The 144,179-nt window shown below is 47.8% G+C and overlaps 1 protein-coding gene across 1 annotated transcript; it reads right to left on the bottom strand.

Moving 5' to 3' along the window:
- Positions 1–24,915: 24,915 nt before the first annotated feature.
- On the bottom strand, positions 24,916–114,818 carry LOC147087699 (putative G protein-coupled receptor 139). The gene is made up of 5 exons (XM_085977770.1): positions 114,758–114,818; positions 107,838–107,903; positions 37,340–37,426; positions 33,045–33,182; positions 24,916–26,820 (listed from the first exon to the last, which is right to left on the bottom strand). The coding sequence occupies exons 1-5, from the start codon at positions 114,816–114,818 to the stop codon at positions 25,916–25,918; spliced, it is 1,257 nt and encodes a 418-aa protein (XP_085833896.1). The 3' UTR covers positions 24,916–25,915.
- Between the last annotated feature and the right edge of the window lie 29,361 nt (positions 114,819–144,179).

The raw sequence follows: 144,179 nt of genomic DNA, 5'->3' as shown, positions 1-144,179 counted from the left end.
AATGTCTTGCTGGAGTAACCTTCGTGAATTATTTGAAGAAGTACCAGAAAGAGTAGTTTAGGGAAATGTAGTAGAAGTAATATACTTTGATTTTTTTAAAGCCATTCGATAAGCTCTCTGATATTTACATATATCAGAAATGCTGTCTACAGAGGTCACGGTCCATCATCAAAGACCCTACCCACCCCAGCCACAGTCTGTTCACCCTCCTGCCATCTGGGAGACGCTATAGATGCATTCGCACCCGTACGACCAGATTTAGGAACAGCTTCTTTCCCAGGGCTGTCATCCTACTGAACTCCACAAATAAACTCTAAAGCCTGCACATCTGCCAATGCAGTTTATTATGGTTATGGTTATGTTTATTTTAATATACTACAAGCCAAATGTATGTTGAATGTTTAAATGTCTTAATCTAAATGTACACTCTCGGGAGCCGCAAGCCTACATTTCGTTGTACTGCACTTGTGCACTTACAATGACAATAAAAGTTGATTTGATTTGATTTGATTTGATTTCTGGTACCACATACTGGACTGAATAACGGAGCAAGTGGAGTTAGGAGACAAGCACAGAATGGATTGCAAGATGGCTGCAAGAACAAAAAATAGGGAGTAGAGGAAACAGCTATTTACTCAGATAGGTGGATGTTGAGTAGTGATGTTCCACAAGGATCGGCGTTGCGACCACTGTTGTTCAACATTTACATAAACGCTATTGATTCGGGAAGCAGAAGCACCAATTCAAAATTTGCAGATTAATCCAAATTGGGAATAGTTAATACACAGGAAGAATGCAACACAATACCTAAAGACATTAATAAAGTTGCAGAAAGGGCGTTCAAATGGAAAATTAATCTCAATATAGCTAAGTGAGAGTTACTGCATTTTGGTCGGAAAAATAAGGTTCCCAAATACTCCTTGGAAACTCAGAGTGGGAATGGGGTAGAGGGGTACCGATTTGCAAATCATTTAAAGTAGCAATGCATGTTAACAAGGCCATAAACATGCAAACAAAGCACGAGGGCTCATTTCTAGAGGAATACAATCGTAAAGAAAAGAGGTTAGTTTAAACTTATATAGAATCCTTGGTTATACCACACTTAGCGTACTGTGTGCAATTCTGATCTCCATTTACATAAAGGATATTAAGACACAGGAGAAAGTGCAATTTTTTGACATGGATGACACCAGAACGGGGACATTATAACCATCAGGAAAGGTTGATCAGGCTGGGGCTCTTTCTTTACAAAAGATAAGGATGTAGGGTGGCCTAATAGAGGCCATTAAATTTGGAAACGTTAGCATAGGGTAGATGTTTATGCTTGTGACGTGAGTGCAAAATTGGAAATTATCGATTAAAGATAGTCACTAATAATTCCAATACGGAATTGAGCAGAAATTGCATTACTCAGAGATTGGTTAGAATGTGGAACTCGGTACAACTTGGAGTACTTGAGGCGAATAGCAGAGATGCATTTAAGGGGAAACGAGAGAAGTACACGAGATAGAAAGCAATAGAAGGTTATACTGATAGGGTGAGATGAAGAGGTGTGGGAGCAGGCTCCTGTGGAGCATAAACAGTGGCATAACCTTGTAGGGCCGAATGGCCTGTTGTGTGCTGTAAATTCTAAGGCATTCTCCGTAACTTGAGTACAAATAATCACATTCATCAGTTCATTTAATCATTGTGGATATTGACATGTTTTATTTATTGAAGCATTGCCCTATATATTACATTATTATCAATGTATTAATGCTATTATTTGCTGCCCCCGGGACTGATCTCTGTATTATGAAAACCTGATATCCATGTTAATCAGTTATATGTGTCCCTCCTCGCAGGGACTCACCTCACTGAGCGAAGGCCAGCGATCGGTGCAGTTTACCTGTGTAGAGACACTGAATCAGAGATAAGAACTGGTTCGTTAAACTTTAATCAGTTACAGAAGTGGAACAATCAATAACCACAGCCCAATATTAATCCCGTCTAACGATAACATAATGAAATTCAGCGCTGATGACCCACAGATTCTCAGGGCCGTGTTGGGTGAAGGGGATTAATCAGCACCAAAACAGTTAAAGTGTTTACAGTAACTATACATAGAGTAAGAATAAGTCATTATAAAAAGGATTTCAATATTATAACACTGCTGTCCTGCTGTTTACCTTTCATTGATTAGTAAACATCTGTTTCTGTTGGTGCAGTTCAATAGGAAACAAAGCATTATCAATACATTTCACCTTATATATGAAAATAAGCACATAAGAAATAGGAGCAGGAGTAGGACATACGGCCCCTCGAGCCAGCTCCACCATTCAATAACATCATGGCTGATCATCGACCTCAATAGCACTATCCCGCCTGATCTCCATATGCATTGATTCCCCTGGAGTCTAAAAGTCCATCTACCTCAGTCTTGATTATTTTCAAAGACTCAGCATTGGCAGGCCTCTGGGGCAGAGAATGCCAAAGATTCACAACCCTCTGAGTGAAGAATATCCTTCTAATCTCAGACTTAATTTGCCTACCCCTGATCCTGAGACGATGCCCCCTAGTTCAAGAGACTCCAACCAGAGGAAACAACCTCTCAGCATCTAACCCTGGCAATCCCCTTCAGAATCCTGAACGTTTCAATGAGATCAACTCTCAATCTTCTAAACTGCAGTGAGTATAGGCCCATTCTACACAATCTCTCATCATAGGACAGCCCTCTCATCCCAGGAATCAATCTCGTGACCCTTCGCTGTAGCACCTCATATGCTTATAACCAAACATGTTCAACAAACAGCAAAAACCTACCCCTTCGCCATTCATTGCATTCGGAAAACACGAATGCAGCTCCATGGAGGGGAGAGATCAGTTGTCTAAAACAATAATTTCAAATTGGAACCGAATTGTTCCACTCTGGTTTGAGAAATTCGGTATAGCCCCGTTTGGGGCGCTAGTCCTGGCGATGCGCAGTTTAGCGCCAGGTGCAATTTAGCGCCACCTAGCGTGATATTGGGCCGTAGCGCCCCTGAAGGTGATTACGGCGCTAAATCAGGCGCTGCACGATATTCTTAGTGCAATAAAGTCAGTATAGCCGCGTTTGGGACGCTAGTCTTGGCGATGTGCAACTTCTAGCGCCAGGTGAAACTTAGCACCACCTAGCGAGATATTGGGTCGTTGCAACCCTGAAGGTGATTGCGGTGTTAAATCAGGCGCTGCACGAGGCTCCTAAGGCGCTAACCCGGTGGAACAAGCCCAATTTTGCGGCGGCGGGGCGCAGTGCAGGTGCTGTCAATAATCACTTTCCCCGAGACACACTGGCGCTGGACAGCTCTTAAAGGGGCGGCTCAATTAGCCACTGGCACAGAGGTTAGCTCTTGTCCCCGAGAAGCCAGCCTCCTGGGTGAGTCAGGGCCTCGAATTGGTCTGGCACAGGATGAAGGCATCGTGGTTACTGCCTGGGAACTGCACATTCACTGCGAGGATCAGCTGTCAGTGGTCACATTCCAGCTGCACAGTCAAGGAATGGAACCGCTTGCGGCTGCAGAACTCCTCCGAGTTGAATGCAGGTGCCCGCAAAGCCACGCGTGTGCAGTCAATGGCACCCTGCACCATGGGGAAGACCGCCATTGCTGCGAAGCCCTCTGCACCCTCCCACTGCTTGTCTGGGGTCATTGGGAAGGTGATGTTCTGCCGCCTCCTTTTACACAGGGCATCAGTCACTTGACGGATGCAGCAATGCACTGCAAACTGCGAGATGCTGGATATGTCCCCAGATGCAGCCTGAAAAGAGCCGCTCGTGTAGAAGTTCAGGGCAACAGTCATCTTCACAGCCACCGCAGAGATGTCCTGCACCTTATCTGAGGCTGCAGATCAGTCTGAAGCAGGTGGCACAGCTCAGTCACCACTTCCTTTCTAAAGCGTTGCCTTCTGATACACGGCTCCTCCAACATGTTCATGCAGGAAAACTGCTGTCGGAAAAACCTGCCAGCGTAAGGTCTGGTGTGGCGTCGTCTGTTGGCCCTCCTCCGTCTGGCCATGCCTGCCCCTCTCTCCCTGCATCTCTTTGCCCTTTCCAGATGATTCAGCAGCAGGAAGTTCACCTCCAATGCAGCCCCCATAATAAGTGCGCACAGGATGTTTTCCCATTGTAAATGCTCACCAACAGCAAGGCGATGGTCAGAAGGCTGAAGTTCCTCTGCTTGCGCGGGCTCAATGGTCAAAAGGCTCTCTGTGTGCAGCTCAGCAACTCTTTGTAACTCTCGAAGAAGTTGTGCTCCAAAAATGGCTGCCGCTTTCAAACCACACCAGTCCCCTTTAAATAACGCCCCTCCAGACTGTGAGCGACTGGGGAAGACTCCAGGTAAGCTGTCCTTATTAGCACCAGGTGGTACGGAGGGGGGCGCCACTGAATTCCGGTCCGGGGCACCCAAAAGGCATTGCACACTCAAATGACGTCATGATCTGCCTGCGCCCGTGAGCGGACGATGATTTACCGCCGGCGCTAAATGTATGCCCAATATGGGGCGAGGTGCTAGGTTCGCTGCGCCCGGCCGGAAATTGTCTAGCGCCCCACTTCTCGGCCTCTTTAGGCGCTAATTGGTGGCGTTAACAACCGAATTCCTCCCAACTAACAGGAAACAAAAGAGTCGGGGTCAATGGGTCATTTTCCGGTTTAAAACTGTAACTAGTGGGGAGCCACAGGGATCAGTACTGGGGCCTAAAATGTTCACATTAAAGAAATTCGATTGCAAGCGCCACCGATTAACGCCTAAATAGACCAAAAAATGGGGTGTTAGCCAATTTCCGGGCGGGTGCAGGGAGCCTGGCGCCTCGCCCCATATTAAGCATGGTTTTAGCACGTGCGCTAACTCTTAGCACCCGCTCATGGGCGCAGGCTGATTATGACGTCATTTGAGTGTGCAACACCTTTTGGGCGCACCAGACTGGAATTTCAGTGCCCCCCCTCCCACCGTTGCGCCTGGTGCTATTAGTGACAGCTTACCTGGAACCTTACCAAGACGCTCTCGGGCTGGAGGGGCTTTATTTAAAGGGGACTGGTGCGGTTTAAACGCGGCAGCCATTTTTGGAGCACAACTTCTTCAAGAGTTACAATGAGTTGCTGAGCTGCACACAGAGAGCATTTTGACCACTGAGTCCGTGCAGGCAGAGGAACTTCAGCCATCTGAACATCGCCTTGCTGTTGGTGAGCATTTACAAAGGAAAACTTCCTGTGCACACCTATTATGGGGGCTGCATTGGAGGGGAACTTCCTGCTGCTGAATCATCTGGAAAGGGCAAAGATATGCAGGGAGAGAGGGGCAGGCATGGCCAGACGGAGGAGGGCCAGCAGACGTCGCTACACCAGATCTTACACTGGCACGGTTTTCCGACAGCAGTTTTCCTACATAAACATTTCGGAGGAGCAATGTATCAGAAGCCTATGATTTAGAAAGGCGATGGTGACTGAGCTGTGCCACCTGCTTCGGACAGATCTGCAGCCTCAGATAAGGTGCAGGACATCTCTGTCGGTGGCTGTGAAGATGACTGTTGCCCTGAACTTCTACACGAGCGGCTCTCTTCAGGCTGCATCTGGGGACATAGCCAGCATCTCGCAGTTTGCGCTGCGTTGCTGCATCCGTCAAGTGACTGAAGCCCTGTTGAAAAGGAAGCGGCAGTACCTCTCCTTCCCAGTGACCCCGGACAAGCAGCGGGAGTGCACAGAGGGCATAGCAGCAATAGCGGACTTCCCATGGTGCAGGGAGTCATAGAGTCATAGGATCATAGAGTTACACAGCACAGAAAGAGGCCCTTCGGCCCATCGTGTCTGCACCATCCATCAATCCCTGTCCAGTCTAATCACATTTTCCAGCATTTGGTCCATAGCCTTGTATGCAATGGCATTTCAAGTGCTCATCCAAATGCTTCTTGAATGTTCTGAGGGTTCCTGCCTCTGCCACCCTTTCAGGCAGAAGTTCCAGATTCCAACCACCCTCTGGGTGAAAAAGTTCCTCCTCAAATACCCTCTAAACCTCCTGCCCCTTACCTTGAATCTATGCCCCCTTGTTATTGACCCCCCTACTAAGGGGAAAAGTTCCTCTTTATCTACCCTATCTATGCCCCTCATCATTTTGTACACCTTAATCAGGTCCCCCCTCAGCCTTCTTTGCTCCAAGGAATACATCCCAACCTGTTTAGTCTTTCTTCATAGCTGAGGCGCTCCATCCCAGGTAACATCCTGGTGAATCTTCTCTGCACCCTCTCCAAAGCATTCACATCCTTCCTATAGTGAGGCGACCAGAACTGCACACAGTACTCCAGCTGTGGCCTCAACAGCGTTTTATATAGCTCCATCATAACCTCCCTGCTCTTATATGCTATGCCGCGGCTAATGAAGGCAAGCATCCCATATGCCTTTTTAACCATCTTATCTACCTGTTCCGCTGCCTTCAGGGATCTATGTACATGTACACCAAGGTCCCTCTGACCCTCTGTACTTCCAAGGGTCCTACCACTCATTGTGTATTCCCTTGCCTTATTTGTCCATCCAAAATGCATCACCTCGCACTTTTCAGGGTTAAATTCCATTTGTCACATTTCCGCCCATCTGACCAACCCGTTTATATCGTCCTGTAGCCTGAGGCTTTCCTCCTCGCAATTTACCACCCCACCAATTTTCGTGTCATCTGCGAACTGACTGATCATACCTTTTACATTCTCATCCAATTCATTTATGTAGATCACAAATAGCAACTGACCCAGCACCGATCCCTGAAGTAGCCCACTGGACACAGGCTTCCAGTCACAAAAGCAAACTTCGACCATCACCCTCTGCCTCCTTCCACTCAGCCAGTTTATGATCCAATGCGCCAATGCACCCTGGATCCCATGGGCTCTTACCTTCTTGACCAGTCTCCTATGCGGGACTTTGTCAAAAGCTTTACTGAAGTCCATGTAAACCACATCCACAGGATTTCCCTCATCCACACACCTAGTCACCCCCTCGAAAAATTCAATCCGATTGGTCAGACATGATTTACCCTTGACAAAGCCATGCTGACTATCCCGATTAATCCTTGCCTCTCCAAGTGGAGACTAATTTTGTCCCTCAGAATTTTTTCCAATAATTTCCCTACCACAGATGCTAGGCTCACTGGCCTGTAATTCCCTGGTTTATCCCTGCTACACTTCTTGAATAATGGTACTACGTTAGCTGTTCTCCAGTCCTCTGGCACATCCCCTGTGGCCAGAGAGGTTCTGAAAATTTGTGTCAGAGCCCCTGCAATCTCCTCCTTTGCCTCACACAACAGCCTGGGATACATCTCGTCCGGGCCTGGGGATTTATCCACTTTTTGGCCTGCTAAGACCGCTAGTACCTCCTCCCTCTCGATGCTAATATGTTCAAGTATGTCACACTCCCCTTGCCCGATTTCTATGTCTACATCGTCTTTTTCCATAGTGAACACAGATGCAAAAAATTCATTTAAAACCCCGCCTACATCAGATTGCCACTTTGGTCCCTAATGGGCCCTACCCTTTCCCTGGTTATCCTGTTGCCCTTAATATACTTATGAAACAGCTTAGGATTTTCCTTTATTTTGCTCGCCAGTGTTATTTCATGGCTCATCCTCGCTCTCCTTATTTCTTTTTTAAATATGCCCCTGCACTTTTTATACTTCTCTAGGGCTTCCTCCATCTTTAGTCTTTTGTAACTGCCAAAAGCCCCCCTTTTTTTCCTAATGCATTTTTGTATATCCCTTGTCATCCAAGGTTCCCTTTGCTTGTTGGTCCCACCCTTGACCTTTACGGGAACATGTTGGTGTTGTACTCTCTCTATTTCCCTTCTGAAAGTCTCCCACTGCTTTGATGTGGATTTTCCTATAAGTAGCTGCTCCCAGTCCACTTTGGCCAGATCCTGCCTTATCATATTAAAATCGACCTTCCCCCAATTTAGAACCCTTATTTCCGGGCCGCCTTTGTCTTTTTCCATGACCACCTTAAATCTCACCGAATTATGGTCACTGTCGCCAAAATGCTCTCCTACTGATGCTTCCACCACTTGCCCGGCTACATTCCCTAGAATTAGGTCCAGTACCGCCCCTTCTCTTGTTGGACTTTCGACATGTTGGCTCAAAAAGCCCTCCTGGATGCACTTTAAGAATTCTGCGCCCTCTAAGCCTTTCACACTCTGACTATCCCAATTAATATTGGGGAAGTTGAAATCCCCCACTATTATTACCCTATTATTTTCGCACTTCTCTGAGATTTGCCTACATATCTGTTCCTCTATCTCCCCCTGACTGTTTGGGGGCCTATAGTACGCTCCCAGCAAAGTGCTTGCACCCTTTTTGTTTTTAAGTTCTACCCATATGGCCTCATTAGAGGAACCCGCTAATATATCATCCCTCCTTACAGCAATAATTGACTCCTTAATTAATATTGCAACACCCCCTCCCCTTTTACACCCCCCTCTGTCTCGCCTGAAGATTCTATACCCCGGAATATTGAGCTGCCAGTCCTGACCCTCCCTCAACCATGCCTCCGTGATAGCAACAATATCGTACTCCCATGTGTTCAACAACAACTTCAGTTCATCCACCTTATTTGCAAGACTCCTTGCATTAAAGTAAATGCCTTCCAGCCTTGCCATATTCCCTTTTGCCTTCACATATTTGCCCTGCCTTCCCAGCTGACTTGTTTTTTCTTCCGTATTTGGCTGTAAATCACCCCCTACTATAGCTCCACTCTGTATCCCATCCCCCTGTCAAGTTAGTTTAAACCCCCCCCAGCAGTGCTAGCAAACCTCCCCGCAAGGATATTGGTCCCCCTCTGGTTCAGGTGTAAACCGTCCGACTTGTACAAGTCCCACCTTTCCCAGAAGCAGACCCAGTGATCCAGGAAACTAAAGCCCTCCCTCCTGCACCATCCCTTTAGCCACGCATTCATCTGTTCTATCTTCCTATTCCTATACTCTCTAGCACGTGGCACCGGTAGTAATCCAGAGATTACACCCTTTGAGGTCCTGCTCTTTAATCTTCTACCTAGCTCCCTAAATTCTTGCTGCAGGACCTCATCCCTCTTTTTACCTATGTCGTTGGTACCAATGTGGACCATGACCTCTGGCTGTTCACCCCCCCTCCAGAATGCCCTGCAGCCGCTGAGTGACATCCTTGACCCTGGCACCAGGGAGGCAACAAATCAACCTGGATTCAAGTCTACGGCCACAGAAACGCCTATCTGTTCCCCTTAGTATACAATCCCCTACCACTATTGCTCTCCCACTCTTTTTCCTCCCTTCCTGGGCAGCAGGAGCACCCCCAGTGCCAGGAAGTTGGCTGCTGCTGCCTTCCTCTAGTGAGTCATCCCCCTCAACAGTATCCAAATCGGTATACCTGTATGAGAGGGGAATGGCCACAGGGGTCTCCTGCACTACCTGCCTGCTTCTATTGCTCCACCTGGTGGTCACCCATTTCCTTTCTTCCTGTGCAGCCCTTTCCTGCGGTGTGACCAACTCACTAAACGTGTTATCCACGACCCTCTCAGCATCGTGAATGCTCCACAACCCATCTACCCGCAGCTCCAGCGCCGCAATGCAGTCTGCTAGTAGCCACAGCTGGATGCATATCCGGCACACGTGGTCATCAGGGACACCAGCAGTGTCCCTGAATTCCCACATAGAGCAAGAGGAGCATAACACGGGGCTGGGCTCTCCTGGCATGACTTACCCTTTAATTAATTTAAATTAATTCGCTATCACCAATTAAAGATAGCTCTAAGGCACTTGTACGGTCTAGCAACAGTCCCTGCTACACCAGAAAAGACCTTAGTAACTATAAACTACAGAGTTAAAGTTTAAAAAAGAGAAATACTCACCAACCAATCATTTCCCTGCTCCCTGGTGACGTCACACTCGGATTTATTTGAATTCTTTGATTTCTGGAGTCTTTGACTGCACGCACGTGCCTTTGCGGGCACCTGCCTTCAATCCAGAGGAGTTCCGTAACCGCAAGTGGTTACATTCCTTGAATGTGCAGCTGGTCTGTGACCACCGACAGCTGATCCTCACAGTGAATGTGCAGTTCCCAGGCAGTAGGCACGACGCCTTCCTCCTGCGCCAGAATTCTGGCTTATCGGGCACAAGGGCTATCCTCTGTGTCCGTGGCTAACTGAGCCAACCCTTTAAGAGCTGTGCGGTGCCAGTGTGTCTCAGGGAACGTGATTATTGCCAGAACCTGCACTGCACCCCGCCGCCATGAAATTGGGTTGCGCCACCGCGTTAGCACCTTAGGAGCCTTGTGCAGCACCTGCTTTAGCGCCGCAATCAACTTCTGGGTTGCATCGCTCCTAAAGGGGATTGAGGCGCTAATTCAGGCATTACACGTGACTCCTAAGGTGCAAATCTTCCGGCGCAACCCAATATCGGAGCGGACAGGCGCAGCACAGGTGCTCTCTATTATTGATGACCACGAGACTTCCAGGCGCCGGCCAGCTCTTAAAGGGGTTGGTCAGTCAGCTTCAGCATTCACACACTTCGCCTTGCAGGCCTCAGAATCAGCGCAGGCCCTTCTCTGGCGCTAAAAACTTGGACCAGATGGAGAAGGTGAGACAGAGAGCAGAGCACTTCACCAATGAGGCTCTGGAGCAATTGGTGGCTGCAGTGGAGCGCCGGCGAGATGTTCCCTACCCAGACAATGGCACGAGGCCGAATCATAAGGACTAACGACGAGCTTGGAGGGATGTATGCCAGAGGGTCAACTCCAGCAGCATGGTGACCAGGAGCCCTGTCCAATGCAGAAATAAATTCAACGACATCACTCGGGTCATGGGGTGAGTGTTGTTTCTGCAAACTTCTGCATCCCTTTATTTGCACCTGACTTTATGGCTACAGTGTGGGCTGTGCCAAATTGGCCATCTGCCAGCAAGCACCCATGGCCCTTTCTGGGCACACACATGCGCATTTGACTCAAGGCGTCATGTAAGGGCTCTTGCACCATGGAAGGCATGAGATAATCACTCAGGGCATCATGTAACATAACTTCCCCTCCTTTCCTCTGCAGTCCAAGCTGGCGAGGATTGGCGAAGACCAGCTTCGCACTGGAGGAGGACCTCCACAAGTGGTCACTCTCACGGATCTCGAGGAGAGAATCCACCCGATTCTTGGAGGGCGTCTGAGTGGTCCTGTTACCACTGCAGCTGCCAACCCCATTGTCGACAGCGATGGTAAGGTTCTCACCTATTACAACTGTCTCCTTCCACTTGTTCCCCCCACCAGCATGCTTTCTCACTGTGGACCCATGTCATAGCCTTGCCGCAATCTGGCATCCCTTGCTGCCAAGCTGTCCTTTTGCTAAAGCCACTCTTCCACCTCGCTGCTTTCAGATGCTGCATCACCAGCTCGGGAGCTGGGCCCTCAAGCTGCCAGTGCCAGTGCCTCCGAAGGCTCAATGAGAAAATTACTGCCCAACAGAAGGTCAGCAACTCTCTCCAGCCACGATCAGAATGGCCAGGCCAAATGGCTGCAGCTTTTATACTAGTGCTGTCCCTTTAAATAGCACCCCCCGAGTCCGAGAATGGCCTGGGAACGCTCCATCCAACTGTCACTAATACCGCCAGGTGAAAAGGTTGCGGGTGCCACCGAATATCCGGTCTGGGGCACCAAAAAGGTGTTGCACACTGAAATGACGTCATGATCTGCCTGCGCCCGCGGGCGACCGAAAAGAGTTAGCGCCGGTGCTAAAAGGATACTCAATATGGGAGGTGGCACTATATTGACTGCGCCCGCCTGAAAGTTGGGTAACGCCCCAATTCTCGGGCTCTTTAGGCGCTAATTGCTGGTGCTACCAACCGAATTTTTAGGTTAAGTGTGCAAACATTTGGCAGATGGAGTATCATGTGGGAAAATGCGAGGTTATCAACATTGGTAGGAAACATAAAACTACAAATTATTATTTAAATGGAGAGAGACTTCATAATGCTGTAGTATAGAGGGATCTGATCGGCCTCGTAGATGTAATACAAAAAGCTAGCCTGCAGGTGCAGCAAGTAGTTAGGAAGTCTAATGAAACGTTGGCCTTTATTGCAAGGCGATGGAGTATAACATTAGGAAAGACTTGCTTCTACTCTACAGGGCGCTGGTGGGACCACACCTGGAGTACTGCGTTCTGTTTTGGTCTCCTTATTTAGGGAGTGATATATTTGCATTGGAGGCAGTTCAGAGAATGTTCACCAGGTTAATTCCGGAGATGAAGGTGTTGTCTTATGAAGAAAGGTTAAACAGGTTGGGCCCATACACATTGCAGTTTAGAATAATGAGAGGTGATCTTACTAAAATATATAGGCCTAGAAATTCGGTATAGCCCCGTTTGGGGTGTTAGATCTGGTGAAGCGCTAAGAGTACCACCAACTGCGACTTAGCGCCACCTGGCGCGATATTGTGTCGTTGCGCCGCTGATGGTGTTTGCGGCGGTAAATCAGGCGCTGCACGCGACTCTGAAGGCACAAACGTGGAGGCGCTACCCAATATCGCTGCGGCGGGGCGCAGCGCATGGGCTTTCAATAATCACTTTCCCTGAGACACACTGGCGCCGGCCAGCTCTTAAAGAGGCAGGTCAATTGGCATCACCAGACACACTCACTGCCTTGTAGGCCTTCAAAGCGGTGGGAGCCTACCTGTGGCGCACCAGCCTAGCAAGAAATGGAAAGGGTGAGGCAGAGGGCGGAAAGCCTCACTGATGGGGCATTGGATGCTTTGGTTGGTGAAGTGGAATCAAGGCCAAGGAAGATGGTCAGAATGTGATTTATGTTTTGGACAGTCTCCCGGGTGTGAGAGCCATTTATGTGCTAAAGTATTAGTTTTGCTTTCTGTTGCCATAGCTTTCTCATGTTTGAAGGAACCACATTTTGTGTAATGAAACACTTTCTTCATTTACAATGGCCATGCCTGCTATTTACATGCATCCTGCCCTTCACAGGCATGGGGGTATCAGACCGGCTGCAGATCTGGCTGAAGCAGCTGGTACAGCTCAGTCTCCACCTCCTTTCTAAATCGCAGCCTTCTGACACACTGCTCCTCCAGCATTTTCATGTAGGAAAACTGCTGTCGGAAAACCCTGCCAGCATAATGTCTGCTGTGGCAACGTCTGTTGGCCCTCCTCCGTCTAGCCATGCCCGCCCCCCTCTCCCAGCATCTCAGTGCCCTTTCCAGATGATTCAGCAGCAGGACGTTCCCCTCCAATGCAGGACCCATAATAAGTGCCCACAGGAAGGTTCCCCGTTGTCAAAGCTCACCAACAGCAAGGCGATGGTCAGAAGGCTGCTGTTCCTCTGCCAGCGTCGGCCCAGTGGTCAAATGGCTCTGTGTGCAGGTCAGCAACTCTTTGTAGCTCTCGAGGAAGTTGTGCACCAGAAATGTGTGCCGTTTTTAAACCACACCAGTCCCCTTTAAATAACGCTCCTCCAGCCCGAAAGCGACTTGGTAAGGCCCAGGAAAACTGTCACTAATAGCGCCAGGCGCTACGGAGGGGGGCGCCACTGAATTTCCCGTCTGGAGCGCCGAAAAGGCGTTGCACACTCAGGTGACATCATAATTAGCCTGCGCCCATGAGCGGGCGCTAAGCGTTAGCGCCGGCGCTAAATGCGTACTCAATATGGGGCGAGGCGCTAAACGCCTTGTGCCCCACCGGAATAAGAACATAAGAACATAAGAAATAGGAGCAGGAGTAGGCCAATCGGCCCCTTGAGCCTGCTCCACCATTCAATAAGATCATGGCTGATCTGATCCGAACCTCAGATCTTCTATCACTCTGCATCCACCCGAACCCATGTGATCTCCCGGGAGAGGCAGAAAACCAGATAAAGACCCAATGGCCAATTTGGGAGAAAAAAATCTGGGAAATTCCTCTCCGACCCATCTAGGCGATCGAAATTCTTCCAGGAGATCACTCTGTCCCTATATTTTCTACAGTACTTACCTTCTGTAAAGGCGATCTCCACCCCAGCCAGGAACAGGAATAAAACCATCTCCTGAAATCTAACACAGAATTAGAACACAGTAGGAGCAGAAGCAGGCTACACGGCCCTTGGGCCCACTCCACTACCCACAGGGCCATGACCGTTCCTAACCTAGACTCATGTCCAATTTCCTGCCCGCTCCCCGTAACCCTTAATTCCCTTTACTTCTAGGAAACTATCTATTTCTGTTTTAAATGTATTTAATGATGTAGCTTCCACAGCTTTCTGGGGCAGCAAATTCCACAAACCCACCACCCTCTGAGTGAAGATGTTTCTCCTCACCTCAGTTTTGAAAGAGCAGCCCCTTATTTTAAGATTATGTCCCCTAGTTCTAGTTTCACCCATCATTGGGAACATCCTCACCGCATCCACCCGATCAAGCCCCTTCACAATCTTATATGTTTCAATAAGATGGCCTCTCATTCGACTGAACTCCAATGAGTAGAGTCCCAATCTACTCAACCTCTCCTCATATGACCACCCCCTCATCCCCGGGATTAACCGAGTGAATCTTCTTTGTACTAACTCGAGAGCAAGTATGTGTAAGGACCGGAACTCGGTGGACCCAACTGCAGTAAGGCAAACTGAGACGAAGGTTAGGTTGTAAAACAAAGGTAGACTTTACTTGACATAAACAAAATAACAACAGCACAGAATACAAGCCAGCAGGCCAGCAAGAGGTATCACCAGGCAGTGCAACTCAAGACTGAGCAATGAACATAAAGTGAACACCACTTAAATAGTAGGCATCTAACAATGCACAGGTGAATACAATAATGAATAAAGAAGGACACAATTAAGAGAGTTCATGGAGCCCCCTGGTGGCGAGCCGAGGCAGAATCTGGGTCATTCCTTACAGGACCCCCCCCTAGGAACGGCCCCTGACGTTCCCCCAGAATGTCCATGGTGACGACGAAAAAAATTCCGTACTAAATCGCAATCCAGGATATCCCGGTCCGGGACCCAAGAGCATTCCTCCGGACCATATCCCTCCCAGTCCACCAGGAACTGGAGGACCCCGCGAATCCGGCGAGAATCCATCAGGCGATGGACCGTGTAAGCAGGCTGGCCGTCGATGATGCGGGGAGCAGGAGGAGGCCTCGTGGCGGGTGCCAGGGCACTGCTGGCCACTGGCCGAAGCCGGGAGGCATGGAAGGTAGGATGAATCCGAATGGAGCGGGGCAGCTGGAGACGGTAGGACTCCGGGTTGACGTTCCTCAACACCATGGAGGGACCGATGAAACAGGGCGCCAGCTTGCGGGACTCCACTCGCAGCGGGAGATCCTGTGTAGAAAGCCAGACCCTCTGACCAGGACGGAATGAAGGAGCCGGTCTGCGCCACTTGTTGGCCTGGATCTGCCATTGTCGAGAAGCTCGTTGTAAGGCCAGCCGCGCTCTCCTCCAGGTCCGCCGACAACGCTGGACAAACTTCTCCACGGACTGAACCCCCACCTCGAGCTCCTGCTCTTGGAGCAGTGGAGGCTGAAGACCGAACTGGCACTCGAACGGCAATAGTCCTGTGGGGGAGCAGCGCAACGTATTGTGCGCGTACTCAGCCCAGACGATGTGACGACTCCAGGTCGCAGGGTTAGCGGACACGAGACACCTCAGGGTCGTCTCCAGGTCTTGGTTGATCCGTTCTGTTTGACCGTTCGACTCAGGGTGGAAACCCGAGGAAAGACTGACAGTAGCTCCAATGAGCTTGTAGAAGGCACTCCAAAACCGGGAGGCGAATTGTGGACCACGGTCAGAAACGATGTCAAGGGGTAAACCGAACAACCTGAAAAAATGCTGGACCATGAGCTCGGCTGTCTCTTGGGCTGAGGGAAGCTTGGGCAAGGGCACAAAACGACAGGCTTTGGAGAAACGATCTACGATGACCAGAATGACAGTGTTGCCTTGAGATGGTGGAAGGCCTGTGATGAAATCCACCTAGAGGTGTGACCAGGGGCGAGTGGGAATGGGGAGAGCATGCAGCAAACCCTGGGGGCGAGATCGAGGGTTCTTGTTTCGTGCACAAATGGCACAAGCTGCCACGAACGCCTTTACGTCCTTCTCCATGGTGGGCCACCAGAACCTTCTGCGAAGAAACTCCAGCATCCTGGATGCGCCTGGATGACCGGTGAGTCGTGACAAATGCCCCCCTGCAGGACTTGTGAGCGAGTCGTGTTGGGGACAAAAAGGCGACCGGGTGGGCCGTTGCCAGGGTCTGCCTCCCTCTGTTGCGCCTTTCTGACCAGCGTCTCGATCCCCCAGCAAACCAGTGCTACAATTCGAGAAGTAGAAATAATAGGTTCTGGTTGTCTCTCCCGCTCGGGTGGATCAAATTGCCTGGAGAGAGCATCAGGCTTGAGATTCTTGGAACCTGGACGATATGACAGGACGAAGTCAAAACGATTTAAAAACAGTGCCCAGCGAGCTTGACGAGAGTTAAGTCATTTGGCCTCCTGGATATAGGCCAGATTCTTATGGTCAGTCCAGACAATGAACGGGTGTTTAGACCCCTCCAACCAATGTCTCCACTCCTCCAGTGCCAACTTAACTGCAAGTAATTCCCTGTTCCCAATATCGTAGTATCGTTCAGCGGAAGTGAGTCGGCGAGAGAAAAAGGCGCAAGGGTGCAATTTGTTGTCGTTAGACCGTTGGGATAAAACGGCGCCCACTCCTATATCCGAGGCATCCACCTCGACAATGAAGGGGAGTGAGGGATCCGGAATCACGAGGACAGGAGCAGATGTGAAGCACCGCTTGAGATCCTCGAAAGCCTGCGCAGCCTCAGCGGACCAACTGAACCGGGTAGAGGCAGTCTTGGTGAGGGTGTTAAGAGGGGCAGCAATGGTGCCGAAGTTTCTGATGAATCTCCGATAGAAGTTAGCAAACCGCAAGAAACGTTGCACCTGTTTGAGAGAGGTGGGTGGTGGCCAATCTGGGACAGCTTGGGTCTTGCCAGGGTCCATTTGGATGTTGCCGCTGGAGATGAACAAGCCCAGAAATGAAACCGTGGAAACGTGAAATTCACACTTCTCCACCTTGACAAACAAGAGGTTGTTAAACAAAAGTTGCAGGACTTGTCTTACATGCTGGACATGATCGTGAAGAGTTTTGGAGAAAATGAGAATGTCATCCAGGTAGACAAAAACAAAGCGATTCAGCATGTCTCGGAGAACGTCGTTGATGAGCGCCTGGAACACAGCAGGAGCGTTCGTCAATCCAAAAGGCATAACCAGGTACTCGTAGTGCCCAGTAGGTGTGTTGAACGCCGTCTTCCACTCGTCCCCTTCGCGGACGCGGATGAGGTTGTAGGCGTTGCGGAGGCCCAATTTTGTGAAGACCGTGGCTCCCTGAAGTAGCTCGAAGGCCGTCGACATGAGTGGAAGAGGATAACGGTTCTTTATAGTAATCCGGTTAAGGCCACGGTAGTCGATGCAGGGACGGAGACCTCCATCTTTCTTACTCACGAAGAAAAAACCGGCACCAGCAGGAGAGGTGGACGGACGGATGAAGCCAGCGGCGAAGGCGTCACGGATGTACTCCTCCATCGCGGTGGTCTCAGGAGCAGATAGGGAAAAGATCCTACCCCTAGGTGGGCATGTCCCAGGCAGGAGGTCAACGGCACAGTCATATGGCCTATGAGGGGGAAGTGATGTGGCTCGAGCCTTACAGAAAACCTCCTTTAGATTCTCATACTCAGGTGGCACTCGGGACAATTCAGAGCGTGATGGGGACTCCTGGGGCTGGGAAGGAGACTTGGCACGAAGACAGGTAGTATGGCAGGCGGAGCCCCATTCCGTAAGCCGGACGGTGGCCCAATCCAAGCGAGGATTATGGCAGGCCAACCAAGGATAACCCAGAATTAATGGAAACTGGGAAGAGTGGATAAGGGAGAATTGGATGGTCTCGAAATGTTGTCCTTCCACGCCCAAACACAGGGGGGCAGTATGATGGTGAATGGTTCCAGAACCCAGGGGTCTTCCATCCAGGGCAACAACAGTGAGGGGGTGATCAGGATGGGTCAGGGGAATCTTGAGCTGTTTAGCTAACCCCAGATCTATAAAGTTACCATCAGACCCCGAATCCACCAGGGCCTTAAGATCATGTTGTTGATTGCCCCAGAAAAGGGAGGATGCCAGCAAAACCCTAGGAACAGTGGTGTCGGAAGGGATGGTTACGCTCGTCTCAGGTCCCTCCGTCCTGGACGAGCCCTGGCTGTTCCCACCAACTCTGGACAGGAAGAGCGAAAGTGGCCAGTTTCCCCACAATAGAGGCAAGATCCCTCTCTCATTCGGCAATCACGTTCGGGCTGCGAGAGGCGGGTTACTCCCACCCGCATGGGCTCCTCTGGATTGGTCAAAGATGGACTCGGGATGGCTCGAAGGTTCTCAGATGGCTTCGAAGCAGGAAAGGCTCTGGTCTCTGGAAGCGGGGTGCAAAAGGAGTGGCGTTCTCTTCGCCTCTCACGGAGATGATTATCCACACGAATGGAGATATCAAAGAGAGACTGCAAATCACTCACCGGATCTCTGGATGCCAGTTTGTCCTTGATCTCATCCGTGAGACCGTGGCAAAAAGTAGCGATGAGCGCCTCCGAATCCCATTGGCTCTCTGCAGCGAGAGTGCGAAACTCAATTGCGTAGTCCGCAACGCTACGAACCCCCTGGCGAAGCCGAAGCAGTTTGTTAGATGCCTCTCTCCCACTGACAGGGTGATCAAAAACCCTTCTCATTTCTTCCGAGAAAAGTTGGTAGTTTGAACATGCCAGAGTTTGCTGTTCCCAGACGGCCGTAGCCCAGGTAAGTTCCTTGACGGTGAGTAGCGAAATGATGTAGGCCACTCGGGAACAGTCACTGGGAAATAATGAACCCTGCAGTTGGAAAGCCAGGGAACACTGGGTTAGGAAACCTCGACATCCTCCTGGACTACCATCGTAGCGCTCGGGTGCAGGTAATCGGGGTTCTTTCAGAGGGAAAGGCGCAACCGTAGGAGCGGGTAACGGTGCTGGAGCAGCTTGGATCACCTGATTCTGGTTCTGGCTCCGATGGAAAGCAATGACGAGGGCCTCCAGCTGATTCTGGCTTCGGGAGAATGCCGTGGCGAGGCACCGCAGTTCGCTCAAGATCAGTTGTAGCTGTTCAGAAATTTGTCTTAGCCATTGGTCCTTCTCTGCTGGGTCCATGTTTTGGCTCAGTCTTGCTGTAAGGACCAGAACTCGGTGGACCCAACTGCAGTAAGGCAAACTGAGACGAAGGTTAGGTTGTAAAACAAAGGTAGACTTTACTTGCCATAAACAAAATAACAACAGCACAGAATACAAGCCAGCAGGCCAGCAAGAGGTATCACCAGGCAGTGCAACTCAAGACTGAGCAATGAACATAAAGTGAACACCACTTAAATAGAAGGCATCTAACAATGCACAGGTGAATACAATAATGAATAAAGAAGGACACAATTATGAGAGTTCATGGAGCCCCCTGGTGGCGAGGCGAAGCAGAATCTGGGTCATTCCTTACAGTATGTCTTTTCTTAAGTATGGACACCAAAACTGTATGCAGTATTCCAGTTGTGGTCTCATCAATATCTTGTACAACTGCAGCAATACCTCCCTGTTTTTATATTCCATCCCCCTTGCAATAAAAGCCAACATTCCATTGGCCTTCTTGATCACTTGCTGCACCTGCATACTAACTTTTTGAGTTTCGTGCACCAGGACCCCCAGATCCCTTTGTACTACAGTACTTTCCAGTTTCTTGCCATTAAGATAATAACTTGCTCTATGATTTTTCCTGCCAAAGTGCATAACCTCACACTTTCCAGAATTTGGCTATCGCCCCAGTTATTGCCCTCTTTAGGCGCTAATTCCTGGTGCATCCAACCCAACTTCTAGTCGCTAGTCCTGGCGATGTGGAAAGTTTGGCGCCAGGCGCAATTTAGCGTCACCTGGTGCGATATTGGGTCATTGCGCCCCTGAAGTTGATTGATGCGCTAAATCAAGCGCTGCACGAGGCTCCTAAGGTGCTAACCCGGCGGCGCAACCCAAATTTGCGGCGATGTTGCGCAGTGCAGGTGCTGTCAATAATCACTTCCCCCAGACACAGTGGCGCCGGACAGCTATTAAGGGGGCGGCTCAATTTGCCACTGGCACAGAGGATAGCCCTTGTTCCCAAGAAGCCAGCCTCCTGTGTGAGTCAGGGCCTCAAAAAGGTCTGCTGCCGAAGTCTGGCGCAGGATGAAGGCGTCATGGCTGCTGCCTGGGAACTGCGCATTCACTGCGAGGATCAGCTGCCAGTGGTCACAGACCAGCTGCATATTCAAGGAATGGAACCCCTTGCGGCTGTGGAACTCCTCCGAATTGAATGCAGGTGCCCGCAAAGCCACGTGCGTGCAGTCAATGGCACCCTGCACCATGGAGAAGTCTGCTATTGCAGCGAAGCCCTCTGCGCGCTCCCACTGCTTGTCCGGTGTCATTTTGAAGGAGATGTAATGCCGCCTCCTTTTAAACAGGGCATCAGTCACTTGACGGATGTAGCAATGCACCACAAACTGCGAGATGCTGGCTATGTCCCCAGATGCAGCCTGAAAAGCGCCGCTCGCGTAGAAGGTCAAGGCAACAGTCATCTTCACAGCCACCGACAGAGATGTCCTGCACCTTATCTGAGGCTGCAGTTCTGCCTGAAGCAGGTCGCACAGCACATTCACAACCTCCTTTCTAAATTGCAACCTTCTGAAACACTGCTCTTCCAACATGTTCATGTAGGAAAACTGCTGTCGGAAAACACTGCCAGCGTAAAATCTGGTGTGGCGACGTCTGTTGGCCCTCCTCCGTCTGGCCATGCCTGCCCCTCTCTCCCTGCGTCTCTGTGCCCTTTCCAGATGATTCAGCAGCAGGACGCTCCCCTCCAATGCAGCCCCCATAATAAGTGCGCACAGGAAGTTTTCCCGTTGTAAATGCACACCAACAGCAAGGTGATGGTCAGAAGGCTGAAGTTCCTCTGCCTGCACGGACTCAGTGGTGAAAAGGCTCTCTGTGTGCAGCTCAGCAACTCTCTGTTGCTCTCGAAGAAGTTGTGCTCCAAAAATGGCTGCCGCTTTTAAACCACACCAGTCCACTTTAAATAACGCACCCCCAGGCTGAGAGCGACTGGGTAAGGCTCCAGGTAAGCTGTCACTGTAAGCGCCAGGCCCTATGGAGTGGAGCGCCACTGAATTTCTGGTCTGGGGTGCCCAAAAGCGTTGCACACTCAAATGACGCTATAATCTGCCTGTGCCCGTGAGCGGGCGCTAAGATTTAGCACCGGCGCTAAATGGATACTCAATATGGGGCGAGGCACTAAGCTCCTTGCGCCCAGCCGGAACTTGGCTAGCGCCCCATTTTTGGCCTCTTTAGGCGTTAATCCTCGTGTGGGAATCTCGAACTTGGGTGCATCTCTTCAGGATAAGGGGGTCACCCATTTAAATTTCATTTGACAAATGTCTGCCTATTTCTCTAGTCTGCCTAGTCCTTCCAATGCGCACTACCCTCCAGTGTGAAGAATAACCATTCACCACTACTCTTTGCTTTCTGTTCCTTAATCAATTTTGTATCCATGCAGCCTGTTCCCAAGTTTATCCTCAATTTTTCTAAACAGTCTATTATGTGGTATTTTATCCATTGCTTCATGGAAGTCCATATACACAACATCAACCGCACTACCCTCATCAACCTTTACCGTGTCTTCATCAAATACCTCAATGAACTTCGTGAAACACGGCTTGGCTTTAAAAAATCCCTGCTATCTTTCATTTATTGACGCATATTTTCCCAAATGCCAATGCGTTTTGTCACTGATTAATGTCTCTAAATCTTACCCACCACTAACGTTAGGCTACACGGACTGCAATTACTATGTTTATCAGTCTCCCCTTTTTGAAACATGTGTGTAACAATTGCAGTCCTCCAATGCTCTAGCACCACTCCCATATCCAAGGAAGATTGGAAGCTTGTGGCCAAAGTCTGCACAAGTTTCACCTTTACTTCCCTCAGAAACATAGGATGCATCCTATCTAGACCGGGTGACTTTGCTACTTTGAGCACTGCCAACCTTGTAATTGTCTTCTCTTAATATATTTTATCGGATCCCATTTCTCTACTACCTCCTCCAGCACTGTGACATTGTCAGCATCCTCTTCTGTAGTGAAAACAAAAGCATGCCCTCTTTTTTAACCCTAACCGGCCAACCCTGCTTTTCACTACCCTTTTACTATCTATATGTTTATAAAATATTTTTGGGTCTGCTTTTATGTTAGCCGCTAATTTATTTTCAGAAACTCTCTTTTACCCCCCGTTCTCCTGTCTACTTTTAGTATACTGCTTGGTTCTAGATTGAATTATGAAGCTGTCGTTTAGCATAAACTTCGTTCTTTCTGTTTCATTTTAATGTTTATATCTCTAGTCATCCAGATGAGCTCGAGCTTTGGATGCTATTTTTTTCTATTTTTGTGAATGGGATCATTGACTGAAATAATCTGTTACACACTCTACTGATGTTTCTCCCTGGGGTTGTAATTTTTACATATGTCAATACACACATACACACAAATATAGTTATGGATTAATCTATCAATCTGTGTCTCCTTGTTTCAATTAGGAAGACGATTGTCCAAACCCGAAATAATTACCCTTATTCTTTCTGACCTGTTGTGTATTTCCAGCAGTTTTGGGGTTTTATTTCACGTTGACTTTCTTTTTTGTTGTTATAGTCCAGTTTATTAAAACACCGGAAAGGTAAGAGTACATTCCGATTTATTACAGAATACAGCAGGTCACTGGGAATGTTACACTTTGTACAGATCAGCTGGTAAACCTACTGCAGTAAGTGATGGACAGGGTCAGCTTAGCAGACTGGGTGCTTTCATTATGCAGCTTCCAGGCATCACCTTTAGAACTGTCAAAATTAAACCCAACAGTGTATTATCCCAGAACATACATTAACTGGCCCGCCTGCTTCACCTGCTGCTGTTCTGCTTGTCTGCACTCCCACACCCCAGGCTGATTATAATGAGAGTTTGAAAAGTATTATCTAGTGTTTTATGTGTTTTAATCTCACTCCTGTCTCTACCGACCTGTTTGTATTTGTGTCTGTCTGTCTTTCATCGTCTCTGTCTCTCTGTTGTATAACTGTTAATCTCAGTCTGCTTCTCTCTCATTTTTCAATGTTCTTTTAATTTCTGTCTATCGCTTTCTCATTTCTCTTTTTATGGCAGCCTTTGCTTTCTCTTTCCCTCTCTCTATCTCACTCTGTATATCTATGCTGCTGCATGTCTTCATAGAATCTTATTGCATAGAAGTCGGCCGTTCGGCCCATACTGCCTCTGCCGGCCCTGTGAAGAACTCTCCAATTGTCCCACTCCTCGATAGCAAAATACTGCAGATGCTGGAAATCCGAAATAACAACAGAAAATGCTGGAACAATTCACCAGGTCAGGCAACATCCGTGGAGAGAAATTTGAGTTGATGTTTCGAGTCGAAACCCTTCTTCAAAACTGAAAGAAAATAAAATAGACCGAAGGCAGGGCTGCGATCAGGCAATAGAAGTAAAAGTGACAATAAAAGGTATTTGAAACCAGATGAGATGGTAATAGGCTGAGATTAGGTGTGAAGTGTACTTGCAGGATAAGAGATAGCTGCCAGGTGGTTGAGGGAAACAAAGGAAAGGGGGGGGAGGAAAGGATGACCCAAAACAAAGGGGTGGAAAAAAATGTAAGTAAAAAAGTAATAGGGGCCGAGGTAATGACCTGAAATTGTTGAACTCGATATTGAGCCCGGAAGGCTGCCAAGTGCCTAATCGGAAGATGAGGAGCTCTTCCTCGAGTTTACATTGAGCTTCCGTGGAACAATACAAGAGGCCAAGGACGGTGAGGTCCGAGTGGGAATGGAGCGGTGAATTAAAATGACAGGCGACCGGAAGCTCGGGGTCACCCTTACAGACTGAACGGAGGTGTTCCGCAAAGCAGTCACCCAATATGGGTTTGGTCTCCCCAATGTAGAGGAGACCACATCGTGAGCAGCGAATACAGTATACTAGACTGCAAGAAGTACAAGTAAATCGCTGTTTCACCTGAAAGGGGTGTTTGGGGCCCTGGACAGTGGGAAGGGGGGAGGTATAGGGGCCGGTGTTACATCTCCTGTGCTTGCACGGGAAGGTGCCAGGCGAAGGGGAAGGGCTGTTTGTGGTGATAGTGGAGTGGACCAGGGTGTCTCGGAGGGAGCGTTCCCTATGGAATGCTTAAGGGGGAGGGGAGGGGAAGATGCGTTTGGAGGTGGGATCATTTTGGAGGCAGCGGAAATCACTACAAGCCCACTGACTCCCAAAGCTACTTGGACTACACTTCCTCCCACCCCGCCTCCTGTAAGGACTCTATTCCATTCTTCCAGTTTCTCTGAATTTCTAGCCCTGATAGTTTTGTCAAACGAGATTTCCCTTTCATAAAACCGTGTGGAAGCTGCCTTATCACATATTAATTTTCCAAGTGCCCTGTTACAACGTCCTTAATACCAGATTCTAGCAATTTCCCTATTATTGATGTCAGGCTAACTGGCCTTAAGATCCTTGTTTTCCGTCTCTCCTTTTGTTACAGTTTGGTTACATTTGCTACCTTCCAAACCTCGAGCATCTTTCTAGAACCTAGGGATTTCTGGAACATCAAAACCAATGCATCAACTAACTCTGCAGCCTCCCATTTTTAAACCCAAGGATATAAGCCTCCAGGTCCAGAAGATTTGTCATCTTTTAGTCCCATTAATTTCTCTATTACCTTTCATATATTAATTACTTTAAATACCTCACCCTCGTTAGACCCTTTGTTCCCCACAATTTCCTTTGTGTTTTTGTGTCTTCTACTGTGAAGTCAGAAACAACATATTTGTTTAAAATATCTCTCTTTGTAATTTCCCCTGCGTGTCTATTTGATTCCTGTATAACTTTCCCTCTGCCTCTCAGTTTATTTCTCCATGTGTCTAAAAATTTAACTCAACTTTCTCTTTCTCACAAATTCCCTCTTTCTCTTAATCTGTGTTATACGTTTTTTGTTCTTTAATATACACATGTGCCTTTCCTGTTGATGGTGTTCCCACTTGTATTTTTTTCTAATTCTATTTTTCTCTTTCTATTTTTCTCCAGCTCATCTTTTACCGGTTTCTCTCTCTGCCTTCTCAGTCTTTCTACCCATTAATTTCTCACTCTCTCCCTCCTTTGGTATATTTCGTTTTCTCTCTTTTCTCTCTCTATCCATTTCACCATCAGCAGCTCATACTCTTTTCTTCTTTACATAGTTCGATTGGTCTCTTTCTTTAACTTGTTTTCTCTGCCACTCTACGCTCTGTAATCACTTTCACTTTCTGTTTCTCTAAATTTCCTTTCTGCCTCTCTCTTCGCTTCATAGTCCTGATCTCTGTTTCTCTCTCTGCTTGCGAATCTCACTATCTCTCATTTCCAGTTGCTTCCTGCCTCTATCTGTATGTTCATCTCTCTAAGTAACTCTCTCTCTCTCACTGTCTTTGCCGTCCTCTATCTATCGCTCTATCTATCTATGTCTTTCTGTCTCTCCGTTTATGTGGAGTGCTCCCAATCTGAGCAGGCCCACAGCAGCGACTGTGATTGGTGGGTTTGCCCATTGTGCTGCCGGTGCAGGGCGGGCCATTTACCAGAAGTCCCGCTGAGCTCTTTAGTGCCGCCTTTTAGAGCAACAATTCAGGTGACGTCTGCAGGTCACCTGACCTATTGTCGCCTCAATATGTCAGATCATCAATACAATGTAATATCACATTTAAAATAATGTCTGGGCTCTCTGCTGCTAATGTAAAATTATATTTCTGCCCAGTGTGAAATGGGGTAAATGGGGGATGAAATGGGATTATGTTCTAGTGCTTGAAAGCCTTCAGCTATGACTTAACTAATTTAATAATTAGATTGAGTGGGTATTTCACTGCATTCCTCAGCTCCTCTCTGAATTTAGTCTGGGTCACAGCGTAAATACACGTGTTGGTGCAGGAACTCAGAAGCTGCAGCATTGTTGCTGTGTGTTCTGTGATATAATGAGGGTCAGTGGTGGAGTAATAAAGCCGAATATCTGCAATTCGCGCATAAAGTTTATAGAAAACCAGGACCACCCATAACAATATAAAACTGCCAGATAAACTGAAGAGTAAAACGATGGATTTCCTTCGATTCTCCATCTCTGGGTCCTTGTGATTCTCTCCATCGCTGCGGCCCCGCAGTCGCCTGCGGACTCTACTGGCCGCTAAAATACGTCTGACCGTCAGAGCATTGAGCAGCAAAATCAGAAAGAACGGGACACAAGGTGTTAAAATCAGGTGAAACAACTCATAGACTCCCCATAATGGGGAAGTAAAGAAGCTCAGTTTAGGGTTACAACCCCAGGGAACATCATCAATTATATGCTTAGGTTCATATGCAAAGTACCAGGGGACAGACTCTAAACAGCCCAGCACACTCACTGTTCCGATAACCACAGCCGCCGTTTTCTCGGTGCAATATTTTGTTTTCAGCTGCTCACAACAAATGGCCACAAATCGATCAAAGGTGAAAGCGACTGTGAGCCACACAGAAACCACCGTGGACGCAGAAATCAGGAGGTAAATGAGACTGCACACGGAAGTAATGTGCAGGAATATATCTGGGAAATAGATCTGACCAACCCAACTCAATATGGGATCAGAGATGACGACCAGGAGATCGGCCGCGGCCATTCCCACCAGGTAGCGAGTGATGCATTTGGTGAGACCGCACTTTCCTCGGGACAGGATCACAATCGCCACCAGGTTAACTGTAAGAGAGAGAAAAGGGAAGCAGATAAATTGCTGATCAGACCTGGAGCCAAAGCAGCAGTTTGACGGGCTCTGGGTGAACATTCCAGCTTTGTTGCTGCATCGAGCGGTGGATAGCGGTTCATTGACCTGGGCAGCGCTTTCGGGCAGAGAAATGTTTTTAAACATGATTATCGATAATACATTGGGAAATCGATGCAGAAAGTGAATAAAGTGAGCGCCGGATCCACTGGAAGGGTCGAGTCAAGGGTACAGTGCTGGTGGGGAAGGGAGAAGGGATTTTACAGATTCGGAATCCAAAGTGTTAAATCCGGTTTTTGGGCTCCTGACTGAAAGCCTGGAAGGTGCGGGGACAGAGGGAGGTGCTGCTGATCTGTTGCTCTTGATTAACAGAGCCGACAGGGGCTGTCACATTACGGTAACGGCCGAGAGCCGCTGAGTTTGAGGCTTCGGATCGGATTGAAAGAGGCAGCTGGAGGGCGAGCCAGTGAGTGAGAGTGGGAGGGAGACAAGGAGAAGGACATGTGGGAGTTGGAGGGGAGTCAGGGGCTGAAGGTTTAGGAAAGCGGATAATCTGAAACAATGGAAGAGGAGACAGAAGATTCACTGCCAGGGAAGGAGAGAATGTGATTCGCAGGGAGAGTGCAGCAGAGTGTTAGAGGAAATCTAATACATAGATCGAAGTAACACAACTCAATTCATACATTCTCCCATTAATATATGTGATTAATGATGTCACATACTAACTCGTTGGAGACATAATGTGTTCTATAAATTTACTTAGCATATTCAATTAAAATGACACTAAAAATGTAATAATTTAACCAGCCTCGCTTTTAGTTAATTATGATCAAGCCGAGTTTTTAAAATGGAGTATCCTCATGACGATCAACAAATGCCTGATTCTATTTTTCAATACCATTCAATTATATTTTCATTTATACAGTTAATAAGCTTGAGCACAATAGCAAAATAGTACGAATGCGGGAAATCTGAAACAGCAACAGAAATGCTGGAAACACTCAGTTCTGATGACCTGTTATCGACCTGAAATGTTAACTCTGCATCTCTCTCTACGATGCTGCCTGAACTGCTGTGTGTTTCCAAAATAAGTTTCAGCTGTTCATTCCGATTAATTATTCACACTGCTGTCGCTGTCTCTCTCCCTTCATTCTACCCGGCGTTTTCCTTCTAAGTCTGTTTGTTGATTGCTCCACTCTATCTCCCTGAAATATCTCTGCTGTCTCTCTCAATGCCCCTTTTCAAATCCGAATTAATCCTACATCTTGCGCCTGAATTCTGTTCAACATTCCCATGTTCAATGTTCTTATTCTCTGAGTCAGTTTGTTCAATGTTGTAGACTCCGTGAATAGTTTAATATTTCTGCAGATCACCAAAGTCTCCACTTGTTCGCCTTCACCTCATCTGTAATGCCTGCAATAAACAGAACATAATGTCTCTTCCAGATAGACCCGGCAATAATTGATGCCCCTTCTCCTGTAGTTATAAAGTACAACGTTAGATGGCGCGATTGTTGAATTAACAAAACGCCAACACCACCACTGCTCCTTATAATCTCCATGATCAATAGAAGTGCTCCTGCTTCCAACAGATACATTGCAAACTGACACAGCATAAACCTAAAACATTAAATTTTACAATGAAGTCCAACGACAGTCAGTGAATCCATTCGCATTGAAGCAGCGAAGGAGATGTTAAAGAGTGAGGAGCAAACTCAGTTCAGTCGCCAGACCTCTGAAACGGCGTCAGATACAGACACTGCAAAATAATATTACACAACAGTGAAAGACATTACATACATTGAAATCCCAGTTAAACAGAACCATGTTATTGTGGGGAGGACATTACACCGCCTCCTTGGAACACTGAGACCGTGAGCTGCCTCATTATCAATCACTGGAAACACATTCATGAAAAAAATATTTCAGGACAGATTACTTCCACATCGTGAAACTGTGAACTACTTCTGATGGTCTGATTCCTGCTTTTAGCTCTGTCTCCAATACAGGCAGTGCAGAAAATAAACCTGGAACACTACCAGGGCTGGGTAAACAAATATCATTATGGATATAACGCAGCTATTACAAGACTTCAGAAAAATTGTACAATCCCTCATTCAACTGATGGAGCAGAACAGGTGATCGTGTAACACATGCTTCTAGAAATCAATGGCCAAGTCCAGCAGCACAGTTGCCACAGATTTAACCATAACGAGCTAGGATAACGGCTCACCAGAAACTCCAACGGCTGCAATAACAGGATAGTAAATGTCTTCTATCTGATAGACTACTGGATATCCCATTTCTGTGAGAAGGGGTGACTTTTGTGGGAGTGGAACCCACAGTTCCGGCAGGCACTCTGAGCTGATACTATGCAATGGGCCCTGATTTATACAGGAGATAAGTCTCCACTGACACTTTTATACCCCTGATCATTGCTATTAGTTACAGACACATGAACAAATACATTACATCAAGACCTATGAGTCTGAAGTAAATAATGTGGTGGATGAATCACAAACAACTCAAAGTCAAGGGCATTATCCTCATCAGACCTCGCTGGGGAATGAGGCTGAAAGCTGTGCTCATTCAGGACTGACCCAACAAAAGGGGCGGCTCCATTTACAGTTATCATGTAATTGTATTAACCATGTTCACTCCTACTGATTCATTTATAAATGTTATTTATTTCTCCGCAGTGTATAAAGAATCCAGATACACAAGCAGACCCCTTTCAAGCTGTCCCTGTAGATTCACAATTAAAAGTTTGATGTATCAGTCCCTAGCACAAGGACAGTTAAAGATGATGTTCACTATTGAAGCCTAGAAATTACTGTGCGTGATATTAGGGGACGGAAAGTGAACGTGCCTCATTGACATTCCTATCTCTGCTATTTTACTGCAGATGTTTACCATTTATTCTACATGGGTTAACAGATCCCATAAAGTTAGAACAGTGCCACCTCCTGACTGCATTCCTCCAATTCTCTCCTGGCCAGCCATCCAACCTGTACCTTTTATCAATACCAACCAGTCCTAAATTCTGCTGTCAGTGTCCAGCACTGCCCAAGTCCCACTCGCCCTTTGCTCTCGGTCTCACTGAGCTCCAGTGTCTCCCAGAAACCCCACCTCGAAGGTTTACATTTAAAATTCTGATCTTGGAGTTTAAATCCTCCATGGCCTCACCCCTCGCCAATTCCACCCTCTCATCCTACCCTGCAGTTAACCAAACCCGTGGTCTTGGATACCTCTGCCTCTGGCTTCTTTTGGTGGGACTGCCTCTCTCGGTTCCAGTCTTACCAAACTTACCATAGCCAGAGCATCTCCAGCAACGTCTTAACTTTCCATACCAGCAGCGTTAACTCTCGAGTCTCTGAACTTTCCATTCTTGCCCCGCCTCTTCCTCATCTACATGCTGCCTTTTGTGACATAAGCTACAGACATGGGGTCAGCGTCCACATGTCTGCTGACAAGACCCAGCTCCAGCTCTCCACCATCTCTGTCTACACTCCACTACCTCTGTGTTATCAGACTGCAACAGTCTGTTTTGCATGAGCTGCGATTTGCTCCTACACGGTGAAGACCGACCCTCCACTATTGGCCCCACCACAATCTGCTAACCCTTTTCAACGATTCCATTCCCCCTCCTGGCTGTTGTCTCAGGCTGAATATGTAACCTCTGACCCCTATTTGTCCTGTGCTATGCTACCGAGCTCGTATCCTCTCAATCACAAGAGACACCTAATTCCGCCTCCATAATAACGCTGGCCTCTGCCCCTGCCTCAGCCCATCGGCATTAAAACCATCAATCAGGAGTTTATCAGCTCCAGACTCTCCGTCCTCTCCTCCAATCTGTCTCCTTTTCATTCCTCGGACACTGGCCTCTCTTTGGTAGGGCTTGACTTGCTGGTTTCCATGATTATCTATCTGATCGGAAACAGGGAATAGAGAGATGTAACGACACAGAAGGGGGTCCTTTGGACCATCGACCCCTACCTGCCCTCTGCACAGCAATCGAGTCAACCCCATTCCCCCGCTCTATCCCCGTAGCCCTGGTACTTTATTTCTCTCAAATGCCGATGCAGTCTCCCCTTGAAAATATTGACTATCTCCGCTTCCATCACGTCTGTCGGCAGCGAGTTCCAGGACCTCAACACTTGCTGCGAAAAAAGGTTTTTCCTCACATCCCCGCTGTAACTCTTGCCCAAAACCTTAAGTCTGTGTCCCCTAGTCCCTGTACCATTAACTACTGGGAACAGCCTATGCCCGACTAGCCTATCCAAACCCGTCACATTATTGTACACTTCTATCAAATCACCCCTCCACCTCCTTTGCACAAATGAAAACAAATCCAACTGCTACAACCTGTCCTTGTAGCTAAGATGCCCCATCGCCGGAACCATTTTGGTATATCTCCTCAGCGCCCGCTCAAGTCCCTTCACATCCTTCCTAAGTGTGGTGACCAGGACTGGATGCAATACTCAAGTTGTGGCCTAACTATCAATTTATAAAGTTTCAGCATAACATCTCTACTATTGTACTCAATGCCCCTATTTATGAAGCCCAACATCCCATATAAGATACCATGGGCTAGATTTTCAGTTGCTTGCGCCAGCAGTTAGCGCCTTAAGAGAAGTGATTTTCGGGCGCTATGCGTGTAGCGCCCGGGCGCAGCGCAGTTTGCGCCCCGCCCCAAATTAAGTTGCCCGTTAGCGCCGGCGCAAAGTTTAGCGGCCGCCCGGATGCGCACGCAGAAAATGACGTCACATCCTCGTGCAACGCCCTTTGGCCGCCCCGAATCCAAACTTCAGTCGGACCGCCCCATTGTGCGGCTGGCGTCCAGAGCGTTTGTAAAATGGAACGCAACACACCCTGGGGAGCGCAAATTAAAGGGCACTCCTCCTGCACTATAAACGGCAGTCTGCATGTGTTGTGTGGAAGGATGCAGTGTGTTGTTCTGAATGGCGTATTTATGTTTCCGGACACCACCACCACCACCACCTCCTCCTCCTCCTCCTCCTCCTCCTCCTCCTCCTCCTCCTCCTCCTCCTCCTCCTCCTCCTCCTCCTCCTCCTCCTCCTCCTCTTCTTTTCCCCCCAGACTCTGCCTTTGAAAACAACACATGCACCCTTCCCCTTTAAGAGCTCACTGGCACCAGAGTGTCGGCTGTGCGCTGCGCCCGAACCGCCGGCTTAGCGCCTAAAGATAGTAGTGGAACGCCTCTTTTAGCGCTCCACCAACCTCTTAGGGCGAAGCCACTGAATTTCCGGCAACGGGGCGCTACTCTGGGGCGGGCGCTAACTTCGGGCGGGCGCTGAGGTTAGCGCCCCAAAACTGTCTATACTGAAAATCTAGCCCCAGATCTCCAGCAATGGTTTCTCTCACAATCATCTCCGGCCCACAGCACCGTTCCCTATGATGCCACCCAGGTACCTATCGTCCCCGTCTCTTGTTCCCCCTCTACATGCTTCTTCCATATATATGGGATCTGCTTTTATATGTAAGTTGTCAGTACAAGTTTTAACACTCCATTCACTCTCTAGAGCCCGCTACCTGTGTTGTCAGACTACTTGTCCCACATTCTATTTGGATGAGCCACAATTTTCTCCAATCAAACATTGGCAAGACTAAAGGCCTCATCTTAGCCCCAGCCACATTCCACTTTTGATCAATAGTCCAAATCAACTTATCGATGTTCCTTGTAATTCAAGTTACTTGTGCAGCTGTGTCTATTAAAGACTCTGAACCATATCAATATCTGCTTCTTTCCTGATTAGAACTCGGCCCTTATTGTCAATATCCCGACTGGTATGATTTTATATTCTCTAATACGAAACCACAGACTGTCAATATTGTTGGCTTGAGTGAAGTGACTTCTTCTGTGCAGTGTCTTGTCTCCATTTCCTATTTATTCGAGGTTTTGTGTTTAATTCTCCACATTGCCCATTCATTGCCCTAAAATTGTTTTCCTCCATTACAATCAGACCCACTATGTTGCAGGACAAGTTTGTGAGGTTCTAAGAAATTTAAGGTATTTGTTATGGCCGAGCTATTTCGTGATGCCCTGCTCTCATATTGCAGTGAAGTGCTTGCCAGGGACATCACATGAATGCAGCCGTTTGGCAAGTGTCTCGGAACAGAAACCAAATTGGAACAATTGGAATGGTGCAAAAATCGAACTTTTTCAGACCAGACAAACTCACCTGTAGTCGGCGGGTTTCGAAACTCCATCAGCGATTTCTGATTCATCGCCTTACTGCTCACCTTAGATGGCTGCTGCTTTTGGCTGCAATTTCGGTGCCTGCGATCCAAATGCTTTGGTGCACCAGCCAGTTGGGGATCTGTGGAGAATTCAACTTTCATTGCTCAGCTTATCTGGGCAGCGATTCCAAGTTCAGCGACATTATTTATTCGTTGATGGGCTGTGGGCTTCGCTGGAAAGGCCAGCATTTGTTGCCCATCCTTAATTAACCTTGAGAAGTTGGTGGTGAGCTGCAGTCGGTGTGGTGAATTTACTCCCACTGTGCTGTTATGGAGGGAGTTCCAAGATTTTACCCAGCAATGATGAAGGAATGGTGATATACTTCCCTGTCAGGGTGGTGCGTAACTTGGATGGGAACTTGTGGGTGATGATGTTCCCATGCACCTGCTGCACTTCTCCTTCCTGGTGGTAGAGGTCCCGGGTATGGGCAGTGCTGTCGAAGAAGCCTTGGCGATTTGCTGCGGTTCATGTTGTAGATGGTGCACACTGCAGCCACTGTACGCCGGTGGTGGAGGGAGGGAATATTTAATGTGGTGGATGGGTGCTGGTCAAGCGAGCTGCTTTGTCCTGGATGGTGACAAATTTCTTGAGTTTTGTTTTAGTTGCAGTCATCCAGGCAAGTGAAAACTATTTCATCACACTCCTTACTTGTGCCTTGTAGATCATGGAAAGGCATTGGTGATTCAGGAGGTGAGACGCTCGCCACAGAATACCCAGCATCTGAAATACTCTTGTGGCTTCAAACTTATGAGGCTGCTCCAATAATGCTTCAAGACAATGGTAACCTGCAGGATGAAAACGCTAGGGCTTAGGCGATGGTAATACCATTGAAAATAAAGGGCGTTGTTTATAATCACTTCTTGGAGATAGTCATTGCCTGGCACTTATGTGCTGTGAATGTTACTTGCCACTTATGAAGCCAAGCTACGAAGTTTTGATGCATGCGGACATGGACTGCTTCATTATCTGAGGAGTTGCGAATGGCACTGAGCACTTTCCAAAAACCAGTGTGTATCCCCAATTCTGAAATTCTGACGGAAGGAAGCACACTGATGAAGCAGCTGGAGATGGTTGGACCTAAAACCCTGCCGTGTGGAGCTCCTGCAGCACTGTCCAACGACTGAGATGATTGGCTTCCAACGACCACAAACATCTTCCTTTATGCTAGGCATGACTCCAGCCAGTGGAAAGTTTCCCACCTGATTCGCATTGACTTCAATTTTAATGGGTTCCTTGATGGCACCTCACCACTGTATTTCAACTCTTTTGTGCATGTTCGGAACAAGGCTCTACTGAGGCCTGGAGCCGGGTGGTCCTGGCAGAACCCAAAACTGAGCATGTCAGTTTGCTGATGATTCAGGGTAAATTGATGATGCGGTAATTGGCTGGATGGGATTTGTTCTGCTTTTAGTGTAAGGGACATACCTGGGCAGTTTTCCAATTGTCGGGTAGATGCCATTGTTGTAGCTGTACTGGAACAGCTTGGCTAGAGGTGCAGCTAGTAAAGGAGCACAAGTATTCTGCACGACAGGCGCGATGTTGTCAGGGCCGAGAGCCTTTGGTGTGTCAAGTGCGCTCAGTGGTCCCTGTTAGGGTGCAGCATTATATGCCCAGTGCTGTCTAAGTTCCACCGTTCTTTATGAGATGCCATGGGTATTCTTCATATTGTTTATGTATCGTCCTATGCCAGAGCCTTCAATCACTCCGGAAGACTCTAGCTGGTACACTTTCAAAGGTTACCTCTAATTCTTTGCTAACAATGGTAGTACTAGTACCACTGCTGTGATATCCTCGTCCCGGACTTTATTTCGAGCGACTAATAAAGCTATTCCCAGCTGAACCATCATATTATTTGCTATATCCGCGATTTCTTTGAAGCATTTTACTCAGTTGGTGTTCATGAATACACAAAATGATTCGACTGGACTCTCTTTCGTCCACTCCCTTCTGTAAAACATTTGTCACAAATGTCACATGCAGGCTGCACATGCCACTTCTAGAAAGGTCCTGATATTAGTTAGACTCATTAGTTGCTCGTATTACCCTTGAATTCCCAAGCTCTCGCATCAATTCTTCCGTAGACAACAATGTCTTCTAATGCTTCATTACATCATCACCTTCCCAGAAACTATCTATGTCTCTCTGTTTAGTCCTGCTAACCCTGTCGTGGCTTCTATTACTAGTCATTCTGTCAACCCTCGCTTTCTTAGAGATTGTAACTGATTCTCCTTATCTTCCCTATCTTCCACAGCACATGGTTCCTGTTTTCTATTTAAACTCACAATTCCTTCACTAATTCTACCACCATTTTTTATTTAATTGTGAACAACTCCATTCACAAATCTTCACAAAGCTTCTATTTATCACAATAGGTATGATTTCATGCGGAGCATCGTAAAATAATGCTGTTCCTGATTCCATTACATCTAGACTATTAACATATGTTTATTATTGCTGGACTGGACAGTTCATTCCTTTAGGTGGTGTGTCGTTTTTGGGTACATGGTTAGTTTGTCAGTGCCAGAATGATGACTCCATTCGTCCCACCCCCATCATCACAGTGCATGACTTCCCTTCCCAATTCTATATGATGCCTCAACATCCGTAACCAATTTACTGTTTGGGTCAGGGTATTTCCCATCCACCCGGATTTAAGGGAATCTTCCTGGTCTCTGTGGGACTCCCAATCTTCCTAGAGAGTCCGGCTTATGACTCTTTCTGCAATAACATTGAAAATATGTTTTTGAGAGGCTATTCCTCGGTTTGTTACTGAATCGGGATTACAAGATAGAGCTTGATGTCCAAACCCAACCTATTTTGTGTCCTATTCTTCCTCATTTAAGTCACATCTTACTTATATCCATATTTTGGAGGCTATAAGATATGGCCTCCTTGTCTCCAATTTTCAGCTTGTAGCTGCTTTCAATACAACCAAGGCCCCTTGTCCAGATAGAGACAAGGGTTAGGCCTCCCTTATCTTTGTTTTCAGCCTCCCTACACGGTTTCTTTGTTCAAAAGTTAATGGGTGCCTTGAAACTAACTGTAAGGATATCCTAACTTTAACATCATTCTGCTTAATTTTAATTTTAGCCCCTCTTACAGGTACCAACGTGTTTTAATCGTTCTGTATTGCTTCGACGTCGGCGTATATGACTGTGCCTTGAAGATTTTCATTAAATCTGAATATGCTGAGCTACATTAACCATTTCATATCCATAACTGAGCATGTCTGATATCAGTTCTGCAGTGCAAATTCACCGTGTTTCCGCATTGTAGTTGATTTCCACAGAAGAAATCACATTTGCAATATCAAGCGATATGTAAAATCTGATTAAAACCGTTCCTGGGCTTTCAGGTGAATTTATCAAAAGATCGGAGGTGTCTGGAGATCTTTGCTCATCTACACCTTGTAAGCTGCAATACACGTAACAAAGCCGCTGCTACGGAGTGGAGATCGAAATTGTGAGCGGATTTTGAGATGATAACTGATGGATTAAAAATGGCAGATGTCAGCATGGGATCCTTTGTCTGTACGGATTCAAAATGCAGGTGGTCAGCATAATGTCCTCTGTTTGGAAGAACACATGGACAGGAAAGAGAAACACCAGATGAAGAGGAAGTCACGTCCACACACACATCACATGAATATGAACATGTCATGCAGAAAGAACTCCAATCAGGGATGGTTGGGATTGAAACTGGCCTATCAGAGGCAGGCAGATGGAGAAATACCAGGGAGCCTATGCCGGAGGGCTCGATACAGGAAAAAAACAGGAGCGAAAACATTAGACGGGCAAAGGGGGCTGTTGAAATGGCAAGTTGATGAGAACCATTTCTAGACTGATCACACGTGGAGGAGTGTATGTATTTATTTATGAAAGTCAGATATGCAGTGGATATATTGCTGGGGATATATTGTTGGGGGTAATTTTATATATGGTTACTGTGGGCATATAAATTGCAGGGATACTTTTATGAACGTTCGAATAAAGTGTGCACATATATATAGCCAGGGTGATATATTGCTGGGGGTACATCTAAGTATGGATTTATTAAAGTGTGGGCATATATGCACATATTATGGATGTACATTTATGTACTCAACTGTGGCCACATACACTGCCAGAATGAATTAATATACTGCGGGCATAGGCATCGCCGATGGTGCTTCTATGTAAGCTTTTATTTTTAAATTGTAAAGTGAATAAAAACCACTTTTAGTGATCACAAACTTACCTGTCATTGTTGTTTTAATTCTCAAATACCGAACAGTAGTAGGAGAAAGTCGTAGACATGTATGGTCCAGATGTCTCTTGTAGTGGCCTGGTTATCAAATGCAGTTTGCTTATTTTTCAGAAGCAACGAGTCAACTATCTCCAAGAGAAAGCTGTCAGTTTAGTATTCCTGACTATACATTACAAACGTTCCCTGAATTTCGCAGTAATATCTGTTGGATATCTGTGGTGAATTGCATTCAGGTGACTTATTCCAATTCACCTCAGAAATTCATTTTCCTTTTTTTTACCATATAGCCTCAACCAATTCCTCTCATTCAATTTTACACAGTGATTAACATTTCATCTGATTCATGAGCCTGCCAGGAAATGTACCGTCCAATACATTATGATCATAAGATCATTGAGATATTGGTCAAACCTTGTCCAAAGTTTTACTGTTTCGTTTGGTTACATTTTACTTAACCAAACATATTGTTGGACCCTCTATTTTCCAAATTACCTGATATGTTATGCCTCATTCCATTTTATCTTTTGAAAATGATTCCAATTTCAAAGAGCAGTTTTGTTTGACTGACAGATCTTTGCAATATTCAATTTTATTAGCTCAAAAAAAATCTTCCTTGTTATAGAGGAATCAACTGGGCTGCACTCCACTCTTTCCATTCAATATAAATGTGAATGTCCCGTTAAACTTCAGGTAAACACATATCAATTTTTCTTATTAATTCCAAATCCAGAAACACGTGATGCCCAGGATGAATGGTTTTACATTAGAGACAGAATTGTTTGCAATTACTTTGAAGGTAACTTCCATAAAAGCCCCCTCCAGAGCACTCTGACGCAGAAGATAATAAATGGTTTGACTGGTAAAGGCCGAGTCTTTGAAAGGCAAGATCGATATTCGAGATCATGACCATTCTGTGCCGTTTAATGCAGATAAGGTCTCAAATTGTTAAATCAGGTGGATCTTTTGCGATGTCATCAACCTCCATCTGGTCCAGGAAACGGCATTCTCCTGTTTATAAGAAAAGAGAAGCAGAGAATCCATTGTGGTTCGGCTTACAAGCCCAAGGGTTTAGTTTATCAGTTTATAATTTACTTCTGTCAAGGTTGGGAAATAACCATTTAAATAATGAATTTAATATTTATTAATGCCCAATATATAAATGTACATTCAGCAATGAAATATGAGATGCCCGGTGTATTAAAACGACAACTGTCAGTGGAAAGGGTTAACTCCGTTGGAGGTTTATAAGAAGGTGGAGAGAAACATTGTCAGAGACCGTTGCATAACTTCATCTAAATTTAAATAAAACTTTCCGAATCCAAAAAGAACCAAACATAATGTTATTGTTTTCAGTCATTGAACTTTTTCAAACTTGCTCAAAATGTCCTGATAAAATCAAACTGCAGAATCGAATTTCAGATTTTCCTTTATTTCGAATTTTCACAACGTGAACCAGGAAGGCATAAATATGTTAGAATTGCTTTATCGATCCCTATCAAATAAAAATCAGTTAAAACAGCAAAAATCGTTAAAACACCACAATAAAAATTAAAGATATTGTGAAACATTTCTGCAGTTCAATCCTACTGTGGGGGGTCTCCCGACCATCACCATACTGCTCGGTAGCAGCAGCATTCCGCTTTGTTCACCCACCCCATGAAAATGATTAAAAAGTCAGAATCATCACTACTCTTTGTTTCCTTGGCGCTGGTCAAAAATTCAAAATTTCCAGTTATTTTTAATAGACTTATGTCTGGAACTAGAGACTTTCACACAACTTACAACAACCAGAATGTCTCTGTGGTCACAGCAAGACACTGGTTTTCACAGTGTAATAGGTGAGTTAATCTCAATAATTCCAATTTAATTCAGGTCAATATATTATTAAATAAACACAATAGAAAATATAATAATTGAAACAGCATAAAACCTGTTGATATAAACAAGTAAATTAAGTCATCATTCCTCAGCTGCCTTCAGCTATTTTAACAAATAACAGGTAAAATGTTGAATCTAACTGCAGAAAAACGTTTTTTCAATAAAAGACATATTTAACGCTCTTAGCAAAAAGTGAAATGAGAACAGCGCTTCCCACAGCTTGTGGGCTCCTAACCATTCCAACAGGCTTTTATAAAGAGACATTGGTTGAAAACAAAATATTTCCGACACGCTGTGACAGTAGAAAAGGAATAGATTCGTTCCCTATTCTCCTTCTTTATTCCAGCATAAATTACAGTAGATGTTTTCTCTCAACACAAATTAAAATTTATGATTACTTCTGACTTGGAAAAAACTTAGTGGTTGGGAAAAGATATAATTCCAATTGTAGTTCCAGAAATTGCAGTAATTGAGACCGAAATTTTAATTTCGAGGCGGGTAGGGAACGTTAGGTGTGCTTTTCAAACGTTCACATTAATTTAATTTGTAACTTCGAATTTTAAAAAAATGTCTAAGGCAGTAAGAGATTTTTTTTAACAGTAACCCAATTTTGATAAAGCAGTTCGGGAGCATTTAAACTAGTATGGCAGGGGGCTAGAAACCTATGTAGTGAAATAGAGGAAAGTGAAAGGCAGACAGAAATAAATGGTAAAAGGGTGAGGAATAAAAAACGAAGGGCCAAACTAATTCATAAAAATTGTGAGCATAAAAAAAGCCTGAGGGTTTTATACCTTAATGCGAGAAGCATCAGGAACAAGGTAGATGAATTAGCTGTGGAAATAGAGGTTAATAATTATGATCTAATTGGGATTACGGAAACATGGTTGCAGGGTGAGCAGGGCTGGGAGCTTAACATACAGGGGTATTCAGTATTTAGGAAGGATCGACAAAAAAGAAAGGGAGGAGGGGTAGCATTGCTAGTAAAAGAGGGGATAAATGCAATTGAAAGGAAGGATATTAACTCAGTTAATACAGAATCTATATGGGTGGAGCTAAGAAATAGCGAGGGGCGAAAAACATTAATAGGAGTGGTATATAGGCCTCCAAATAGTAAAATAGAGGTTAGGGAGGGCATCACGAGGGAAATTAGAGAAGCGTGCAATAAGAGCACAGCTGTCATCATAGGTGACTTTAACTTACATATAGATTGGACTAGCCTAATCAGTAAAAATAATGAGGAGGAGGAATTCCTTGAGTGTTTGAGGGATGGTTATCTGGATCAATATGTCGAGGAACCAACTCGGGAACAGGCTATATTGGACTGGGTACTGTGCAATGAGAAGGGACTAATCAGTAATCTTGTTGTACGGGGACCCTTGGGTCAGAGCGATCATAACATGATCGATTTCTCACTCGAAATGGAGAGCGAAGAAATTGACTCAGAGACTAAGGTCCTGAATTTAAACAAGGGGAATTATGATGCCATGAGACGGGAACTGAGTAGGTCTGATTGGACAACGTTCCTGGGAGGACTGGAGGTAGATAAACAATGGCAAACATTTAAAGATAGAATGACAAAATTGCAAAAATTGTTTATACCAATCTGGCATAAAAGGAAATCTAAAAAGGTGACTCAACCGTGGATAACAGGGGAAATTAGAGACAGCATAAAATCCAAAGATAGGGCGTATAAAATAGCCAAAAAAAGCGCCAGAGCGGAAGATTGGGAACAGTTTAAGATAGAGCAAAGGAGGGCAAAGGGCATAATCAAGAGGGGCAAAATAGCTTACGAAAACAAGCTGGCGGAAAATATAAAAACTAACTCCAAAAGCTTTTATAAGTATATCAAAAGGAAAAGACTGGTGAAAACCAAAGTTGGTCCATTGCAGTCAGATACGGGGGAATATATAATGGGAAATAAGGAAATGGCAGATCAACTAAATGCATACTTTGGGTCAGTCTTTACGAAGGAAGACACAAAAAACCTCCCTGGGATATCGGGAAAAATAGGGACATTGGCAAAGGAGGAACTGACGCAAATCAATATCTCTAAGGATATGGTGTTAAGGAAGCTAAAGGGATTGAAGGTGGACAAATCCCCAGGGCCTGATAACATGCATCCTAGGGTACTGAAGGAGGTGGCCCTAGAGATAGCGGATGCACTAAGGATGATTTTTCAGAATTCATTAGACTCGGGAACAGTGCCGATGGATTGGAGGGTAGCTAACGTTACCCCACTATTCAAAAAGGGGGGTAGGGAAAAAGCAGGTAATTACAGACCTGTAAGCCTTACATCAGTTGTGGGCAAAATGCTGGAGTCCATCATTAAGGATGAAATAGCGGAGCACTTAGCAAATGGGGACAGGATAGGACAGAGTCAACATGGATTTACAAAGGGTAAATCGTGCTTGACTAATCTATTGGAATTTTTTGAGGGAGTAACTGGTAGAATAGATGGGGGAGAGCCAGTAGATGTGGTGTACCTGGACTTCCAAAAGGCCTTCGATAAGGTCCCACATAAAAGATTAGCATGGAAAATTGAGGCTCATGGGATAAAGGGGAAAGTTTTGGCGTGGATAGGGAACTGGCTGTCAGATAGAAAACAGAGAGTTGGAATAAACGGCTCATTTTCTGAATGGCAGGCAGTAACAAGTGGGGTACCACAGGGATCTGTCCTGGGCCCCCAGCTGTTCACAATTTACATTAATGACCTGGATCAGGGAGTCGGATGCAGCATTTCCAAATTTGCAGACGACACTAAACTAGGAGGGGGGGTGGGCTCAGAGGAAGAGACCAGGAAGCTCCAGAGCGATTTGGACAGACTGGGCGATTGGGCGGATAAATGGCAGATGCACTATAATGTGGACAAGTGCGAAGTTATCCACCTTGGGTGCAGGAACGGGAGGGCAAATTATTATTTAAATGGCAATAGATTGGGAGAGGGGGAAGTACAGAGAGACCTGGGTGTTCTTGTACACCAGTCACTGAAGGCGAGCATGCAGGTGCAACAGGCGGTCAAGAAGGCAAACGGTATGCTGGCCTTCATAGCAAAAGGGTTAGAATACAGGAACAGGGATACCTTGCTGCAGCTGTACAGGGCACTGGTGAGACCACACCTCGAGTACTGTGTACAGTTTTGGTCGCCTCATCTGAGGAAGGATGTTCTTGCCATGGAGGGGGTGCAGCGGCGATTCACCAGGCTGATACCAGGAATGGCGGGAATGACCTATGAGGAGAGACTATGTAGTTTAGGGATGTACACACTGGAGTTTAGAAGATTGAGAGGGGACCTCATAGAAGTGTATAAAATTCTGACAGGTCTAGACAGACTGGATGCAGAAGGAATGTTTCCCTTGGCGGGTGAGAACAGAACTAGAGGACATAATTTAAGGATAAGGGCTAAACCATTTAGGACAGAGATGAGGGGGAATTTCTTCACTCAGAGAGTGGTGAACCTGTGGAACTCATTGCCACAGAGGGCAGTGTATGCCAGCTCATTAAATATATTTAAGAGGGAATTAGATATATTTCTACGGGCAAAAGGGGTTAAGGGTTACGGAGAGAAGGCGGGGACGGGATACTGAATTAAAGGATCAGCCATGATCTCATTAAATGGCGGAGCAGGCACGAAGGGCCGAATGGCCTACTCCTGCTCCTATCTTCTATGTATTCTATGTATTCTATGTATAAAACAAGTGCTTTGAAGAGTTCGAATTGATTTCCTATCAGACATCATAGCAAACATAACCTTAAAGCTGAATCTTAACTTTGCAAAACAAACTCATTGGAGCATTTCATCGTTGCACAAATACATTTTAGTCAATATTCTGCCCTTGCAGCGCGTTCCTATGCAGAGCTAGACAGGTATCTAACAACTTGATATCTTCCCAAAAAAATCACAAGGCTTGACTTTTCTTGTAAACTTTACTGGAAGATTCCTCCTGTGAAACAGAAATACAATACAGAAGTGGAAGCATACATTAGTACACAAACACATAACTGATATGCATACACAAACATGGGTAAGCATGAGCAACACAGTACGTTTGGCATGTAACTTACCAAAACACGTGAAAACACAGCTTACTGTGAATATACATTTTGCAAACTGAAAGGCATTCTCTTACATTCACTTTAAATTAGCCCTGTAAATATTGCATCAAAATACAGCTACAAGTTAATCGGCTAGACACAGAGAGCGAGCAATTCACGGCTAGCTGTGCAGGTTTGCTTACAGAGAAAGGTTGCAAAACTAAACATTTTCTGCAAAATATAGTGTACACTAATCATCTATAACATTCTCAAGTCGTTACAGACATATAGGCCTAGAAATTCAGTTGGTTGCACCAGCCGTTAGCGCCTTAGGAGGAGTAGATGTCGAGCGCTAGGCGCTTAGTGCCCAGACGCAGCATGATCTGTGCCTCGCCCCAACTTCAGTAGGCATTTAGCGCCGGCGCAAAGTCTTTGCGCGCGCTCAGCTGCACGCGCAGATCATGACGTAATTTCCTCGTGCAACGTCGTGCAACGCCCTTTGTGCGCCCCCAACCAGATCTTCAGTCGCGCCAGCCCATTGTGTGCCAGGCGGCCCTAGCGACTGTTGAGTCGAATGGTGCTCAGCCGATGCGGGCCGCGGGGAGTGCAAATTAAAGGGCACTCCTACTCCTTCTTTGTGAGCGACAAAGGTAGATTCGTGTTGGTGGTGGTGTTGGTGGTGGTGGTGGTGGTGGTGGTCATCGTCCGGTACCACATAACAGACTGATGGAGAGAAGCCCGCCTCAAAAACACAAATACAGCGGCCGTTCAAAAAACCAAAGCCTCACCGGAGCCAGAGTGTCTGCCGTCAATCAGCAGCTCACCACACCTGCCCTGCGCCCAACTTCCGGTGTTAGCGCCCCGGGTCACCGGCTTTGCGCCTAATGATAGTCGTGCATCGCCTGGTTTAGCGCAGCAGCAACCTCTTAGGGTGATGCGACTGAATATCGGCGAAGGGGACTCAACTTTGCGCCGGGTGCAAACTTTAGCGGCCGCCCGACTTTACCACCCCAAAAGTGGTTATACTGAATTTCTAGGCCATAGTGTCCAAGACCGAAACGTAACAGGAAAATAACTTCCAACACCATGTGCTGAGCTGCAGGTCTTGTGATATACAGCAATTTACTTTACAGCACTTACTTTACTGCACTTTACTGCGCTTTACTGCACTTGCTATGTACCAAATATCCACTAGTTAGCGGCACACAATGGGAATCGACCTAAATTAATTAAACCCCTGAATTAAATTGAAAACTAACATAAATTCCGCTTGAAGGCAGGACACTCCCCGCTTGGTACAATTCCATTGTACCACTACAGATACAAAATAAAACCTAAAGAAAACGTCCTTTGGCTGCAAACATACTCAGAATCCTTTCTCTAGGTTTCTTCAGAAAGGAGGACTACGATCTCGGAGACTGGCTTCAGAAACACTTTGACGGTCCCGCCCTTGACAATCTTCACCTCCACCTTGCGGACCCTCTTGTCCCTGCTCGGCAGAGTTTTGACAGCCAGTCACACTGGCCATTCATTTCTGTGCGCTTAGCTGTCTTTCAGCAAGACAACATCTCCCACTTTGACATTTGGCTTGTCTTCTGTCCATTTCCTACGGCTCTGTAGCGTGGCAAATCCTCTCCTCTCCGTCTCTTCAAGACACTGGACTTGCTTCCACTGCTTCCCGTGCAGCTCAGCCATGTCGACGTTTCCAGAGGGGACTGAAATAGCACTCATCTTTTGAGTCAGGAGCATCACTGGGTTGAGGACTGCAGGCATGCCTAAGTTGGTGGACACCGGCACCAGGGGTCTTGCATTCATGATCGCCATGACTTCAGCCATGAGAGTGCTCAAGACGTCGTGTGTGAGACGAGTGGGTCCCGTCCGAAACAGCATAGCGTCCCGAATACGCCTGGCAACACCGATGAGCCTCTCCCATGACCCACCCATGTGGGATGAATGCAGGGGGTTAAACAACCACGTGCATCCTTTCTTTTGCAGGTCTTCGAGAGCCTTCAAGGACTCCTTCCATAGGTTCAATTTTGCTTCTTTTTCTGGGAGGAGTGGAGCATCCCACTCACTCTGATCAGATGAGAGTTACTGTATTAATGCTTTTCCTTGCATTGTTATGGGAGCTACGAACCCCAGAGGGCACTACAAACTGTTGACTGTGGACAGGACACCTCTCCGTGTGAATAGCCTTTCTTCACGGGACACCAGGAATGGGAAGATATCTGTTTCCAGTTTCCAGGAGAGGCCCAGGCTCCGTTGCAGGTGGAGAGGATCCACTCCATGGTCCAAATCCTTTGAGGGGCTGTATTAGTTTGGGGGTTTATTGGTTTGCGGGTCTGTATTAGTTTGTGGAGCTGTATTAGTTCGAGGGGCGGTATTATATTGACTGTCTGTATTAGTTTGAGGAACTGTATGAGCTTGATGGACTGTATTATTTGGAGGTACTGTATTAATTTGTGGGGCAGTATTGTTTGAGGGACTGAATTAGTTTGAGAGTCTGAATAAGTTTGAGGGGCTGTATTAGTTTGACGGGCAGTATTATTTTGAGGGTCTGTATTAGTTTGAGGGACTGTTTTAGTTTGAGGTGCTTTATAAGTTTGAGGTACTGTATTAGTCTGAGGGGCTGAATTATTTTGAGGGACTGTATTAGTTTGAGGAGTTTTATTAGTTTTTGGGTCTGTGTTAGATTGAGGCTCTGTATTAGTTAGAGTGGCCGTATTATTTTGAGGGCCTGTATTATTTTGAGGGACTGTATTAGTTTGAGGAGTTTTATTAGTTTTGGCGTCTGTATTAGTTTGTGAAGCTGTATTAGGTTGAGGGACTGTATTAGTTTGATGTGCTGTATTAAGTTGATTGGATTTATTAATTTGAGGGTCTTTACTATTTTGAGGGACTGTATTAGTTTGAGGGACTGTATTAGATTGAGGGGCTGTATTAGTTTGAGGGACTGTATTAGTTTGAGGGTCTGTATTAGTTTGTGGGACTGTAAAAGACTCAGGGTCTGTATTCGTTTGATGCAATGTATTGGTTTGAGGAGTTTTATTAGATTCTGGGTCCGTATTAATTTGAGGGGCTCTATTAGGCTGAGGGACTGTATTAGTTTGAGGGGCTGTATTACTTTAAGGGACTGTATTAGTTTGAGGGCCTGTATTCGTTTTAGTGTCTGTATTTGTTACAGGGACTATGTTAGTTTGATGGGCTGTATTATTTTGAGGTACTGTATGTAATACCGACTGGAAATGTTATGTATGCTAAGTATGGTTATCAATCTTTAACTTAGACACTATATTATCATTGTTATAAATCCCTGGGTTAAAGTTGCCCATGTGAAGGTTCGGCAAGAACATTTAAGGACACAATGTGACAAAGATCAGACTTTCCATAATTCTGCACCAATATCAACTGTTGCAGACAGTGAGGCTGTGCAGTCTCCAGGCAGAAACCCCAGGAGGAAAGGGTGGGGTCGGGTTTTTCGAGCGGGAAACGCGAGCGACTGGAAGAAAAGAGGGCAGGAGCTCTGAAAAGAGGGCAGGAGCTCTGAAAAGAGGGCTCAGGAGGCAAATGGCTGCCGCATCCCGTCCCGGGCTTCCAAACTCGGCCGCCGCCCTTCGTATTAGTAGCTCTGCATCCAGAACTCAAAGTGGGATTCAGTGATCGTGAAGAGAATTCAACGAAGGTGTTCGGAGTCGTAAGTCTTGCAGACATTATACATACCATGAGCTCCAAATTAAGCGCGCCAACAAAAGAGTGCACTCGAATTTGGACACAGGGACCGATTCTCCTTTGAATCCATGTAAATGGAGAATGTATGTTTATTATGTCCAGATTCATTCTAATGTATGCAAATGTCTAATTTAGTTCATTGACCTGTAATCTTCTTATACTGTCTGACGTTAAAACTATAAAGTAAGATAATTAGAACTAAGCCATTGTAGTAGTGATCTCCTTACTGGACTATAGAATACTGTCTACAACAGAGACCACATCTCACATATATCTAGAGAACCTTGAAGGGGTTACATTTTGGGGGCTCGTCCGGGATTGTGGTCTATTTATGTTAGTAAACTAACAGTATTGAATGCTCATTGCTAAGAGAGTGGCTTGTGGTTTCTACTGGGCTGTTTGAGCATAAAAGATGGATGTTATTGAGGGTGAAGCTTGGTGCAAACGGAAGCAGATAGCTACTACCCATGCCATTGTGCTGAATGGTGTTGCTAACGATGACCCTGATGATTTCTTGCTAAGGGCTCTGAATTGTGTCAAAGCCTTTGGAAAGGTTAGGATAGTTGAGCGCTGCTTGGATACAGCTACCAAGAAGCAGTTTGTGTTGATCCAGACATCAGAGAACCTGAGAGGTCATGGTTTACCTGGGGCAGTTGGGCTTTCTGAAGAGGCTGGTCCCTGGCCAGTTCAGTTTGTCCCTATCACTGCTAAGGAAGAAGAAGGGTTTCAGACCAAGTTGTTGTCATTATTGAGACAAGAAGGAAAGACTGTTGCTGATGTCAAAAGTCTGATAGGTCCTTCGACCCAGGATATGAACACTCAGTTGGCCAGTGCCATTAGTTCTCTGGTGGATAAATGCTCCAATCTGCCCCTCGAGGCTCAGGGATACCGTAAGGTCCGTATCTTCTCAGGAGTGAGACCAGCTCCCAGTGGGGAAGAGGAGTACGACCCCTGGGCTGAGCAGACCCTGCCTCTGCTAGAGGAATGGCAGTGCAGTGACCATGTGAAGAGGCAGAGAATAGTAGAAAGCCTTAGTGGTCCTGCTGCTGATATTGTAAGATTCTTAAGGCGCAGAACAGCTCTGCTATTTCCTTTGACTACATGCAGGCTCTAGAAACTGCCTTTGGAACTATTGAAACCATTTCAGATTTGATGGTCAGATTCAGAAGCACATTCCAGTGTGAGGGAGAGAAGCTGTCCAGTTATCTGCTGAGAATAGACAAACTGCTGCATTGTATGTTACGGAAAAGAGGGATTGAGTTGCCTGAAATGAATCGATTCCGCATTGAACAGGTTGTGTGAAGTGCATTGCTCGAAGACGTGACTGCTCTTCACATACGCATGACCCATAAGTTGCGAGATCCACCTACCTTCACTGAGCTGCTAAGGGAAGTCGGAGAGGAGGAGGATATGCTTCAGGCCCGGAATGTAGCAAAGAGTGCTGTGATGTCCAAGCTTGTGACTCCTGTTACAGTTCCTACTCCTAAGGGTGATGTCAACCCTGAGATGGAACAGCTGAAGAAGGAAATAAATGTCATGAGAGCCGAGATGGCATATTTTCGGTCTAAGCCCAACACAGAAAGGGATGACGCACGGGTGCAAAAGGTTGAACACCCTGCGAAGTCTAGCAGCAAAATGAATGATTCCTCTAAAGGATATCCCCATGAAGGAGATAGACCTTGAGTCTTTTGTTATAACTGTGGAAAGGATGGACATTTCAAGCGAGAATGTAGAGCTAAGGAAAATCTAAAAAAATGTAAGTGACCGTCTCATAAAACTTACCAAGAAGTCGGGAAACTACAAAGGGGCACAGTAACGGAACGGCCTGCTGTCCCTGTAGTTAAGACACGTTCCGCTAAGTGCAAAGATAGACGAGGGGATATGAAAGACATCAGCCCTGAAGGTTTAGTAGGGCTGAGTTCTGCTGTATCAATACAGATTGAAGGAATTTATACTAAAGCTATCCTCGACACGGGTTCTCAGGTTACCATACTGTACAGATCCTTCCATGACCGATACCTGACGCATTTGCCATTAACCCCAATCAGTCTTCTGCAGATCTGGAGCCTTAGTCCTGCTGATTACCCATATGATGGCTATTTGTCGCTGAGGTTGGAGTTCTTGGAAGCTGATGTAGGGACCACTGAGACCATTGATGCACTTGTGTTGGTTTGCCCTGACCCCATGGTAAAAGGTGAGGTTTCCATACTGGTTGGCAGTAATACACGCATAGTGAGACGACTCCTGACAAGCTGCAAAGAGCAGGGAGGTGAAAACTTCTTGAGCACCAGACACATTCACCCTGTTTTCAAAAAGGCTTTTGAGAAACTGCCTGAACTTTCTTCTGACGCAGATGATAGCAAAAGAGGAACTGTGTGGTACGTTCGAGCCAAACCTATCACCCTGCATCCTGGAGGAGTGGCTAGAATCCCTGGGATACCAAAATTCCCTGGAACGCCAGGTACTGAAGCCATTCTGATAGAGCCACCTGATAATCCTGCAGAAGTGTCACGGTTTCCAAATGAGATTCTGGTGAGACCAGAGTTGCAGACCCCGACAGCTCTGATGTCAAGGAGAGTTACAGTGACCGTGAGGAATATGTCAGGCAAAGGAATCACATTGAGGAAAGGAATGCCGATTGCGCATCTGTTTCCTGTAAATGTAATGTCGTCACATGTGAAGGAAGAGTCCAAAGTTAACTCAACCGGAGATCTGACACCCTCCTCCTTCAACTTTGGAGATTCATTCGTTCCTAAAGAATGGAAGGACCGATTAGTCAGGAAGATGGTGGAGCGGAGAGGAGTTTTCTCTACTCATGAGTTTGATGTTGGTTGTAGTAAGAGTACTCGCCATTCTATCAGAATTACCGAGGATAAACCCTTTCGGGAGAGGTCTCGACGGCTGGCACCAGCTGACATCGAAGCAGTGAGATAGCACCTCTCGCAGTTAAAAGAAGCTGAGATCATTACCGAGTCCAGGAGTCCTTATGCATCTCCTATAGTGGTGGTGAGGAAAAAGAACGGAAAGATTCGGATGTGTGTGGACTTTAGGACGCTTAACAGACGTACTGTTCCCGACCAATACACCGTTCCAAGAATTGAGGATGCACTGGCTTGTCTTAATGGAAGCAAGTGGTCCAGTGTGTTGGATCTCAGAAGTGGACACTACCAAATACCGATGAGTGAATCGGACAAAGAAAAGACAGCCTTTTTATGTCCAGTTGGGTTCTACAAATTTGAAAGGATGCCACGGGGAGTTTCAGGTGCTCCAGCAACTTTTCAAAGAATAATGGAACAAACAGTTGGGGACATGAAAATGCTCGAAGTATTGGTGTACTTGGATGATATCATTGTGTTTGGGGCAACCCTTGAAGAACACGAATCTCGGTTGCTGAATGTGCTTGGTCGCCTGGAGGATGAAGGTCTCAAGCTATCATTGGACAAGTGTCAGTTTTGCCAAACATCCGTGTCCTATGTGGGGCATATTGTATCACAGGATGGAGTTGCCACAGATCCATCCAAGATCGAAGCTGTTACCACATGGCCCAAACCGAACACAGTTACTGCCTTGCGGTCATTTCTTGGGTTCTGCGGATATTACAGGCGCTTTGTGCAGCATTACTCCAAAGTGGCCCATCCTCTGAATCAGCTGCTGGCTGGTTACCTCCCACCAGCCGAGAGGAAGAAAAAGGCTAAAGGTAAAGAGAACAAGGACTACTTCAAACCCTCTCAGCCTTTTGGTGTTAGATGGGATGAGAAATGCGAAGAGGCCTTCAACACCTTAAAGCAAATTCTTACTCAAGCCCCCGTGTTGGCTTTTGCAAACCCACAGCTGCCATATGTGCTACACGTGGATGCCAGTCAAGAAGGGTTGGGTGGTGTGTTGTATCAGGACCAAGGAGCAGGGCTGAGACCTGCAGCGTTCATCAGTCGCAGTCTTACGCCATCAGAGCATAACTACCCAACTCATAAGCTAGAATTCTTGGTGCTGAAGTGGGGGGTGGTGGATAAGCTGCAGGATTATCTGTATGGAGCGAAGTTTGAAGTGAGGACAGACAATAATCCATTAACCTATGCGTTGACTTCGGCAATACTTGATGCCACCGGCCACCGCTGGCTTGCTGCACTATCTGCTTACGACTTTAGTCTCAGGTACAGACCTGGGAACCAGAACATTGACGCAGATGCTCTGTCTCGTCGCCCACACTACCAGAAACCAGAGTGGAAAGATGTTGCTTCAGCAAATGTGAAAGTAATGTGTCAGATGTCCGTGGTATCTGGACCAAAGAATTCATTTCATGCCCGAGAGATTGACCACTTGGGAGTGTCAATGCATGCTGTTCCCCAGGCATTTTGCAACCTTTCCAGTTTGGATGTATAAAACTTACCCATGTTGTGTTCATCTGAAATAGCCAAAGAACAGGAGGATCCCTGTATTGATGAGGTGTTTTCAGCTCTCCGTCTGGGTGATATTACACAGATCGACAAATCAAAACATCCTGACTGTCGTCTGCTCCTAAGAGAATGGGACCACTTGGAAATTAGAGAGGGAGTGTTGTGTAGAATCACTCACCCACCCACTAAACCATGCCATTCACAGTTGGTCCTGCCTGAAAAGTACAGGGAAATAGTGATGAAGTCGTTGCATGATGACGCAGGTCATCTGGGAGTAGATAAGGCCTATGGGTTGGTCAAGGACAGATTCTACTGGCCGCGTATGAAGTCTGCGGTTGAGGAGTTCTGCAAGTCCTGTGCACGTTGTGTCCAGAGAAAGACTTTACCTAAAAGAGTTGCTCCTCTGTTTCACATGCAAAGTGATGGACCTCTAGACCTTGTCTGAATGGATTTTCTGTCCATCGAACCCGATTCCAGCAATACCGCAAATGTCTTGGTCATTACAGATCATTATACTCGCGATGCCCAAGCTTTTCCCACAAAGGATCAGAAAGCATCCACCGTTGCCAAAGTGTTGTGGGAGAAATACTTCATCCACTATGGACTGCCAAAGCGAATACACAGTGATCAAGGTAGAGACTTTGAAAGTTGACTTATACATGAGTTGTTGTCCATGCTCAGGACTGAGAAGTCAAGAACAAATCCATACCATCCTCAGGGAGATCCTGAACCTGAGCGGTTTAACCGTAATTTGTTAGACATGCTTGGAACGCTGGATTCAAAGCGAAAGAACAAGTAGAGTAGGCACATTGGACATCTTGTTCATTCTTATAATTGTACCCGAAATGATGCTACTGGTTTTTCACCGCACTACCTCATGTTTGGACATGAAGTGAGGATGCCGGTGGATTTGTGCTTCGGAGTATCCAGTGATGGCACATCACAGAGAACTTACCTCAAGTATGTATCTGACATGAGAAAGGAATTGCAAGCTGCTTATGAACTTGCTGAGTCTGTTTCTGCCAAACAGAATAAAGGAAATAAGCAGAGGTATGACCAGAAGATCCGTTTTTCCCAACTCATGCCTGGTGACCGTGTTCTCATACGGAACCTAGGACTTCAAGGGAAACATAAATTAGCAGACCACTGGGCTTCTACACCTTACATTGTTGAAAGTCAAATGTCACAACTACCTGTGTTTCGGCTAAAACCTGCAGGTGGGAATGGATCCATAGAAATACTGCACCGGAATCATATCCTGCCATTGGGAAAGCAAGTGCATCTGGATCTGCCAGCGGATAATGAGCCGACACCTAGTAGGAGAACCCTGCAGAGAAGAAGAAGGAAAAAACGAGAAACCGGGAAAACTTTGTTCCAGAAGACAGAAAACCCATTTTGGACACAGGGACAGATTATCCTTTGAATCCATGTAAATGGAGAATGTATGTTTACTATGTCTAGGTTCATTCTAATATATGCAAATGTCTAATTTAGTTCATTGACCTGTAATCTTCTTATACTATCTGACGTTAAAACTATAAAGTAAGATAATTAGAACTAAGCCATTGTAATAGTGATCTCCTTACTGGACTATAGAAAACTGTCTACAACAGAGACCACATCTCACATATATCTGGAGAGCCGTGAAGGAGTTACATGTATTAGTTTGAGGGGCTGTCTTAGTTTGAGGGACTGTATTAATTTGAGGTTCTGAATTAGTTTGAGGTGCTGTTTTAGTTTGAGGGGCTGTATTAGTTTGAGGGGCTGCATTAGTTTGAGGGTCTGTATTACTTTGTGGGACAGTAAGAGTGCAGGGTCAGTGTTAGTTTGAAGGACTGTATTAGTTTGAGGGACTGTATTAGGTTGAGGGGCTGCATTAGTTCTAGGGGCTGTATTAGTTTCAGGGGTTTTGTTAGTTTTAGGAGCTGTTTTAGTATCAGGGGCTGTATTAGTTTGAGGGGCTGTATAAGTTTTAGAGGATGTATCAGCGTGTGTTGCTGTATTAGTTTGAGGGGCTGTACTAGATTGAGCTGAGGTATTAGTTTGAGGGGCTGTACTAATTTAAAGTCTGTATTAGTTTGAGGGGCGGTTTTTGTTTGAGGGGCTGTATTAATTTGAGGGACTGTATCAGTTTTATTGACTGTAATATTTGAGGGGCTGCATTAGTTTGAGAGGCTGTATCACTTTTAGGGGCTGTATTGTCGTGAGGTACTGTATTAGTTTGAGGGACTCTATTAGTTTGAGGGGCTGTGTTAGTTTGATGGGCTGTATTAGTTTGAATGGCTGTATTACTTTTAGTGGCTGTGTTAGTGTGAGTTGCTCTATTTGATTGAGGGGCTGTATTAGTTTGAGGGGCTGTATTAGTTTGGGGGTTTATTGGTTTGCGGGTCTGTATTAGTTTGTGGGGCTGTATTCGTTCGAGGGACTGTATTATTTTATCTCTGTATTAGTTTGAGGAACTGTATCAGTTGATGGGCTGCATTATTTTGAGGTACTGTATTAGTTTGTGGGGCAGTATTGTTTGAGGGATTGTATTAGTTTGAGGGTCTGAATAAGTTTGAGGGGCTGTATTAGTTTGACGGGCAGTATTATTTTGAGGGTCTGTATTAGTGTGAGGGACTGTTTTAGTTTGAGGGGCTTTATACGTTTGAGGTACTGTATTAGTCTGAGGGGCTGAATTATTTTGAGGGACTGTATTAGTTTGAGGAATTTTATTAGTTTTTGGGTCTGTGTTAGATTGAGGCTCTCTATTAGTTAGAGCGGCCATATTATTTTGAGGGCCGGTATTATTTTGAGGGACTGTATTAGTTTGAGGAGTTTTATTAGTTATGGGGTCTGTATTAGTTTGTGAAGCTGTCTTAGTTTGAGGGACTGTATTGGTTTGAGGTGCTGTATTAAGTTGAGTGAATTTATTAATTTGAGGGTCTTTACTATTTGGAGGGACTGTATTAGTTTGAGGGACTGTATTAGATTGAATGGCTGTATTAGTTTCAGGAACAGTATTAGTTTGAGGGGCTGTATTTGTTAAGTCTGTGTGTTCTAGTTGTATTTAAGATTAAATACTGAGACAGACTACAAGAATAACGTTTCAACAGGCCTTTACTAGTTGGAGGTCAGGGCTATACTAACAGCAATATCACTACACAGTACTTATATAACGGTGGTCACCACCGGTATTACGTTAACAGCAGCCAGAGAAAGTAGTACATCTCTTAAGGTGGAACAGGCTTAAGTTCTCTTAAGGTGGAACAGGTTACATACACCATAATCCTCCCTTTTTAGCTTAACAGTCATATCCCCATTTAACATAACATAATAACATCTATACATATATAACTTCAGGTATAAACAGTTCAAAGATTCAGTCTCTCAGGAGGCCATCTTATTCGGGTTGGATAACGCCTTTCAGTGGTCTCTGGTTCTTGTTGCTGAGGTGACTCCTCTAGTTGGTTTCCTATGTATTGGACGTCATCATCAGGTACATTCCCTGCCGAGGTAGATGCTTCAGGTTCATTAACGTCTTCCACAGTTGTCTCTGTCGCAACCATGGGTTCGATCCTTGCTCTCGATTCTACCAGTTGATCCGCATGACGCCTTATCACATTGTTACCAATATCTATTGAGTACATCAGAGGCCCTTGTCTGGCCCGAATTGCTCCGGACTGCCATTTTTCGTTTCCGTAGTCCCTTGCCAACACTGGTTGTCCTACGTTAAAACTTCGAGTGGTCTTGTTATTAATATGCCAGAACTGTTTGTTTTCCACTTCCCTCCGCACATTTGGTTTTAACAAGTCCAACCTGGACCGCAACCTCCTGTTATAAAACATCATGGCAGGACTTTGGTTAGTCACTGCATGAGCGGCGTTTCGATATGCCATTAGGAAATTGTCCACCTTGTGTTGATCATTGTTCATGGCTTTTATTGCCTTTTTGAATGTTTGGACAAATCTCTCGGCCAACCCGTTTGTCGCCGGATGATATGGGGCAGATGTATAATGTTTCACCCCATTCTTCTTTAAGAATTTTTGGAATTCTTCCGACACGAACTGTGGTCTGTTGTCCGAACATATCTGTTCTGGCCATCCGTTCCTTGCGAATATTGTTCTTAACACCGCAATTGTCTTTTCTGAAGTAGTGGTATTCATCTTGATCACTTCTGGCCATTTGGAATGTGCGTCCACCGCAATTAGGAATATGGAGTCCATGAATGGACCAGCAAAGTCAATATGTACGCGTTGCCATGGGGCTGAAGGCCATTCCCATGGGTGTAGCGGTGCGATCGGAGGGGCATTTTGCACTTTTTGTCACCCAGCGCAGCTTTTCGTCAACTCCTCTACCTGTTGGTCAATACCCGGCCACCATACATAAGCCCTAGCAAGACTTTTCATCTTAACTCCCCCTAGATGACCTTCATGCAGTTCCTTTAGAACTCTTTCCCTTAACTTGGGAGGAATAATCACTCTTGTCCCGTACATCAAAGTACCATGGCAGACGGACAGCTGGTCTCGCCTTGCCAAGAATGCCGGTAACAGAGGATCACCATGTGTTGGCCATCCCTTCACTGTCACCTCGTAGACTCGGGATAGTGTCAGGTCGTTCCTGGTTTCTCTTTCAATACTTGCATTGGTGACTGGTAAACACTCGATGATGGTCGAATGAAATAACTCAACAGGGTCAACTTTCGTCGTCTCTTCTTCTTCAGGTAGTGGCAGGCGCGACAGCCCATCAGCATTGCCATGCTGCTTTGTACCTTTGAATTCTATTTGATATTGATGTGCCCCTAGGAAAAGGGACCATCTCTGGAGTCTCTGTGCTGTCATCACCGAAACACCCTTCTTAGGGTTAAAAATGGATACCAACGGCTGATGGTCTGTCAGAAGTGTGAATTTTTGGCCCTGCAGGTAATGATTAACTTCTTCACTCCCCATACAAGGCTGAGTGCCTCCCTATCGATCTGCGCATAGTTGCGCTCAGTGGAGGTCAATGATCTGGATGCAAACGCAACTGGCCTTTCTGTGCCATTTGGCAACTTCTGTGAGAGTACTGCCACAATACCATATGGAGAAGCATCACAAGCCAACCGAATAGGCAGTGTTGGGTTGAAGTGAGCCAACACATCCTCTGAGGCGATCAATTCTTTGCTTTTGCGAAATGCCTTCTTACACTTTTCGCTCCATTCCCATGGTACCCCCTTCTGTAAAAGAGCGTTCAGTGGGTGCAGTACCGTGGACAGATTCGGTAGAAACTTATCGTAATAGTTAATCAATCCTTGAAACGACCTCAACTGAGAGACATTATCCGGAGCGGGAGCCTTTACAACTGCCTTTATCTTGTCAGGAGACTTATGAAGCCCCTCCCGGTCAATGACATGACCACAGTACGAGATCCGCTTCTGAAAGAACTCGCATTTCCGCCGAATAACTCGAAGTCCATACTCTTACAGTCTGTTGAGCACCAGTTCCAAGTTTGCGAGGTCTTCTTCATCACCATCTCCTGTAATCAGAATATCGTCCAGGTAACACTGTGTGCCTGGAATTCCCTGTAATACCTGCTCCATGGCCCTCTGCCAAATTGCTCGAGCCGATGCCACTCCAAAAACCAGCCTATTATACTGGTACAAACCTCTATGCATGTTGATCGTGAGGTACTGGCGTGACTCTTCTTCAACCTCCATCTGCAAGTACGCCTGCGCCAGGTCTATCTTGGTGAAGTGTTTCCCGCCAGACAACGAAGCAAAAATATCCTCAATCCGCGGAAGCGGATACTGCACCGTGTGAAGCACTGGATTAATGGTTATCTTGAAGTCTCCACAGATGCGAACCTTCCCTGGTTCTCCTGGCTTGTTGCTCGAAGGACGTTTCATAACGGGAACAATGGGCGTAGCCCACTCACTCCAAACTACCTTAGACAGTACACCTGAACGTTCTAGCGCTTTCAATACCGCTTCTACAGCTGGTCGTATTGCATAGGGTACCGGTCTGGCTTTGAAAAATTTTAAGTGTGCAAGTTCATCAATCTTGATGTTTGCCGTAATTCCTCTCAGTGTTCCCAGTCCCTGCTGGAACACCTCTTTAGCATCATCCAATATTCTGGACAATCGTTTAGGTTTGACATCTGTTTCCCCGGAATCTACCGTTAGTGCCTTTAAGGAGTGCCAGTCCATATTCATTTTCCTAATCCACTCCCGTCCCAGTAGTGGTGGACCTCCTTCAGGTAGCACATATAAGTCCATTACTTGGCTTTCTTTGCCCTTGTGGACCACTTTTACCTCTATCTTTCCGATGGGGTACACTCTTTGCCCCGTGTATGTTTTCAATATAATCTCCGTATCCCGTAGGGGAATATGTTGGAATAACCTTTTGTAATCTTTCTTATTCATGACCGTCAATGCCGATCCAGTGTCCAATTCCATCTTTACTTGGACTCCTGCTATCTGAAGAGTGACCCAAATTGTCTGGAGATCTGCATCCGTACCAACGTTGTGTACTCTTAAGCTACCCAGTTCATTACTGCTGGCGTCTGAATCTGACTTCTGTTCGTTCGAACTGTTCTTTGTCACCTTGTGTACCTTTATGTATTTTCCTTGCGGTGACTTTTTGTTGCTGGTCTTCTTTCCTGACCTGCACACTTTAGCTATGTGGCCAAGCAGCCACACGTTCTGCATTCTTGGTTTTAAAACCAACACTGGTTCTGATCGTGCGTTGTCTTTCCACAACGATAACATTTTACAGTACTCAAAACCAATTGATTTGTACTGAGTTCCGGTGACTGTAGCTGCATTACTGCCGTGCCTCTCGCTGTGGCCTCGTGTGCTGCTGCCATAGTGACCGCTTTCTCAAGTGTCAGCTCATTCTCCTCGAGCAATCGCTTTTGTGTATCTTCTTTTAATAAACCACACAAAAATTTATCTCGTAGTGCCTCTGTCAGTCTCGTTCCAAATTGACAGTACTTTGCTAGCTTACGCAATTCCATTAAATATTCAGCATTGCTTTCCTCCTTCAGCTGCCTTCTGCTGTAAAATTTAAATCGTTCCGCTAGCATCAGCAGCGTGGGGTTTAGGTGATTTTTCAGGACAGTAACAATCTCCTCGAACGTCTTATCCGCCGGTTCATCTGGTGATAAAAGGTGTTTCAATTGCCCGTATGTCTTCGCACCCATTAAGTTTAATAATGTTTGTGCTTTCTCTTCATCTGGGATTTTATTTGCTTTACAATAATTTTGTATGCATGATACATACATAGCCTAATCTTCGATGTCGCTATCAAAGGTATTAATGTTCCCATGTTTAGGCATCGTTGCCATTTAATTTATTTTTACTTTTATCCAAGATGGCGGCTTCCGCGCTCTTGTCTTCATCCTCTGCCTACAAAATGGCGGTTTTCCCGCGCTTGGCGGTCTTCACCCGTCCCCCGACACTGTCTCAGCTTCACCGCGGCTCTCGCGCCTTCAGTTGCCCCCAGACGCTGCGCCTTTTTAGCCCGAATGCGGCCCGGCCCCTTTCACCAGCCGCGATCGCTGTCCCCGTGCTGCGCCTTTCGGCCCGAATGCGGCCCGGCTCTTATCTCCGGTCGTGATCGATCTCACCGCCCTTATTCCTCCGTCTTCCCTCCGCGTCTGTACAGGCAACGCGGCCGACTTTCTGGTCGCGTCGCTGCCCGGCTTACCCACTACCAAGGTAGAAAGAAGATAGCTGACTGCCGCTGATGAAGGCTTCGAGTTCAGGATGTCTTCTGCACTCTGGTTTCTCGATGTCTGCCGCGCGACTTGACTTCCAGCACGGTGATGAGGGTGGAAGCCTCTCTTCGATGTCCATTCTGTGGACAAAGCCGCCGTGGATATAACTGCCACAGGGTAAGAATCTGACTCATCGCCACTGTAAAGTCTGTGTGTTCTAGTTGTAATTAATAACATACAGACTACAAGATTAAAGTTCAACAGGTCTTTACTGGTTGGAGGTCAGGACTATACTAAATACAATCTTACTACACAGTGCTTATATACCGGTGGTCACCACCGGTATTACGTATACAGCAGCCAGAGAAAGTAGTACATCTCTTAAGGTGGAACAGGCTTAAGTTCTCTTAAGGTGGAACAGGTTACATACACCACAAGGTGTGTATGGGGTTTCACAGTGTATCAGGATCCTGCCAGGTGTGTATGCGGTGTCACAGAGTATCAGCTTCCTGGCAGGTGTGTATGCGGTGTCTGAGTGTATCAGGATCCTGCCAGGTGTGTATGGGGTTTCATAGTTTATCAGGATCCTGCCAGCTGTGTATGGGGCTTCACAGTGTATCAGGACCCTGCCAGGTGTGTATGGGGTTTCACAGTGTATCAGGACACTGCCAGGTGTGTATGGGGTTTCACAGTGTATCAGGACCCTGCCAGGTAGTTAAGGGGTTTGTCAATGTGTCAGGATCCTGCCAGGTGTGTATTTGGTTTCACAGTGTATCAGGGTTCTGCCAGGTTTGTATGGGGTTTCACAGTGTATCAGGATCATGCCAGGTGTGTATGGGGTTTCACAGTGTATCAGGGTCCTGCCAGGTGTGTACGGGGTTTCACAGTGTATCAGGATCCTGCCAGGTGTGTATGGGGTTTCACAGTTTATCAGGATCCTGCCAGGTGTGTATGGGGTTTCATAGTGTATCAGGATCCTGCCAGGTGTGTATGGGGTTTCACAGTGTATCAGGATCCTGCCAGGTGTGTATGGGGTTTCACAGCGTATCAGGATCCTGCAAGGTGTGTGTGGGGTTTCACAGGGTATCAGGATCCGGCCAGGTGTGTATGGGGTTTCAGAGTGTATCAGGATCCTGCCAGGTGGGTATGTGGTTTCACCGTGTATCAGGATACTTCCAGGTGTGTATGGGGTTCACAGTGTATCAGGAGCCTGCCAGGTGTGTATGGGGTTTCACAATGCATCAGGATCCTACCAGGTGTATACGGGGTTTAACAGTGTAACCGGATCCTGCCAGGTGTCTGTTGGGTTTCACAGTGTATCAGGATCTGGCCAGATGGTTATGGGGTTTCACAGTGAATCTAGATCCTGCCAGTTGTGTATGGGGATTCACAGTGTATCAGGATCCTGCCAGGTGTGTATGGGGTTTCACAATGTTTCAGGATCTTGCCAGGTGTGTATGGGGTTTCACAGTGTATCAGGATCCTGCCAGGTGTTTATGGGGTTTCACAGTGTATCAGGATCCTTACAGGTGTGAATGGGGTTTCACAGTGTTTCAGGATCTTGCCAGGTGGATATGTGGTTTCACAGTGTATCAGGAACCTGCCAGGTGTGTATGGGATTTCACAGAGTATCAGGATCCTGCTCGGTGTGTATGGGGCTTCACAGTGTAACAGGATCCTGCCAGGTGTGTATGGGGTTTCACAGTGATTCAGGATCCTGCCAGGTGTGTATGGGGTTTCACAGAATATCAGGATCCTGCTAGGTGTGTATGGGGTTTCACAGTGTAACAGGATCCTGCCAGGTGTGTATGGGGTTTCACAGTGTATCAGGATCTTGCCAGGTGTGTATGGGGTTGCACAGTGTATCAGGATCCTGCCAGGTGTGTATGGGGTTTCACAGGGCATCAGGATCCTGCCAGTTGTGTATGGCGTTTCACAGTGTATCAGGATCCTGCCAGTTGTGCATGTGGTTTCACAGTGTACCAGGATCCTTCCAGGTGTGTATGGGGTTTCACAGTGTATCAGGATCGTGCCAGGTGTGTATGGGGTTTCACAGTGTATCAGTATCCTGCCAGGTGTGTAGATGGCTTCCACAGTGTATCAGGATCCTGACAGATGTATATGGGGCTTCACGGTTTATCAGGATCCTGCCAGGTGTGTATGGGGTTCACAATATATCAGGATCCTGCCAGGTGTTTATGGGGTTTCACAGTGTATCAGGATTCTGCCAGGTATGTATGGGGTTTCACAGTGTATCAGGATCCTGCCAGTTGTTTATGGGGTTTCACAGTGTATCAGGATCATGCCAGGTGTGCATGGGGTTTCACAATGCATCAGGATCCTACCAGGTGTATATGGGGTTTCACAGTGCATCAGGAACTGCCAAGTGCGTATGGGGTTTCACAATGCATCAGGATCCTACCAGGTCTATATGGGGTTTAACAGTGTAACCGGATCCTGCGAGGTGTCTGTTGGGCTTCACAGTGTATCAGGAACTGGCCAGGTGTGTATGGGGTTTCTCAGTGTATCAGGATCCTGCCAGGTGTGTATGGGGTTTCACAGTGTATCAGGATCCTGCCAGGTATGTATGGGGTTTCACAGTGTATCAGGATCGTGCCAGGTGCGTATGGGGTTTCGCTGTGTATCAGGATCCTGCCAGGTGTGTATGGGGTTTCACAGTGTATCAGGATCCTGCCAGGTTTGTATGAGGTTTCACAGTGTATCAGGATTCTGCCAGGTGTGTATGGGGTTTCACAGTGTATCAGTATCCTGCCAGGTGTGTATGGGGTTTCACAGTGTATCAGGACCCTGCCAGTTGTGTGTGGGGTTTCACAGTGTATCAGGATCCTGCCAGGTATGTGTGGGGTTTCACAGTGTATCAGGGTCCTGCCAGGTGTGTGTGGGGTTTCACAATGTATCAGGATGCTGCCAGGTGTGTGCGGGGTTTCACAGTGTATAAGGATCCTGCCACGTGTTTATGGGGTTTCACAGTGTATCAGGATCCTGCCAGGTGTGTATGGGGTTTCACAGATTATCAGGATCCTGCCAGGTGTGTTTGGGGTTTCACAGTGTATCAGGATCCTGACAGGTGTGTATGGGGTTTCACAATGTATCAGGATCCAGCCTGGTGTGTATTGGGTTTCACAGTGTGTCAGAATCCAGCCAGATGTGTATGGGGTTTCACAATGTATCAGGACCCTGCCAGGTAGTTAAAGGGTTTCTCAGTGTATCAGGATCCTGCCAGGTGTGTATGGGGTTTCACAGTGTATCAGGATCCTGCCAGGTGTGTGTGGGGTTTCACAGTGTTTCAGGGTCCTTCCAGGTGTGTGTGGGGTTTCACAATGTATCAGGATGCTACCAGGTGTGATTGGGGTTTCACAGTGTATCAGGATCCTGCCTGGTGTGCATTGGGATTCACAGTGTATCAAGATCCTGCCAGGTGTTTATGGGGTTTCACAGTGTATCAGGATCCTGCCAGTTGTGTATGCGGTTTCGCAGTCTATCAGGATCCTGCCAGGTGTGCATGGGTGTCACAGTGTACCTGCTTCCTGCCAGGTGTGTACGGGGTTTCACAGTGTATCAGGATCCTGCCAGGTGTGTATGCGGTGTCACAGAGTATCAGCTTCCTGGCGGGTGTGTATGGGATGTCTGAGTGTATCAGGATCCTGCCAGGTGTGTATGGGGTTTCATAGTGTATCAGGATCCTGCCAGCTGTGTATGGGGCTTCACAGTGTATCAGGATCCTGCCAGGTGTGTATGGGGTTTCACAGTTTATCAGGATCCTGCCAGGTGTGTATGGGGATTCAGTGTATCAGGATCTTGCCAGGTGATTATGGGGTTTCACAGTGTATCAGGACCCTGCCAGGTAGTTAAGGGGTTTGTCAATGTGTCAGCATCCTGCCAGGTGTGTATGTGGTTTCATAGTGTATCAGGGTTCTGCCAGGTTTGTATGGGGTTTCACAGTGTATCAGGATCATGCCAGGTGTGTATGGGGTTTCACAGTGTATCAGGGTCCTGCCAGGTGTGTATGGGGTTTCACAGTGTATCAGGATCATTCCAGGTGTGTATGGGGTTTCACAGTTTATCAGGATCCTGCCAGGTGTGTATGGGGTTTCACAGTGTATCAGGATCCTGCCAGGAGTGTATGGGGTTTCACAGTGTATCAGGATCCTGCCAGGTGTGTATGGGGTTTCACAGTGTATCAGGATCCTGCCAGGTGTGTATCGGGTTTCACAGTGTATCAGGATCCTGCCAGGTGTGTATGGGGTTTCACAGTGTTTCAGCATCCTGCCAGGTGTGTATGAGATTTCGCAGTGTATAAGGATCCTGCCGTGTGTGTGGGGTTTCACAGTGTATCAGGATCCTTCCTGGTGTGTATGGGGTTTCACATTGTATCAGGATCCTGCCAGGTGTATATGGGGCTTCACAGTGTACCAGGATCCTGCCAGGTGTGTATAGGGTTTCACAGTGTCTCAGGATCCTGCCAGGTGTGTTTGGGGTTTTACATTGTATCAGGATCCTGCCAGGTGTGTATGGGGTTTCACAGTGTATCAGGATCCTGCCAGGTGTGTATGGGGTTTTACAGTGTATCAGGATCCTGCCAGGTGTGTATGGGGTTTCACAGTGTATCAGTATCCTGCCAGTGTGTATGGGGTTTCACAATGTATCAGGATCCTGCCAGGTGTGCATTGGATTTCACAGTGTATCAGGATCCTGCCAGGTGTGTATGGGTTTTCACAGTTTATCAGGATCCTGCCAGGTGTTAATGGGTTTTACAGTGTATCAGGATCCTGCGAGTTGTGTATGGGTTTCACTGTTTATCCGGATCCTGCCAGGTTTGTATGTGGTTTCACAGTGTATCAGGATCCTGCCAGATGTGTATGTGGTTTCACAGTGTATCGGGATCCTGCCAGGTGTGTATGGGTTTCAAAGTGTATCCGGATCCTGCCAGGTGTGTATGGGGTTTCACAGTGTATCAGGATCCTGCCAGGTGTGTATGGGTTTCACAGTGTATCCGGATCCTGCCAGGTGTGTATGGGGTTTCTCAGTGTATCAGGATCCTGCCAGGTGTCTATGGGGTTTCACAGTGTATCAGGATCCTGGAAATAATCAGAGGTATGACCAGAAGATCCGTTTTTCCCAACTCATGCCTGGTGACCGTGTTCTCATACGGAACCTAGGACTTCAAGGGAAACATAAATTAGCAGACCACTGGGCTTCTACACTTTACATTGTTGAAAGTCAAATGTCACAACTACCTGTGTTTTGGCTAAAACCTGCAGGTGGGAATGGATCCATAGAAATACTGCACCGGAATCATATCCTGCCATTGGGAAAGCAAGTGCATCTGGATCTGCCAGCGGATAATGAGCCGACACCTAGTAGGAGAACCCTGCAGAGAAGAAGAAGGAAAAAACGAGAAACCGGGAAAACTTTGTTCCAGAAGACAGAAAACCCATTTTGGACACAGGGACAGATTATCCTTTGAATCCATGTAAATGGAGAATGTATGTTTACTATGTCTAGATTCATTCTAATATATGCAAATGTCTAATTTAGTTCATTGACCTGTAATCTTCTTATACTATCTGACGTTAAAACTATAAAGTAAGATAATTAGAACTAAGCCATTGTAATAGTGATCTCCTTACTGGACTATAGAAAACTGTCTACAACAGAGACCACATCTCACATATATCTAGAGAGCCGTGAAGGAGTTACATGTATTAGTTTGAGGGGCTGTCTTAGTTTGAGGGACTGTATTAATTTGAGGTTCTGAATTAGTTTGAGGTGCTGTTTTAGTTTGAGGGGCTGTATTAGTTTGAGGGGCTGCATTAGTTTGAGGGTCTGTATTACTTTGTGGGACTGTAAGAGTGCAGGGTCAGTGTTAGTTTGAAGGACTGTATTAGTTTGAGGGACTGTATTAGGTTGAGGGGCTGCATTAGTTCTAGGGGCTGTATTAGTTTCAGGGGTTTTGTTAGTTTTAGGAGCTGTTTTAGTATCAGGGGCTGTATTAGTTTGAGGGGCTGTATAAGTTTTAGAGGATGTATCAGCGTGTGTTGCTGTATTAGTTTGAGGGGCTGTACTAGATTGAGCTGAGGTATTAGTTTGAGGGGCTGTACTAATTGAAGGTCTGTATTAGTTTGAGGGGCGGTTTTTGTTTGAGGGGCTGTATTAATTTGAGGGACTGTATCAGTTTTATTGACTGTAATATTTGAGGGGCTGCATTAGTTTGAGAGGCTGTATCACTTTTAGGGGCTGTATTGTCGTGAGGTACTGTATTAGTTTGAGGGACTCTATTAGTTTGAGGGGCTGTGTTAGTTTGATGGGCTGTATTAGTTTGAATGGCTGTATTACTTTTAGTGGCTGTGTTAGTGTGAGTTACTCTATTTGATTGAGGGGCTGTATTAGTTTGAGGGGCTGTATTAGTTTGGGGGTTTATTGGTTTGCGGGTCTGTATTAGTTTGTGGGGCTGTATTCGTTCGAGGGACTGTATTATTTTATCTCTCTGTATTAGTTTGAGGAACTGTATCAGTTGATGGGCTGCATTATTTTGAGGTACTGTATTAGTTTGTGGGGCAGTATTGTTTGAGGGATTGTATTAGTTTGAGGGTCTGAATAAGTTTGAGGGGCTGTATTAGTTTGACGGGCAGTATTATTTTGAGGGTCTGTATTAGTGTGAGGGACTGTTTCAGTTTGAGGGGCTTTATACGTTTGAGGTACTGTATTAGTCTGAGGGGCTGAATTATTTTGAGGGACTGTATTAGTTTGAGGAATTTTATTAGTTTTTGGGTCTGTGTTAGATTGAGGCTCTCTATTAGTTAGAGCGGCCATATTATTTTGAGGGCCGGTATTATTTTGAGGGACTGTATTAGTTTGAGGAGTTTTATTAGTTATGGGGCCTGTATTAGTTTGTGAAGCTGTCTTAGGTTGAGGGACTGTATTGGTTTGAGGTGCTGTATTAAGTTGAGTGAATTTATTAATTTGAGGGTCTTTACTATTTGGAGGGACTGTATTAGTTTGAGGGACTGTATTAGATTGAATGGCTGTATTAGTTTCAGGAACAGTATTAGTTTGAGGGGCTGTATTTGTTAAGTCTGTGTGTTCTAGTTGTATTTAAGATTAAATACTGAGACAGACTACAAGAATAACGTTTCAACAGGCCTTTACTAGTTGGAGGTCAGGGCTATACTAACAGCAATATCACTACACAGTACTTATATAACGGTGGTCACCACCGGTATTACATATACAGCAGCCAGAGAAAGTAGTACATCTCTTAAGGTGGAACCGGCTTAAGTTCTCTTAAGGTGGAACAGGTTACATACACCATAATCCTCCCTTTTTAGCTTAACAGTCATATCCCCATTTAACATAACATAATAACATCTATACATATATAACTTCAGGTATAAACAGTTCAAAGATTCAGTCTCTCAGGAGGCCATCTTATTCGGGTTGGATAACGCCTTTCAGTGGTCTCTGGTTCTTGTTGCTGAGGTGACTCCTCTAGTTGGTTTCCTATGTATTGGACGTCATCATCAGGTACATTCCCTGCCGAGGTAGATGCTTCAGGTTCATTAACGTCTTCCACAGTTGTCTCTGCCGCAACCATGGGTTCGATCCTTGCTCTCGATTCTACCAGTTGATCCACATGACGCCTTATCACATTGTTACCAATATCTATTGAGTACATCAGAGACCCTTGTCTGGCCCGAATTGCTCCGGACTGCCATTTTTCGTTTCCGTAGTCCCTTGCCAACACTGGTTGTCCTACGTTAAAACTTCGAGTGGTCTTGTTATTAATATGCCAGAACTGTTTGTTTTCCACTTCCCTCCGCACATTTGGTTTTAACAAGTCCAACCTGGACCGCAACCTTCTGTTATAAAACATCATGGCAGGACTTTGGTTAGTCACTGCATGAGCGGCGTTTCGATATGCCATTAGGAAATTGTCCACCTTGTGTTGATCATTGTTCATGGCTTTTATTGCCTTTTTGAATGTTTGGACAAATCTCTCGGCCAACCCGTTTGTCGCTGGATGATATGGGGCAGAGGTATAATGTTTCACCCCATTCTTCTTTAAGAATTTTTGGAATTCTTCCGACACGAACTGTGGTCTGTTGTCCGAACATATCTGTTCTGGCCATCCGTTCCTTGCGAATATTGTTCTTAACACCGCAATTGTCTTTTCTGAAGTAGTGGTATTCATCTTGATCACTTCTGGCCATTTGGAATGTGCGTCCACCGCAATTAGAAATATGGAGTCCATGAATGGACCAGCAAAGTCAATATGTACGCGTTGCCATGGGGCTGAAGGCCATTCCCATGGGTGTAGCGGTGCGATCGGAGGGGCATTTTGCACTTTTTGTCACCCAGCGCAGCTTTTCGTCAACTCCTCTACCTGTTGGTCAATACCCGGCCACCATACATAAGCCCTAGCAAGACTTTTCATCTTAACTCCCCCTAGATGACCTTCATGCAGTTCCTTTAGAACTCTTTCCCTTAACTTGGGAGGAATAATCACTCTTGTCCCGTACATCAAAGTACCATGGCAGACGGACAGCTGGTCTCGCCTTGCCAAGAATGCCGGTAACAGAGGATCACCATGTGTTGGCCATCCCTTCACTGTCACCTCGTAGACTCGGGACAGTGTCAGGTCGTTCCTGGTTTCTCTTTCAATACTTGCATTGGTGACTGGTAAACACTCGATGAAGGTCGAATGAAATAACTCAACAGGGTCAACCTTCGTCGTCTCTTCTTCTTCAGGTAGTGGCAGGCGCGACAGCCCATCAGCATTGCCATGCTGCTTTGTACCTTTGAATTCTATTTGATATTGATGTGCCCCTAGGAAAAGGGACCATCTCTGGAGTCTCTGTGCTGTCATCACCGAAACACCCTTCTTAGGGTTAAAAATGGATACCAACGGCTGATGGTCTGTCAGAAGTGTGAATTTTTGGCCCTGCAGGTAATGATTAACTTCTTCACTCCCCATACAAGGCTGAGAGCCTCCCTATCGATCTGCGCATAGTTGCGCTCAGCGGAGGTCAATGATCTGGATGCAAACGCAACTGGCCTTTCTGTGCCATTTGGCAACTTCTGTGAGAGTACTGCCCCAATACCATATGGAGAAGCATCACAAGCCAACCGAATAGGCAGTGTTGGGTTGAAGTGAGCCAACACATCCTCTGAGGCGATCAATTCTTTGCTTTTGCGAAATGCCTTCTTACACTTTTCGCTCCATTCCCATGGTACCCCCTTCTGTAAAAGAGCGTTCAGTGGGTGCCGTACCGTGGACAGATTCGGTAGAAACTTATCGTAATAGTTAATCAATCCTTGAAACGACCTCAACTGAGAGACATTATCCGGAGCGGGAGCCTTTACAACTGCCTTTATCTTGTCAGGAGACTTATGAAGCCCCTCCCGGTCAATGACATGATCACAGTACGAGATCCGCTTCTGAAAGAACTCACATTTCCGCCGATTAACTCGAAGTCCATACTCTTACAGTCTGTTGAGCACCAGTTCCAAGTTTGCGAGGTGTTCTTCATCACCATCTCCTGTAATCAGAATATCGTCCAGGTAACATTGTGTGCCTGGAATTCCCTGTAATACCTGCTCCATGGCCCTCTGCCAAATTGCTCGAGCCGATGCCACTCCAAAAACCAGCCTATTATACTGGTACAAACCTCTATGCATGTTGATCGTGAGGTACTGGCGTGACTCTTCTTCAACCTCCATCTGCAAGTACGCCTGCGCCAGGTCTATCTTGGTGAAGTGTTTCCCGTCAGACAACGAAGCAAAAATATCCTCAATCCGCGGAAGCGGATACTGCACCGTGTGAAGCACTGGATTAATGGTTATCTTGAAGTCTCCACAGATGCGAACCTTCCCTGGTTCTCCTAGCTTGTTGCTCGAAGGACGTTTCATAACGGGAACAATGGGCGTAGCCCACTCACTCCAATCTACCTTAGACAGTACACCTGAACGTTCTAGCGCTTTCAATACCGCTTCTACAGCTGGTCGTATTGCATAGGGTACCGGTCTGGCTTTGAAAAATTTTAAGTGTGCATGTTCATCAATCTTGATGTTTGCCGTAATTCCTCTCAGTGTTCCCAGTCCCTGCTGGAACACCTCTTTAGCATCATCCAATATTCTGGACAATCGTTTAGGTTTGACATCTGTTTCCCCGGAATCTACCGTTAGTGCCTTTAAGGAGTGCCAGTCCATATTCATTTTCCTAATCCACTCCCGTCCCAGTAGTGGTGGACCTCCTTCAGGTAGCACATATAAGTCCATTACTTGGCTTTCTTTGCCCTTGTGGACCACTTTTACCTCTATCTTTCCGATGGGGTACACTCTTTGCCCCGTGTATGTTTTCAATATAATCTCCGTATCCCGTAGGGGAATATGTTGGAATAACCTTTTGTAATCTTTCTTATTCATGACCGTCAATGCCGATCCAGTGTCCAATTCCATCTTTACTTGGACTCCTGCTATCTGAAGAGTGACCCAAATTGTCTGGAGATCTGCATCCGTACCAACGTTGTGTACTCTTAAGCTACCCAGTTCATTACTGCTGGCGTCTGAATCTGACTTCTGATCGTTCGAACTGTTCTTTGTCACCTTGTGTACCTTTATTTATTTTCCTTGCGGTGACATTTTGTTGCTGGTCTTCTTTCCTGACCTGCACACTTTAGCTATGTGGCCAAGCAGCCACACGTTCTGCATTCTTGGTTTTAAAACCAACACTGGTTCTGATCGTGCGTTGTCTTTCCACAACGATAACATTTTACAGTACTCAAAACCAATTGATTTGTACTGAGTTCCGGTGACCGTAGCTGCATTACTGCCGTGCCTCTCGCTGTGGCCTCGTGTGCTGCTGCCATAGTGACCGCTTTCTCAAGTGTCAGCTCATTCTCCTCGAGCAATCGCTTTTGTGTATCTTCTTTTAATAAACCACACAAAAATTTATCTCGTAGTGCCTCTGTCAGTCTCGTTCCAAATTGACAGTACTTTGCTAGCTTACGCAATTCCATTAAATATTCAGCATTGCTTTCCTCCTTCAGCTGCCTTCTGCTGTAAAATTAAATCGTTCCGCTAGCATCAGCAGCGTGGGGTTTAGGTGATTTTTCAGGACAGTAACAATCTCCTCGAACGTCTTATCCGCCGGTTCATCTGGTGATAAAAGGTGTTTCAATTGCCCGTATGTCTTCGCACCCATTAAGTTTAATAATGTTAGTGCTTTCTCTTCATCTGGGATTTTATTTGCTTTACAATAATTTTGTATGCATGATACATACATAGCCTAATCTTCGATGTCGCTATCAAAGGTACTAATGTTCCCATGTTTAGGCATCGGTGCAATTTAATTTATTTTTACTTTTATCCAAGATGGCGGCTTCCGCGCTCTTGTCTTCATTCTCTGCCTACAAAATGGCGGTTTTCCCGCGCTTGGCGGTCTTCACCCGTCCCCCGACACTGTCTCAGCTTCACCGCGGCTCTCGCGCCTTCAGTTGCCCCCAGACGCTGCGCCTTTTTAGCCCGAATGCGGCCCGGCCCCTTTCACCAGCCGCGATCGCTGTCCCCGTGCTGCGCCTTTCGGCCCGAATGCGGCCCGGCTCTTATCTCCGGTCGTGATCGATCTCACCGCCCTTATTCCTCCGTCTTCCCTCCGCGTCTGTACAGCCAACGCGGCCGACTTTCTGGTCGCGTCGCTGCCCGGCTTACCCACTACCAAGGTAGAAAGAAGATAGCTGACTGCCGCTGATGAAGGCTTCGAGTTCAGGATGTCTTCTGCACTCTGGTTTCTCGATGTCTGCCGCGCGACTTGTCTTCCAGCACGGTGATGAGGGTGGAAGCCTCTCTTCGATGTCCATTCTGTGGACAAAGCCGCCGTGGATATAACTGCCACAGGGTAAGAATCTGACTCATCGCCACTGTAAAGTCTGTGTGTTCGAGTTGTAATTAATAACATACAGACTACAAGATTAAAGTTCAACAGGTCTTTACTGGTTGGAGGTCAGGACTATACTAAATACAATCTTACTACACAGTGCTTATATACCGGTGGTCACCACCGGTATTACGTATACAGCAGCCAGAGAAAGTAGTACATCTCTTAAGGTGGAACAGGCTTAAGTTCTCTTAAGGTGGAACAGGTTACATACACCACAAGGTGTGTATGGGGTTTCACAGTGTATCAGGATCCTGCCAGGTGTGTATGGGGTTTCACAGTATATCAGGATCCTGCCAGGTGTGTATGGGGTTTCACAGTGTATCAGGATCCTGCCAGGTGTGTATGGGGTTTCAGAGTGTATCAGGATCCTGCCAGGTGTGTATGGGGTTTCAGAGTGTATCAGGATCCTGTCAGGTGTATATGGGGTTTCACTGTGTATCAGGATCCTGCCAGGTGTGTATGGGGTTTCACAGTGTATCAGGATCCTGCCAGGTGTGTATGGGGTTTCACAGTGTATCAGGATCCTGCAAGGTGTATATGGGGTTTCACTGTGTATCAGGATCCTGCCAGGTGTATATGGGGGTTCACAGTGTTTCAGGATCGTGCCAGGTATATAGGTGGTTTCCACAGTGTATCAGGATCCTGACAGTTATATATGGGGCTTCAAGGTTTATCAGGTTCCTGCCCGGTGTGTATGGGGTTTCACAATGCATCAGGATCCTGGCAGGTGTTTTGGGGTTTCACAATGTATCAGGATCCTGCAAGTGTGTATGGGTTTTCACAATGTATCAAGATCCTGCCAGGTGGGTATGGGGTTTCACAGTGTTTCAGGATCCTGCCAGGTGGGGATGTGGTTTCACTGTGTATCAGGATCATGGCAGGTGTTTATGGGACTTCACATTGTAACAGGATCCTGCCAGGTGTGTATGGGCTTTCACAGTGTATCAGGATCCTGCAAGTTGTGTGTGGGGTTTCAGAGTGTATCAGGAACCTGCCAGGTGTGTATGGGGTTTCACAGTGTATCAGGATCCTGCCAGGTGGGTATGTGGTTTCACCGTGTATCAGGATCCTGCCAGGTGTGTATGGGGTTTCACAGTGTATCAGGAACCTGCCAGGTGTGTATGGGTTTTCACAATGCATCAGCATCCTACCAGGTATATATGGGGTTTAACAGTGTAACCGGATCCTGCCAGGTGTCTGTTGGGTTTCACAGTGTATCAGGATCTGGCCAGGTGTGTATGGGGTTTCACAGTTTATCAGGAGCCTGCCAGGTGTGTATGGGGTTTCACAGTGTATCAGGATCCTGCCAGGTGTGTATGGGGTTTCACAGTGTATCAGGATCCTGCCAGGTGTGTCTGGGGTTTCACAGTGTATCAGGATCTGGCCAGGTGTGTTTGGGGTTTCACAGATTATCAGGATCCTGCCAGGTGTGTATGGGATTTCACAGTGTATCAGGATCCGGCCAGGTGTGTATGGGGTTTCACAGTTTATCAGGATTCTGCCAGGTGTGTATGGGGTTTCACAGTGTATCAGGATCCTGCCAGGTGTGTATGGGGTTTCACAGTGTATCAGGATCCTGCCAGGTGTGTATGGGGTTTCACAGTGTATCAGGATACTGCGGGGTGTGTGTGGGGTTTAACAGTGTATCAGGATCCTGCCAGGTGTGTATGGAGTTTCACAGTGTATCAGTATCCTGTCAGGTGTGTATGGGGTTTCACAGTGTATCAGGATCCAGCCAGGTGTGTATGGGGTTTCACAGTGTATCAGGACCTTGCCAGGTGTGTATGGGGTTTCACAGTGTATCAGGATCCTGCCAGGTGTGTATGGTGTTTCACAGTGTATCAGGATCCTGCCAGGTGTGTATGGGGTTTCAGTGTATCAGGATCATGCCAGGAGTGTATGGTGTTTCATAGTGTATCAGGATCCTGCCAGGTGTGTATGGGTTTTCACAGTGTATCAGGGTCCTGCCAGGTATGTACGGGGATTCACACTGTATCAGGATACTGCCAGGTGCGTATGGGGTTTCGCTGTGTTTCTGGATCCTGCCAGGTGTGTATGGGGTTTCACAGTGTATCAGGATCCTGCCAGGTGTGTATGGGGTTTCACAGTGTATCGGAATCCTGCCAGGAGTGTATGGGGTTCCACAGTGTATCGGGATCCTGCCAGGTGTGTATGGGGTTTCACAGTGTATCAGGATCCTGCCAGGTGTTTATGGGGTTTCACAGTGTATCAGGATCCTGACAGGTGTGAATGGAGTTTCACAGTGTTTCAAGATCCTGCCAGGTGTATATGTGGTTTCACAGTGTATCAGGAACCTGCCAGGTGTGTATGGGATTTCACAGAGTATCAGGATCCTGCTCGGTGTGTATAGGGCTTCACAGTGTAACAGGATCCTGCCAGGTGTGTATGGGGTTTCACAGTGTATCAGGATCCTGCCAGGTTTGTATGAGGTTTCACAGTGTATCAGGATTCTGCCAGGTGTGTATGGGGTTTCACAGTGTATCAGGATCCTGCCAGGTTTGTATGAGGTTTCACAGTGTATCAGGATTCTGCCAGGTGTGTATGGGGTTTCACAGTGTATCAGTATCCTGCCAGGTGTGTATGGGGTTTCACAGTGTATCAGGACCCTGCCAGTTGTGTGTGGGGTTTCACAGTGTATCAGGATCCTGCCAGGTGTGTGTGGGGTTTCACAGTGTATCAGGGTCCTGCCAGGTGTGTGTGGGGTTTCACAATGTATCAGGATGCTGCCAGGTGTGTGCGGGGTTTCACAGTGTATAAGGATCCTGCCACGTGTTTATGGGGTTTCACAGTGTATCAGGATCCTGCCAGGTGTGTATGGGGTTTCACAGATTATCAGGATCCTGGCAGGTGTGTTTGGGGTTTCACAGTGTATCAGGATCCTGCCAGGTGTGTATGGGGTTTCACAATGTATCAGGATCCAGCCTGGTGTGTATTGGGTTTCACAGTGTGTCAGAATCCAGCCAGATGTGTATGGGGTTTCACAATGTATCAGGACACTGCCAGGTAGTTAAAGGGTTTCTCAGTGTAAATGGATCCTGCCAGGTGTGTATGGGGTTTCACAGTGTATCAGGATCCTGCCAGGTGTGTGTGGGGTTTCACAGTGTTTCAGGGTCCTTCCAGGTGTGTGTGGGGTTTCACAATGTATCAGGATGCTACCAGGTGTGATTGGGGTTTCACAGTGTATCAGGATCCGGCCTGGTGTGCATTGGGATTCACAGTGTATCAGGATCCTGCCAGGTGTTTATGGGGTTTCACAGTGTATCAGGATCCTGCCAGTTGTGTATGCGGTTTCGCAGTCTATCAGGATCCTGCCAGGTGTGCATGGGTGTCACACTGTACCTGCTTCCTGCCAGGTGTGTACGGGGTTTCACAGTGTATCAGGATCCTGCCAGGTGTGTATGCGGTGTCACAGAGTATCAGCTTCCTGGCGGGTGTGTATGGGGTGTCTGAGTGTATCAGGATCCTGCCAGGTGTGTATGGGGTTTCATAGTGTATCAGGATCCTGCCAGCTGTGTATGGGGCTTCACAGTGTATCCGGATCCTGCCAGGTGTGTATGGGGTTTCACAGTTTATCAGGATCCTGCCAGGTGTGTATGGGGATTCAGTGCATCAGGATCATGCAAGGTGTTTATGGGGTTTCACAGTGTATCAGGACCCTGCCAGGTAGTTAAGGGGTTTGTCAATGTGTCAGCATCCTGCCAGGTGTGTATGTGGTTTCATAGTGTATCAGGGTTCTGCCAGGTTTGTATGGGGTTTCACAGTGTATCAGGATCATGCCAGGTGTGTATGGGTTTCACAGTGTATCAGGGTCCTGCCAGGTGTGTATGGGGTTTCACAGTGTATCAGGATCCTGCCAGGTGTGTATGGGGTTTCACAGTTTATCAGGATCCTGCCAGGTGTGTATGGGGTTTCACAGTGTATCTGGATCCTGCCAGGTGTGTATGGGGTTTCACAGTGTATCAGGATCCTGCCAGGTGTGTATGGGGTTTCACAGTGTATCAGGATCCTGCCAGGTGTGTATAGGGTTTCACAGTGTATCAGGATCCTGCCAGGTGTGTATGGGGTTTCACAGTGTATCAGCATCCTGCCAGGTGTGTATGAGATTTCGCAGTGTATAAGGATCCTGCCGTGTGTGTGGGGTTTCACAGTGTATCAGGATCCTTCCTGGTGTGTATGGGGTTTCACATTGTATCAGGATCCTGCCAGGTGTGTATGGGGCTTCACAGTGTATCAGGATCCTGCCAGGTGTGTATAGGGTTTCACAGTGTCTCAGGATCCTGCCAGGTGTGTTTGGGGTTTCACATTGTATCAGGATCCTGCCAGGTGTGTATGGGGTTTCACAGTGTATCAGGATCCTGCCAGGTGTGTATGGGGTTTCAGAGTGCATCAGTATCCTGCCAGGTGTGTATCGGGTTTCTCAGTGTATCAGTATCCTGCCAGTGTGTATGGGGTTTCACAATGTATCAGGATCCTGCCAGGTGTGTATTGGATTTCACAGTGTATCAGGATCCTGCCAGGTGTGTATGGGTTTTCACAGTTTATCAGGATCCTGCCAGGTGTTAATGGGTTTTACAGTGTATCAGGATCCTGCGAGTTGTGTATGGGTTTCACTGTTTATCCGGATCCTGCCAGGTTTGTATGTGGTTTCACAGTGTATCAGGATCCTGCCAGATGTGTATGGGGTTTCACAGTGTATCGGGATCCTGCCAGGTGTGTATGGGTTTCAAAGTGTATCCGGATCCTGCCAGGTGTGTATGGGGTTTCACAGTGTATCAGGATCCTGCCAGGCGTGTATGGGGTTTCACAGTGTATCAACATCCTGCCAGGTGTGTGTGGGTTTCACTGTGTATCCGGATCCTGCCAGGTGTGTATGGGGTTTCTCAGTGTATCAGGGTCCTGCCAGGTGTCTATGGGGTTTCACAGTGTATCAGGATCCTGCCAGGTGTGTATGGGGTTTCACAGTGTATCAGGATCCTGCCAGGTACGTATGGGATTGCTCAGTGTATCAGGATCCTGCCAGGTGTGTATTGGGTTTCACATTGTATCAGGAACCTGCCAGGTGTGTATGGGGTTTCACAGTGTATCAGGATCTTGCAAGGTGTGTATGGGGTTCCACAGTGTATCAGAATCCTGCCAGGTGTGTATGGGATTTCACAGTGTATCAGTATGATAGAGTCATAGAGTCATAGAGATATACAGCACAGAAAGAGGCCCTTCGGCCCATCGTGTCTGCGCCGTCCATCAATCCCTGTCCAGTCTAATCCCATTTTCCAGCATTTGGTCCATAGCCTTGTATGCAATGGCATTTCAAGTGCTCATCCAAGTGCTTCTTGAATGTTGTGCAGCTTCCTGCCTCTACCACCCTTTCAGGCAGTGAGTTCCAGATTCCAACCACCCTCTGGGTGAAAATGTTCCTCCTCAAATCCCCTCTAAATCACCTGCCCCTTACCCTGAATCTATGCCCCCTTGTTATTGACCCCACTACTAAGGGGAAAAGTTCCTCTTTATCTTCCCTATCTATGCCCCTCATCATTTTGTGCACCTCACTCAGGTCCCCCCTCAGCCTTCTTTGCTCCAAGGAAAACAACCCCAGCCTGTTTAGTCTTTCTTCATGGCTGAGGCGCTCCATCCCAGGTAACATCCTGGGGAATCTTCTCTGCACCCTCTCCAAAGCAATCACATCCTTCCTATAGTGAGGCGACCAGAACTGCACACAAGACTCCAGCTGTGGCCTTAACAGCGTTTTGTACAGCTCCATCATAACCTCCCTGCTCTTATATTCTATGCCTCGGCTAATGAAGGCAAGTATCCCATATGCCTTTTTAACCACCTTATCTACCTGTTCCGCTGCCTTCAGGGATCTATGTACATGTACACCAAGGTCCCTCTGACCCTCTGTACTTCCTCGGGTCCTACCACTCATTGTGTATTCCCTTGCCTTATTTGTCCGTCCAAAATGCATCACCTCGCACTTTTCAGGGTTAAATTCCAATTGCCACTTTTCCGCCCATCTGACCAACCCGTTTATATCGTCCTGTAGCCTGAGGCTTTCATCCTCGCAATTTACCACCCCACCAATTTTCGTGTCATCCGCGAACTTACTGATCAAAGCTTTCACATTCTCATCCAAATCATTTATGTAGATCACAAACAGCAAGGGACCCAGCACCGATCCCTGAGGTACCCCACTGGACACAGGCTTCTAGCCACAAAAGCAACCTTCGACCATCACCCTCTGCCTCCTGCCACTCAGCCAGTTTAGGATCCAACGCAACAAGGCACCCTGGATCCCATGGGCTCTTACCTTCTTAACCAGTCTCCTATGCGGGACTTTGTCAAAACCTTTGCTGAAGTCCATGTAAACCACATCCACAGCATTTCCCTCATCCACACACCTAGCCGCCCCCTCGAAAAATTCAATCAGATTTGTCAGACATGATTTACCCTTGACAAAGCCATGCTGACTATCCCCGATTAATCCTTGCCTCTCCAAGTGGAGACTAATTTTGTCCTCAGAATTTTTTTCCAATAATTTCCCTACCACAGATGTTAGGCTCACAGGCCTGTCATTCCCTGGTTTATCCCTGTTACCCTTCTTGTATAATGGTACTACGTTAGCTGTTCTCCAGTCCTCTGGTACATCTCCTGTGGCCAGAGAGGTTCTGAAAATTTGTGTCAGCTCCCCTGCAATCTCCTCCTTTGCCTCATACAACAGCCTGGGATACATCTCGTCCGGGCCTGGGGATTTATCCAATTTTTGCCCTGCTAAAACCGCTAGTACCTCCTCCCTCTCGATGCTAATATGTTCAAGTATGTCACAGTCCCCTTGCCCGATTTCTATGTCTACATCGTCGTTCTCCATAGTGAACACAGATGCAAAAAATTCATTTATAACCCCGCCTACATCATCTGGCTCTACACACAGATTGCCACTTTGGTCCCTAATGGGCCCTACCCTTTCCCTGGTTATCCTCTTGCCCTTAATATACTGTTAAAACTTCTTAGGATTTTCCTTTATTTTGCTCGCCAGTGTTATTTCATGGCCCCTCCTCGCCCTCCTAATTTCTTTTTTAAATATGCCCCTGCACTTTTTATACTCCTCTCGGGCTTCTTCCGTCTTCAGTCTTTTGTAACTGCCAAAAGCCCCCCTTTTTTCCCTAATGCATTTTTGTATATCCCTTGTCATCCAAGGTTCCCTTTGCTTGTTGGTCCCACCCTTGACGTTTACAGGAACATGTTGGCGTTGTACTCTCTCTATTTCCCTTCTGAAAGTCTCCCACTGTTTTGATGTGGATTTTCCTATAAGTAGCTGCTCCCAGTCCAGTTTGGCCAGATCCTGCCTTATCGTATTAAAATCGGCCTTCCCCCAATTTAGAACCCTTATTTCCGGGCCGTCTTTGTCTTTTTCCGTGACCACCTTAAATCTCACCGAGTTATGGTCACAGTCGCCAAAATGCTCTCCTACTGACACTTCCACCACTTGCCCGGCTACATTCCCCAGAATTAGGTCCAGTACCGCCCCCTCTCTTGTAGGACTTTCTACATGCTGGCTCAAAAAGCTCTCCTGGATGCACTTTAAGAATTCTGCACCCTCTAAGCCTTTCACACTCTGACTATCCCAATTAATATTGGGGAAGTTGAAATCCCCCACGATTATTACCCGATTATTTTCGCACTTCTCTGAGATTTGCCTTCATATCTGTTCCTCTATCTCCCCCTCACTGTTTGGGGGCATATAGTACACTCCCAGCAAAGTGCTTGCCCCCTTTTTGTTTTTAAGTTCTGCCCATTTGGCCTCATTAGAGGACCCCGCTAATATATCATCCCTCCTTACAGCAGTAATTGTCTCCTTAATTAATATTGCAACTCCCCCTCCACTTTTACACCCCCCTCTGTCTCGCCTGAAGATTCTATACCCCGTAATATTGAGCTGCCAGTCCTGACCCTCCCTCAACCATGTCTCTGTGATAGCAACAACATCGTACTCCCATGTGATCAACAACAACTTCAGTTCATCCACCTTATTTGCAAGACTCCTTGCATTAAAATAAATGCCTTCCAGCCCTGCCATAGTCCCTTTTGCATTCACATGTTTGCTCTGCCTTCCCAGCTGACTTGTTTTTTCCTCCGTATTTGGCTGTAAATCACCCCATACTATAGCTCCACTCTTTACCCCATCCCCCTGCCAGGTTAGCTTAAACCCACCCCAGCAGTGCTAGCAAACCTCCCCGCTGTGAGGATCCTGCCAGGTGTGTATGGGGTTTCAGTGTATCAGGATCCTGCCAGGTGTGTATGGGGTTTCACAGTGAATCAGGATCCTGCCAGGTGTGTATGTGGTTTCACAGTGTATCAGGATCCTGCCAGGTGTGTATGGGGTTTCGCAGTGTATCAGGATACTGCCAGGTGTGTATGGGGTTTCATAGTGTATCAGGATCCTGCCAGGTGTGTATGGGGCTTCACAGTGTATCACGAAGCTGCCAGGTGTGTATGGGGTTTCACAGTGTATCAGGATCCTGCCTGGTGTGTATGGGGTTTCACAGTGTATCAGGGACCTGCCAGGTGTGTATGGGGTTTCACAGTGTATCAGGACCCTGCCAGGTGTGCATGGGGATTCACAGTGTATCAGGTTTCTGCAAGGTGTGTATGGGGTTTCACAATGTATCAGGAATATGCCAGGTGTGTATGGGGCTTCACAGTGTATCAGGATTCCGCCAGGTGTGTATGGGGTTTCACAGTGTATCAGGATCCTGCCAGGTGTGTATGGGGCTTCACAATGTATCAGGATCCTGCCAGGTGGGTATGGGCTTTCACACTGTATCAGGATCCTGCCAGTTGTGTGTGTGGGGCTTCACAGTGTATCAGGATCCTGCCAGGTGTGCATGGGGTTTCACAGTGTATCAGGATCCTGCCAGGTGTATATGGGGTCTCACAGTGTATCAGGATCCTGACAGGTGTGTATGGGGTTTCACAGTGTAGCAGGAACCTGCCAGGTGTGTATGGGGTTTCACAGTGTATTAGGAACCTGCCAGGTTTGTATGGGGTTTCACTGTTTATCAGGAGCCTGCCAGGTGTGTATGGGGTTTCACAGTGTATCCGGATCATACCTGGTGTGTATGGGGTTTCACAGTGTATCAGGATCCTGCCATGTGTGTATGGGGTTTCACAGTGTATCAGGATCCTGCCAGGTGTGTATTTGGTTTCAGTGTATCAGGATCCTGCCAGGTGCGTATGGGTTTTCACAGTGAATCAGAATCCTGCCAGGTGTGTATGTGGTTTCACAGTGTATCAGGAACCTGCCAGGTGTGTATGGGGTTTCACAGTGTATCAGGATCCTGCCAGGTGTGTATGGGGATTCACCGCATATCAGGAACCTGCCAGGTGTATATGTGGTTTCACAGTGTATCAGGATCCTGCCAGGTGTGTATGGGGTTTCACAGTGTATCTGGATCCTGCCAGGTGTGTATGGGGTTTCACAGTGTATCAGGAACCTGCCAGGTGTGTATGGGGTTTCACAGTGTATCAGGATCCTGCCAGGTGTGTATGGGGTTTCACAGTGTATCAGGATCCTGCCAGATGTATATGGGGTTTCACAGTATATCAGGATCCTGCCAGATGTGTGTGGTGTTTCACAGTGTATCAGGATCCTGCCAGGTGTGTATGGGGTTTCAGTATATCTGGATCCTGCTAGGTGTGTATGTGGTTTCACAGTGTATCAGTATCCTGACAGGTGTGTATGGGGTTTCACAGTGTATCAGGATCCTGCCATGTATGTATTTGTTTTCACAGTGTATCAGGATCCTGCCAGGTGTGTATGGGGTTTCACAGTGTATTAGGATCCTGCCAGGTGTGTATGGGGTTTCCCAGTGTATCAGTATCCTGCCAGGTGTGTATTGGGTTCCACAGTGTACAAGGATCATGCCAGGTGTGTATGGGGTTTCACAGTTTATCAGGATCCTGACAGGTTTGTATGGGGTTTCTCAGTGTATCAGGATCCTGCCAGGTGTGTATCGGGATTCACAGTGCATCAGGATCCTGCCAGGTATGTATGGGGTTTCGCAGTGAATCAGGAACCTGCCAGGTGTGTATGGGGTTTCACAGTGTATCAGGATCCTGCCAGGTGTGTATGGGGTTTCACAGTGTATCAGTATCCTGCCAGGTGTGTATGGGGTTTCACAGTGTATCCGGATCATACCTGGTGTGTATGGGGTTTCACAGTGTATCAGGATCCTGCCATGTGTGTATGGGGTTTCACAGTGTATCAGGATCCTGCCAGGTGTGTATTTGGTTTCAGTGTATCAGGATCCTGCCAGGTGCGTATGGGTTTTCACAGTGAATCAGAATCCTGCCAGGTGTGTATGTGGTTTCACAGTGTATCAGGAACCTGCCAGGTGTGTATGGGGTTTCACAGTGTATCAGGATCCTGCCAGGTGTGTATGGGGATTCACCGCATATCAGGAACCTGCCAGGTGTATATGTGGTTTCACAGTGTATCAGGATCCTGCCAGGTGTGTATGGGGTTTCACAGTGTATCTGGATCCTGCCAGGTGTGTATGGGGTTTCACAGTGTATCAGGAACCTGCCAGGTGTGTATGGGGTTTCACAGTGTATCAGGATCCTGCCAGGTGTGTATGGGGTTTCACAGTGTATCAGGATCCTGCCAGATGTATATGGGGTTTCACAGTATATCAGGATCCTGCCAGATGTGTGTGGTGTTTCACAGTGTATCAGGATCCTGCCAGGTGTGTATGGGGTTTCAGTATATCTGGATCCTGCCAGGTGTGTATGTGGTTTCACAGTGTATCAGTATCCTGACAGGTGTGTATGGGGTTTCACAGTGTATCAGGATCCTGCCATGTATGTATTTGTTTTCACAGTGTATCAGGATCCTGCCAGGTGTGTATGGGGTTTCACAGTGTATTAGGATCCTGCCAGGTGTGTATGGGGTTTCCCAGTATATCAGTATCCTGCCAGGTGTGTATTGGGTTCCACAGTGTACAAGGATCATGCCAGGTGTGTGTGGGGTTTCACAGTTTATCAGGATCCTGACAGGTTTGTATGGGGTTTCACAGTGTATCAGGATCCTGCCAGGTGTGTATCGGGATTCACAGTGCATCAGGATCCTGCCAGGTATGTATGGTGTTTCGCAGTGAATCAGGAACCTGCCAGGTGTGTATGGGGTTTCACAGTGTATCAGGATCCTGCCAGGTGTGTATGGTGTTTCACAGTGTATCAGGATCCCGCCAGGTGTGTATGGGGTTTCACAGTTGATCAGGATCCTGCCAGTTGTGTATGGGGTTTCACAGTGTATCAGGCTCCTACCAGGTGTGTGTTTGTTTTCATAGTGTATCAGGATCCTTCCAGGTGTATATGTGGTCTCACAGTGTATCAGGATCCTGCCAGGTGTGTATGGGGTTTCACAGTGTATCAGGTCCCTGCCAGGTCATTATGGGGTTTCACAGTGTATCAGGATCCTATCAGTTCTGTATATGGTTTCACAGTGTATCTGGATACTGCCAAGTGTGTATGGAGTTTCACTGTATATCAGGATCCTTCCAGGTCTGTATGTGGTTTCACAGTATATCAAGATCCTGCCGGTGTGTAAGGGGTTTCACTGTCTATCAGGATCCTGCCAGGTGTGTATGGGGTTTCACTGTATATCAGGATCCTGCCAGGTTTGTATGGGGTTTCACAGTGTATCAGGAACCTGCCAGGTGTGTATGGGGTTTCACAGTGTATCAGGATCCTGCCAGGTGTGTATGGGGTTTCACAATGTATCAGGATCCTGCCAGGGGGGTATGGGGTTTCACAGTGTATCAGGATCCTGCCAGTTGTGTGTGTGGGGCTTCACAGTTTATCAGGATCCTGCCAGGTGTGTATGGGGTTTCACAGTGTATCAGGATCCTGCCAGGTGTATGTGGGGTTTCACAGTGTATCAGGATCCTGCCAGGTGTGTATGGGGTTTCACAGTGTATCAGGAACCTGCCAGGTGTGTATGGGGTTTCACAGTGTATCAGGAACCTGCCAGGTATGTATGGGGTTTCACAGTGTATCAGGATCCTGCCAGGTGTGTATGGGGTTTCACAGTGCATCAGGATCCTGCCAGGTGTGTATGGGGTTTCAGTGTATCAGGATCCTGCCAGGTGCGTATGGGTTTTCACAGTGAATCAGGATCCTGCCAGGTGTGTATGTGGTTTCACAGTGTATCAGGAACCTGCCAGGTGTGTATGGGGTTTTACAGTGTATCAGGATCCTGCCAGGTGTGTATGGGGTTTCACCGCGTATCAGGAACCGCCCAGATGTATATGGGGTTTCACAGTGTATCAGGATCCTGCCAGGTGTGTATGGGGTTTCACAGTGTATCAGGATCCTGCCAGGTGTGTATGGGGTTTCACAGTGTATCAGGATCCTGCCAGGTGTATATGGGGTTTCACAGTGTATCAGGATCCTGCCAGGTGTGTATGGGGTTTCACAGTGTATCAGGATCCTGCCAGATGTGTATGGGGTTTCACAGTATGTATGGATCCTGCCAGATGTGTATGGGGATTCACAGTGTATCAGGATCCTGCCAGGTGTGTATGGGGTTTCAGTATATCGGGATCCTGCCAGGTTTCTATGGGGTTTCACAGTGTATCAGTATCCTGCCAGGTGTGTATGGGGTTTCACAGTGTATCAGGATGCTGCCAGGTACGTATTTAGTTTCACAGTGTATCAGGATCCTGCCAGGTGTGTATGGGGATTCACAGTGTATCAGGATCCTGCCAGGTGTGTATGGGGATTCCCAGTGTATCAGTATCCTGCCAGGTGTGTATGGGGTTCCACAGTGTATAAGGATCCTGACAGGTGTGTATGGGGTTTCACAGTTTATCAGGATCCTGACAGGTTTGTATGGGGTTTCACAGTGTATCAGGATCCTGCCAGGTGTGTATGGGGATTCACAGTGTATCAGGATCCTGCCAGGTATGTGTGGGGCTTCACAGTGTATCAGGATCCTGCCAGGTGTGCATGGGGTTTCACAGTGTATCAGGATCCTGCCAGGTGTATATGGGGTCTCACAGTGTATCAGGATCCTGACAGGTGTGTATGGGGTTTCACAGTGTAGCAGGAACCTGCCAGGTGTGTATGGGGTTTCACAGTGTATTAGGAACCTGCCAGGTTTGTATGGGGTTTCACTGTTTATCAGGAGCCTGCCAGGTGTGTATGGGGTTTCACAGTGTATCCGGATCATACCTGGTGTGTATGGGGTTTCACAGTGTATCAGGATCCTGCCATGTGTGTATGGGGTTTCACAGTGTATCAGGATCCTGCCAGGTGTGTATTTGGTTTCAGTGTATCAGGATCCTGCCAGGTGCGTATGGGTTTTCACAGTGAATCAGAATCCTGCCAGGTGTGTATGTGGTTTCACAGTGTATCAGGAACCTGCCAGGTGTGTATGGGGTTTCACAGTGTATCAGGATCCTGCCAGGTGTGTATGGGGATTCACCGCATATCAGGAACCTGCCAGGTGTATATGTGGTTTCACAGTGTATCAGGATCCTGCCAGGTGTGTATGGGGTTTCACAGTGTATCTGGATCCTGCCAGGTGTGTATGGGGTTTCACAGTGTATCAGGAACCTGCCAGGTGTGTATGGGGTTTCACAGTGTATCAGGATCCTGCCAGGTGTGTATGGGGTTTCACAGTGTATCAGGATCCTGCCAGATGTATATGGGGTTTCACAGTATATCAGGATCCTGCCAGATGTGTGTGGTGTTTCACAGTGTATCAGGATCCTGCCAGGTGTGTATGGGGTTTCAGTATATCTGGATCCTGCTAGGTGTGTATGTGGTTTCACAGTGTATCAGTATCCTGACAGGTGTGTATGGGGTTTCACAGTGTATCAGGATCCTGCCATGTATGTATTTGTTTTCACAGTGTATCAGGATCCTGCCAGGTGTGTATGGGGTTTCACAGTGTATTAGGATCCTGCCAGGTGTGTATGGGGTTTCCCAGTGTATCAGTATCCTGCCAGGTGTGTATTGGGTTCCACAGTGTACAAGGATCATGCCAGGTGTGTATGGGGTTTCACAGTTTATCAGGATCCTGACAGGTTTGTATGGGGTTTCTCAGTGTATCAGGATCCTGCCAGGTGTGTATCGGGATTCACAGTGCATCAGGATCCTGCCAGGTATGTATGGGGTTTCGCAGTGAATCAGGAACCTGCCAGGTGTGTATGGGGTTTCACAGTGTATCAGGATCCTGCCAGGTGTGTATGGGGTTTCACAGTGTATCAGGATCCTGCCAGGTGTGTATGGGGTTTCACAGTGTATCCGGATCATACCTGGTGTGTATGGGGTTTCACAGTGTATCAGGATCCTGCCATGTGTGTATGGGGTTTCACAGTGTATCAGGATCCTGCCAGGTGTGTATTTGGTTTCAGTGTATCAGGATCCTGCCAGGTGCGTATGGGTTTTCACAGTGAATCAGAATCCTGCCAGGTGTGTATGTGGTTTCACAGTGTATCAGGAACCTGCCAGGTGTGTATGGGGTTTCACAGTGTATCAGGATCCTGCCAGGTGTGTATGGGGATTCACCGCATATCAGGAACCTGCCAGGTGTATATGTGGTTTCACAGTGTATCAGGATCCTGCCAGGTGTGTATGGGGTTTCACAGTGTATCTGGATCCTGCCAGGTGTGTATGGGGTTTCACAGTGTATCAGGAACCTGCCAGGTGTGTATGGGGTTTCACAGTGTATCAGGATCCTGCCAGGTGTGTATGGGGTTTCACAGTGTATCAGGATCCTGCCAGATGTATATGGGGTTTCACAGTATATCAGGATCCTGCCAGATGTGTGTGGTGTTTCACAGTGTATCAGGATCCTGCCAGGTGTGTATGGGGTTTCAGTATATCTGGATCCTGCCAGGTGTGTATGTGGTTTCACAGTGTATCAGTATCCTGACAGGTGTGTATGGGGTTTCACAGTGTATCAGGATCCTGCCATGTATGTATTTGTTTTCACAGTGTATCAGGATCCTGCCAGGTGTGTATGGGGTTTCACAGTGTATTAGGATCCTGCCAGGTGTGTATGGGGTTTCCCAGTATATCAGTATCCTGCCAGGTGTGTATTGGGTTCCACAGTGTACAAGGATCATGCCAGGTGTGTGTGGGGTTTCACAGTTTATCAGGATCCTGACAGGTTTGTATGGGGTTTCACAGTGTATCAGGATCCTGCCAGGTGTGTATCGGGATTCACAGTGCATCAGGATCCTGCCAGGTATGTATGGTGTTTCGCAGTGAATCAGGAACCTGCCAGGTGTGTATGGGGTTTCACAGTGTATCAGGATCCTGCCAGGTGTGTATGGTGTTTCACAGTGTATCAGGATCCCGCCAGGTGTGTATGGGGTTTCACAGTTGATCAGGATCCTGCCAGTTGTGTATGGGGTTTCACAGTGTATCAGGCTCCTACCAGGTGTGTGTTTGTTTTCATAGTGTATCAGGATCCTTCCAGGTGTATATGTGGTCTCACAGTGTATCAGGATCCTGCCAGGTGTGTATGGGGTTTCACAGTGTATCAGGTCCCTGCCAGGTCATTATGGGGTTTCACAGTGTATCAGGATCCTATCAGTTCTGTATATGGTTTCACAGTGTATCTGGATACTGCCAAGTGTGTATGGAGTTTCACTGTATATCAGGATCCTTCCAGGTCTGTATGTGGTTTCACAGTATATCAAGATCCTGCCGGTGTGTAAGGGGTTTCACTGTCTATCAGGATCCTGCCAGGTGTGTATGGGGTTTCACTGTATATCAGGATCCTGCCAGGTTTGTATGGGGTTTCACAGTGTATCAGGAACCTGCCAGGTGTGTATGGGGTTTCACAGTGTATCAGGATCCTGCCAGGTGTGTATGGGGTTTCACAATGTATCAGGATCCTGCCAGGGGGGTATGGGGTTTCACAGTGTATCAGGATCCTGCCAGTTGTGTGTGTGGGGCTTCACAGTTTATCAGGATCCTGCCAGGTGTGTATGGGGTTTCACAGTGTATCAGGATCCTGCCAGGTGTATGTGGGGTTTCACAGTGTATCAGGATCCTGCCAGGTGTGTATGGGGTTTCACAGTGTATCAGGAACCTGCCAGGTGTGTATGGGGTTTCACAGTGTATCAGGAACCTGCCAGGTATGTATGGGGTTTCACAGTGTATCAGGATCCTGCCAGGTGTGTATGGGGTTTCACAGTGCATCAGGATCCTGCCAGGTGTGTATGGGGTTTCAGTGTATCAGGATCCTGCCAGGTGCGTATGGGTTTTCACAGTGAATCAGGATCCTGCCAGGTGTGTATGTGGTTTCACAGTGTATCAGGAACCTGCCAGGTGTGTATGGGGTTTTACAGTGTATCAGGATCCTGCCAGGTGTGTATGGGGTTTCACCGCGTATCAGGAACCGCCCAGATGTATATGGGGTTTCACAGTGTATCAGGATCCTGCCAGGTGTGTATGGGGTTTCACAGTGTATCAGGATCCTGCCAGGTGTGTATGGGGTTTCACAGTGTATCAGGATCCTGCCAGGTGTATATGGGGTTTCACAGTGTATCAGGATCCTGCCAGGTGTGTATGGGGTTTCACAGTGTATCAGGATCCTGCCAGATGTGTATGGGGTTTCACAGTATGTATGGATCCTGCCAGATGTGTATGGGGATTCACAGTGTATCAGGATCCTGCCAGGTGTGTATGGGGTTTCAGTATATCGGGATCCTGCCAGGTTTCTATGGGGTTTCACAGTGTATCAGTATCCTGCCAGGTGTGTATGGGGTTTCACAGTGTATCAGGATGCTGCCAGGTACGTATTTAGTTTCACAGTGTATCAGGATCCTGCCAGGTGTGTATGGGGATTCACAGTGTATCAGGATCCTGCCAGGTGTGTATGGGGATTCCCAGTGTATCAGTATCCTGCCAGGTGTGTATGGGGTTCCACAGTGTATAAGGATCCTGACAGGTGTGTATGGGGTTTCACAGTTTATCAGGATCCTGACAGGTTTGTATGGGGTTTCACAGTGTATCAGGATCCTGCCAGGTGTGTATGGGGATTCACAGTGTATCAGGATCCTGCCAGGTATGTATGGGGTTTCGCAGTGTATCAGGAACCTGCCAGGTGTGTATGGGGTTTCACAGTGTATCAGGATCCTGCCAGGTGTGTATGGGGTTTCACAGTGTATCAGGATCCTACCTGGTGTGTATGGGGTTTCACAGTGTATCAGGATCCTGCCAGGTGTGTATGGGGTTTCACAGTGTATCAGGATCCTGCCAGCTGTGCATGGGGTTTCAGTGTATCAGGATCCTGCCAGGTGCGTATGGGTTTTCACAGTGAATCAGGATCCTGCCAGGTGTGTATGTGGTTTCACAGTGTATCAGGAACCTGCCAGGTTTGTATGGGGTTTTACAGTGTATCAAGATCCTGCCAGGTGTGTATGGGGTTTCACCGCGTATCAGGAACCTCCCAGGTGTATATGGGGTTTCACATTGTATCAGGATCCTGCCAGGTGTGTATGGGGTTTCACAGTGTATCAGGATCCTGCCAGATGTGTATGGGGTTTCACAGTATATCAGGATCCTGCCAGATGTGTATGGGGTTTCACAGTGTATCAGGATCCTGCCAGGTGTGTATGGGGTTTCAGTATATCAGGATCCTGCCAGGTTTCTATGGGGTTTCACAGTGTATCAGTATCCTGCCAGGTGTGTATGGGGTTTCACAGTGTATCAGGATGCTGCCAGGTGTGTATGGGGTTTCACAGTTTATCAGGATCCTGCCAGGTGTGTATGGGGTTTCAGTATATCAGGATTGTGCCAGGTTTCTATGGGGTTTCACAGTGTATCAGTATCCTGCCAGGTGTGTATGGGGTTCCACAGTGTATAAGGATCCTGCCAGGTGTGTATGGGGTTTCACAGTTTATCAGGATCCTGACAGGTTTGTATGGGGTTTCACAGTGTATCAGGATTCTGCCAGGTGTGTATGGGGATTCACTGTGTATCAGGATCCTGCCAGGTATGTATGGGGTTTCGCAGTGTATCAGGAACCTGCCAGGTGTTAATGGGGCTTCACAGTGTATCAGGATCCTGCCAGGTGTGTATGGGGTTTCACAGTGTATCAGGATCCCGCCAGGTGTGTATGGGGTTTCACAGTTGATCAGGATCCTGCCAGTTGTGTATGGGGTTTCACAGTGTATCAGGATGCTACCAGGTGTGTGTGTGTTTTCATAGTGTATCAGGATCCTTCCAGGTGTATATGTGGTTTCACAGTGTATCAGGATCCTGCCAGGTGTGTATGGGGTTTCACAGTATATCAGGTCCCTGGCAGGTCATTATGGGGTTTCACAATGTATCAGCATCCTGCCAGGTCTGTATGTGGTTTCACAGTGTATCTGGATCCTGCCTGGTGTGTATGGAGTTTCACTGTATATCAGGATCCTTCCAGGTCTGTATGTGGTTTCACAGTATATCAAGATCCTGCCGGTGTGTAAGGGGTTTCACTGTATATCAGGATCCTGCCAGGTGTGTATGGGGTTTCACAGTGTATCGGGATCCTGCCAGGTGTGTATGGGGTTTCACAGTGTATCAGGATCCTGCCAGGTGTGTATGGGGTTTCACAGTGTATCAGGATCCTGCCAGGTGTGTATAGGGTTTCACAGTGTATCAGGATCCTGCCAGGTGTGTATGGGGTTTCACAGTGTATCAGCATCCTGCCAGGTGTGTATGAGATTTCGCAGTGTATAAGGATCCTGCCGTGTGTGTGGGGTTTCACAGTGTATCAGGATCCTTCCTGGTGTGTATGGGGTTTCACATTGTATCAGGATCCTGCCAGGTGTGTATGGGGCTTCACAGTGCATCAGGATCCTGCCAGGTGTGTATAGGGTTTCACAGTGTCTCAGGATCCTGCCAGGTGTGTTTGGAGTTTCACATTGTATCAGGATCCTGCCAGGTGTGTATGGGGTTTCACAGTGTATCAGGATCCTGCCAGGTGTGTATGGGGTTTCAGAGTGCATCAGTATCCTGACAGGTGTGTATGGGGTTTCACAGTGTAACAGGATCCTGCCAGGTGTATATGGGGTTTCACAGTGTATCAGGATCCTGCCAGGTGTGTATGGGCTTTTACAGTGTATCAGGATCCTGCCAGGTGTGTATGGGGTTTCACAGTGTATCAGTATCCTGCCAGTGTGTATGGGGTTTCACAATGTATCAGGATCCTGCCAGGTGTGTATTGGATTTCACAGTGTATCAGGATCCTGCCAGGTGTGTATGGGTTTTCACAGTTTATCAGGATCCTGCCAGGTGTTAATGGGTTTTACAGTGTATCAGGATCCTGCGAGTTGTGTATGGGTTTCACTGTTTATCCGGATCCTGCCAGGTTTGTATGTGGTTTCACAGTGAATCAGGATCCTGCCAGATGTGTATGGGGTTTCACAGTGTATCAGGATCCTGCCAGGTGTGTATGGGTTTCAAAGTGTATCCGGATCCTGCCAGGTGTGTATGGGTTTTCACAGTGTATCAGGATCCTGCCAGGTGTGTATGGGGATTCACAGTGTATCAGCATCCTGCCAGGTGTGTATGGGTTTCACAGTGTATCCGGATCCTGCCAGGTGTGTATGGGGTTTCTCAGTGTATCAGGATCCTGCCAGGTGTCTATGGGGTTTCACAGTGTATCAGGATCCTGCCAGGTGTGTATGGGGTTTCACAGTGTATCAGGATCCTGCCAGGTACGTATGGGATTGCACAGTGTATCAGGAACCTGCCAGGTGTGTATTGGGTTTCACATTGTATCAGGAACCTGCCAGGTGTGTATGGGTTTTCACAGTGTATCAGGATCTTGCAAGGTGTGTATGGGGTTCCACAGTGTATCAGAATCCTGCCAGGTGTGTATGGGATTTCACAGTGTATCAGTATGATAGAGTCATAGAGTCGTAGAGATATACAGCACAGAAAGAGGCCCTTCGGCCCATCGTGTCTGCGCCGTCCATCAATCCCTGTCCAGTCTAATCCCATTTTCCAGCATTTGGTCCATAGCCTTGTATGCAATGGCATTTCAAGTGCTCATCCAAGTGCTTCTTGAATGTTGTGCAGCTTCCTGCCTCTACCACCCTTTCAGGCAGTGAGTTCCAGATTCCAACCACCCTCTGGGTGAAAATGTTCCTCCTCAAATCCCCTCTAAATCACCTGCCCCTTACCCTGAATCTATGCCCCCTTGTTATTGACCCCACTACTAAGGGGAAAAGTTCCTCTTTATCTTCCCTATCTATGCCCCTCATCATTTTGTGCACCTCACTCAGGTCCCCCCTCAGCCTTCTTTGCTCCAAGGAAAACAACCCCAGCCTGTTTAGTCTTTCTTCATGGCTGAGGCGCTCCATCCCAGGTAACATCCTGGGGAATCTTCTCTGCACCCTCTCCAAAGCAATCACATCCTTCCTATAGTGAGGCGACCAGAACTGCACACAAGACTCCAGCTGTGGCCTTAACAGCGTTTTGTACAGCTCCATCATAACCTCCCTGCTCTTATATTCTATGCCTCGGCTAATGAAGGCAAGTATCCCATATGCCTTTTTAACCACCTTATCTACCTTTTCCGCTGCCTTCAGGGATCTATGTACATGTACACCAAGGTCCCTCTGACCCTCTGTACTTCCTCGGGTCCTACCACTCATTGTGTATTCCCTTGCCTTATTTGTCCGTCCAAAATGCATCACCTCGCACTTTTCAGGGTTAAATTCCAATTGCCACTTTTCCGCCCATCTGACCAACCCGTTTATATAGTCCTGCAGCCTGAGGCTTTCATCCTCGCAATTTACCACCCCACCAATTTTCGTGTCATCCGCGAACTTACTGATCAAATCTTTCACATTCTCATCCAAATCATTTATGTAGATCACAAACAGCAAGGGACCCAGCACAGATCCCTGAGGTACCCCACTGGACACAGGCTTCTAGCCACAAAAGCAACCTTCGACCATCACCCTCTGCCTCCTGCCACTCAGCCAGTTTAGGATCCAACGCAACAAGGCACCCTGGATCCCATGGGCTCTTACCTTCTTAACCAGTCTCCTATGCGGGACTTTATCAAAACCTTTGCTGAAGTCCATGTAAACCACATCCACAGCATTTCCCTCATCCACACACCTAGCCGCCCACTCGAAAAATTCAATCAGATTTGTCAGACATGATTTACCCTTGACAAAGCCATGCTGACTATCCCCGATTAATCCTTGCCTCTCCAAGTGGAGACTAATTTCGTCCTCAGAATTTTTTTCCAATAATTTCCCTACCACAGATGTTAGGCTCACTGGCCTGTCATTCCCTGGTTTATCCCTGTTACCCTTCTTGTATAATGGTACTACGTTAGCTGTTCTCCAGTCCTCTGGTACATCCCCTGTGGCCAGAGAGGTTCTGACAATTTGTGTCAGCTCCCCTGCAATCTCCTCCTTTGCCTCATACAACAGCCTGGGATACATCTCGTCCGGGCCTGGGGATTTATCCAATTTTTGCCCTGCTAAAACCGCTAGTACCTCCTTCCTCTCGATGCTAATATGTTCAAGTATGTCACAGTCCCCTTGCCCGATTTCTATGTCTACATCGTCGTTCTCCATAGTGAACACAGATGCAAAAAATTCATTTATAACCCCGCCTACATCATCTGGCTCTACACACAGATTGCCACTTTGGTCCCTAATGGGCCCTACCCTTTCCCTGGTTATCCTCTTGCCCTTAATATACTTATAAAACTTCTTAGGATTTTCCTTTATTTTGCTCGCCAGTGTTATTTCATGGCCCCTCCTCGCCCTCCTAATTTCTTTTTTAAATATGCCCCTGCACTTTTTATACTCCTCTCGGGCTTCTTCCGTCTTCAGTCTTTTGTAACTGTCAAAAGCCCCCCTTTTTTCCCTAATGCATTTTTGTATATCCCTTGTCATCCAAGGTTCCCTTTGCTTGTTGGTCCCACCCTTGACGTTTACAGGAACATGTTGGCGTTGTACTCTCTCTATTTCCCTTCTGAAAGTCTCCCACTGTTTTGATGTGGATTTTCCTATAAGTAGCTGCTCCCAGTCCAGTTTGGCCAGATCCTGCCTTATCGTATTAAAATCGGCCTTCCCCCAATTTAGAACCCTTATTTCCGGGCCGTCTTTGTCTTTTTCCGTGACCACCTTAAATCTCACCGAGTTATGGTCACTGTCGCCAAAATGCTCTCCTACTGACACTTCCACCACTTGCCCGGCTACATTCCCCAGAATTAGGTCCAGTACCGCCCCCTCTCTTGTAGGACTTTCTATATGCTGGCTCAAAAAGCTCTCCTGGATGCACTTTAAGAATTCCGCACCCTCTAAGCCTTTCACACTCTGACTATCCCAATTAATATTGGGGAAGTTGAAATCCCCCACTATTATTACCCGATTATTTTCGCACTTCTCTGAGATTTGCCTACATATCTGTTCCTCTATCTCCCCCTCACTGTTTGGGGGCATATAGTACTCTCCCAGCAAAGTGCTTGCCCCCTTTTTGTTTTTAAGTTCTGCCCATTTGGCCTCATTAGAGGACCCCGCTAATATATCATCCCTCCTTACAGCAGTAATTGACTCCTTAATTAATATTGCAACTCCCCCTCCACTTTTACACCCCCCTCTGTCTCGCCTGAAGATTCTATACCCCGGAATATTGAGCTGCCAGTCCTGACCCTCCATCAACCATGTCTCTGTGATAGCAACAACATCGTACTCCCATGTGATCAACAACAACTTCAGTTCATCCACCTTATTTGCAAGACTCCTTGCATTAAAATAAATGCCTTCCAGCCCTGCCATAGTCCCTTTTGCATTCACATGTTTGCTCTGCCTTCCCAGCTGACTTGTTTTTTCCTCCGTATTTGGCTGTAAATCACCCCATACTATAGCTCCACTCTTTACCCCATCCCCCTGCCAGGTTAGCTTAAACCCACCCCAGCAGTGCTAGCAAACCTCCCCGCTTTGAGGATCCTGCCAGGTGTGTATGGGGTTTCAGTGTATCAGGATCCTGCCAGGTGTGTATGGGGTTTCACAGTGAATCAGGATCCTGCCAGGTGTGTATGTGGTTTCACAGTGTATCAGGATCCTGCCAGGTGTGTATGGGGTTTCGCAGTGTATCAGGATCCTGCCAGGTGTGTATGGGGTTTCATAGTGTATCAGGATCCTGCCAGGTGTGTATGGGGTTTCACAGTGTAACACGATCCTGCCAGGTGTGTATGGGGTTTCACAGTGTATCAGGATCCTGCCTGGTGTGTATGGGGTTTCACAGTGTACCAGGACCCTGCCAGGTGTGCATGGGGTTTCACAGTGTATCAGTTTCCTGCAAGGTGTGTATGGGGTTTCACAATGTATCAGGAATCTGCCAGGTGTGTATGGGGCTTCACAGTGTATCAGGATTCCGCCAGGTGTGTATGGGGTTTCACAGAGTATCAGGATCCTGCCAGGTGTGTATGGGGCTTCACAATGTATCAGGATCCTGCCAGGTGGGTATGGGCTTCCACACTGTATCAGGATCCTGCCAGTTGTGTGTGTGGGGCTTCACAGTGTATCAGGATCCTGCCAGGTGTGCATGGGGTTTCACAGTGTATCAGGATCCTGCCAGGTGTATATGGGGTTTCACAGTGTATCAGGATCCTGACAGGTGTGTATGGGGTTTCACAGTGTAGCAGGAACCTGCCAGGTGTGTATGGGGTTTCACAGTGTATCAGGAACCTGCCAGGTGTGTATGGGGTTTCACTGTGTATCAGGATCCTGCCAGGTGTGTATGGGGTTTCACAGTGTATCAGGATCATACCTGTTGTATATGGGGTTTCACAGTGTATCAGGATCCTGCCATGTGTGTATGGGGTTTCACAGTGTATCAGGATCCTGCCAGGTGTGTATTTGGTTTCAGTGTATCAGGATCCTGCCAGGTGCGTATGGGGTTTCACAGTGAATCAGAATCCTGCCAGGTGTGTATGAGGTTTCACAGTGTATCAGGAACCTGCCAGGTGTGTATGGGGTTTCACAGTGTATCAGGATCCTGCCAGGTGTGTATGGGGATTCACCGCGTATCAGGAACCTGCCAGGTGTATATGGGGTTTCACAGTGTATCAGGATCCTGCCAGGTGTGTATGGGGTTTCACAGTGTATCTGGATCCTGCCAGGTGTGTATGGGGTTTCACAGTGTATCAGGATCCTGCCAGGTGTGTATGGGGTTTCACAGTGTATCAGGATCCTGCCAGGTGTGTATGGGGTTTCACAGTGTATCAGGATCCTGCCAGATGTATATGGGGTTTCACAGTATATCAGGATCCTGCCAGATGTGTATGGTGTTTTGCAGTGTATCAGGATCCTGCCAGGTGTGTATGGGGTTTCACAGTGTATCAGGATCCTGCCAGGTGTGTATGGGGTTTCACAGTGTATCTGGATCCTGCCAGGTGTGTATGGGGTTTCACAGTGTATCAGGATCCTGCCAGGTGTGTATGGGGTTTCACAGTGTATCAGTATCCTGCCAGGTGTGTATGGGGTTTCACAGTGTATCAGGATCCTGCCATGTATGTATTTGTTTTCACAGTGTATCAGGATCCTGCCAGGTGTGTATGGGGTTTCACAGTGTATTAGGATCCTGCCAGGTGTGTATGGGGTTTCCCAGTGTATCAGTATCCTGCCAGGTGTGTATGGGGTTCCACAGTGTACAAGGATCATGCCAGGTGTGTATGGGGTTTCACAGTTTATCAGGATCCTGACAGGTTTGTATGGGGTTTCACAGTGTATCAGGATCCTGCCAGGTGTGTATGGGGATTCACTGTGCATCAGGATCCTGCCAGGTATGTATGGGGTTTCGCAGTGAATCAGGAACCTGCCAGGTGTGTATGGGGTTTCACAGTGTATCAGGATCCTGCCAGGTGTGTATGGGGTTTCACAGTGTATCAGGATCCTGCCAGGTGTGTATGGGGTTTCACAGTGTATCAGGATCCTGCCAGGTGTGTATGGGGTTTCACAGTGTATCAGGATCCTGCCAGATGTGTATGGGTTTCACAGTATGTATGGATCCTGCCAGATGTGTATGGGGTTTCACAGTGTATCAGGATCCTGCCAGGTGTGTATGGGGTTTCAGTATATCAGGATCCTGCCAGGTTTCTATGGGGTTTCACAGTGTATCAGTATCCTGCCAGGTGTGTATGGGGTTTCACAGTGTATCAGGATGCTGCCAGGTATGTATTTAGTTTCACAGTGTATCAGGATCCTGCCAGGTGTGTATGGGGATTCACAGTGTATCAGGATCCTGCCAGGTGTGTATGGGGTTTCCCAGTGTATCAGTATCCTGCCAGGTGTGTATGGGGTTCCACAGTGTATAAGGATCCTGCCAGGTGTGTATGGGGTTTCACAGTTTTTCAGGATCCTGACAGGTTTGTATGGGGTTTCACAGTGTATCAGGATCCTGCCAGGTGTGTATAGGGATTCACAGTGTATCAGGATCCTGCCAGGTATGTATGGGGTTTCGCAGTGTATCAGGATCTTGCCAGGTGTGTATGGGGTTTCACAGTGTATCAGGATCCTGCCAGCTGTGTATGGGGTTTCAGTGTATCAGGATCCTGCCAGGTGCGTATGGGTTTTCACAGTGAATCAGGATCCTGCCAGGTGTGTATGTGGTTTCACAGTGTATCAGGAACCTGCCAGGTTTGTATGGGGTTTTACAGTGCATCAGGATCCTGCCAGGTGTGTATGGGGTTTCACCGCGTATCAGGAACCTCCCAGGTGTATATGGGGTTTCACAGTGTATCAGGATCCTGCCAGGTGTGTATGGGGTTTCACAGTGTATCAGGATCCGGCCAGATGTGTATGGGGTTTCACAGTATATCAGGATCCTTCCAGATGTGTATGGGGTTTCACAGTGTATCAGGATCCTGCCAGGTGTGTATGGGGTTTCAGTATATCAGGATCCTGCCAGGTTTCTATGGGGTTTCACAGTGTATCAGTATCCTGCCAGGTGTTTATGGGGATTCACAGTGTATCAGGATGCTGCCAGGTATGTATTTGGTTTCACAGTGTATCAGGATCCTGCCAGGTGTGTATGGGGATTCACAGTGTATCAGGATCCTGCCAGGTGTGTATGGGGTTTCACAGTGTATCTGGATCCTGCCAGGTGTGTATGGGGTTTCACAGTGTATCTGGATCCTGCCAGGTGTGTATGGGGTTTCACAGTGTATCAGGATCCTGCCAGGTGTGTATGGGGTTTCACAGTGTATCAGTATCCTGCCAGGTGTGTATGGGGTTTCACAGTGTATCAGGATCCTGCCATGTATGTATTTGTTTTCACAGTGTATCAGGATCCTGCCAGGTGTGTATGGGGTTTCACAGTGTATTAGGATCCTGCCAGGTGTGTATGGGGTTTCCCAGTGTATCAGTATCCTGCCAGGTGTGTATGGGGTTCCACAGTGTACAAGGATCATGCCAGGTGTGTATGGGGTTTCACAGTTTATCAGGATCCTGACAGGTTTGTATGGGGTTTCACAGTGTATCAGGATCCTGCCAGGTGTGTATGGGGATTCACTGTGCATCAGGATCCTGCCAGGTATGTATGGGGTTTCGCAGTGAATCAGGAACCTGCCAGGTGTGTATGTGGTTTCACAGTGTATCAGGATCCTGCCAGGTGTGTATGGGGTTTCACAGTGTATCAGGATCCTGCCAGGTGTGTATGGGGTTTCACAGTGTATCAGGATCCTGCCAGGTGTGTATGGGGTTTCACAGTGTATCAGGATCGTGCCAGATGTGTATGGGTTTCACAGTATGTATGGATCCTGCCAGATGTGTATGGGGTTTCACAGTGTATCAGGATCCTGCCAGGTGTGTATGGGGTTTCAGTATATCAGGATCCTGCCAGGTTTCTATGGGGTTTCACAGTGTATCAGTATCCTGCCAGGTGTGTATGGGGTTTCACAGTGTATCAGGATGCTGCCAGGTATGTATTTAGTTTCACAGTGTATCAGGATCCTGCCAGGTGTGTATGGGGATTCACAGTGTATCAGGATCCTGCCAGGTGTGTATGGGGTTTCCCAGTGTATCAGTATCCTGCCAGGTGTGTATGGGGTTCCACAGTGTATAAGGATCCTGCCAGGTGTGTATGGGGTTTCACAGTTTTTCAGGATCCTGACAGGTTTGTATGGGGTTTCACAGTGTATCAGGATCCTGCCAGGTGTGTATAGGGATTCACAGTGTATCAGGATCCTGCCAGGTATGTATGGGGTTTCGCAGTGTATCAGGATCTTGCCAGGTGTGTATGGGGTTTCACAGTGTATCAGGATCCTGCCAGCTGTGTATGGGGTTTCAGTGTATCAGGATCCTGCCAGGTGCGTATGGGTTTTCACAGTGAATCAGGATCCTGCCAGGTGTGTATGTGGTTTCACAGTGTATCAGGAACCTGCCAGGTTTGTATGGGGTTTTACAGTGCATCAGGATCCTGCCAGGTGTGTATGGGGTTTCACCGCGTATCAGGAACCTCCCAGGTGTATATGGGGTTTCACAGTGTATCAGGATCCTGCCAGGTGTGTATGGGGTTTCACAGTGTATCAGGATCCGGCCAGATGTGTATGGGGTTTCACAGTATATCAGGATCCTTCCAGATGTGTATGGGGTTTCACAGTGTATCAGGATCCTGCCAGGTGTGTATGGGGTTTCAGTATATCAGGATCCTGCCAGGTTTCTATGGGGTTTCACAGTGTATCAGTATCCTGCCAGGTGTTTATGGGGATTCACAGTGTATCAGGATGCTGCCAGGTATGTATTTGGTTTCACAGTGTATCAGGATCCTGCCAGGTGTGTATGGGGATTCACAGTGTATCAGGATCCTGCCAGGTGTGTATGGGGTTTCACAGTTTATCAGGATCCTGACAGGTTTGTATGGGGTTTCACAGTGTATCAGGATCCTGCCAGGTGTGTATGAGGATTCACTGTGCATCAGGATCCTGCCAGGTATGTATGGGGTTTCGCAGTGAATCAGGAACCTGCCAGGTGTGTATGGGGTTTCACAGTGTATCAGGATCCTGCCAGGTGTGTATGGGGTTTCACAGTGTATCAGGATCCCGCCAGGTGTGTATGGGGTTTCACAGTTGATCAGGATCCTGCCAGTTGTGTATGGGGTTTCACAGTGTATCAGGCTCCTACCAGGTGTGTGTGTTTTCATAGTGTATCAGGATCCTTCCAGGTGTATATGTGGTCTCAAAGTGTATCAGGATCCTGCCAGGTGTGTATGGGGTTTCACAGTGTATCAGGACCCTGCCAGGTCATTATGGGGTTTCACAGTGTATCAGGATCCAATCAGTTCTGTATGTGGTTTCACAGTGTATCTGGATCCTGCCAGGTGTGTATGGAGTTTCACTGTATATCAGGATCCTTCCAGGTCTGTATGTGGTTTCACGGTATATCAAGATCCTGCCGGTGTGTAAGGGGTTTCACTGTATATCAGGATCCTGCCAGGTGTGTATGGGGTTTCACTGTATTTCAGGATCCTGCCAGGTTTTTATGGGGTTTCACAGTGTATCAGGAACCTGCCAGGTGTGTATGGGGTTTCACAGTGTATCAGGATCCTGCCAGGTGTGTATGGGGTTTCACAATGTATCAGGATCCTGCCAGGTGGGTATGGGGTTTCACAGTGTATCAGGATCCTGCCAGTTGTGTGTGTGGGGCTTCACAGTTTATCAGGATCCTGCCAGATGTGTATGGGGTTTCACAGTGTATCAGGATCCTGCCAGGTGTATGTGGGGTTTCACAGTGTATCAGGATCCTGCCAGGTGTGTATGGGGTTTCACAGTGTATCAGGAACCTGCCAGGTGTGTATGGAGTTTCACAGTGTATCAGGAACCTGCCAGGTGTGTATGGGGTTTCACAGTGTATCAGGATCCTGCCAGGTGTGTATGGGGTTTCACAGTGTATCAGGATCCTACCTGGTATGTATGGGGTTTCACAGTGTATCAGGATCCTGCCAGGTGTGTATGGGGTTTCACAGTGTATCAGGATCCTGCCAGGTGTGTATGGGGTTTCAGTGTATCAGGATCCTGCCAGGTGCGTATGGGTTTTCACAGTGAATCAGGATCCTGCCAGGTGTGTATGTGGTTTCACAGTGTATCAGGAACCTGCCAGGTGTGTATGGGGTTTTACAGTGTATCAGGATCCTGCCAGGTGTGTATGGGGTTTCACCGCGTATCAGGAACCTCACAGGTGTATATGGGGTTTCACAGTGTATCAGGATCCTGCCAGGTGTGTATGGGGTTTCACAGTGTATCAGGATCCTGCCAGGTGTGTATGGGGTTTCACAGTGTATCAGGATCCTGCCAGGTGTGTATGGGGTTTCACAGTGTATCAGGATCCTGCCAGGTGTGTATGGGGTTTCACAGTGTATCAGGATCCTGCCAGATGTGTATGGGGTTTCACAGTATGTATGGATCCTGCCAGATGTGTATGGGGTTTCACAGTGTATCAGGATCCTGCCAGGTGTGTATGTGGTTTCAGTATATCAGGATCCTGCCAGGTTTCTATGGGGTTTCACAGTGTATCAGTATCCTGCCAGGTGTGTATGGGGTTTCACAGTGTATCAGGATGCTGCCAGGTATGTATTTAGTTTCACAGTGTATCAGGATCCTGCCAGGTGTGTATGGGGATTCACAGTGTATCAGGATCCTGCCAGGTGTGTATGGGGTTTCCCAGTGTATCAGTATCCTGCCAGGTGTGTATGGGGTTCCAAAGTGTATAAGGATCCTGCCAGGTGTGTATGGGGTTTCACAGTTTATCAGGATCCTGACAGGTTTGTATGGGGTTTCACAGTGTATCAGGATCCTGCCAGGTGTGTATAGGGATTCACAGTGTATCAGGATCCTGCCAGGTATGTATGGGGTTTCGCAGTGTATCAGGATCTTGCCAGGTGTGTATGGGGTTTCACAGTGTATCAGGATCCTGCCAGCTGTGTATGGGGTTTCAGTGTATCAGGATCCTGCCAGGTGCGTATCGGTTTTCACAGTGTATCAGGATCCTGCCAGGTGTGTATGGGGTTTCACAGTGTATCAGGATCCTGCCAGGTGTGTATGGGGTTTCACAGTGTATCAGGATCGTGCCAGATGTATATGGGGTTTCACAGTATATCAGGATCCTGCCAGATGTGTATGGTGTTTTGCAGTGTATCAGGATCCTGCCAGGTGTGTATGGGGTTTCAGTATATCAGGAGCCTGCCAGGTGTGTATGTGGTTTCACAGTGTATCAGTATCCTGCCAGGTGTGTATGGGGTTTCACAGTGTATCAGGATCCTTCCATGTATGTATTTGTTTTCACAGTGTATCAGGATCCTGCCAGGTGTGTATGGGGTTTCACAGTTTATTAGGATCCTGCCAGGTGTGTATGGGGTTTCCCAGTGTATCAGTATCCTGCCAGGTGTGTATGGGGTTCCACAGTGTACAAGGATCATGCCAGGTGTGTATGGGGTTTCACAGTTTATCAGGATCCTGACAGGTTTGTATGGGGTTTCACAGTGTATCAGGATCCTGCCAGGTGTGTATGGGGATTCACTGTGCATCAGGATCCTGCCAGGTATGTATGGGGTTTCGCAGTGAATCAGGAACCTGCCAGGTGTGTATGGGGTTTCACAGTGTATCAGGATCCTGCCAGGTGTGTATGGGGTTTCACAGTGTATCAGGATCCTGCCAGGTGTGTATGGGGTTTCACAGTGTATCAGGATCCTGCCAGGTGTGTATGGGGTTTCACAGTGTATCAGGATCCTACCAGATGTGTATGGGTTTCACAGTATATATGATTCCTGCCAGATGTGTATGGGGTTTCACAGTGTATCAGGATCCTGCCAGGTGTGTATGGGGTTTCAGTATATCAGGATCCTGCCAGGTTTCTATGGGGTTTCACAGTGTATCAGTATCCTGCCAGGTGTGTATGGGGTTTCACAGTGTATCAGGATGCTGCCAAGTATGTATTTAGTTTCACAGTGTATCAGGATCCTGCCAGGTGTGTATGGGGATTCACAGTGTATCAGGATCCTGCCAGGTGTGTATGGGGTTTCCCAGTGTATCAGTATCCTGCCAGGTGTGTATGGGGTTCCACAGTGTATAAGGATCCTGCCAGGTGTGTATGGGGTTTCACAGTTTATCAGGATCCTGACAGGTTTGTATGGGGTTTCACAGTGTATCAGGATCCTGCCAGGTGTGTATAGGGATTCACAGTGTATCAGGATCCTGCCAGGTATGTATGGGGTTTCGCAGTGTATCAGGATCTTGCCAGGTGTGTATGGGGTTTCACAGTGTATCAGGATCCTGCCAGCTGTGTATGGGGTTTCAGTGTATCAGGATCCTGCCAGGTGCGTATGGGTTTTCACAGTGAATCAGGATCCTGCCAGGTGTGTATGTGGTTTCACAGTGTATCAGGAACCTGCCAGGTTTGTATGGGGTTTTACAGTGCATCAGGATCCTGCCAGGTGTGTATGGGGTTTCACCGCGTATCAGGAACCTCCCAGGTGTATATGGGGTTTCACAGTGTATCAGGATCCTGCCAGGTGTGTATGGGGTTTCACAGTGTATCAGGATCCGGCCAGATGTGTATGGGGTTTCACAGTATATCAGGATCCTGCCAGATGTGTATGGGGTTTCACAGTGTATCAGGATCCTGCCAGGTGTGTATGGGGTTTCAGTATATCAGGATCCTGCCAGGTTTCTATGGGGTTTCACAGTGTATCAGTATCCTGCCAGGTGTGTATGGGGATTCACAGTGTATCAGGATGCTGCCAGGTATGTATTTGGTTTCACAGTGTATCAGGATCCTGCCAGGTGTGTATGGGGATTCACAGTGTATCAGGATCCTGCCAGGTGTGTATGGGGTTTCACAGTTTATCAGGATCCTGACAGGTTTGTATGGGGTTTCACAGTGTATCAGGATCCTGCCAGGTGTGTATGGGGATTCACTGTGCATCAGGATCCTGCCAGGTATGTATGGGGTTTCGCAGTGAATCAGGAACCTGCCAGGTGTGTATGGGGTTTCACAGTGTATCAGGATCCTGCCAGGTGTGTATGGGGTTTCACAGTGTATCAGGATCCCGCCAGGTGTGTATGGGGTTTCACAGTTGATCAGGATCCTGCCAGTTGTGTATGGGGTTTCACAGTGTATCAGGCTCCTACCAGGTGTGTGTGTTTTCATAGTGTATCAGGATCCTTCCAGGTGTATATGTGGTCTCACAGTGTATCAGGATCCTGCCAGGTGTGTATGGGGTTTCACAGTGTATCAGGACCCTGCCAGGTCATTATGGGGTTTCACAGTGTATCAGGATCCAATCAGTTCTGTATGTGGTTTCACAGTGTATCTGGATCCTGCCAGGTGTGTATGGAGTTTCACTGTATATCAGGATCCTTCCAGGTCTGTATGTGGTTTCACGGTATATCAAGATTCTGCCGGTGTGTAAGGGTTTTCACTGTATATCAGGATCCTGCCAGGTGTGTATGGGGTTTCACTGTATTTCAGGATCCTGCCAGGTTTTTATGGGGTTTCACAGTGTATCAGGATCCTGCCAGGTGTGTATGGGGTTTCACAATGTATCAGGATCCTGCCAGGTGGGTATGGGGTTTCACAGTGCATCAGGATCCTGCCAGTTGTGTGTGTGGGGCTTCACAGTTTATCAGGATCCTGCCAGATGTGTATGGGGTTTCACAGTGTATCAGGATCCTGCCAGGTGTATGTGGGGTTTCACAGTGTATCAGGATCCTGCCAGGTGTGTATGGGGTTTCACAGTGTATCAGGAACCTGCCAGGTGTGTATGGAGTTTCACAGTGTATCAGGAACCTGCCAGGTGTGTATGGGGTTTCACAGTGTATCAGGATCCTGCCAGGTGTGTATGGGGTTTCACAGTGTATCAGGATCCTACCTGGTATGTATGGGGTTTCACAGTGTATCAGGATCCTGCCAGGTGTGTATGGGGTTTCACAGTGTATCAGGATCCTGCCAGGTGTGTATGGGGTTTCAGTGTATCAGGATCCTGCCAGGTGCGTATGGGTTTTCACAGTGTATCAGGATACTGCCAGGTGTGTATGTGGTTTCACAGTGTATCAGGAACCTGCCAGGTGTGTATGGGGTTTTACAGTGTATCAGGATCCTGCCAGGTGTGTATGGGGTTTCACCGCGTATCAGGAACCTCCCAGGTGTATATGGGGTTTCACAGTGTATCAGGATCCTGCCAGGTGTGTATGGGGTTTCACAGTGTATCAGGATCCTGCCAGGTGTGTATGGGGTTTCACAGTGTATCAGGATCCTGCCAGGTGTGTATGGGGTTTCACAGTGTATCAGGATCCTGCCAGGTGTGTATGGGGTTTCACAGTGTATCAGGATCCTGCCAGATGTGTATGGGGTTTCACAGTATGTATGGATCCTGCCAGATGTGTATGGGGTTTCACAGTGTATCAGGATCCTGCCAGGTGTGTATGTGGTTTCAGTATATCAGGATCCTGCCAGGTTTCTATGGGGTTTCACAGTGTATCAATATCCTGCCAGGTGTGTATGGGGTTTCACAGTGTATCAGGATGCTGCCAGGTATGTATTTAGTTTCACAGTGTATCAGGATCCTGCCAGGTGTGTATGGGGATTCACAGTGTATCAGGATCCTGCCAGGTGTGTATGGGGTTTCCCAGTGTATCAGTATCCTGCCAGGTGTGTATGGGGTTCCAAAGTGTATAAGGATCCTGCCAGGTGTGTATGGGGTTTCACAGTTTATCAGGATCCTGACAGGTTTGTATGGGGTTTCACAGTGTATCAGGATCCTGCCAGGTGTGTATAGGGATTCACAGTGTATCAGGATCCTGCCAGGTATGTATGGGGTTTCGCAGTGTATCAGGATCTTGCCAGGTGTGTATGGGGTTTCACAGTGTATCAGGATCCTGCCAGCTGTGTATGGGGTTTCAGTGTATCAGGATCCTGCCAGGTGCGTATGGGTTTTCACAGTGAATCAGGATCCTGCCAGGTGTGTATGTGGTTTCACAGTGTATCAGGAACCTGCCAGGTTTGTATGGGGTTTTACAGTGTATCAGGATCCTGCCAGGTGTGTATGGGGTTTCACCGCGTATCAGGAACCTCCCAGGTGTATATGGGGTTTCACAGTGTATCAGGATCCTGCCAGGTGTGTATGGGGTTTCACAGTGTATCAGGATCCGGCCAGATGTGTATGGGGTTTCACAGTATATCAGGATCCTGCCAGATGTGTATGGGGTTTCACAGTGTATCAGGATCCTGCCAGGTGTGTATGGGGTTTCAGTATATCAGGATCCTGCCAGGTTTCTATGGGGTTTCACAGTGTATTAGTATCCTGCCAGGTGTGTATCGGGTTTCACAGTGTATCAGGATGCTGCCAGGTATGTATTTGGTTTCACAGTGTATCAGGATCCTGCCAGGTGTGTATGGGGATTCACAGTGTATCAGGATCCTGACAGGTGTGTATGGGGTTTCCCAGTGTATCAGTATCCTGCCAGGTGTGTATGGGGTTCCACAGTGTATAAGGATCCTGCCAGGTGTGTATGGGGTTTCACAGTTTATCAGGATCCTGACAGGTTTGTGTGGGGTTTCACAGTGTATCAGGATCCTGCCAGGTGTGTATGGGGATTCACTGTGTATCAGGATCCTGCCAGGTATGTATGGGGTTTCGCAGTGTATCAGGAACCTGCCAGGTGTGAAAGGGGCTTCACAGTGTATCAGGATCCTGCCAGGTGTGTATGGGGTTTCACAGTGTATCTGGATCCCGCCAGGTGTGTATGGGGTTTCACAGTTGATCAGGATCCTGCCAGTTGTGTATGGGGTTTCACAGTGTATCAGGATGCTACCAGGTGTGTGTGTGTTTTCATAGTGTATCAGGATCTTTCCAGGTGTATATCTGGTGTCACAGTGTATCAGGATCCTGCCAGGTGTGTATGGGGTTTCACAGTATATCAGGACCCTGCCAGGTCATTATGGGGTTTCACAGTGTCTCAGGATCCTGCCAGGTCTGTATGTGGTTTCACAGTGTATCTGGATCCTGCCCGGTGTGTATGGAGTTTCACTGTATATCAGGATCCTTCCAGGTCTGTATGTGGTTTCACAGTATATCAAGATCCTGCCGATGTGTAAGGGGTTTCACTGTATATCAGGATCCTGCCAGGTGTGTATGGGGTTTCACTGTATATCAGGATCCTGCCAGGTTTGCATGGGGTTGCACAGTTTATCAGGATCCTTCCATGTGTGTTTGGGGTTTCACAGTGTATCAGGATCCTTCCATGTGTGTTTGGGGTTTCACAGTGTACCAGGACCCTGCGATATGTGTATGGGGTTTCACAGTGTACCAGGACCCTGCGATGTGTGTATGGGGTTTCACAGTTTACCTGGGCCCTGCGATGAGTGTTTGGGGTTTCACAGTTTACCACGACCCTGCGATGTGTCTATGAGGTTTCACAGTGTACCAGGACCCTGCGATGTGTGTTTGGCGTTTCACAGTGTACCAGGACCCTGTGATGTGTGCGTGGGGTATCACAGCGTACCAGTACCCTGCGATGTGTGTTTGGGCTTTCACAGTGTACCAGGACCCTGCGATGTGTGTATGGGGTTTCACAGTGTACCAGGAACCTGCGATGTGTGTTTGGGGTTTCACAGTGTACCAGGAACCTGCGATGTGTGTTTGGGGTTTCACAGTGTACCAGGACCCTGCGATGTGTGCATGGGGTTTCACAGTGTACCAGGACCCTGCGATGTGTGTTTGGGGTTTCACAGTGTACCAGGACCCTGCGATGTGTGTTTGGGGTTTCACAGTGTACCAGGACCCTGCGATGTGTGTTTGGGGTTTCACAGTGTACAAGGACCCTGCGATGTGTGTTTGGGGTTTCACAGTGTACCAGGACCCTGCGATGTGTGTTTGGGTTTTCACAGTGTACCAGGACCCTGCGATGTGTGTTTGGGGTTTCACAGTGTAACAGGACCCTGCGATGTGTGTTTCGGGTTTCACAGTGTACCAGGACCCTGCGATGTGTGTTTGGGGTCTCACAGTGTACCAGGACCCTGCGATGTGTGTTTGGGGTTTCACAGTGTAACAGGACCCTGCGATGTGTGTTTGGGGTTTCACAGTGTACCAGGACCCTGCGATGTGTGTTTGGGGTTTCACAGTGTACCAGGACCCTGCGATGTGTGTTTGGGGTTTCAGTGTACCAGGGCCCTGCGATGTGTGTTTGGGGTTTCACAGTGTAACAGGACCCTGCGATGTGTGTTTGGGGTTTCACAGTGTACCAGGACCCTGCGATGTGTGTTTGGGGTTTCACAGTGTACCAGAACCCTGCGATGTGTGTTTGGGGTTTCACAGTGTACCAGGACCCTGCGATGTGTGTTTCGGGTTTCACAGTGTACCAGGACCCTGCGATGTGTGTTTGGGGTTTCACAGTGTACCAGGACCCTGCGATGTGTGTTTGGGGTTTCACAGTGTACCAGGACCCTGCGATGTGTGTTTGGGGTTTCACAGTGTACCTGGACCCTGCGATGTGTGTTTGGGGTTTCACAATCTACCAGGATCCTGCCACGTGTAGGCAATGAGCAGTTGGATTAACTGGAGAATACAAGACCTCTAAATTTACCAATAATTCCAAAATCTGAGTTAATTGTAAATTGAACCTATGCAGAACTTTGGTGGATTAATCACGAATCCAAATGCCGTTTAATGCTGTATCTCCAGCCTTTGTACCACTGACTGGCAGATTCTGACAACCTCTCAACAAACGGCTACTGTCAAACATTCTGATTCTCAAGTGAAATAAAATTTCCTCACTTACCTTTCAGGTGACTGGGTACTTCGGATAAACTTTGTCCGATGTTCATGCAAACAAATGGGTCACAACCTGTTGAAATCAATGACCTTTCATGAAATCAGATCTGTGTGATATTATAGTAAACTCTGCAGTGTTTGAATCTGAATTTACATTCCATGTGTGATGTTACCGTACCATGTTCCTCTATTTCTTTCAGTATTTTGTCCAGCATTGGTAACCTGTGGTGTATTTTCACCAAGGATTCCCACATCACCCTTCGGGCCCCAGAGCCTTTCTCCATCACCAGAGTTAGGAGAAGTTTGGAACTGTCCGCCCGGTTTCCCTCCTCCGCGAGCTCAGTGACTTTCTGTAAAGAATAGTAATGAATGTATTGAGGTGCGGAGTCAAAGACAAGCACTGATAATGAGATGGAAAGGACCTGCATAGTGATGGGATCTCCCCATTGTTCTGAGCACAGAAGGTAATCACTGGGACGGGTACTGATCCATTTTGAACAAGAGCTAAATATTCTGTAAACATCTAGATTCGCTCATTAACGGGAAATAATTGAGATAGAAGGAAAATAGAAATCAGAAATATTGTTCTAGGAGAGTGAGGAATCAAAGAGAATCAGCAATAGTTTTAATGGGATTAGTTCTCTCTCTCCCTCAGTGTCCAACATGACATCAGATTCCTGATTGACAATATGATACACTCGTTTCTCACACTTACTTCCTGCTGTCACACTTTGTTAATATACTGAGAAATAAACACCAGCGAATCAGAACTCCCCTGGCAGGAAAGGGATGAATCTGAAGTGAGGGAAGCAGCTGCAAAACTTCCTGGGCAATTAAACTGACTGATGGAAAAAACCACTGTTGGTTAATTCGTCAGCAGAATCGACCAATAATAAAAATAATGGCAACAATTCCAATCACGCCAATCGCATGCTTCTCCTGCAATTGAAATGACAGACACTGAATTTTTGCACAATCACTGTCAGTATGAAATCTCAGTAACCGGAAGCACGTGTCCACCAATGGATAGTCAGGACTTCAATCACCAACTTATATCTATATAGGGCTTTTAAAGTGGAAACTAGTCCCAGGGTGTTTCAGAGAGGCGGAATCAAACAATGAACCCGAGGCAAAGCATCTTAATTAGCGGATGTGCTCTGAACCTGGAGGAAAGGTAAGGGTTAAGGAGCAGAGGGAGGTGGGGGCAGAGGGGTTGATGGAGTGAATTCCTGAGCGTGGGGCTCAAGACAACTGAACGCTCAGCCAACAGTGGTGGTGTGAAGGACAGCGTGCAAAAGAAGCCAGAATCAGAGCAACGGAGAATTCCCATGGCATGGCAGGCTTTAGGGCTGGAGTGGGTTAGAGAGATAGAAAGGGTCGAGGACATTAAGTTATTTAAAGAGCAGAATGGGAATTTTAAAATGAAGGCATTCGAGGAGCGGGAGCCAGGAAAGGTTAGTGAGCACACGAGAGATATTTGAATGACAACTGGGCAGGTTGCGGGCAGCAGAATTTGGGAGTTGCTGAAGATTAGAGAGGGTTTAAGGAGGGAGGCCGGCCAGGGGGGCATTGGGACAGTCGGGTTTAGAGATGGGCCGAGGCAGGGGCGGGCAATGTTACGGGGATAGAAGTAGGCGATCTTTGTGATGGTGAGTATATGGTGCAGGGACTACAGCTCAAGGTTGGGTGTGGAGATGGTGAACAGCCTAGCTTAGTCACCAGCAGTGGACGGGGAGGGAGATGGAATCAAGCAATGAGGAGATGGAATTTCTGGTGGAGTAGCAGACGATTGCATCAGTCTTTCCAATGTTTAACTGGAGGAAAATGGGGAGTGACGTTCCACACCAAGATAGCAGCAGCAGGTCATTTACACAGATGCATTTAGTTTTGGAAACTCAATTATAGGAAGGAAATACATTTCTTTGAAAAACTGTTCAGCACGTTCACTGGGATGTGGAATTCCTTTTATAAAGGGAGTTTGAGAACTTAGGGCTCATGCTTTGCGAGTTGAGCGGATTAGGTGAGGAGTTGATGGAAGTCTTCAATTTCTGAAAGCTTATGATGAAAGAAATGTTTACAGATGGTTTCCACTTTCTGGTCAAAAGCCACGAATTTAGGCAAATTCGAAGTATTAAGGGTGAGGGTGGACACACTTTTTTCCGTACATGGTGGTTAAAATGTATAATTTACTCCCACAAACTTTGAGGAAGCAAGTCGATAAATTGTTATATAAGATAATTTGCTTTCGAGAAAAAGCAATGTTAGAGTGCATGGATTGAACAGATGGATAGCATTAGACTAGGTGGGATATTAACAGTACTGGGTAGTAAACAGGATGTTGGGATTAGACTAGGTGGGCTATTAACGGTAAGTGTAGTGAACAGGACCTTGGGATTAGACCAGCTGGGATATAAAAGTTAATGGGTAGTGAGCAGGAGGTTGGGATTAGATTAGGTGGGATATTAACGGTAATGGGTAGTGAGCAGGAGGTTGAGATTAGCCTAGCTGAGATATTCACGATAATGGGTAGTGAGCAGGAGGTTGGGTTTAGACTAGATGGGATATTAATGGTAATGGGTAGTGAGCAGGAGGTTAGGATTAGACTAGGTGGGATATTAACGGTAATGGGTAGAGAGCAGGATGTTGAGATTAGATTGATGGGATATTAACGGTAATGGGTAGTGAGCAGGAGTTTGTGATTAGACTAGGTGGGATATTAACGGTAATGGGCTGTGAGCATGAGGTTGGGATTAGACTAGGTGGGATATTAACTGTAATGGGCAGTGAGCAGGAGTTTGGGATTAGACTAGATGGGATATTGACTGTAATGGGCAGTGAGCAGGAGTTTGGGATTAGACTAGGTGGGATATTAACAGTTATGCATAGTGAGCAGGAGGTTGGGATTACACTCGTTGGGATATTAACTGTAATGGGCAGTGAGTAGGAGTTTGGGATTAGGCTAGGTGGGATATTAATTGTAATGGACAGTGAGCAGGAGGTTGGGATTAGACTCGTTGGGATATTAACAGTAATGGGCAGTGAGCAGGAGGTTGGGATTAGACTAGGTGGGATATTAACGGTAATGGGTAGTGAGCAGAGGTTGGGATTAGACTAGGTGGGATATTAACAGTTATGGGTAGTGAGCAGGAGGTTGGGATTAGACTAGGTGGGATATTAACTGTAATGGGCAGTGAGCAGGAGGATGAGATTAGACTAGGTGGGATATTAATTGTAATGGACAGTGAGCAGGAGGTGGGTTTAGCCTAGGTGGGATATTAATTGTAATGGGCAGTGAGCAGGAGGTTGGGATTAGACTAGTTGGGATATTAATTTTAATGGACAGTGAGCAGGAGGTTGGGATTAGGCTCGTTGGAATATTAACAGTAATGGGCAGTGAGCAGGAGGTTGGGATTAGACTAGGTGGGATATTAATTGTAATGGACAGTGAGCAGGAGGTTGGGATTAGACTAGGTGGGATATTAATTGTAATAGGCAGTGAGCAGAAGGTTGGGATTAGACTAGGTGGGGTATTAATTTAAATGGACTGTGAGCAGGAGGTTGGGATTAGACTAGGTGGGATATTAACGGCAATGGACAGAGAGCAGAAGGTTGGGATTAACCAGGTGGGATATTAACGGTAATGGGCAGTGAGCACGAGGTTGGGATTAGACTAGGTGGGATATTAATTGTAATGGGCAGTGAGCAGGAGGTTGGGATTAACCTCGGTGACTCGGACGAGAAAACAAACAATTGCACTATTTTGAATGGGGAGAGTCCCGTTTTCCATCCCCACACTGCTTTTTTGGATTTTTTCCTTTATTTTTGTCTCAATCTTTCACCATATGAGCGCTTCTGTTTTTTAATGTCTTTTCTTTAACCCAGAGGTGATTTTTGTGTGTCATCTAACATTTCCCCGATTTACTAACAAGTAGTTTCCTGGTCACTCAGCTCATTGTCTTCCCTCTAACTCCTGCCTGTTGCCTCCGGTCTCTCCTTTCCCAGTCCCAGTAAAACCGTTTCCCTTTGTTTTCAGTCCACACAAGAGTTATACCTGAACCGTTCCCCTGTCCTTTGTACAGATACTGATGGATCCGCTGGGTATTTTCACCTCTTCGTATCATTGTTTCAGATTCACAATATTTGCAGTTTTATCCATTTCTTTGATATTTTGCCAATTCCATTCTTTAACATTCTACGATTCCAATATTTGATATTGCAACAATTCTCAGTGGCAGTGAGGAAACCAAATCAAATCAGATGTTGGATGTGCTAACAGATCAATATTAAGCAAATGTAGTGAGATAATCCCGCTAATTTATTAATCATTGGTGTGACGGTACTTAGAATACTGTTTTGATTTCCTCAGTTAACAAGGTTATCGCAGCTATCGAAGAGATCGACTAGAGTGATTGAGAGAGTGGAGGGGTTGGATTAGGAGGAGCTATTGTGTAAATTGGGCCTGTTCTCACTGGAAGAGAAAAGGTTGAGAGGTGATGTGATTACTGGTTCACTTTGTCCAGTGTATTAGAAACAGAGGACACAACAAGTGCTTGAAGGGTAAATTCAAAACTACTCTGTGGAAAAAAATTTCAGTGAGCGAGTGGTCAATCTGGGGAACAGGCTCCCTCAGGAGACGGTGGAAGCAATTAATATTGAATCATTAAACGGCAAATTAGATAGATTTATTTCAGAAAATCATATGTTGGGTTGTAGTATATGAATATTTTGAGATGTGACAGGTGGTATATAGCATGCTTGGGAGGAAGAGATGACTTTGGATCTAAGGTTCACAAAGCTCTCCACCTCTGGGATTTTCCTCAACTCATGAGTCTGTTGTAGATTAATTAATAGAGATCGGTCAGTCAACAACTCCATCATCATTGTAGCATTCAATACCAGGGTTAGGAGGGGACTTACACAGACTGGTCTTTGCTCATCAAGCAATTCCTTTGCTCCTATGTTAGAATATTCTGTCAGCGCTGCGATGTTAGAATAATCTAAACTCATTCTTTGTCCCTTCCACTCACGTGATACACTTGTCCACTGAAATGGTCCTCGCCTGTTAACCAGAGACCGAGTCCCTCCACACCCTCTTCAAACGCCTGTTCCAGTCTGTCCCGGTAGAATTTCGTCAACTGGAACAGCTGGTAATCATCGCACTTTGTGAAGAACTTATTGATTGTCGAGTTCGGATCTGTGAACACAAAGAACCACATTAACAAACAGCTTCTAAAAACCCGCATACATCACATGTGTTACATTCCATCAATCTATATAGGCAATTCTGTGTGCAAATTTGTCAAACACGACTTATTGACAGCTAATCAGTTCCAGCCACCCGGATCATCCCCTCTATCTGTAAATGTTCACTAATTTGTCCTTCAAATAGAGATTCCAGGAGTTTGCTCACAACACAGTCTCCCCCTCTATCTCATTCCCACCACAAAATATCATAATTACATTCCTATTCTTTAAATGTGTACATATAGATTATATCTTAAGATAGCTCCAGGGAACATCCTAGTGTTCCAGGGTGGACATAGAACCATTTAGTAATACTGGTATCCACAAATATATTTTCACTCTCCTCAAAATGTTATAATCAGGATCATTTCTTTCCGACACCCATTCAAAACTAAATTCTGTCTCATAGTTAATAGATCACAGCATCCAGTGGACTAGGGCAGAAGGTGCATGGGGACACCATCACCTCCCATTTACCCTCCAAGTCACACAGCGACCACACTTGGACCAGGCCCGACCTGTTAGTCATCATCGTTGGGTCAAAATCATGGAAACCTCTACCCAAGTGTTCCTGTTTCAACAATTTTATTTATTCCACTCTCTAGTCTCGGATCTGGACATTCCCCACCTTCCAGTCAAATCAACCGATACCCTCCCACTGCTCCACTCGCCCACCCTCCCACTACTCCATTCACCCACCCACCCACTGCTCCATTCACCCACCCTCCCGCTGCACCACTCATCCACCCTCCCGCTGCTCCACTCACCCACCCTCCCGCTGTTCCATTCACCCACCCTCCCGCTACTCCATTCACCCACCCTCCCACTGTTCCATTCACCCACCCTCCCGCTGCTCCATTCAACCACCCTCCCGCCGCTCCATTCACCACCCTCCCGCTGCTCCATTCACCCACCCTCCCACTGCTCCATTCACCCACCCTCCCGCTGCTCCATTCACCCACCCTCCCACTGCTCCATTCACCCACCCTCCCACTGCCCCATTCACCCACCCTCCCGCTGCTCCATTCACCCACCCTCCCGCTGCTACATTCACCCACCCTCCCGCTGCTCCATTCACCCACCCTCCCGCTGCTCCAGTCACCCACCCTCCCGCTGCTCCATTCACCCATTCCATAAAATGATTGCTGCTGGTCGGTTCAGATCACGGCCGTCCCTTCCCTTCTCCATGAACTCACTCTATTGCTCCAAGAACGTGAACTCTTCCCTCCTGCTCCAGCCTTTCCGCCCTACATTGACCTGCCTCATATCTCCCTCCTTATGCAGCGCAGTGCAAAGCATTCCAGAGACCACCACCTTGAGGCCGTGATTTTTAGACCTGAGCCTCAGTCTTAATATTCCCTTATTGCTCTCCTATTCTTGTACCCCACCTGCCTCTCCAGAACGCCCCACTCGGAGTGGCCTCCTGCTCAGGAAGACCATCCTCTGAGTCACTGTCTCTATCCACATTACAGTCACCAATTCTAGGTATGTATTGGACATTTCCAGTATTCAGGGTCTGGCTCCACCTGTGACTGCAGTACCCCTCCATATCGTCACTCACTTCCCTCTTCCTACTCAGCCCCTATCCTAATCCCTCTTCCTGTGTGAGCTGCAGGTTGTTGCACGAGATCTGGACCCTTTGTTGGGACAGAAATGATATTTAAATGAATTTTCTGAACCTACCTTTGTCCTTTCTCATTCTTGAAGATGTTGGATATTCTCCCCTGTTTGGAGCTTCAGCCATGTTGGTGACAGGCGTTCCCAGATTCTAACGCTCTGCATTAAATACAATATTATTAAGAGGTCTAGATGGAAATATTGAAATAAAAAGCAGAACGTTGCCTTGTTAAACATGATATCAAGTCCCTCCTCCCCATCAGTACAACAGCAGTTAGATCTGGGATCGAACATTTCCATAGTGTTACGATCAACACTCCACATCAGGTGTGACACAGACAGCTGCCCAGTGAAATCCAGTGAGTCCCGCTGAGCATCACAACCGAGTACCACGCGGGCTCCCGTCGGCCGAGAATCCGCACTGGGAGCAACCATTGGTGAGATTTACTCACAGTACAGGCTGAGACTCCACACTGGGAGCACCCATTGGTGAGATGTACTCACACAGTGCAGGCCGAGACTCTGCACTGGGAGCACCCATTGGTGAGATTTACTCACACAGTGCAGGCCGAGACTCTGCACTGGGAGAACCCATTGGTGAGATTTACTCACACAGTACAGGCCGAGACTCTGCACTGGGAGCAACCATTGGTGAGATTTACTCACACAGTACAGGCCGAGACTCCGCACTGAGAGCAACCATTGGTGAGATTTACTCACAGTACAGGCCGAGACTCTGCACTGGGAGCACCCACTGGTGAGATTTACTCACACAGTGCAGGCCGAGACTCTGCACTGGGAGCACCCATTGGTGAGATTTACTCACACAGTACAGGCCGAGAATCTGCACTGGGAGCAACCATTGGTGAGATTTACTCACACAGTGCAGGCCAAGACTCTGCACAGGGAGCACCCATTGGTAAGATTTACTCACACAGTACAGGCCGAGACTCTGCACTGGGAGCAACCATTGGTGAGATGTACCCTAACAGTGCAGGCCGAGACTCTGCACTGGGAGCAACTATTGGTGAGATATACTCACACAGTGCAGGCCGAGGCTCCGCACTGGGAGCACCCATTGGTGAGATTTACTCACAGTACAGGCTGAGACTCCACACTGGGAGCACCCATTGGTGAGATGTACTCACACAGTGCAGGCCGAGACTCCGCACTGGGAGAACCCATTGGTGAGATTTACTCACACAGTACAGGCCGAGACTCTGCACTGGGAGCAACCATTGGTGAGATTTACTCACACAATACAGGCCGAGAATCCGCACTGAGAGCAACCATTGGTGAGATTTACTCACAGTACAGGCCGAGACTCTGCACTGGGAGCACCCACTGGTGAGATTTACTCAAACAGTGCAGGCCGAGACTCTGCAATGGGAGGACCCATTGCTGAGATTTACTCACACAGTGCAGGCCGAGACTCTGCACTGGGAGCACCCATTGGTGAGATTTACTCACAGAACAGGCCGAGACACTGCACTGGGAGCACCCATTGGCGAGATTTATTCACACAGTGCAGGCCGAGAATCTGCACTGGGAGCACCCATTGTTGAGATTTACTCACACAGTACAGGCCGAGAGTCTGCACTGGGAGCAACCATTGGTGAGATTTAATCACACAGTGCAGGCCGAGACTCCGCACTGGGAGCGCCCTTTGGTGAGGTTTACTCACACAGTACAGGCTGAGACTCTTCACTGGGAGCACCCATTGGTGAGATTTACTCACACAGTGCAGGCCGAGACTCTGCACAGGGAGCAGCCATTGGTAAGATTTACTCACACAGTACAGGCCGAGACTCTGCACTGGGAGCAACCATTGGTGAGATGTACCCTAACAGTGCAGGCCGAGACTCTACACTGGGAGCAACTATGGTTGAGATTTACTCACACAGTGCAGGCCGAGATTCCACACTGGGAGCGCCCATTGGTGAGATTTACTCACACAGGGCAGGCCGAGACTCTGCACAGGGAGCACCCATTGGTAAGAATTACTCACACAGTGCAGGCCGAGACTCTGCACTGGGAGCACCCATTGGTGAGATTTACTCACAGTACAGGCCGAGTCTCTGCACTGGGAGCAACCGTTGGTGAGATTTACTCACACAGTTCAGGCCGAGACTTCGCACTGGGAGCACCCATTGGTGAGATTTACTCACAGTACAGGCCGAGACTCCGCACTGGGAGCACCCATTGGTGAGATTTACTCACACAGTACAGGCCGAGACTCTGCACTGGGAGCACCCATTGGTGAGATTTACTCACACAGTACAGGCCGAGACTCCGCACTGGGAGCACCCATTGGTGAGATTTACTCACACAGTGCAGGCCGAGACTCTGCACAGGGAGCACCCATTAGTGAGATTTACTCAGACAGTGCAGGCCGAGACTCCGCACTGGGAGCAAACATTGATAAGATTTACTCAGACAGTGCAGGCCGGGACTCCGCACTGGGAGCACCCATTGGTGAGATTTACTCATACAGTACACGCCGAGACTCTGCACTGGGAGCACCCATTGGTGAGATTTACTCATACAGTGCAGGCCAAGACTCTGCACAGGGAGCACCCATTGGTAAGATTTACTCACACAGTGCAGGCCGAGACTCCGCACTGGGAGCACCCATTGGTGAGATGTACCCTAACAGTGCAGGCCGAGACTCCGCACTGGGAGCACCCATTGGTGAGATATACCCTAACAGTGCGGGCCAAAACCAGCCTTATTACTGAGGTAGAGAATATTCTGCAGGTAAATATGGAGCGGGTGATCATTGATAAATTATATGATCCTTCACTGTACACAAAGTGGCGGTATTGACTTATGTTATTTACAGATATTTGTTGAGTTTTGATATTAATTATGGTATTTTATGAATATGTTATGTATCCACATACAGAATATACAGCTAGTCGGGATTCCTCTGGTCTCCATGAGCAGTGAGGTTGTCGTGGGTTTATGGAGGTGTGATCTGGTTAGAGTGAGGAGAGGGTGAAATGCACAAGAGGGCTGAGTCTGAGGAACAGAGAGATCTTGGTGGTGGGGGAGTGAAGGACTGGAGGAGGTTACAGAGACAGGGAGTGCCAGATCAATGAATGGGGTTTAAACGAGGGTGAGAGTTTTAATTTGGAGTTGCTGGGGGACCAGGAGCCAAGGTAGGTTCACAAGGACAGGGTGAGCGGTTAGCAGGGTTTTGATGCACTTAATTCATGGTGCGTGAAAGGATAAAAGCCAACCCGTACAGCATTGGAAAAATCAAGTCTACAGTGAGAAAAGCATGGAAGAGGATTTCAGCAGCAGATGGGCTGAAGCAGGGATGAAACATAGAAACATAGAGATAGGAACAGGAGTAGGCCATTCGGCCCTTCCAGCCTGCTACGCCATTCAATGAGATCATGGCTGATCTTCGTCTGAGATCTTAGCTGATCTTACCAGTTCAGTACCCCGTCCCCGCCTTTTCTCCGTAACCCTTAATCCCCTTAGCCTTCAGAAATATATCCAATTCTCTCTTGAAAATATTTATTGAATTAGCCTTTACAGCCCTCTGTGGCAGGGAATTCCACAGGCTCACCACTCTTTGAGTGAAGAAATTCTTCCTCATCTCTGTTTTAAATGATTTGCCCGCTATTTTTAGACTGTGGCCCCTGGTTCTGTGCTCCCCTGCCATTGGAAACATTCTCTCTGAATTCAGCCTGTCCAGGCCTGCCATAATTTTATATGTTTCGATGAGATCCCCTCTCAATCTTCTAAACTCCAGTGAGTACAAGCCCAAACTATTCAATCTCTCCTCGTATGTCATTCCCGCCATTCCAGGTATCAGCCTGGTGAATCGCCGCTGCACTCTTTCCATGGCAAGAACATCCTTCCGCAGATGGGGCGACCAAAACTGTACACAATACTCCAGATGCGGTCTCACCAGCACCTTGTACAGCTGTAGTAAGGTATCCCTATTCCTATACTCGAACCCCCTTGATATGAAGGCCAACATACCATTTGCCTTCTTAATCGCCTGTTGCACCTGCATGCTCTCCTTCAGTGACTGGTGCACAAGAACACCCAGGTCCCTCTGCACTTCCCCATCTCCCAATCTATTGCCATTTAGATAATAATCTACCCTCCTGTTTTTACCCCCAAAGTGGATAACCTCGCATTTATCCACATTATAGTGCATCTGCCACGTATCCGCCCATTCCCCCAACCTGTCCAAATCGCACTGTAGCCTCCTGACATCCTCATCAGAGCCCACCCCTGCTCCTAGTTTAGTGTCGTCAGCGAATTTGGAAATATTGCATCCAATTCCCTGATCCAGATCATTTATATATATTGTGAACAGCTGGGGTCCCAGGACAGATCCTTGCGGCACCCCGCTGGTCACTGCCTGCCACTCCAAAAACGAGCCGTTTATTCCAACTCTCTGTTTTCTATCCGCCAGCCAGTTCTCTATCCACGTTAATACTTTGCCACCAATCCCATGAGCCTTAATTTTGCATGATAATCTTTTGTGTGGAACCTTATCGAAGGCTTTCTGGAAGTCAAGGTACACCACATCCACTGGCTCTCCCCCATCTATTTTACAAGTTACTTCCTCAAAAAATTCCAGCAGATTAGTCAAACACGATTTACCCTTTGTAAATCCATGTTGACTCTGTCCGATCCTTTCCCCATTTGTCAAGTGCTCCGCTATTTTATACTTAATAATGGACTCTCGCATTTTGCCCACAACCGATGTAAGGCTTACTGGTCTATAATTCCCTGCTTTCTCTCTACCCCCCTTTTTAAATATTGGGGTAACATTAGCTACCCTCCAATCCACGGGTACTGTTCCCGAGTCAATGGAGTTCCGGAAGATGATCCTTAGAGCATCTGCTATCTCCAGGGCCACCTCCTTAAGTACCCTAGGATGTAGTTTATCAGGCCCCGGGGATTTGTCGGCCTTCAGTCCCCTCAACTTACCCAACACCATATCCCTAGAGATACTAATTTCTGTCAGCTCCTCCCTCTCATTAGTCCCTATGTTTGCCGATATTCCTGGGAGGTTATTTGTGTCCTCCTTTGTGAATACAGAACCAAAGTATGAGTTTAATTGGTCTGCCATTTCCTTATTCTCCATTATATATTCTCCCGAATCGGACTGCAAGGGACCGACTTGGGATTTTACCAGTCTTTTCCTCCTGATATACCGATAAAAGCTTTTGCAGTCTGTCTTTATGTTTGCTGCAAGTTTACTTTCGTATTCTATTTTCCCCTTCCTGATTAATCCCTTTGTCCTCTTTTGCTGTATCCTGTACTGCCCCCAATCTTCCGGTCTGGTGCTTTTTTTTGCCAGTTGATATGCCCTTTTTTTTGATTTTATGCTGTCCCTAATTTCCCTCGTTATCCACGGTTGAGCCACCTTTTTAGGTTTAATTTTATGCCAAACCGGTATAAACATGTTCTGGAATTCTTCCATTCTATCTTTGAATGCTTGCCATTGTCTATCCACTGTCAATCCCCCCAGAAACACCACCCAATCAATCTTACCCAATTCCCGTCTCATACCCTCGTAATTCCCTTTATGAAGAATGCTGATGTTACTCAGTTGGAAGTAGACGGTCTTTGTGATGAGAGGAGATCAGGTCAGAAGCTCAGCTTGGTGCCAGTAGAACACTGAGGTTGTGAACAATCCGGGACATTGGCTGGGACGGGGAGGGAATCACCGGCGAGGGAACAGAATTCATGGCAGGGGGCGAAGACCATGTCCTGGGTCTTCCCAATGAGTAATTGGAGAAATATGTAGGTCATCACAGACTGGCTGTGGGATAAGCAGTGTGAGAAACCATAAGCATTGGAGGGTCGAGAGAGGGACTGGAGAGGGAGAGCAGAGGGGACGGAGAGAGAGGGAGAGCGGAGGGGCCGGAGAGGGAGAGCAGAGGGGCCGGAGAGGGAGAGCAGAGGGGCTGGAGAGGGGGAGAGAGTGGCCGGAGAGGGAGAGCAGAGGGGCCGGAGAGAGAGGGAGAGCAGAGGGAACGGAGAGGGAGAGCAGAGGGGCCGGAGAGGGAGAGCAGAGGGGCCGAAGAGGGAGAGCAGAGGGGCCGGAGAGGGAGAGCAGAGGGGCCGGAGAGGGAGAGCAGAGGGGCCGGAGAGGGAGAGCAGAGGGGCTGGAGAGGGAGAGCAGAGGGGCTGGGGAGGGAGAGCAGAGGGGCTGGAGAGGGAGAGCAGAGGGGCCAGAGATGGAGAGCAGAGGGGCTGGAGAGGAAGAGCAGAGGGGCCGGAGAGGGAGAGCAGAGGGGCCGGAGAGGGAGAGAGGGGCTGGAGAGGGAGAGCAGAGGGGCCGGAGAGGGGGACAGGGGCTGGAGAGGGAGAGCAGAGGGGCCGGAGAGGGAGAGCAGAGGGGCCGGAGAGAGAGAGCAGAAGGGCCGGAGAGGGAGAGCAGAGGGCCTGGAGAGGGAGAGCAGAGGGGCTGGAGAGGGATAGCAGAGGGGCGGGAGAGAGAGTGCAGATGGGCCGGAGAGGGAGAGCAGAGGGGCCGGAGAGGGAGAGCAGAGGGGCCGGAGAGGGAGAGCAGAGGGGCTGGAGAGGGAGAGAGAGGCCGGAGAGGGAGAGCAGAGGGGCCGGAGAGGGAGAGCAGAGGGGCTGGAGAGGGAAAGCAGAGGGGCCGGAGAGGGAGCGCAGAGGGGCCGGAGAGAGAGAGCAGAGGGGCCGGAGAGGGAGAGCAGAGGGGCCGGAGAGAGAGAGCAGAGGGGCCGGAGAGGGAGAGCAGAGGGTCTGGAGAGGGAGAGCAGAGGGGCTGGAGAGGGAGAGCAGAGGGGCCGGAGAGGGAAAGCAGAGGGGCCGGAGAGGGAGAGCAGAGGGGCCGGAGAGGGAGAGCAGAGGGGCCGGAGAGGGAGAGAGGGGCTGGAGAGTGAGAGCAGAGGGGCCAGAGAGGGGGACAGAGGCTGGAGAGGGAGAGCAGAGGGGCCGGAGAGGGAGAGCAGAGGGGCCGGAGAGAGAGAGCAGAAGGGCCGGAGAGGGAGAGCAGAGGGCCTGGAGAGGGAGAGCAGAGGGGCTGGAGAGGGATAGCAGAGGGGCGGGAGAGAGAGAGCAGATGGGCCGGAGAGGGAGAGCAGAGGGGCCGGAGAGGGAGAGCAGAGGGGCCGGAGAGGGAGAGCAGAGGGGCCAGAGAGGGAGAGCAGAGGGGCTGGAGCGGGAGAGCAGAGGGGCCGGAGAGGGAGAGCAGAGGGTCCGGAGAGGGAGAGCAGAGGGGCCGGAGAGGGAGAGCAGAGGGGCTGGAGAGGGAGAGCAGAGGGGCCGAAGAGGGAGAGAGGGGCTGGAGAGGGAGAACAGAGGGGCTGGAGAGGGAGAGCAGAGGGGCCGGAGAGGGAGAGAGGGGCTGGAGAGGGAGAGCAGAGGGGCTGGAGAGGGAGAGCAGAGGGGCCGGAGATAGAGAGCAGAGGGGCCGCAGAGGGAGAGTAGAGTGGCCGGGGAGGGAGAGAGGGGCTGGAGAGGGAGAGCATTGGGGCCGGAGAGGGAGAGCAGAGGGGCTGGAGAGGGAGAGAGAGGCCGGAGAGGGAGAGCAGAGGGGCCGGAGAGGGAGAGCAGAGGGGCTGGAGAGGGAAAGCAGAGGGGCCGGAGAGGGAGCGCAGAGGGGCCGGAGAGAGAGAGCAGAGGGGCCGGAGAGGGAGAGCAGAGGGGCCGGAGAGAGAGAGCAGAGGGGCCGGAGAGGGAGAGCAGAGGGTCTGGAGAGGGAGAGCAGAGGGGCTGGAGAGGGAGAGCAGAGGGGCCGGAGAGGGAAAGCAGAGGGGCCGGAGAGGGAGAGCAGAGGGGCCGGAGAGGGAGAGCAGAGGGGCCGGAGAGGGAGAGAGGGGCTGGAGAGTGAGAGCAGAGGGGCCAGAGAGGGGGACAGAGGCTGGAGAGGGAGAGCAGAGGGGCCGGAGAGGGAGAGCAGAGGGGCCGGAGAGAGAGAGCAGAAGGGCCGGAGAGGGAGAGCAGAGGGCCTGGAGAGGGAGAGCAGAGGGGCTGGAGAGGGATAGCAGAGGGGCGGGAGAGAGAGAGCAGATGGGCCGGAGAGGGAGAGCAGAGGGGCCGGAGAGGGAGAGCAGAGGGGCCGGAGAGGGAGAGCAGAGGGGCTGGAGAGGGAGAGCAGAGGGGCCGGAGAGGGAGAGCAGAGGGGCCAGAGAGGGAGAGCAGAGGGGCTGGAGCGGGAGAGCAGAGGGGCCGAAGAGGGAGAGAGGGGCTGGAGAGGGAGAACAGAGGGGCTGAAGAGGGAGAGCAGAGGGGCCGCAGAGGGAGAGTAGAGGGGCCGGGGAGGGAGAGAGAGGCTGGAGAGGGAGAGCAGTGGGGCCGGAGAGGGAGAGCAGAGGGGCTGGAGAGGGAGAGAGAGGCCGGAGAGGGAGAGCAGAGGGGCCGGAGAGGGAGAGCAGAGGGGCTGGAGAGGGAGAGCAGAGTGGCCGGAGATGGAGCGCAGAGGGGCCGGAGAGAGAGAGCAGAGGGGCCGGAGAGGGAGAGCAGAGGGGCCGGAGAGGGAGAGCAGAGGGGCTGGAGAGGGAGAGCAGAGGGGCCGGAGAGAGAGAAGAGGGGCTGGAGAGGGAGAGCAGAGGGGCAGGAGAGGGAGAGCAGAGGGGCCGGAGATGGAGAGCAGAGGGGCTGGAGAGGGAGAGCAGATGGGCCGAAGAGGGAGAGAGGGGCTGGAGAGGGAGAACAGAGGGGCTGGAGAGGGAGAGCAGAGGGGCCGCAGAGGGAGAGTAGAGGGGCCGGGGAGGGAGAGAGGGGCTGGAGAGGGAGAGCAGTGGGGCCGGAGAGGGAGAGCAGAGGGGCTGGAGAGGGAGAGAGAGGCCGGAGAGGGAGAGCAGAGGGGCCGGAGAGGGAGAGCAGAGGGGCTGGAGAGGGAGAGCAGAGTGGCCGGAGATGGAGCGCAGAGGGGCCGGAGAGTTAGAGCAGAGGGGCCGGAGAGGGAGAGCAGAGGGGCCGGAGAGGGAGAGCAGAGGGGCCGGAGAGGGAGAGCAGAGGGGCCGGAGAGAGATAGCAGAGGGGCTGGAGAGAGAGAGCAGAGGGGCTGGAGAGAGAGAGCAGAGGGGCTGGAGAGGGAGAGCAGAGGGGCTGGAGAGGGAGAGCAGAGGGGCCGGAGAGAGAGAGAGGGGCTGGAGAGGGAGAGCAGAGGGGCCGGAGAGGGAGAGCAGAGGGGCCGGAGAGGGAGAGCAGAGTGGCTGGAGAGGGAGAGCAGAGGGGCTGGAGAGGGAGAGCGGAGGGGCCGGAGAGGGAGAGCAGAGGGGCCGGAGAGGGAGAGCAGAGGGGCTGGAGAGGGAGAGCAGTGGGGCCGGAGAGGGAGAGCAGAGGGGCCGGAGAGAGAGAGCAGAGGGGCCGGAGAGGGAGAGCAGAGGGGCCGGAGAGGGAGAGCAGAGGGGCCGGAGAGGGAGATCAGAGGGGCCGGAGAGGGAGAGCAGAGGGACCGGAGAGCGAGAGCAGAGGGGCCATAGAGGGAGAGCAGAGGGGCCGGAGAGGGATAGCAGAGGGGCCGAAGAGGGAGAGCAGAGGGGCTGGAGAGGGAGAACAGAGGTGCCGGTGAGGGAGAGCAGAGGGGCCGGAGTGGGAGAGCAGAGGGGCCGGAGAGGGAGATGGGGCTGGAGAGGGAGAGCAGAGGGGCCCCAGACAGTGGAGATACATTCACCACAGCACTAAATTCACCTGATCTCACAAGTAAAATTTCAAAATTTAAAGAAAATCTATATGAGATCACCAGAGATGGTGTAAACATGGCCATAGAGGATATAAATATGATCTTCCATGAGGCAGCTGTAAAAGCCGACCTCGTGAAACAGAAGAGGAAGCGTCACAAAAGACAAAATAAAAATAAGGAATGGTTTGACCACGAATGAAATAATGCCAGAAAAGACCTGAGAAAAATATCTAACCAAAAGCATCGCCAACCAAACAATCCGGACCTACGTACTAGATACAATGAAACCCTCAAAAGATATAAACACACCATTAGGAACAAAACACAAAACTATACCCACAAAACACTCGAAGAAATTGAAAACTCCACCAATCCAAAACAATTCTGGGAAATGTGGAATAACCTGAGTACAACACAATTGCAAGCATTACCAATCCAAGATGGCGACATCTGCAGAACACATTTTGAAAACCTCTGCAAAGACATCCCAATAAACGAAACAAACCCAAGTCAACAAAGTCACAGAAAAACTCCACACATTAGAAGCAACAATTAAAGACAACCAAAACCCTCTAGACTCCCCAATCACATGGAAAGAAGTGGCCACAAAAACAAAATCTCTCCACCTAAAGAAAGCCTGTGGCCCAGACAACATCAAAAATGAAATGCTCAAGTACAGCAATATGGAGATGCAGGGTGCGGTACTCAAATTATTCAACATCATATTACGTTCAGGCTGTTTTCCCGATATCTGGTGCCAAGGACTAATCTCCCCCATATATAAAAGTGGAAACAAATCAGACCCAAATAACTACCGCGGCATCTGTGTCAACAGTTGTCTAGGGAAGTTATTCTGCAGTATTCTGAATAGTAGATTACTTGATTTTCTTAACAAACATAATATCCTCAGAAAAAAACAAATAGGCTTTCTCCCAAAACATCGCACCGCCGACCATATCTATACCCTTCACACCTTCATTGAAAAACATATACACCAAACAAAAAATGGGAAAATATTCGCCTGTTTCATCGACTTCAAGAAAGCCTTTGACTCTATATGGCACGAAGGGCTCTATTATAAACTTCTTCAGTGTGGAATAGGGGGCAAAGTCTATGACCTTATTAAATCAATGTATCTGAAAAACAAATGCGGGGTCAAAATTGGAGACAAACGCACCGATTTCTTCACCCAGAGAAGAGGCGTCTGGCAGGGCTGCAATTTGAGCCCGACCCTGTTCAACATATACATAAATGAATTAGCAGACATGCTGGAGCAAAGCGAGTCACCAGGTCTCCGTCTCCTGGATGGAGAAGTGAAACCCCTGTTCTATGCGGACGACCTGGTTCTGTTGTCTCCCACAGAACAGGGATTACAGCAACAACTAGACCTACTCGACAAATACTGCCAAAATTGGGCTCTAACAGTAAATCTAAAGAAAACCAACATCATGATTTTTCAAAAAAGGCCCTGATGTCAGGAAAACAAATACCAGTTTACCCTCAGTGATACCACTATAGGACACATTATGAGCTACACCTACCTTGGCCTAGCTATTACAGCATCAGGGAGCTTCAGCATTGCAGTGAATGCACTAAAAGAAAAAGCCCGAAGAGCCCTATATGCAATAAAAAGAAAATTCTACAACATCCAAATCCCAATCAAAATCTGGCTCAAAATTTTTGACAGCATAATCCTGCCCATTGCACTGTACGGTAGTGAAGTATGGGGCCCGCTAAATCACCAAAGCTGCACTAAGTGGGAAAAACACACAATAGAAGCCCTACATGCAGAATTCTGCCGAAGCATCCTTCGCATCCAAAGAAAAACGCCAACAAATGCATGCAGAGCCGAACTAGGCAGATACCCACTGATAATAAACATCCAAAAACGAGCACTAAACTTCCGAAATCACCTCAAATCTAGCTCCCCAGACACCTTTCATTTCAAAGCCTTTCAGACCCAAGAGCTAAACCCAGAAAAGAGTCCCCTGAGTCAGCTGCTACTGAAACTAAGTACTCAGCCAGACCCTGACCAGCCCCAGACCAACACAGCCGTCCAAACACCAATCCGAGTGAACCAAATCATTAAGCAATGCAAAGAAACCTACCTGGAACATTGGAACAAAATAGCCGTAAGCCAAAGCAGATTAGAATGTTACCGGGCCCTAAAAAGATAATATAAACTGGCAGACTACCTCACGACCATCAGAGGCACAAAACAGAGACAGACCCTCACCAGGTACAGACTAAGCGACCACCAACTGGAAATTGAAAAAGGCAGATACAAGAAATCCTGGCAGCCTAGAGAGAATAGAATATGTGATCAATGTCTGGCTGGCGAGGTTGAAACAGAAATGCATTTCCTCCTAAAATGCGAAAAATTCAACACATCAAGAAACATATTATTCAACAAGCTAAGCCAAACAACCCCAGATTTCAAGGAATTGGATGACCTGTCAAAATTGAGATTAGTCCTGGGAGAAGGAGACAGACCATACCTTGGGGCCAAATATGTAACAACATGTCACAACCTGAGGACTGTTTAAAATTAAGACTGTTTAAAATTAATATTGAACGTACCAAATGAAGTACAAAGACTGTTTAAAATTAATATTGTTTAAAAGTAATATTGTATGTACCCAACAAATGTCAAATCGATTGACACCTACAGAATGTTGGAAAACTGTACCTTTTTGCTATGTAAGCTTTGGCAATATGGTTCTCTGTAAACTTTCATGCCAATAAAGCATTTGAATTGAATTGGAATTGGAATTGGATTGGCTGGAGAGGGAGGGCAGAGGGGCCAGAGAGAGAGAGCAGAGGGGCCGGAGAGGGAGAGCAGAGGGGCCGGAGAGGGAGAGCAGAGTGGCCGGAGAGGGAGAGCAGAGGGGCCAGAGATTGAGAGCAGAGGGGCCGGAGAGGGAGAGCAGAGGGGCCGGAGAGGGAGAGCAGAGGGGCCGGAGAGAGAGAGATTGGCTGGAGAGGGAGAGCAGAGGCGCTGAAGATGGGCTGCTGAGATTTTAGAGTTTTTAGTGTCTAAAGTGGGGAAAAAAAGTTTCATTTCATTTCAATTTTTAAAAGGTTTTAAAATTAAATTTAGTTCTAGTTAAGTTAGTTTAGTTTAGTTTAGTTTAAGTTTAGATTAGTCTAGACAAAGTAGAGAAGGAAAAGACCGCCAGAAAGACTACCAAAGAATAAAAAACCCAGAGGAAAATAGAGGAAATAAAAAGCCAAAGCAAAAAAAAGCCAAAGCAAAAATAAAAAGAAACAAGAGAAGAACTACACAAACCAGTGAACGGCAGCCACATGGGGCTTCAGCAGTGGTGGTTGAGTCGGCGGCATCGGGACCGAGTTCGAGGGGCGAGGTGACTCGGGCCGCAGCCCAGTGGTCCAGCAACCGGCACAGCCGAGGGGAATCGGGCCGCATCCCTGAAATTGGAACGCAGCCCGGCAACGGGCACAGCGGAGAGGACTCGGGCCGCATCCCAGAAATCGGCACAGCCGAGGAGATCCGGAACGCAGCCCGGCAATCGGCACAGCGGAGAGGACTCGGGCCACATCCCAGAAATCGGCACAGCCGAGGAGATTCGGAACGCAGCCCGGAAATCCAGCAATCGGCACAGCCGAGGGGACTCGGGCCGCAGCCCAACAATCCAGCACGGGAAAGGCCCGAGGAGCCAGGCCAGCAGGCACAGAGACCTCTGAGGAGAAGGAGAGCAACCAGAAGGCTCGCAACCAAGACCGTGAGTCCAGGGCCCAGGGAGGGAGGCCCAGGGAAAGGCCCGAAGAGCCAGGCCGAAACAGAGGCCCAGAGACCTCTGAGGGGGAGGGGAACAGCCCGAAGGCACCGGGAAACAGCGGCTCACAGACTCAGACCTGAGAAGGGTGAACCCAGGAGCCGAGGCCCAGGGACCACGGGTTCGGAGAGGGGGACCGGGAAAGTTCGCGAACAGGGAGAGGGTAACACCAAACCCGGGGCACCAGAAAAGCTTATTCTAAGATCAACAATACTTTACCAAAAATGAGCGAATCAGAAGATCCACAACAGCCCCGCTTCCAGATTCCCCCCAACACCACAAAAAAAGCTATAAAAACGATCAAGCATGCTCAGATGAGAGAAAAACCAGAAACTCTCTTTACTGACTGTTACAACAATGGGACAAAAAGTAACCTCATATTCTACTCAGATCAGCCAGCGGCTTGGATCAGAGCAATAAAATCACACTATACCAGTGTTAAGCTAAAAAATACCGCAAATGGGTCCATAATGAAAATTAACACACCAGGAGACAGTTCAATCACGACTGTCAACGCGTACAATACCGGAACAATATTAGTGCAAGGCAACCTCGACAAATTTGCAACGGCCTTCAGGACACTGAAAAGATCAACTACGAGGGGAATGAACAGCCCCAGAGTGGCCCGCACTCCCCGCAACATTGACAACTTACCAGGAGAAAATCTGCATGGTCAAGGGATGAACGAGCCACACAGTTCAATCCAGACACTAACCCCGGGGAACCACAGCCACACGATACAACTGACAAACCCCAGCATAACTACCACGGAGGAAGCCACACATAGTTCCCCTACCATTCCCAGCCCACCAAGAGAAGAGCAGCATAGCCAGGAAGTGAGTGAGCCTCCCAGGGCCGACCAGCTTAGCCAGGAAGTGAGTGAGCCTTCCAGGGCCGACCAGACACATACCCCGGGATCACACAGCCAGATACAACCAAAAGATAAATTTAATCAATTAGAGATAGAGATGGTTAAACTTAGAGAGGAGGTCCTCAAATTGAATGACAAACAAAAGCAGGAGAGGGAGAGACACAAGAGAGAGCTGAATAGACTTGATAACCAGGTGAATCTACTTAAGAATCAGGTGAAAGAGCTGCAGGAAAAAGAAGAGAGCCATTGAGGAGAGAAAACACCATTAGACCAGCAACCAGAGACTAGAGATAAGACAAGACAGAGCCGGACGGAAAGGCTGCACTCCCACACGGAACAAAAGCAACAGACACACAATACAAGGGGTACCACACAGACCGATCAGCATACTGACTCGCAATCTTCCCCCACCACCATGGAACAACAAGCGAGCCGCTCACAAGAGGTACGCACACACCAGACACCCCAGCCCAGCACACACACTATGAGTCCAGGCGAAAGCCACCAGACAGTAAACACAAACAAGGCTTACGTCGTAATACTCATAGACTCAAATGGGAAATTTCTATGGGAGAAAAAGCTCTTCCCTAGAAGTAAAGTAGAAAAGATTTGGTGCCCAACAACAGACAGAGCCATGGGATGGCTGACCAAAGCCAGATTAGGCTCCCCCCAACACATAATAATACACACGGGCACAAATGACCTAAAGGCCAAACAGAAAGAGGTAGCAACATCGCTCAGAGCAATGATTAGGAAGGCAAGCAGTACATTTCCAAACACTAGAATCACTATTTCCACAATATTGCCGAGAACAGACTTCAACAACAACACAATTCATGAGATAAATGCCAGCATAGCAACAGAATGCGAATCAAACCACAACGTACACCTGCCCCAACACCCCACCCTCGATGAAGAATGTCTTTACGACCACGTCCACATCCAAGGGCAAAAAATATCGATCTTTGCTAAAGCCCTGAAGGACGTCGCTTTTAACCGGGTCCATACCCAGACTCCAAGAGGACCCCCCCCGACCACCAGAGATCAGCGGGGTACATATCAGGAACACTACAAAGACCACCACCACACCAACCGAGACCGGAGAGGATCCCCATGCAAAACAACATTATCAGACCTGCACCACTCCTGTCCCACAGGGGAATAGGACCGCTACCAGCCAGACAGAGGGCGAGATGCACAGGACGTACGCAATACCTCAGACAGAAACAATCCATTAAGAGACAATAAGCAGATGTGCAGCAGCATCTACTTCCGCCTTATGGATCAAGGACTAATTAATAGAAAGAACTGTAACCAAGTTGTATTAACTTTTGTAGACAACTGGGGTGATCTTTTTTTTTCCCCACACTTAGACACGACAAACACGTACCACTCTTTAACCTATCATAGAAAAAGATAAAACTTAACATGAAATCCTTATATATTTCGACCTGCAATATCCAAGGTCTACGCTCTTCAGTGCGAGAAGTGAAGAGTAGGACCCCAGAGTTCATAGAGGAAACTAAAGATCTAGATATTATCATTTTACAGGAAACTTGGTATAAAGGAAAAGGACACACCGGCTGTCCCCAAGGGTACACTGAGCTAGTGGTCCCCTCCAATAAATAACCAAGTGTAACCCAAGGCAGAGACTCCGGAGGCAAACTGATCTGGTTTAAAACAGAACTAAAGAATTACATCAAATTTATAAAAAAGGGCGAAAACCATATGTGGCTCAAACTTGAGAGGGAGATTATCTCAAACACCCAAGATGTTTACATTTGCGCACTTTATATCCCTCCAATCGATTCCCCGTACTACAAAGAGGACACCTTCTCCAACATGGAGGGGGAAATTATCCAATACCAGGCCCAGGGGAACGTGTTGATCTGTGGGGACCTCAATTCAAGAACGGGCGAAGAACCAGACTTCACCAATAATCAGGGAAACAATTACGTATTCGGGAATAACCACTTTGACATCCCTTCCCTTCCATACAGGCATAACTGCGACAAGCAGTCAAATAACAACGGTAAACAGCTACTACAGCTCTGTCGAAACCTGGGTCTGTACATTGTCAATGGTAGGTTCATAGGAGACCTCCTAGGAAGATCGACCTACTGCTCACCTCTTGGCTGCAGCACAGTAGACTATATGATTACAGACTTGGACCCATCCTCTTTCAGAGCATTCACAGTCAAACCACAAACAACACTGTCAGATCACAGCCAAATTACTATGTTTCTCAAAAAGACAGAAACAAACAACATAGAAACACAACCCAGTAAACTGTACAACACCAAAAAATCGTACAGATGAGCCAAAAATGACACGGAAAAATACCAGAAAACAATTAGCAATGCATGAACTCAAGCTCTCTTAGACACCTTTCTGGATAACATATACACTCACAATAAAGAAGGCGTAAACCGGGCAGTTAGTAAACTAAACAATATTTTTGATAATTTGGCAACAAATGCAAACTTGAAAGCTCGCAAGAACAAACCCAAAACAAAAAACTATGAAAAATGGTTTGACCATGATTGCCATAACATGAGGAAAAAACTTAGAAAACTATCAAACCAAAAACACAGACATCCAGAAAACGAGGAATTACCCCTTACTTATTGTCAGACGCTAACACAATACAGAAACACACTCAGGACCAAAAAAGAGCAATTTATTAAGAATACACTCAGCTCCATGGAGGAATCCATTGAGTCGAATTGTTTCTGGGACAACTTGAAAACACTACACAAAAAACAACATTTGTATTCCTTAATCAGGTCCCCCGTCAGCCTTCTCTGCTCTAATGAAAAGAACCACAGCCTGTGCAGTCTCTCTTCATAGCTGAAGCACTCCAGCACAGGTAACATCCTGGTGAATCTCCTCTGCACCCTCTCCATGCAATCACATCCCCCTATAGTGTGGCGACCAGAACTGCACAAAGTATTCCAGCTGTGGCCTAACTAGCGTTTCGTAAAGCTCCATCATAACCTCCCTGCAGTTATATATTCTATGCCTTGGCTAATGAAGGAAAGTATCCATATGCCTTTTTAACCAACTTATCTACCTGTCCTGCTGCCTTCTATGTACATGCACACCACGGTCCCTCTGATCGTCTGCCCTTCCTAGCGTCCTACCATCATTTGTGTATTCCCTTGCCTTGTTAGTCCTCCAAAAGCTCATCACCTCACACTTCTCAGGGTTATTTCCATTTGCCAATGTTCTGCCCATTTAACCAACCCCTCTATATCATCCTGTAGCCTGAGGATTCCCTCATCACTATTTACCACTCCAACAATTTTTGTGTCATCTTTGATCTTACTGATCATACCTTCTACATTAATTTCTAAATCATTAATGTACACTGCAAAACAGCAAAGGACCGAGCACTGATCCCTGGAGTACACCTTTGGACACAGGCTTCCAGTCACAAAAATATCCTTCGACCATCAGCCTCAGCCTTCTGCCACTCATCCAATTTTGGATCCAATGTGCCAAATTGCCCTGGATCCCATGGGCGCTTACCTTCTTGACCAGTCTCCCACAATACAGATACTGAAGGAATTTCAGGCTTTTGAAACAGTGACGGTGAAGGAACGGCGATATATATCCAAGTCTGGATGGTGTGTGACTTGGAGTGGGTGGCGGAACTTGGAGGTGATGTTGTTTTGTGCTACAGTCCGAGCCCAATTCTACCCCCTGCCCTATGACTATTGTCCCCTTGATGCCAATTTTAGGAATCAAACTGTTATCCTGGGCTGAAAAGTACTTACGGTAAAATATTAAACACAAGTTAATATTTGGCATTTTGGGGATACAATTCCTTTGCTGGGCACTTGGCAGTGAGTTGGGCCTGAACATGAGGATGTGAATTTTAAATCAAGGCATTGCCAGACCGGGAGCCAATGTAGGTTGGCGAGCACAGGGGTGATGGGTGAACGGGACTTGGTGAACGGGACTTGGTGAATGGGACTTGGTGAACGGGAATTGGTGAACGGGACTTGGTGAACGGGACTAGGTGAACGGGACTTGGTGCGAGTTAAGGCATGACAGCCGAGGTTTGGATGACCTCAAGATTAGATAGGCTGCAATGTGGGAAGTCGGCCAGGAGGGCATTCGAAAACTCGTGTCTAGAGGTAGCCAAGGCATGGATGAGGGATCCAACAGATGATGAGCTCAGGCAGGGGCAGAGATGAGTGATGATATGGGGAGGGCCGTGGCGGTCTTGTTGATGGAGGGGATATGGAGTTGGGAGCTCAGCTCAGGGTCAAATACAACGCCGAAGTTGTGAAAAGTAGGGTTCAGCATCAGACCGTGGCTGAGCAGAGGGATGGAGTTTGAGGCAGGATCCTGTTGACGTAGATCACGATGGGAAATGGCCGATACACCTCCTGTGGTTTAATAGCAATGCTCAATACTGACAAATGCATGGACTACCTGAGAAAACTGAACTCAGCGAGAGGCAGAACCTTCTGGGTGATAAGATAGACGTTTGTAATAACAGGACTGACCAACATGAACAATGTCTCTGAGTTTAATGTTCAGCAGTGTGAGGCGTAGGGAATAGAAACTGTGCCCCGGCAGATCCATCATGTGTCAGATACCGAGTAAAGCTCCAACTACACTGTCCAATCAAACACTCCCAGGGCAGGGACAGCACGGGTTAGATACAGAGTAAAGCTCCATCTACACAGTCCCATCAAACACTCCCAGGGCAGGTACAGCACAGGTTAGATACAAAGTAAAGCTCCCTCTACATTGTCCCATCAAACACTCCCAGGGCAGGTGCAGCACGGGTTAGATACAGAGTAAAGCTCCATCTACACTGTCCCATCAAACACTCCCAGGGCAGGTACAGCACGGGTTAGATACAGAGTAAAGCTCAATCCACACATTTCCATCAAACACTCCCAGGGCAGGTACAGCACGGGGTAGATAGAGAGTAAAGCTCCATCTACACATTTCCATCAAACACTCCCAGGGCAGGTACAGCACGGGTTAGATACAGAGTAAAGATCCCTCTACACTGTCCCATCAAACGCTCCCAGGGAAGGTACAGCACGGGTTGGAAACAGAGTAAAGCTCCATCTACACATTTCCATCAAACACGCCCAGGGCAGGTACAGCACGCATTAGATACAGAGTAAAGCTCCATCTACACATTTCCATCAAACACTCCCAGGGCAGGGACAGCACGGGTTAGATTCCGAGTAAATCTCCGTCTACACTTTCCAATCAAACACTCCCAGGGCAGGGACAGCACGGGTTAGATACAGAGTAAAGCTAACTCTACACTTTCCAATCAAACACTACCAGGGCAAGTGCAGCACGGGTAAGATACCGAGTAAAGCTCCATCTACACTGTCCAATCAAACACTCCCAGGGCAGGTATAGCACGGGTTAGATACAGAGTAAAGCTCCCTCTACACTGACCCATCTAACACTCCCAGGGCAGGTACAGCACGGGTTAGATACAGAGTAAAGCTCCCTCTACACTGTCCACTAATCACTCACAGGTCAGGTACAGCACCGGTTAGATACAGTGTATAAGTCACTCTATACTGTCCCATAAAACACTCCCAGTGCAGGTACAGCACCGGTTAGATACAGAGTAAAGCGTAAAGCTCCTTCTACACTTTCCCATCAATCACGCCAAGAGCAAATACAGCACCAGTTAGATTCAGAGTATATCTCTCTCTGCACTGTCCCATCAAACACTCCCACACAGGTAATGCACAGTTTAGATATAGACTAAAGCTCCCTCTACACTACCCAACCATACACTCCCATGGCCGTTACAGGAAGGGTAGGGCACTGAGTAAAGCTCCCTCTACAATGAACAATCAAACAATCCCAGGGCAGGTACAGCACCGGTTAGATACACAGTAAAGCTCCATCTACACTGTCTCATCAAACACTTCCAGGGCAGGTACAGCTCGGGTTAGATACAGATTAAAGCTTCCTCTACACTGTCCCATCAAACAGTCCCAGGGCGTGTACAGAACAGTTTAGATACAGAGTAAAGTTCCTTTTCCACTTTCCCATCAAAAAATACACCAGGTTATAGTCCAACAACTTTATTTGAAATCACAAGCTTTCGGAGCACTGCTCCTTCGTCTGGTGAAGTGAAGAGAAGCATATAGGCACAGCATATATAGTCAGAGAACACAGCCAGATGATTACAGGCAATCTTTCTAACTGCCATTTATCACACCGACACCGCACAACAGGATCTGCTCAGACGAGGAGGAACGCGATGGACACTTACAGACGCTGAAAGATGCCCTCGCATGAATACTCTTCATCATCCAGTACATCCCGGAGCGGAGAAATGATGCATGTTCCTCGCAGCCTTCAACGTGTCATCGATGACGATGAACACCTCACTAAGGCCATCCACACGCCTCCACTACCCACCTTCAAACAGCCGCCTAACCTCAAACAGACCATCTTTCACAGCAAATTACCCAGCTTTCAGGAGAACAGTGACCACGACACCACACAACCCTACCACGGCAACCTCTGCAAGATATGCCAGATCATCAACACAGACACCATCATCACACATGAGGACACCAGCCACCAGGTACATGGTACATAGTCATGTGACTCGGCCAACGTTCTCTACCTCATATGTTGCAGGAACGGATGCCCTGGAGCATGGCACATCGGCGAAGCCATGCAGACACTGTGACAATGGATGATTGGACACCGCACAACAATCACCAGGCAGGTGTGTTCCCTCCCAGTCGGGGAACACTTCAGCAGTTAAGGACATTCAGCCTCCGACCTTCGGGTAAGCAGTCTCCAAGGCGGCCTTCGAGACACACGACAACGCAAAAACGTCCTGCAGAAACTGATAGCCAAGTTGCGCACTCATGAGGACGGCCTCCACCGGGATCTTTGGTCCATGTCACGCTACATGTAACCCCACCTGACGTAGAGTCATCCAGACTCGAGTCGTTGTTGGCTTGTTCAGGTACAGCACCAATTAAGGTACAGAGTAAATTTCCCTCTACAATGCCCGATCAAACACTACTAGGTTAGGTACAGCACAGGTTAGATAGAGAGTAAAGCTCCCTCTACACTGTCCCATCAATCATGCCCAGGGAAGGTGCAGCACGGTTCAGATAAAGTAAACTCCCTCAAAACTGTCCAATCAAATCCTCCCGTGCCGTTACAGCAAGGGTAAACTTCGGAGTAAAGCTGCCAGTGCACAGCATCGATTAGATACAGAGTAAAGCTAATTCTAAAATTCCCCATCAAACACGCCCAGGGCAGGTACAGAACCGGTTAGATAGATAGCAAAGCTCCCGTTACATTGTCTCATCAAAAAATCCAGGGCAGGTAAAGCACTGGTTAGATACAGAGTAAAGCTTCCTTAACACTGACGCATCAAACACTCCCAGGGCAGGTACAGCACAGGTTAGATACAGAGTAAAGCTCCGTTTACACTGACCCATCAAAAACTCCCAGAGCAGGTACAACACACGTTAAGATACAGAGTGAAGCTGCCTCTCCACTGCCCCATGAAACACTCCTAATGTAGTTACAGTACAGGTTAGACACAGTGTACAGCTCCCTCTACACTGTCCCATCAAACACGCCCAGTGCAGGTACAGAACCGGTTAGATACAGAGTAAACTCCCTCTACACTGTCCCAACAATCACGCCCAGGGCAGCAACAGCACGGGTTAGTTAGCGAGTAAAGCTCCCTCTACACTGCCCAATCAAACATTCCCATGGCGGATACAGCAATTATAGGATACAGAGTAAATCTCTGTCTACACTGTCCAATCAAAAACTCTGAAGGCAGATACAGCACAGTTTGGATAAAGAGTGACGCTCCCTGTACACTGCTCCATCAAACACTCCCAGGGAAGGAATAGCAAGGTTTAGATACAGAGTAAAGCTAACTCTAAACTGTCCAATCAAACACTCCCAGGGCTGTTCAACACGCGTTAGATACAGAGTAAAGCTGCATCTGCACTGTCCCCTCAATCTCGCCCAGGGCAGGTACAGCAGCGGTTAGTTACAGAGTAAAGCTCGGTCTAAAATGCCCAATCAAACATTCCCATGACCGATACAGCAAGGGTAGGATACGGAGCAAATTTCCCTCGACACTGTCCAAACAAACACTCCCAGGGCAGGTACAGCAGAGTTTGGATAAAGAGTGAAGCTCCCTCTACGCTGTCCCATCAAACACTCCCAGGGCAGGGATAGCAAGGGTTAGATACAGAGTAAAGCCCCCTCTACACTGTCCCATCAATAACTTCCAATGGGAGCGTCAGCACAGGTTCGATACAGAGTAAATATCCCTCTCCGCTGTCCCATCAAACACTCCCAGGGCAGTACAACAGGTGCTAGATACAGAGTAAAGCTCCCTCTACACTGTCCCATCAAACACGCCCAGGGCATGTACAGCAGCGGTTAGATATAGAGTAAAGCCCCCTCTAAACTGTCCCAACAATCACGCGCAGTGCAGGTACAGCACCATTTACATTCAGAGAAAATCTCCCTCTACACTGTCCAATTAAACACTCCCAGGGCCGGTATAGCACGTGTTAGATACAGAGTAAAGCTCGTCCTACACTGTCGCATCAAACACTCCCAGGGCAGGTACAGCACCAGTTAGATACAGAGTAAAGCTCCATCCACACTGTCTCATCAAACACTCCGAGGACAGGGTCAGCACAGTTTAGATACAGAGGAAAGTTCCCTCTCCAGTGTCCCATCAAACACTATTAGGGCAGTGCAACACGCATTAGATACAGAGATAAGCTCCCTCTAAACTGTCACATTAAACAATCCCAGGGCAGGTACAGCACAGGTTAGATACAGAGTAAAACACCCTCTACACCGACCCATCAACCACTCCGAGGGCAGGTGCAGCACGGGTTAGATACAGAGTAAAGCTCCGTCTACACTGTCCCATCAAACTGTCCCAGGTCAGGTGCAGCTCTGGTTAGATGCAGAGTAAAGCTCCATCTGCACTGTCCCATCAAACACTCCCAGGGCAGTGTCAGCAGAGTTTACATACAGAGAAAGTTCCCTCTCCACTGTCCCATCAAACACTACGTTAGCAGGCACAGCACCGAATGCATACAGAGTAAAGCTACCTCTACACTGTCCCATCAAATATTCCAAAGGCTGGGACAGCACTGGTTAGATACAGAGAAATACCCGCCGTGCAGTTTTCCATCATACACTCCCAGTGCAGGTACATAACAGGTTACATACAGTGTACAGCTCCCTCTACACTGTTCTATCAAAAACACCCAGTGCAGGTACAGCATAGTTTAGATATGGAGTAAAGCTCCCTCTCCACTGTCCCATCAAACTCTACTAGGGCAGTACAACTGGCGTTAGATATGCAGTAAAGCTCCCTTTGCACTGTCCAATCCAAAATTCCCAGGACAGGTACAGCACAGTTAAGGTACAGAGTAAAGCTCCCTCTACACTGTCCTAACAATCACTCACAAGGCAGGGACAGCACACTTTAGAAACAGAGTAAAGTTCCCTCTCCAGTGGCATAACAGACACTACTAGAGCAGTATAACAGGCGTTAGACACAGACTAAAGCTGACTCTGCACTGTGCCATCAAAAACTCCCAGGGCACGGACAGCACAGGTTAGATACGGAGTAAAGTTCCCTCCCCAGTGTCCCATCAAACAATACTAGAGTAGTACAACACGCGTTAGATAAAGAGTAAAGCTCCCTCTGCACTTCCCTATCACACACTCCCAGGGCAGGTACAGCACCGGTTAGAGTCGGCGTAAACTTCACTCAACCATATCCCATCAAAAATTCCCAGGGGAGTTTCAGTCCAGGTTAGATACACAGTAAAGCTCCCCCTACACTGTCCAGTGAAACACTCCCTGGGCAGGTACAGCACGGGTTAGATACAGAGTAAAGTTTCCTCTACACTGTCCCATCAAACACTCCCAGGACAGGTACAGTACGGGATAGATACAGAGTAAAGCTCCCCCTACACTATCCAATCAAAAACTCCCAGGGCAGTTACAGCACGGGTTGGTTACAGATTCAAGCTCCCTCTACGGTATCCAGTGAAACACACCCAGGGCAGGGATTGCAAGTGTTACATACAGAGTAAAGTTCCCTCTCCACTCTCCCATCAAACACTATTAGGGCAGTACAACACGCATTGGATAAAGAATAAAGCTCCCTCTATACTGTCCCATCAAACACTCCCAGGGCAGATGCAGCACTGGTTAGATCCAGAGTAAAGCTCCCTCTACACTGTCCATCAAACACTCCCAGGGCAGGGACAGCAGTTGTTAGATGCAGAATAAAGCTCCCTCTGCACTGTCCCATCAAACACTCCCAGGGCAGGGTCAGCACAGTTTAGATACAGAGTAAAGTTCCCTCTCCACTGTCCCATCAAAAACTCCCAGGGCAGGTACAGCACAGTTTAGATACAGAGTATAGCTCCTGCTGCGCTATCCCATCAAACACTCCCAGGACAAATACTGTACCATTTAGATTCAGAGTAATACTCCCTCTACACTTTCCCATCAAGCACTGCCAGGGCAGGGCAGCACGGGTTGTATACAGAGTAAAGCAGCCACTACAGTGTTCCATCTAACACTCCCAGGGCAGGGAAAACACGGGTTGGATAAAGAGTAAAGCTTTCTCTCCACTGTCCCATCAAATAATACTATGGCATTAAAACACGTGTTAGATACAGAAGAAATCTTCATCAATACTCGACCATCAAACACTGCCAATGCAGGGACAGCACAGGTTAGATACAGAGTAAAGCTACCTCTGCAGTGTCCCATCAAACACTCCCAGGACAGCTACAGCACGATTTAGATATAGCGTAAATCTCCCTCTTCACTTTCCCATCAAATACTCCCAGGGCAGGTACAGTACCGGTTAGATACAGAGTAAATCTCCCTCTACACTGTCCCACCAAACACTCGCAGGGCAGGGACAGCACTGGTTAGATACAGACTAAAGCTACATCTGCAGTGTCCCATCAAACACTCCCAGGACAGCTACAGCACAATTTTGATATAGCGTAAATCTCCCTCTTCACTGTCCCGTCAATAACGACAAGGGTAGGTGCAGCATGGTTTAGATAGAGTAAACTCCCTCTACACTGGCCAATCAAACGCTCCCACGGCCGTTACAGCAAGCGTAAGATTCAGAGTAAAGCTCCATCTCCACTGTACAACCAAACACTCTCAGGACAGCTACAGCACGGGGTTAGATACAGAGTAAAGCTGCCTCTACATTGTCCCATCAAACACTCTGTGGGCATGTACAGCACGGCTTAGATACAGAGTAAAATTCCATCTGCACTGTCCCATCACACACTCCCAGGGCAGGAACAGCACGGCTTAGAGACAGAGTAAAATTACCTCAGCACAGTCCCATCACACACTCCCAGGGCACGGCAGCACTAGTTACATTCAGAGTAAAGCTCCCTCTACACTGTAACATTAATCAGTCCCAGGACATTTACAGAGCGGATTAGAGAGAGAGAGAAGCTCGCTCTACACTGCTCAATCAAACACTCCCATGGCCGTTACAGCAAGGGTAGGATAGAGAATGAAACTCCATCTACACTGTCCCATCAAACACTCCCAGGGCAGGTACAGCTCAGGTAAGATACAGAGTAAATCTCCCTCTGCACTGCCCGAACAAACACTACTAGGGTAGGTACAGCACAGTTTAGATACAGAGTAAAGCTCCTTCTACACTGTTCTATCAAACACACCCAGGGCATGTACAGGACCGGTTAGATACAGAGTAAAGCGCCCTCTACACTGCCCAATCAAACATTCGCATGGCCGATACAGCTAGGGTAAGATACACAGTAAAGCTCCCCCGACACTGTCCAATCAAAAACTCCCCGGGCAGGGATAGCAAGGGTTACATACAGATTAAGAGCTCCCTCTAAACTGTCCCATCTGTTAGATCCATGTGTTAATGGAGACACGGAATGCAGGAGTTGATTTAACAAGTGTTTACTGAACAAAGTCTGGAGGTGAACTAACAACACAAGACGCTACACAGGCTTATATACCCGAGTGGTCACTACTGCTACTACAGTATACATGGGCTTCAAAAACATAGTTCCTCTTAAAGGTACATACACTGCACCATCAAACACACCCAGGGCCGGGATAGCAAGGGTTACATACAGAGTAAGGTTCCCTGTCCACTCGCCCATCAACCACTATTAGGGCAGTAAAACATGCGTTAGATACAGAATAAAGCTCTCTCTATACTGTCCCATCATATACTCCAAGGGCTGGGACAGCACGGGATAGATACAGAGTAAAGCTCCCTCTGCACTGTCCGGTCATATATTCCAAGGGCCGTGAAAGCACGGGTTAGATACAGAGTCAAGCTCCCTCTACATTGCCCCATCAAACACTCACAGGGCAGATACATCAGCAGTTAGATACAGAGTAAAGCTCCCTCTGCAATTTCCCATCAAACACACACAGGCCAGGTACAGCACGGGTTAGCTAGAGAGTAAAGCTCCCTCTAAGTGTCCCATCAAACACTCCCAGGCCAGGAAAAGCACGGGTTAGATACAGAGTGAAGCTACCTCTACACTGTTCCATCAAACACACCCAGGGCAGGTACAGCACGGTTTAGATACAGAGTAAAGCTTACTCCACACTGCCCCATCAATCACTCCCAGGGCAGGTACAGCACGGATTACATACAGAGTAAAGCTCACTCTACACTATCCCTTCAATTAGTCCCAGGGCAGGTGCAGAATGGATTAGATACATAGCAAATCTCCCTCTACACTGTCCCATCAAACACTCCCAGGGCAGGTACAGCACGGGTTAGATACAGAGTAAAGCGCCCCCTACACTGTCCCATCAATCACTCCCAGGGCAGGTACAGCACGGGTTAGATAAATAGTAAAGCTCCCACTACACTGTCCCATCAAACACTCCCAGGGCAGGTACAGCACGGGTTAGATACAGTGTAAAGCTCCCTCTGCACTGTCCCATCAAACATTCCCAGGACAGGGAGAGCACAGGATAGATCCAGAGTAAAGCTCCCTCTACACGGTCCCATCAAACACTCCAAGGGCAGGTACAGCACGGGTTAGTTACAGAGAAAATAACCATCTACACTGCCCCATCAAACACACCCAGGGCTGGTACAGCACGGGAAAGATACAGAGTAAAGCTCCCACTAAACTATCTCTTCATATACTCCAAGGGCTGTGAAAGCACGGGTTAGATACAGATTAAAGCTCCCTCTACACTGCCCCATCAAACACTCCCATGGCAGGTACAGCACCGGTTAGATACAGAGTAAAGGTCCCTCTGCACTGTCCCATCAAACACTCACATGGCAGGTACAGCACGGGTTAGATAGAGAGTAATGCTCCCTCTACAGTGTCCCATCAAACATTCCAGGTCACGAAAAGCACGGGTCGGGTTAGATACAGAGTGAAGCTCCCTCTACACTGTCCCATCAAACATTCCCAGGGCAGGTACAGAACGAGTTAGATACAGAGTAAATCACCCTCTACACTGTCCGATCTAACACTCCCAGGGCAGGTACAGCACGGGTTAGATAAAGAGTAAAGCTCCCTCTACACTGCCCCAATAAATACTCCCAGAGCAGGTACAGCATGGGTAGGAAAGAGCGTAAAGCTTCCTCTACACTGTCCCATCAAACACTCCGAGGGCATGTACAGCACGGGTTAGATACAGAGCAAATCTTCCTCTACACAGTCCCATCAAAAGCCCCCAGGGCAGGTACAGTACGGGATAGATACAGTGCAAAGCTCCCTCTACACTGTCACATCAAAAGCTCCCAGGGCAAGTACAGCACTGGTTAGATACAGAGTAAAGCTCCATCTACAGTGTCCCATCAAACACTCCCAGGTCAGGAAAAGCATGCGTTAGATACAGAGTAAAGCTCCCTCTACACTGTCCCAACAAACATTCCCAGGCAGGTACAGCACGGCTTAGATACAGAGTGAAGCTCCCTCTACACACTCCCATAAAACTCTCCCAGGGCAGGTACAGCAGGGGTTAGATACAGAGTAAAGCTCCCTCTACACTATCCCATCAAACATTCCCAGGAAGGTACAGCACGGGTTAGATACAGAGTAAAGCTCCCTCTACACTGTCCCATGAAACACTCCCAGGGCAGGTACAGCATGGGTTAGATACAGATTAAAGATCCCTCTACACTGTCCCATCAAACACTCCCAGGGCAGCTACAGCACGGGTTAGATACAGAGTAAAGCTCCCTATACACTGTCCCATCAAACACTCCCATGGCAGGTACAGCACGGGTTAGATACAGAGTAAAGCTTCCTCTACACTGACCCATCAAACACTCACAAGTCAGGAACAGCACCGGTTGGAGACAGAGTAAAGCTCCCTCTACACTGTCCCATCAAACACTCCCAGGACAGGTACAGCACCGGTTGGAAACAGATTAAAGCTCCCTCTTCACTGTCCCATCAAACACTCCGAGGGCATGTACAGCACGGGTTAGATGCAGAGTAAATCTTCCTCTACACTGTCCCATCAAAAGCTCCAAGGGCAGGAACAGCACGGGTTAGATACAGAGTAAAGCTCCCTCTACACTGTCCCATCAAACACTCCCAGGGCAGGTACTGCACGGGTTAGATACAGAGTAAAGCTTTCTCTACACTGACCCATCAAACACTCGCAAGTCAGGAACAGCACCGGTTGGAGACAGAGTAATGCTCCCTCTACATTGTCCCATCAAACACTCCCAGGACAGGTACAGCACCGGTTGGAGACAGATTAAAGCTCCCTCTTCACTGTCCCATCAAACACTCCGAGGGCATGTACCGTACCGCTTAGATTCAGAGTAAAACTCTCTCTACACTATCACTTGAAAATATCCCAGGGCAGCTGCAGCACGGGTTAGATACAGAGTAAAGATCCCTCTACACTGTCCCATCAAAAGCTCCCAGGGCAAGTACAGCACGGGTTAGATACAGAGTAAAGCTCCCTCTACACTGTCCCATCAAACACTCCCAGGGCAGGTACAGCACGGGTTAGATACAGAGTAATGCTCCCTCTACACTCACACCAAACACTCCCAGGGCAGGTACAGTACGGGTTAGATACAGAGTAAATCTTCCTCTACACTGTCCCATCAAAAGCTCCAAGGGCAGGAACAGCACG

The sequence above is a fragment of the Somniosus microcephalus genome, unplaced genomic scaffold (assembly GCF_052327205.1).
Source record: "Somniosus microcephalus isolate GS21.2 unplaced genomic scaffold, FLI_Smic_1.0 unresolved_chr5, whole genome shotgun sequence".
Lineage (NCBI taxonomy): Eukaryota > Metazoa > Chordata > Chondrichthyes > Squaliformes > Somniosidae > Somniosus > Somniosus microcephalus.
The sequence above is the reverse complement of the archived record's forward strand: the minus strand, read 5'-3'. Positions and strand labels throughout refer to the sequence as shown.

Coding starts and splice junctions, on each gene's coding strand:
- LOC147087699 (XM_085977770.1), bottom strand. CDS start 114,818: ATGGCTGAAGCTCCAAACAGGGGAGAATATCCAACATCTTCAAGAATG. Junction 37,427..107,837: donor AGTACCCAGTCACCTGAAAG/GTAAGTGAGGAA, acceptor TTTGATAACCAG/GCCACTACAAGAGACATCTG. Junction 26,821..33,044: donor TCGAAACCCGCCGACTACAG/GTGAGTTTGTCT, acceptor TCTCTCTTACAG/TTAACCTGGTGGCGATTGTG.